This window comes from Tachypleus tridentatus, chromosome 10 (genome assembly GCF_004210375.1).
Source record: "Tachypleus tridentatus isolate NWPU-2018 chromosome 10, ASM421037v1, whole genome shotgun sequence".
NCBI classification, from domain to species: Eukaryota; Metazoa; Arthropoda; class Merostomata; order Xiphosura; family Limulidae; genus Tachypleus; species Tachypleus tridentatus.
Window position 1 is genome coordinate 3,439,056 of NC_134834.1, and position 139,669 is coordinate 3,578,724.

The window sequence follows — 139,669 nt, forward strand, 5'->3', positions numbered from 1 at the left end:
CAGTTGATAATGTTTACTGTACACAAGGTTATTTCTACTGTTGCTCATGTTTACTGTACCCAAGGTTATTTCTACAGTTGATAATGTTTACTGTACACAAGGTTATTTCTACAGTTGATAATGTTTACTGTACACCAGGTTATTTCTACAGTTGATAATGTTTACTGTACACAAGGTTATTTCTACAGTTGATAATGTTTACTGTACACAAGGTTATTTCTACAGTTGATAATGTTTACTCTACACAAGGTTATTTCTACAGTTGATAATGTTTAGTTTACATAAGGTAATTTCTTCAGTTGATAATGTTTACTGTACACAAGGTTATTTCTACTGTTGCTCATGTTTACTGTACCCAAGGTTATTTCTACAGTTGATAATGTTTACTGTACACCAGGTTATTTCTACAGTTGATAATGTTTACTGTACACCAGGTTATTTCTACAGTTGATAATGTTTACTGTACACAAGGTTATTTCTACAGTTGATAATGTTTACTGTACACAAGGTTATTTCTACAGTTGATAATGTTTACTGTACACAAGGTTATTTCTACAGTTGCTCATGTTTACTGTACACAAGGTTATTTCTACAGTTGCTCATGTTTACTGTACACAAGGTTATTTCTACTGTTGCTCATGTTTACTGTACACAAGGTTATTTCTACTGTTGCTCATGTTTACTGTACACAAGGTTATTTCTACTGTTGCTCATGTTTACTGTACACAAGGTTATTTCTACTGTTGCTCATGTTTACTGTACACAAGGTTATTTCTACTGTTGCTCATGTTTACTGTACACAAGGTTATTTCTACTGTTGCTCATGTTTACTGTACACAAGGTTATTTCTACTGTTGCTCATGTTTACTGTACACAAGGTTATTTCTACTGTTGATAATGTTTACTGTACACAAGGTTATTTCTACAGTTGATAATGTTTACTGTACACAAGGTTATTTCTACAGTTGATAATGTTTACTGTACACAAGGTTATTTCTACAGTTGATAATGTTTACTGTACACAAGGTTATTTCTACAGTTGATAATGTTTACTGTACACAAGGTTATTTCTACAGTTGATAATGTTTACTGTACACAAGGTTATTTCTACAGTTGATAATGTTTACTGTACACAAGGTTATTTCTACAGTTGATAATGTTTACTCTACACAAGGTTATTTCTACAGTTGATAATGTTTACTCTACACAAGGTTATTTCTACACTTTATAATGTTTAGTTTGCACAAGGTTATTTCTACAGTTGATAATGTTTAGTTTGCACAAGGTTATTTCTACAGTTGATAATGTTTAATTTAAAATGTTGTAGGTTTATATTTTTGTGTAGAATAACATAAGTAAAATTATTATGAATTACTTGAGGAACACTAAATGTTATTGGAATGTTTTATAAATACAATATTATGTGTTTGATATGTACTGGGATTGAATATTATTTGTTTTCAAGACTGTATTGTGGACAAATATTCTGTGTAGTTTGCTGAATATGACACTAGATTTTTGGAAACATTTAGGCTTAATAATTATTTAATTGAAGTTACAATTTGGAAATGCTAATGTATCCATAAGTTAACATGACTCAGTGCTGGTTACCTTATAAACTGGTAAGTAACTGAATCAATCAGGCTACATCAAATCTCACACGTGACCATTACTCATGTTTATGTTTAAAAGTACGGTAAACTTTGACATATGTTAGTATGGTTAATATGATGGTTGGATAATTATGTTTAGAATGTTAACGGACAACAAACGTCAGCTAAGCTCTGTGGTCTTAACCTGGCTTGTAATAATAGATCAACTACTGTTATTTACACAAACTTTATTTATTCATTAAAATGCATCTGGCTAGACTTCTGTGCTTTCATAAGTTATATATCAATAACAACTAAACACTACAGTTGAATTTTGATTCTAAATTAATGGACCTTTTAACTGAATATAGCTATGAAAGTATAACTGTGTGTTGAAGCCAGAGAAATCACAATACAAACATGAACACACACCTTTACAAACATTACAAACACTTCAGTACACATGAACACACACGTTTACAAACACTACAAACACTTCAGTACACACATGAATACACATATGTTTACAAACACTACAAACACTTCAGTACACACATGAACACACATGTTTACAAACACTACAAACACTTCAGTACACACATGAACACACATATGTTTACAAACACTTCAGTACACACATGAACACACATGTTTACAAACACTACAAACACTTCAGTACACACATGAACACACACACGTTTACAAACACTACAAACACTTCAGTACACATATGTTTACAAACACTCCTACATAAAACTTTATCATATTTCCTGTGTCTTTATTTAACAGAATGGTAAACTTTGAATTGTCATTTCCTTCTAAGGTTAATATGTCATTCAGGTTTTTGTTTTATTACTTTAATTAGTTGTGGTATTTAAATGTGACATTTGTTTCTGTGACTTTATATCCTTTCACTGTGTATTCAATGTAATATGTAATAAAAACAATGCACAGATACCAGTGGATTTAAACACAAGAGGAACAGAAACTTGTGTTCATTGTATTGATTAGATTCGTACCGTAGATCTCCTAAGTGGAAGTGTTGTTTAGATTCGTACCGTGGATCTCGTAAGTGGAAGTGTTGTTTAGATTCGTACCGTAGATCTTGTAAGTGGAAGTGTTGTTTAGATTCGTACCGTAGATCTTGTAAGTGGAAGTGTTGTTTAGATTCGTACCATAGATCTCGTAAGTGGAAGTGTTGTTTAGATTCGTACTGTGGATCTCCTAAGTGGAAGTGTTGTTTAGATTCGTACCGTAGATCTTGTAAGTGGAAGTGTTGTTTAGATTCGTACCGTAGATCTCGTAAGTGGAAGTGTTGTTTAGATTCGTACCGTAGATCTCGTAAGTGGAAGTGTTGTTTAGATTCGTACCGTGGATCTCCTAAGTGGAAGTGTTGTTTAGATTCGTACCGTAGATCTCGTAAGTGGAAGTGTTGTTTAGATTCGTACCGTGGATCTCCTAAGTGGAAGTGTTGTTTAGATTCGTACCGTAGATCTCGTAAGTGGAAGGAAATTGAGAAAAGTGAATCTTTAGCATCAATTCTGGAGTCCAAACAAACAAAGTAAAATACAATCACCATAATAAGTTGCTAATCTTTTTATTAGCACAAACAACTTGTTGACAAACTAAATAAATTTGTAGCATAATTGCTAGTGAGAAAGATATGAAAAACAACTTGTAACAATTCATTTTCTTTGTAATGTAGAAATACTAGTTTCTACTCTATGTGTGTATATAATGTTGAACCAAAACATCATTTGGCACATTACAAAGTCATGGCACAGACTAGAGTTGAGCATTATCAAAGAACTCAAGAGTGAGGTGCTAAATAATCAAAACAGCAAGTACTCAGATATTTATACTCCTACAAGAACTTACAGTATTGTCTGTTATTAGCTGAATAACCATTCTGTAATGTTGTTAAAATCTCAACATGGTCCCTAAAGTTCTCTGGAAGTACCTGGTAAACAAATCTCATAGTTACATTAAACTGTATTAATATAAGTATATATTTTACACAGTTTTCTACCCGGAGGATGTAAACATTGATTAGTAGATATATATAACAGATTTATTCTTATGGGGTTTTCTTGTTTTGTTACTCACCAAAAGTTCTTTTCAAACAGTTTCAGAATTCTTTGAAAATATGAAATAATTTCTTTGAAACTTGTTTTTTTGAATATCTATTACTTTCAAAATATCAGATACTGAGTATCAGATACTATTGAGTTAGAGTGTATCCTAAACTCAGAATATGCAACAGGTTTTTGTCCATCATTTCAATGAGTTTAGGTGGAGAACTGCATGATTTCTTCTAAAAATGGAAAGGTTATTAGACCAGTTCACAATAAAAGAAGACATAAAGCTTGGAAGATAAGACATTTTTCTTATTCTTCACACCCAAGGAATAAGACTTCAACAGCTACTTGTTACACGTAGTTTTCAGAGTTGGATCTGGACCACACTGTAACAGTACTTTGACTGGGTATTCCTTCTGTATACATTTTCTTTCAAACTGATTTGCTGTTAGATTGACAACTGTTAAAGTAACCCTTTTCTTTTCTAAATGATCATTTCATCTGCTTCCTATGAGTTGATGTCACCATTCTTGTCCTTGAGGGACTTATCCGAGATGCTTTGATGTGCACTCTTTGAACTTCTGGTTCAGGTTTTTGAGTAAGTCCTGATTTTCCTTTTGCAGAAGATAGTGATGTAGCTTTCATAAAACTAAGCTGTTTTCCTTTCTGAGTGGATGTAGTGGTCGGATGTTTCCCTGAGACAACACCATTTCTGGTGATGAAAGGATTCTGCTTCATGACAGAATCATTTTGATGCACCACATTTTTCACATCAGCTGAATGACATACATTCATTTCTTTTGATGTACTGGATGTACTGTTGAGAAGTTGTTTATTGTAACTACTTTGATTGTTTTTTTGAGAAGCAGCTTTGAGTGTGACTCTTGTTAAGGTTAAGGATCTTCTTGACAGGGAACACTCACTGTACTGGGAATTTGATCTATTCACTGAAGAATTGGATTGAGTTTTCCCAGATGACCACAATTCTCTTGAAGAGATTCCTAGGAGTTGTTTGTTTTCTATGTTTGGTGTGGCAGGAGTTGACTGGGATATATTATAATTGTCTGAAACACCCCTTACTTTAGCCAGGTTTTTCATCATGTTGGTGGTGGTCAGTGTAATGGCAGTATTCTCTCTCATGAAATTTCTTTTGCTTCCTTCCTGGTTTCTGGTTCTAGTTTTCAGTAATGTTGATTCTACTACAAAATTATTTTTGGAACTTCTGAGACCAGTTCTTGAATTGTTTTTACAGTTTGACTCCTGGAATTGGACAGGAGGTTTTCTTTCTGAGACTGTTGGTGAATGATTTGCAGTTCTCTGAATTCTAGTTAAGTAACTACGGGTCGAACTTCTAGCAGAAAGTAAAATCTCTTTTTCATCCAGACTGCTCTCTGTTTTTGTTCGACTGTTTTTAGATTGCTGGAAAGTCTTTGAAGTTATTTTCACAGATTCCACGTGCTTCCCAATGTGGGACTTTCTTTCACCCATATTATTAGGAGTTCCAATTAATGATTGTTGTGTTGATTCATTTGGTAATGTTTTATATTCAAGCTGCGTGCATGTATTTCGTGGTTTCTCCAACAAACCATGAGGTACTATTTGTCTCAGATTCCTTGGTGAGTCAGTGTCTGGTGAGGAGGTATCTTGAGATAAGGTCTCACTCATAAGAGATTGTGTTTCTTCAAATCCTTCATCGTGGTCATGTTCTTCCAGGTTCTTTTTCTTAAACATTTGTGAAGAGTTAAGAGCTGAATGATCTCTTTTTGAATAGAAAGAAACTTGAACCAGTAGTGGTTTTTCACTTGAACACTTTTCATCAGACAACAAGTATTCAGTTTTTGATTGTAATGCATTGTCTGCTGATTTATTGACAGAGGTTTGAATCTCTATAACATTTGAATGAGGATGCACATCTACCTGACTCTTGTTTCCTTGAATGTTATCTAGATTTTCACTTGGGCTTACTAGAAATGAATTTGGGTTGATATTATTTGGTTTTCCTGTGGAGGTTTCCTCACTTAAGCTGTAAGTAAGTCCTGATAACATATCTCCAGGTAAAGAGTGCTGTTCTCCTGTTTCAGGATTCTTCTTAAAGTTTTCAGTAAGGGAACTCCAGCGTTTGGCTAGTCTGGCACGAAGTGAAATAGATTTCCTTTTACTATCTAAAGGTTCATCTTTTATTGGAGTTCTGTAATTGTTTTCTCTTGACTTGTTATCAAGTTCCTCGATGTTACAAGGTTTAGGTTTTAAATTACTGAAGTGATTCAACTGTTGGATTTCTAGCCTTGCCACACCTGTGTCTTTCATTTCTCGCTTAATAAAATCTTTCTCATTGCATTGTGATGTAACCAGTTGCAAACCTTTACCTGAATCATAACACCTTGTAGATTGCTTTACTTTGTCATTGCATTGTGATGTAACCAGTTGTAAACCTTTACCTGGATCATAACACCTTGTAGATTGCTTTACTTTGTCATTGCATTGTGATGTAACCAGTTGCAAACCTTTACCTGGATCATAACACCTTGTAGATTGCTTTATTTTATCATAGCATTGTGATGTAACCAGTTGCAAACCTTTACCTGGATCATAACACCTCGTAGATTTCTTTACTTTCTCATTGCATTGTGATGTAACCAGTTGTAAACCTTTACCTGGATCATAACACCTTGTAGATTTCTTTACTTTCTCATTGCATTGTGATGTAACCAGTTGTAAACCTTTACCTGGATCATAACACCTTGTAGATTGCTTTACTTTCTCATTGCATTGTGATGTAACCAGTTGTAAACCTTTACCTGGATCATAACACCTTGTAGATTGCTTTACTTTATCATTGCATTGTGATGTAACCAGTTGTAAACCTTTACCTGGATCATAACACCTTGTAGATTGCTTTACTTTCTCATTGCATTGTGATGTAACCAGTTGCAAACCTTTACCTGGATCATAACACCTTGTAGATTGCTTTATTTTATCATAGCATTGTGATGTAACCAGTTGCAAACCTTTACCTGGATCATAACACCTCGTAGATTTCTTTACTTTCTCATTGCATTGTGATGTAACCAGTTGTAAACCTTTACCTGGATCATAACACCTTGTAGATTTCTTTACTTTCTCATTGCATTGTGATGTAACCAGTTGTAAACCTTTACCTGGATCATAACACCTTGTAGATTGCTTTACTTTCTCATTGCATTGTGATGTAACCAGTTGTAAACCTTTACCTGGATCATAACACCTTGTAGATTGCTTTACTTTCTCATTGCATTGTGATGTAACCAGTTGTAAACCTTTACCTGGATCATAACATCTTGTAGATTGCTTTACTTTATCATTGCATTGTGATGTAACCAGTTGCAAACCTTTACCTGGATCATAACACCTTGTAGATTGCTTTACTTTGTCATTGCATTGTGATGTAACCAGTTGTAAACCTTTACCTGGATCATAACACCTTGTAGATTGCTTTACTTTATCATTGCATTGTGATGTAACCAGTTGTAAACCTTTACCTGGATCATAACACCTTGTAGATTGCTTTACTTTATCATTGCATTGTGATGTAACCAGTTGCAAACCTTTACCTGGATCATAACACCTCGTAGATTGCTTTACTTTGTCATTGCATTGTGATGTAACCAGTTGCAAACCTTTACCTGGATCATAACACCTTGTAGATTGCTTTATTTTATCATAGCATTGTGATGTAACCAGTTGCAAACCTTTACCTGGATCATAACACCTCGTAGATTTCTTTACTTTCTCATTGCATTGTGATGTAACCAGTTGTAAACCTTTACCTGGATCATAACACCTTGTAGATTTCTTTACTTTCTCATTGCATTGTGATGTAACCAGTTGTAAACCTTTACCTGGATCATAACACCTTGTAGATTGCTTTACTTTATCATTGCATTGTGATGTAACCAGTTGCAAACCTTTACCTGGATCATAACACCTTGTAGATTGCTTTACTTTCTCATTTCCATTTTTCTCCTGATTTGGGCGAGTTCTTCTTGTGGTTTTTCGTATCAAAGAGAATCTATCAAAACTTCCTTCACCTTTCAATCCATCAAGTTCATCTTGTGGCAGTGAGCCTCTATTTTCAACTGTTTGTTCGTGATTTGATTCTAAAAACTGTGATCTTTGGGCTGCCTTGGCTTGTTTACCTACAGTTGACTTTACATCAGCACTGGCTTGTTTCTTAAATAGACTTCCCTCTTGAACTGTAAGGTAATGTTTAGAATTATAAATTATTTCAAAATCTTCTACAGATTTCACACCTTCAAATGGTGTGGATCTGATGAAAGATTCCATCATGCTTTTATAAAGCCTGGTTTTCTGGGGGGGAACTGGAATTTTCGAGACAGGTGGAATTACATTAGGTGATGTAAGGCTTTTCTCATTACCAAACTCCAGATTGGTAAAGGATGATGGTTTGATAAACTGTTTGCTTGAGGTAATGTTGTATTGTATGTATGGTTTGGGCAAGCTAACAGCTTCTCCATTAGCAACCTTCTGTTGAGTTTGACCATTTGGTGCAAGGTTTTGTATTTCACTGCTCCACTCTGTGGCACTCCCACATTTCACAGCTTCAGAGTCTTTCTTAGTAATGTTAGATGAATTAATTTCCTTGTTTCTGTCAAATACAGTTGAGGTGTTTGGTTGTGTTGAGATTTCTAACTTGGAATCCATAGTGGCACCTAAATTGGAGTGAAAAGATGTTATGATGCTTTTACTCAGTTTGGAATCAGCTGATGATTTTCTAACATACAACGTAAGAGTATCATTGTCCCAACTGTTGTCTTTCCTTAGACTGCTCTTGAAACCATTCAGGGAGTTCATAGACTTTTGATTGTGGCACCCATGATGGTCATCGTCTACTGACTCACAGCTGTAAGCCACTTTCATATTATTTTTTCTCCATCGAGATTTATTTTTTGCTTGAACACCTTCTACAGTTTCCATAACTCTTTCTGTGTCTGTATTTGGCATTGCATTTTTAAGCTTTCTGGTATATATTTCAGAATCAGTCTTCGCTTCAAGAAGAGTACCTAGACTTGAAGATCTGCTACCTTCATCAGTCTTTCTTAGATCATAAAACAAAGTGTCCAACTCTCTTTCTTCTTGCTTTTGTTGTTTGTCACTTTCAAACAACATTTGGTCATCCAGCTTCATCACACTTTTCTCTTCTTTTTCATTTACTTGTAACCAGTCTTCAGTTTTCCTTGTCCACTGCTTTGGTTTCACTTCTGTGATGTCCTCTGAAACATCCATTGTTCTTTCCATGGTTTGAGAAATTAGGGATGTCGAACGTTCTCTTTCGTTAAAATCAACAGCTAATAACTTCCGACGTCGTCGTCTTCCAGGTATCCGGAGTAAAGATCTATCTAAAGATCCACCATCTACATTTCTCACAAATTTGCAGTTTTTGTCCTGTAGGTCAGATGTATGTTTCAAGTAGTCTATTAGTTCATCGTTCTGATCTTCAGAGGAGAGGTAGTTTCTCCTCCTCCGTAGACTTCCGGTAGGAGTGACATCAAATAATTCTCCATTGTTTACATTACTCTGCCCATTAATTATTGATGTAATAGAACCAATACGGTGCTGAGTCACTCTTGGAGAACTCTTGTACTTTTCTTCTGCTGATAAGCTATTGCTTTGACTTTTGACTTCTGAGGAATGATCCAACTTTGTTTTTTCTACTTTGAATTGCTGACCAAACTCATTCTGTGAAACATTATTTTGGATATCCTGGAACATTATATGGTTATCACTTTCACTTCCAAACGTGGAACCACAACACTGATCAGTTGCTGCAAAGCAAAAAGAAATATCCCAATAATAGTGTTTATTCAAAGTATAAACACTTTCGAAAGACTAGGTTTATTTTTGAACAACAAAGGACCTGAACTTAAGTAGATTCGATTTACCTAAACTATTTATTAAACAGAAACACATAAAAATGATAATCAGTAAAGGAATTATAGTCTGAAAAATTCATGTTATCAAGGAAGATATCATCACTTTACGGTACAGTGTCATTAAAAGGAATACTCACTTTACCGTACAGTTTCATTAAAAGGAATACTCACTCTACTGTACAGTGTCATTAAAAGGAATACTCACTCTACTGTACAGTGTCATTAAAAGGAATACTCACTTTACAGTACAGTGTCATTAAAAGGAATATTCACTTTACGGTACAGTGTCATTAAAAGGAATACTCACTTTACCGTACCGTGTCATTAAAAGGAATACTCACTTTATGGTACAGTGTCATTAAAAGGAATACTCACTCTACTGTACAGTGTCATTAAAAGGAATACTCACTTTACAGTACAGTGTCATTAAAAGGAATACTCACTCTACTGTACAGTGTCATTAAAAGGAATACTCACTTTACAGTACAGTGTCATTAAAAGGAATACTCACTTTACAGTACAGTGTCATTAAAAGGAATACTCACTCTACTGTACAGTGTCATTAAAAGGAATATTCACTTTACGGTACAGTGTCATTAAAAGGAATACTCACTTTACGCTACAGTGTCATTAAAAGGAATACTCACTTTACGCTACAGTGTCATTAAAAGGAATACTCACTTTACCGTACAGTGTCATTAAAAGGAATACTCACTTTACGCTACAGTGTCATTAAAAGGAATACTCACTTTACGGTACAGTGTCATTAAAAGGAATACTCACTTTACGGTACAGTGTCATTAAAAGGAATACTCACTTTACGGTACAGTGTCATTAAAAGGAATACTCACTCTATGCTACAGTGTCATTAAAAGGAATACTCACTTTACGGTACAGTGTCATTAAAAAGAATACTCACTCTACTGTACAGTGTATGAAATTTGTCTCCATACAAGAAATAGTTTTTCAAATGCTACATTTATAAATTAATCTGTATTTTACCTCCAGAACTTTGCCTCTTTGCAGCTATTTGCTCCTTCTGTTGTCTGCATCTCGCTTCTGCTTTCTTCTCCTGCAGGCAACGATGCTCATTCTCCTGTGTATGACAATGTAAAACTAAGGAGACAGTTTCTTTTAGTAAACTGTCCTATAGTTAGGGTTAATCAAGACAGTGTTCTTAATCCTCGAATTTTATCAAAATTTGTTAGTATTTCCAGCCATGTTTTAAGAAATCCTACTCTGATATTAAATAAAATTCATGGTGACTACTGAGGAACCAAGATAACAAAGAACATGTTTATTGTAAAGTTTGATGTCACTCCATTTAAACAAGTCAATCTAAATGACATAAATAAAGTGGAAATTGAAAAACATGACATGGAATAAATACAGATTATAATTATTTTATTTTTGTGCAAGTTACATGTTTTAACGTAAGAAACAATATATACATAGTTTTAAACAGGGATAATGTAATGTCTTCCTCAATGGTGCAATCACTGTCAAGTACACAAAAGCAGCAAACCTCATAAAGATATACCACAGTCAAATGTTAGTGTTATCTTCAAATCTTACTTTGAAATAAAAAAACAACTCATTTACTATACAGGTTCCCCACCCATGGTTTAAAATTTGGTTTTGATATTTGTGATGGGCAGATAACTCATTGTATAGTATGTGCTCAACAATAAGGACTGTATCCCTACTCCAATCATAGGTGGTACATCTGGTGCCAGCAATGCTACCTATTCTAATTCAATCATAGGTTGCACATCTAATACTAGCAATGCTACCTATTCTAATTCAATCATAGGTTGCACATCTAATACCAGCAATGCTACCTACTCCAATTTAATCATAGGTTGCACATCTAATACTAGCAATGCTACCTATTCTAATTCAATCATAGGTTGCACATCTAATACCAGCAATGCTACCTACTCCAATTTAATCATAGGTTGCACATCTAATACTAGCAATGCTACCTATTCCAATTCAATCATGGGTTGCATATCTGGTGCCAGCAATGATACTGAAAGATGAAGAACTAGATGTTTCCTTGTGTATCTATACTATAAGATGTCATTGGGTATGAAAGTATGAATACAAATACTACCATTATCAAAGTTTACATGACTCTGATTATGCTATTATGTGATGTTAATTATAGTGCTTGCTTTCCATGTTTTTGTTGTTACTATAAAACACAAACAGAGAGAGTGAGCTACTTTCAGAAAAGTGTGTTTGAAATGGTATAAAAATATACCATTTGGCAAGGTTGAGGCTTATACCATAGTACAGTTGTTTGTATCCAGAAAACATTGATTTGGACTACAGCCTCTGTAACAACTTTCAGTAATTGTTGTTTGTAACGTGTTTCAGTTTATGTAAATTAAACTGTTAGACCTTCATGTGGGAGAAATACTGATAAACTTATTGCTACTTTCAGTAAGTGTGGAAGAAGTAGTGATATACATATTTGTAGTTTTAAAGAAACTGTCACGTATACAAGACTATACGAGTTTAATGTGTACATTGTAATTTAAACAGTAATATATATATTCTGTTTTACATAAAATCTAAACATTTCAAAGTATGCTAAATACTTTTATGTCACAGTTCTCACACTATAGAAGAGTGAGGTATTTTTTCGTCATAGTTCTCACACTCGAGAAGAGTGAAGGGTTTTATGTCACAGTTCTCACACTGTAGAAGAGTGAGGGGTTTTTATGTCACAGTTCTCACACTGTAGAAGAGTGAGGGGTTTTTATGTCACAGTTCTCACACTCGAGAAGAGTGAGGGGTTTTTATGTCACAGTTCTCACACCATAGAAGAGTGAGGGGTTTTCATGTCACAGTTCTCGCACTATAGAAGAGTGAGGGGTTTTTATGTCACAGTTCTCGCACTATAGAAGAGTGAGGGGTTTTTATGTCACAGTTCTCGCACTATAGAAGAGTGAGGGGTTTTTATGTCACAGTTCTCGCACTATAGAAGAGTGAGGGGTTTTCATGTCACAGTTCTCGCACTATAGAAGAGTGAGGGGTTTTCATGTCACAGTTCTCACACTGTAGAAGAGAGAAGGGATTTTATGTCACAGTTCTCACACTATAGAAGAGTGAGGGGTTTTCATGTCACAGTTCTCACACTATAGAAGAGTGAAGGGTTTTTATGTCACAGTTCTCACACTCGAGAAGAGTGAGGGGTTTTCATGTCACAGTTCTCACACTCGAGAAGAGTGAGGGGTTTTCATGTCACAGTTCTCACACTCGAGAAGAGTGAGGGGTTTTCATGTCACAGTTCTCACACTCGAGAAGAGTGAGGGGTTTTCATGTCACAGTTCTCACACTCGAGAAGAGTGAGGGGTTTTCATGTCACAGTTCTCATACTCGAGAAGAGTGAGGGGTTTTCATGTCACAGTTCTCACACTCGAGAAGAGTGAGGGGTTTTCATGTCACAGTTCTCACACTCGAGAAGAGTGAGGGGTTTTCATGTCACAGTTCTCACACTCGAGAAGAGTGAGGGGTTTTCATGTCACAGTTCTCACACTCGAGAAGAGTGAAGGGGTTTTTATGTCACAGTTCTCACACTATAGAAGAGTGAAGGGTTTTTATGTCAGTTCTCACACTCGAGAAGAGTGAGGGGTTTTCATGTCACAGTTCTCACACTCGAAAAGAGTGAGGGGTTTTTATGTCACAGTTCTCACACTCGAGAAGAGTGAGGGGTTTTTATGTCACAGTTCTCACACTCGAGAAGAGTGAGGGGTTTTCATGTCACAGTTCTCACACTCGAGAAGAGTGAAGGGGTTTTTATGTCACAGTTCTCACACTATAGAAGAGTGAAGGGTTTTTATGTCAGTTCTCACACTCGAGAAGAGTGAGGGGTTTTCATGTCACAGTTCTCACACTCGAAAGAGTGAGGGGTTTTATGTCACAGTTCTCACACTCGAGAAGAGTGAGGGGTTTTATGTCACAGTTCTCACACTCGAGAAGAGTGAGGGGTTTTCATGTCACAGTTCTCACACTCGAGAAGAGTGAGGGGTTTTCATGTCACAGTTCTCACACTCGAGAAGAGTGAATGGTTTTCATGTCACAGTTCTCACACTCGAGAAGAGTGAATGGTTTTTATGTCACAGTTCTCACACTATAGAAGAGTGAGGGGTTTTTATGTCACAGTTCTCACACTGTAGAAGAGTGAGGGGTTTTATGTCACAGTTCTCACACTCCAGAAGAGTGAGGGGTTTTATGTCACAGTTCTCACACTCCAGAAGAGTGAAGGGTTTTATGTCACAGTTCTCACACTACAGAAGAGTGAAGGGTTTTATGTCACAATTCTCACACAATAGAAGAGTGAAGGGTTTGTATGTCACAGTTCTCACACTACAGAAGAGTGAAGGGTTTGTATGTCACAGTTCTCACACTACAGAAGAGTGAAGGGTTTGTATGTCACAGTTCTCACACTACAGAAGAGTGAAGGGTTTTTATGTCACAGTTCTCACACTCGAGAAGAGTAAAGGGGTTTTTATGTCACAGTTCTCACACTATAGAAGAGTGAGGGGTTTTTATGTCACAGTTCTCACACTGTAGAAGAGTGAGGGGTTTTTGTCACAGTTCTCACACTTGAGAAGAGTGAAGGGGTTTTTATGTCACAGTTCTCACACAATAGAAGAGTGAAGGGTTTGTATGTCACAGTTCTCACACTACAGAAGAGTGAAGGGTTTGTATGTCACAGTTCTCACACTACAGAAGAGTGAAGGGTTTGTATGTCACAGTTCTCACACTACAGAAGAGTGAAGGGTTTTTAAGTCACAGTTCTCACACTCGAGAAGAGTGAAGGGGTTTTACGTCACAGTTCTCACACTCGAGAAGAGTGAGGGTTTTTTTTCACGTCGTAGTTCTCACACTCGAGAAGAGTGAGGGTTTTTTCATCGTCGTAGTTCTCACACTCGAGAAGAGTGAGGGGTTTTTTCACGTCGTAGTTCTCACACTCGAGAAGAGTGAGGGGGTTTTTTCACGTCGTAGTTCTCACACTCGAGAAGAGTGAGGGGTTTTCATGTCACAGTTCTCACACTCGAGAAGAGTGAAGGGGTTTTTATGTCACAGTTCTCACACTATAGAAGAGTGAATGGTTTTTATGTCACAGTTCTCACACTATAGAAGAGTGAATGGTTTTTATGTCACAGTTCTCACACTACAGAAGAGTGAAGGGTTTTATGTCACAGTTCTCATACTATAGAAGAGTGAAGGGTTTTTATGTCACAGTTCTCACACTCGAGAAGAGTGAGGGATTTTCATGTCACAGTTCTCACACTGTAGAAGAGTGAGGGGTTTTCATGTCACAGTTCTCACACTGTAGAAGAGTGAAGGGTTTTATGTCACAGTTCTCACACTGTAGAAGAGTGAGGGGTTTTCATGTCACAGTTCTCACACTGTAGAAGAGTGAGGGGTTTTCATGTCACAGTTCTCACACTGTAGAAGAGTGAGGGGTTTTCATGTCACAGTTCTCACACTGTAGAAGAGTGAGGGGTTTCATGTCACAGTTCTCACACTGTAGAAGAGTGAGGGGTTTTCATGTCACAGTTCTCACACTGTAGAAGAGTGAAGGGTTTTATGTCACAGTTCTCACACTCCAGAAGAGTGAAGGGTTTTATGTCACAGTTCTCACACCACAGAAGAGTGAAGGGTTTTATGTCACAGTTCTCACACTACAGAAGAGTGAAGGGTTTTATGTCACAGTTCTCACACTACAGAAGAGTGAAGGGTTTTATGTCACAGTTCTCACACAATAGAAGAGTGAGGGGTTTTATGTCACAGTTCTCACACTATAGAAGAGTGAGGGGTTTTATGTCACAGTTCTCACACTGTAGAAGAGTGAGGGGTTTTCATGTCACAGTTCTCACACTGTAGAAGAGTGAGGGGTTTTCATGTCACAGTTCTCACACTGTAGAAGAGTGAGGGGTTTTCATGTCACAGTTCTCACACTGTAGAAGAGTGAGGGGTTTTCATGTCACAGTTCTCACACTGTAGAAGAGTGAGGGGTTTTCATGTCACAGTTCTCACACTGTAGAAGAGTGAAGGGTTTTATGTCACAGTTCTCACACCCAGAAGAGTGAAGGGTTTTATGTCACAGTTCTCACACTACAGAAGAGTGAAGGGTTTTATGTCACAGTTCTCACACTACAGAAGAGTGAAGGGTTTTATGTCACAGTTCTCACACTACAGAAGAGTGAAGGGTTTTATGTCACAATTCTCACACAATAGAAGAGTGAGGGGTTTTATGTCACAGTTCTCACACTATAGAAGAGTGAGGGGTTTTTATGTCACAGTTCTCACACTGTAGAAGAGTGAGGGGTTTTTATGTCACAGTTCTCACACTATAGAAGAGTGAGGGGTTTTCATGTCACAGTTCTCGCACTATAGAAGAGTGAGGGGTTTTTATGTCGTAGTTCTCACACTCGAGAAGAGTGAGGGGTTTTTTCACGTCGTAGTTCTCACACTCGAGAAGAGTGAGGGGTTTTTTCACGTCGTAGTTCTCACACTCGAGAAGAGTGAGGGGTTTTTTTCACGTCGTAGTTCTCACACTCGAGAAGAGTGAGGGGTTTTCATGTCACAGTTCTCACACTCGAGAAGAGTGAGGGGTTTTCATGTCACAGTTCTCACACTCGAGAAGAGTGAGGGGTTTTCATGTCACAGTTCTCACACTACAGAAGAGTGAAGGGTTTTATGTCACAGTTCTCACACTACAGAAGAGTGAAGGGTTTTATGTCACAGTTCTCACACTGTAGAAGAGTGAAGGGGTTTTTATGTCACAGTTCTCACACTGTAGAAGAGTGAAGGGGTTTTTATGTCACAGTTCTCACACTATAGAAGAGTGAGGGGTTTTTATGTCACAGTTCTCACACTGTAGAAGAGTGAGGGGTTTTTATGTCACAGTTCTCACACTATAGAAGAGTGAGGGGTTTTCATGTCACAGTTCTCACACTGTAGAAGAGTGAAGAGGATTTTATGTCACAGTTCTCACACTGTAGAAGAGTAAAGAGGATTTTATGTCACAGTTCTCACACTGTAGAAGAGTGAGGGGTTTTTATGTCACAGTTCTCACACTATAGAAGAGTGAAGGGTTTTTATGTCAGTTCTCACACTCGAGAAGAGTGAGGGGTTTTCATGTCACAGTTCTCACACTCGAAAAGAGTGAGGGGTTTTATGTCACAGTTCTCACACTCGAGAAGAGTGAGGGGTTTTATGTCACAGTTCTCACACTCGAGAAGAGTGAGGGGTTTTCATGTCACAGTTCTCACACTCGAGAAGAGTGAGGGGTTTTCATGTCACAGTTCTCACACTCGAGAAGAGTGAATGGTTTTCATGTCACAGTTCTCACACTCGAGAAGAGTGAATGGTTTTTATGTCACAGTTCTCACACTATAGAAGAGTGAGGGGTTTTCATGTCACAGTTCTCACACTGTAGAAGAGTGAGGGGTTTTATGTCACAGTTCTCACACCCAGAAGAGTGAGGGGTTTTATGTCACAGTTCTCACACCCAGAAGAGTGAAGGGTTTTATGTCACAGTTCTCACACTACAGAAGAGTGAAGGGTTTTATGTCACAATTCTCACACAATAGAAGAGTGAAGGGTTTGTATGTCACAGTTCTCACACTACAGAAGAGTGAAGGGTTTGTATGTCACAGTTCTCACACTACAGAAGAGTGAAGGGTTTGTATGTCACAGTTCTCACACTACAGAAGAGTGAAGGGTTTTTATGTCACAGTTCTCACACTCGAGAAGAGTAAAGGGGTTTTTATGTCACAGTTCTCACACTATAGAAGAGTGAGGGGTTTTTATGTCACAGTTCTCACACTGTAGAAGAGTGAGGGGTTTTTGTCACAGTTCTCACACTTGAGAAGAGTGAAGGGTTTTATGTCACAGTTCTCACACAATAGAAGAGTGAAGGGTTTGTATGTCACAGTTCTCACACTACAGAAGAGTGAAGGGTTTGTATGTCACAGTTCTCACACTACAGAAGAGTGAAGGGTTTGTATGTCACAGTTCTCACACTACAGAAGAGTGAAGGGTTTTTAAGTCACAGTTCTCACACTCGAGAAGAGTGAAGGGGTTTTTACGTCACAGTTCTCACACTCGAGAAGAGTGAGGGTTTTTTTCACGTCGTAGTTCTCACACTCGAGAAGAGTGAGGGTTTTTTTCACGTCGTAGTTCTCACACTCGAGAAGAGTGAGGGGTTTTTTCACGTCGTAGTTCTCACACTCGAGAAGAGTGAGGGGGTTTTTTCACGTCGTAGTTCTCACACTCGAGAAGAGTGAGGGGTTTTCATGTCACAGTTCTCACACTCGAGAAGAGTGAAGGGGTTTTTATGTCACAGTTCTCACACTATAGAAGAGTGAATGGTTTTTATGTCACAGTTCTCACACTATAGAAGAGTGAATGGTTTTTATGTCACAGTTCTCACACTACAGAAGAGTGAAGGGTTTTATGTCACAGTTCTCATACTATAGAAGAGTGAAGGGTTTTTATGTCACAGTTCTCACACTCGAGAAGAGTGAGGGATTTTCATGTCACAGTTCTCACACTGTAGAAGAGTGAGGGGTTTTCATGTCACAGTTCTCACACTGTAGAAGAGTGAAGGGTTTTATGTCACAGTTCTCACACTGTAGAAGAGTGAGGGGTTTTCATGTCACAGTTCTCACACTGTAGAAGAGTGAGGGGTTTTCATGTCACAGTTCTCACACTGTAGAAGAGTGAGGGGTTTTCATGTCACAGTTCTCACACTGTAGAAGAGTGAGGGGTTTTCATGTCACAGTTCTCACACTGTAGAAGAGTGAGGGGTTTTCATGTCACAGTTCTCACACTGTAGAAGAGTGAGGGGTTTTCATGTCACAGTTCTCACACTGTAGAAGAGTGAGGGGTTTTCATGTCACAGTTCTCACACTGTAGAAGAGTGAAGGGTTTTATGTCACAGTTCTCACACTACAGAAGAGTGAAGGGTTTTATGTCACAGTTCTCACACTACAGAAGAGTGAAGGGTTTTATGTCACAGTTCTCACACTACAGAAGAGTGAAGGGTTTTTATGTCACAGTTCTCACACTACAGAAGAGTGAAGGGTTTTATGTCACAATTCTCACACAATAGAAGAGTGAGGGGTTTGTATGTCACAGTTCTCACACTGTAGAAGAGTGAGGGGTTTTTATGTCACAGTTCTCACACTCGAGAAGAGTGAAGGGGTTTTTATGTCACAGTTCTCACCCTATAGAAGAGTGAAAGGTTTTATGTCACAGTTCTCACCCTATAGAAGAGTGAAAGGTTTTATGTCACAGTTCTCACACTATAGAAGAGTGAAGGGTTTTTATGTCACAGTTCTCACACTCGAGACGAGTGAGGGGTTTTTTCACGTCGTAGTTCTCACACTCGAGAAGAGTGAGGGGTTTTTTCACGTCGTAGTTCTCACACTCGAGAAGAGTGAGGGGTTTTTTCACGTCGTAGTTCTCACACTCGAGAAGAGTGAGGGGGTTTTCACGTCGTAGTTCTCACACTCGAGAAGAGTGAGGGGTTTTCATGTCACAGTTCTCACACTCGAGAAGAGTGAGGGGTTTTCATGTCACAGTTCTCACACTCGAGAAGAGTGAGGGGTTTTCATGTCACAGTTCTCACACTACAGAAGAGTGAAGGGTTTTATGTCACAGTTCTCACACTACAGAAGAGTGAAGGGTTTTATGTCACAGTTCTCACACTGTAGAAGAGTGAAGGGGTTTTTATGTCACAGTTCTCACACTGTAGAAGAGTGAAGGGGTTTTTATGTCACAGTTCTCACACTATAGAAGAGTGAGGGGTTTTTATGTCACAGTTCTCACACTGTAGAAGAGTGAGGGGTTTTTATGTCACAGTTCTCACACTATAGAAGAGTGAGGGGTTTTCATGTCACAGTTCTCACACTGTAGAAGAGTGAAGAGGATTTTATGTCACAGTTCTCACACTGTAGAAGAGTAAAGAGGATTTTATGTCACAGTTCTCACACTGTAGAAGAGTGAGGGGTTTTTATGTCACAGTTCTCACACTGTATAAGAGTGAGGGGTTTTTATGTCACAGTTCTCACACTACAGAAGAGTGAGGGGTTTTATGACATTAAAATTTGATTTATTAATTTATTAGCTTTGTTTTCATATCATGTTTATTCATATTCAATAATAATAAAGTACTTTTAATTACGTTTTTGGTCTGGTAAGAAGGTTTACTGACAGAAATGTGTCAGAAGTCACCCAAGTTTATCAACACATACTGTATTTCTGTATTTTATATGAAGACTGTTCTGTGTTACTTGAGTTCTATTGCATTTCGATACATTATATGAAGACTGTTCCATGTTACTTGAGTTCTACTGTATTTCTGAGCTACACTGTTATACATATATTTACTTAAGTTCATACCAAAAGAGAAGTATGCGGCACTGCTGCCATGCTAATACCAACAAGTATTTTACTAGTTTCAACACTTCAGTTATGTAAACCACTGAAGGTAAATAGTGTTGGATATTTCTGATCCTGTACTCATTCAGTAATATATAAAACAAAATTATGGACAATTTATCACATCTTTCTTAATTCTTTATCAATTGTTTTTATGTTTTGTTTTTTTAATACACATCTTACTTGTTAAAATGTACAGTGGAGTACAATAATGTAAACAACTTGATGACACTAACACTTAAGTACAGTACACTGACACTTCAGTACAATAACGTAAACAACTTGATGACAGTACACTGACACTTAATGACAACTGTTATTTTCTGTTCATCTCGACTGTTATATCACTCTTCCAATTTTGAGTGGACAGGAATTATATATCTGTAAAACCAAAGAAGGAATAATACAAAAGGCTGGTATTTTGTTCTTCAAACAAATTGTTGCAACAGTAATTTGAATCTTGGGTAACAAGCAAAGAAGGACTGAGTGAATCTGGATGACGAACCCTAGAAAGAAGGGGTTGAGGTAGGGTTAATCCCACTTTTACTGAGTTTACCGTTTCAATAATGTTAGAACAGGAACACTTATCAAAATATGTCTTGATATTCCTGCAGTAGTAACAGTAGGACATTGAAACTGGTGGATACTCAGTAAAAGGTAAATAAATTCTGAGGATGAGCTTTTTTCGATAGATAAGTTTCCTTATCAAAAGTGAATGTATTATCTTTCAGGGAAGTATTATGGTACAAAGAAATATATAATATTGCTACCTTACCTCAATTGCTGTTTTGAATTTGTGGCAAAATTTTTGAAAAACCTTGAAACATTCCTCAAGTTTAAAAGTTGTTCTGTCTTCACATAAAAAAATCTGCTAAATCTTCAGGACAATTTCAAGAAAGTCAATATCATTCAGGACATCCGTAAGATGTTCTTCTGCAATCTACAATAAAACTGAAGGTTACAATGTCACATTCACTTCAAAATAAAATGGAAAAATTCTAATCATGAAGATGATAGCTCATAAGTTACTTTAATAAACCACAGGAACAGATCAAAGTGTTACATAGGTCCATGACATAACACACTAAAGACAGCTATTATTAATTCAGTTTCTGATATCCACAGGAACATGATTATAAAAGGCTAAAGTTAGATATGTTGGTTTAGTTTATGACAGCCACAGGAACAGGTCAAACCGCTTGAATGGTTGAGAAGATATGAAAAGCTAAGATTAGCTATTTTGATTTAATCTAACAGCAGATCAAATTGCTTGGCAGGTTCATGATATATGAAATGCTAAGTTTATCCACATTTATATAGTTTCTGTTGACTGCACATCACACTGTTAGACAAGTCCAGGATAAGAAAAGCTAATGCTATCCATTTTTATTTTTTTCTGGAACCCACATATCAAATATTTAAAGATTTCTTGGATACATCAAGCTCTGCTCATTTCTTTCTTCAAACAAAACACAAACATTATGTTGGTTCAAAATCTGTATGAAATAGATTCAAACCTTTAAAAATGGCTCCATTTGTTCTTGTATCTGAGAGTCAGCATTCATAACCTGTGTAGAAACTATGGTGACCTTGTCTCTGAGGTTGGTGACCTCCACCTTCATATTATCAATGGATACCCTAAAAATAAACAGACTGTATGGAATGAACAATACTGATGTGTTAAATATCCTGTATATCTCAATCTGAAAAATACTTAATGGACATACGTAATAGTTTCTGTTTGTTTTTCTAACCATAACAGTACTAAAGGAGTGTATTTAATAACCTCACCTTACCATGATAACCATAACAGTACCAAACGAGCGTATTTAATAACCTCACCTTATCATAACAGTACTAAAGGAGTGTATTTAATAACCTCACCTCACCATAACAGTACTAAAGGAGTGTATTTAATAACCTCACCTCACCATAACAGTACTAAAGGAGTGTATTTAATAACCTCACCTCACCATAACAGTACTAAAGGAGTGTATTTAATAACTTCACCTCACCATACCAGTACTGAAGGAGTGTATTTAATAACCTCACCTCACCATAACAGTACTGAAGGAGTGCATTTAATAACCTCACCTCACCATAACAGTACTGAAGGAGTGCATTTAATAACCTCACCTCACCATAACAGTACTGAAGGAGTGCATTTAATAACCTCACCTCACCATAACAGTACTGAAGGAGTGCATTTAATAACCTCACCTCACCATAACAGTACTGAAGGAGTGCATTTAATAACCTCACCTCACCATAACAGTACTGAAGGAGTGCATTTAATAACCTCACCTCACCATAACAGTACTGAAGGAGTGCATTTAATAACCTCACCTCACCATAACAGTACTGAATGAGTGTATTTAATAACCTCACCTCACCATAACAGTACTGAAGTTACATATTTACTTCAACCTCTTCAATACCTGTACCTCATGTTGTGATATTACATTCTTTATCAGACAATTCTTTAGGGCACATGTCTCCCTTTTTATTCAAAAAGTTACATTCTAAAGACATCTTGGAGGAAACATCCACTCCAAAACAGACTATTCAAAGGCCACTGAAGATATATCCATTCAGGTTAGTGGGTTGTGATTTCCTTTCGCAGTGGGCCATGCATTTTCAGAAGAGATGGTCTGCCATTTTTTATTTTGGCTGAGGAAGTTAGATACTTGCAATTGGAAGTACCATCTACTATTTGAACCAGCTTTCCATTTCCATTAATATGAATGATTCAAAATCAGGTGATTTTTTGGGCTCTGCGATGATTTGTTGTGATTCGGTGGTTGCACACAGGATCCCCTCTACAGTTTCTGTGTTCACTAGCAAACTGTACACCCTTTCTCTTGCCCTGGATCATGTACAAGGTAATACAATACATGATACTATTTATACTGATTCATTTACCTCTCTACTGGCCCTGGAATCACTTAATATTAGTTCTCACCACATTCAAAACCAACTGACCCATTTCACTTTATCATCTACTCCTATCCAGTTTTTACTGATACCAGGCCACGTCAATATTCGCTTGAACGAACTCGCTGATACCACATCTGAATCTGTCCGTTCTGTCGCTGTCATTGCCGTGCCTGTTCCACACATGGACTTCAGTCCTGTGTTCAACGCTCGGCTCTGTGCCAGTTGACAGTCAACTTGGAATGAGCAAAGTGATAACAAAGTTTTCCAGATAAAACCCTCTACTGGACTTTGGCCATCTTGTTTTCATAAGGATCGGAGAGAGAAAGTTGTCCTAACTAAACTACGCATTGGTCACAGTTCTTAACTGATTGTTTTGTTTTATCTGGGACTGATGCACCAATGTGTGGTCTGTGTGACACTCAGGTCATGATAAGCCACATTTTACTGTCATGCCGTTGTTACGACCGTAAGCGATGGTACCATGTTAAAAATGTTTTTTACTATGGATACCCTGACGTTGGACAGTGTCATTGCCGATGGTGGCACTGTCCATTTTACAAATGTTTTTAATTTTAAATTCTGTTTTAAGTTTGATCTGACATTGAGCCACTATTATTAAAACATAATTTCCTTTACACTTTATAATAGTTTTACTGTTAATTTTAACAGTTTTTTTAATGGTTGTTCAGTGCAACTAGCTAAGTTGCTTTGCACCATAAAACTCCAAACAACAACAACTTACTTAGTAGCTTCTTCCAGACTTGGTAGTTCCTCAGAAAACTTTACCAAAGTGGGGTCTTTCTTCTCTACTTGCTGAAAAAAACGTATGAGCAGAAGGATAAATCCCAGGTTCTAACTGATCAAATACCAGAGTAAATTGAGCGTAAGAGAAAAATCACCTATTGTCTTTATAAGACAGTAACATAACTGATACTTATTACTCTGTAATGAAATGTTATGCTAGAAAGGTACATATATTTCATTATTTCCTGTTGTTTGAAAATAATCAGTAAATATGTTATTGTAACCAAATCTATTTTATTTATATGCAAAAACGGCTCGTTTGGGCTGAAAACACTTTACAGAGAAGAGCGAACAACGTTTCGACCTTCTTCGGTCATCGTCAGACCGAAGAAGGTCGAAACGTTGTTCGCTCTTCTATGTAAAGTGTTTTCTCAGCCCAAACGAGCCGTTTTTGCATATAAATTTCTCAACAAGTGGGTTTCTCGTCATCACAAATCTATTTTATGATAACACTGACTAGAGATGGCGCTAAAATCATAAATTGATAATTTCAGACTACGCAGATAAGAATTACAGTTTAGGATAATATATGTAAAAGATAACGAAATAAAATAAAACATGATATAAATGAGGTAATTGTAAAGTATAATATTTCACTAAATCGTGAGTCAATCGTGCATAAACTAACATATTTGTTGGCAACTTGAAGTAAGAGAAAATATCAGGTCATCCCATAAATAGTGTCCGAAAATTTAATACAGAAAGTGCCTCATTATTTCTGTCTTTATAGAAGTATTTAATTACTAAAATATGTAGCGGACGTGTGTAAAAATGTTCAGACAAATAAAAGAAACTAACCCAACTCCACTTTTTCAGATCATTAATCAAATAAACCCTTATGAAGATGGATGTGTCTGTGGAGCACATTAGACATATAATGTTTTATGAGTTTAAAAAAGGTAATAGTGCAATAGATACTACACGAAACCTTCAAGATGTTTATGGTTCAGAGTCTCTCTATGAAAGAAAATGTCGAAGGTGGTTTCAGTAATTCAGATCAGGTGACTACAGCTTAAGTGATGGGCCACGTTCAGGTTGTCCTGTTGAGTTTAATGATGACTTGCTGTTTGCTACACTTGATGAAGATTGTACTGTAACAGTTGAAGAACTAGTACAGAAGCTTAATTAAACTTATTAAACAGTTCACTGTCATCTGCAACAGCTTAGGAAGGTGTCAAAACTTGGAAAATGGGTCCCACATGATTTGACAGAAGCCAACCTTAGAGAAAGAGTGGACATTTGCACTTTTCTTCACTCTCGTGAACATAACTCACCTTTTTTGGACATGTTAGTGACTGGAGATGAAAAATGTATATTACAGAAATGTTAAGTGACGCAGACAATACTTCAGTGTAGGTAAATTGGCTAAGTCACAGCCCAAAATGGACCTCCACCCTAGGAAAGTTTTGTTAAGCGTTTGGTGTGATATTGTTGGTGTGATCCACTTTGAGTTGCTGCCACTCAGTGTAAGGATTACATCAGACTTTTATTGTCAGCAGTTACAGTGCTTGAATGTTGCACTGAAAGAAAAGAGGCCTGCTTTGATCAATCATAAAGGCGTTACGTTACACCAGGATTATGCACGGTCCCATACAGCAAGGATCACATCTGTAAAGATTGAAGAGCTAGACTGGGAAAAACTCCCACATCTTCATTATTTTCCAAACCTTGTCCCATCTGATTATCATCTATTCTGAAGTTTGCAGAACTATCTTGATGGTAAACAGCTTGTAACACATGAAGATGTCAAAACTACCATCTCTACATTTTTTTCATCCAAACCATAATTTTATAGAAGTGACATTCAGAAGCTTGTGAATCATTGACAGGAAGTATAGCAATGGAACATACATTATTGATTAAATAACATTAAAAGTGTTTGAAATCCTTTCTCTTTTTCTAAACCTAAAATCGGACGTTATTAAAGGGATGACCTGATACGTTATACTGGTTTATCATAAATACTAAACAAATTGCGGGTTGGATACAATATTAAACAAGTTGCGGGTTGGATCTCTGGCACTGTCTCGTGGTTAGGGTACTGTGGTTCGCGAAGTTGAATTCCATTGCTAAAAATGCCCTTTCAGCCTAGCGGCGTTATAATGTAGAAGTAAATCCCACTTTTTGCTGATACATAGTATCCCAAGAGTTTTCGATGGATTATGTTGGCTGCCATCACTCCAGTGTAGCCCCCAAAAGCGGCACAGCGACATGTCTGAGGACTTACAACGCTTGAAACCGAGTTTCGATACCTGTAGTTGGCAAAGCGCAGAGAGCCCATTGAGTGGATTAGCGCTTAATTACAAACGAAATCTCTAGTGTGCCACTTCTAAACTAGAAACGGTTATGGCAGATATCTCTCGAGTGCCCTCACTGGTTCAGCGGGAAATCTGAAGGCACATAGGGCACAACATAGATAGTCCATTGTTTAGCTTTGTAATCGACAGTGAAACAAATAAAACCTTTATAGTAGCGAAGTTAAAACTTTCTTTTAGAAATTCATTGTGATTGTATCTATGATGGTTATGCTAATATTATCTGTTGCAGTTGTAAGTGAGATTAGGGTAAACACGACATTCTCTCATTACATCCTCAGTAGATTAGTGTTTAATTAAAATAGGTCTTCTAAATGTAAATAACTTTGAAAACGGAAACAAAGGACTTTATCCCAAATTTTCACAACAACAGGAGAAAGAAGTTTCAAAATTCGAAACAAATGATTTTCTCTTTAAGAAATAAACTGGTGACCCCAAACGTTGTACTCATCAAAAATTTTTATATCATTAAAAGAAAATCTTTGTGGTTTCCATTGTGTGGTAGTTATCGTGACGATAAAACAATTACTGTACAATCTACTCCTGATATTATGGTTAAGTATTCATTTAAAGGGGGAAGGGGTAAATCCTCCTGAAGAACTGGAATCCACACACTTTGAAGCATTATTTAAAAATCAAGGGGTTTTCATGAACAATATTATAACAAAAATCACACGTTAATATTATAATATAAATTTCTGTATCTTGAATTAGGTACCTTTAATTTTTGATAGGTCCACATTAGATCATAGGCCTAATTCTTCAAACAGATACCGCTATACTTACATTACATACCCAAAAGTATGTAGACACCCGACCATCACCTCCATATGTTCTTGTTGAACATCTCATTCCAGAATCATGGACATTAATATGGAGTTGGCCCCCCTTTGCTGCTACAACAGCCACCACTCTTCTGGGAAGGCTTTTCACTAGATTTTGGAACATGGCTGTGGGGATTCGCTCTTATTCAGCCATAAGAGCGTCAGTGAGGTCGGGCACTGATGTCGGGCGAGAAGGCCTGACTCGCAGTCAGCATTCCAATTCATCCCAAAGGTGTTTGATAAGGTTGAGGTCAGGGCTCTGTACAGGCCAGTCAAGTTCTTCCACACCAACCTCGGAAAACCATGTCTTTGTGGACCTCGCTTTGTGCAAGGGGTCATTGTCATGCTGAAACAAAAAAGGGCCTTTTCCAAACTGTTGCCACAAAGTTGGAAGCACACAATTCTCTAGAATGTCATTGTATGTTGTAGTATTAAGATTTCCCTTCACTGTAACTAAAGAGCCCAAACCATTAAAACAGCCCCATACCATTATTCCTCCTCCATGAAACTGTACAGTTGGCACTATGTATTCAGATAGGTAGTGTTCTCCTGGCATCCACCAAACCCTGATTCGTTCTTGAGACTGTCAGCTAGTGAAGTGTGATTCATCACTCCAGAGAACACGTTTCCACTGCTCCAGAGTCCAATGGTAGTGTGCTTTACACCACTCCAGCCGACGTTTGGCATTGTGTATGGTGATCTTAGGTTTGTGTGTGGCTGTTCAGCCATGGAAACCCATTTTATGAAGCTCCCAATGAACAGTTCTTGTGCTTACGTTGCTTCCAGAGGAACTTTGGAACATGGTCGCGAGTGTTGCAACTGTGGACAAAAGATTGTTCGCGCTATGCGCTTCAGCACTCGGCTGTCCCCTTCTGTGAACTCGTGTGGCCTACCGCTTCGTGGCTGAGCTATTGTTGCTATTAGACATTTCCACTTCACAATAACAGCACTTACAGTTGACCGGAGCAGCTCTAGCAGCGCAGAAATTTGACAAACTGACTTTTTAGAAAGGTGGGATCCTATGACAGTGGTACGTTGAAAAACGTCACTGAGCTCCACAGTGTGACCCATTCTACTACTATTGTTTGTCTATGGAGACTGCATGGCTGTAAGCTTGATTTTATGCACCTGTTAGCAATGTGTGTGGCTGAAATAGCCGAACCCACTAATTAGAAGTAGTGTCCACATACTTTTGGCCATGTAGTGTATTTTGAGAAATAGAAAATAAAAAGTATCCTTTGGATTTGGAAATTAAAAAAAAAAAAAATTGATGAAATCTGATATATTCCTTGACTATATCACACTGGATTAAGATGTTTAATTATATTAGTTGGATGAAAAATTCTCAAAATACTTATAGACTACGTTACACAGAAATGAACAGTTACAGTTAACGCAGTCTCCAACCCTCATTACTCAAGACTTTATTTTAGTGAAACCCTTCGTATTCAGAAGGCTTAATGTAGTGCGTACTTAGCTGGTAAAAGCTGCGTTTGTAAGGCTTAGGATAGAGGCTATTTTGTTATGGAATATCGTGTTCCGAGAGCTTAGCGTAAATAGTATTACGTAATTTATATTGTGTTTGGAAGGCCGACCGTGATGGGTATCTTGTTGGTGAATATCGTTTTCTTAAGGCTTAGCGCAGAGAGTATTACGTTAGTAAATATTGTTTTCGGTAGGCTTAGTGTGGTGGATATTACGTTAGTGAATATTGTGTTCGGTAGGCCTAGTGTGGTGGATATTACGTTAGTGAATATTGTGTTCGGTAGGCCTAGTGTGGTGGATATTACGTTAGTGAATATTGTGTTCGGTAGGCCTAGTGTAAAGCAGTGGTTCCCAACCAGGGGTGCGAGATCGCGTTTGTTCTGGCCACCTTCACCTTTATTCTTAAATAAATAATTACTGTGAGGGGTGCGAGAACATATTAAATTTCTTTTAGGGTTGGGAACCACTGGTGTAGAGAGTATTTCATGAATGAAAATCGACTTTGGAAGGTTTCCTTACCATTGCCACATAGTGAATTAGGTTCATTCCAGGTTTATTAGCTCTTATATCAGTCAGTTTCAATAAAGATCTCATCTTGAAACCAGCAGCTCTACCAGCGTACCCACCCTGAAGAATCGAAAAATATTATAGTCACCTATAGTTAATAACAGTCCTTATTTGTAGATTACATTCTGGCGAATTTCAGTAACATGTTAAAAACAACACAATTCTGATAATAATAATAAATTACAAAAACGTTTGAACTTTGTTATTGTGTGTTTTTATAGACGAAATAAATATACACAATCCATATGTATATTTTAGCATACTTGTGGCAGTAGTTTAATTATAGCATTTAAAAAACACTGGTTCGTTTATAGCTGTAAGTTATTTCAACAGGTGTATCTTAACTTCTCAGAAGTGTGACAACAGTTAAAACAAATTATTATTGAATTATAATAAATTTTCCCTACGTCACCTAGCAACAATTCCACTGTTTACTGTAAACACTTGTCGGTAGAGTGAACAGAAGCAAAAAATATTAATTTTAAAAACATTGGACATAATTATAGTAGTGTTATAAGTTTGAAATGTAACTTACTGCGTTAAGAAAGTTCCCGGCAACTAGAATCATGTAGAGAATTTCGTGAAGCGAGTGAGAGACCTTTATTTCTGTAATAAACAATGTTACATATGTCAGTATAAATCATTATTAGAATTAACGGGTCGTTTTGAAAAACGTTCAGTTCGTGATTGGAACCGTAACTTCCCGTTTCAGCTTGAAATAATTAATTTAACACATACCTTTGTAGAGATGTCCTGTTAACTCCTGTAGGATCAAACATGTGGACTGAAAGGGTCAAAGAGCAGGTTTTCAGGGCCACCGAAACTGCATTCCTCATCACACCCGTACTACAGATGGCGTGACCAAACATGGCGCACGTAACGACTTTCACTGGGAGTAACAACAGAATTTGGGATAACGGAAGAACTCGAAGGTAGATTGGGACCTTTGTAAATCTATAATATAGTTAAGCCAGTGACGGTCAATCTACCTGGCGGTTGTCCACTATGTCAAGCGATGTTTCAGTACTTACCACAGCAGCGTTTTTATTTAGTACTATCTTGAGTGCAGAAACACATTACTTGTGTGCTACATTTTTTATCAAAAAACCGTCAATAAATAGTATAGACTCGTACAGAACAAAGGAAACACTAAAACGAAGACATAATAAGTGAAGTTACAAGGTGTTTTTCAAAGAATGCTCAAAAGTACATTATTTAAACCGTTGTGAGTGGACTACACTGACGTTTCAATAACTAACGGAGCAAATGAAAACTCTAATACAATCAAGGTTGAAAAAAAACAGTTTATTAAACCGTAGCAACAGAATCCCGAAATAAAACTTTTAAACAACTATTATATAAACTTGATAAGAAAAAAAGGATTTGACAGAAATGATGTACAGTGATGTCGAGAAAACCCACTTGTAGAGAAAAATATATATATATGTAAAAAACGGCTCGTTTGGGTTGGGAAAAGTTTTGTGATAATATAAAATTATATATTCAAACACGCCCTCTACATTGTGACACTCAGTTACACAACCCCTTTTAAACATGTGGTCAGCTTCCGGTCAGTTACCTCTTTCTTTCTTTGTGAACTTCCTCAACCCAAACGAGCCGTTTTTACATAAATAAATGTTGATAAACATTATTATATGTGCGTCACCACTAGGGGGAGCTTGTGTCAGTTTCATAATATAAACACACTCAGAGGTAGGGTGTTCTATGTAAGAAAGGTGAGATAGCTGAACACAAAACAATAAATGAACAATGTTAGTTCGTACTCTACCTTGTGCTGCTAACTTCACACTTTCGATGGAACGCTTCACAAGGTTCATGTTTGTCCGAAATTCCTCTTTAAGAACCATACTTTCCACCCTTAATCTATAACTACAATAAAGCACACACAGTAACAAGTAGGTAAAATGATTCAGGATAACTAGTGGTTTTATGTTAACAATACTGATGTAATCGTTAGAGTAACTCTACTGGACGTTTTCTGTAATCTTGTCCAATAACAGTTATTTGTTTTGACGACAAATGTTTACTTTTTCTATGCTTTAAATATTTTTATTATTCAAGATTTGGCAGAAAAGATTTATCATTCTCAGAATGTACAAGTTTAGCTTTTTATTTCAAACCGTGATGCAGAATGTGTAGCTGTGAACGCGTTATAAAACTGACAGTCAATTTCACTATTCGGTGTAAACAGTCAGAGAAGCCAATAATGTGGCGCTGGTCGGATGCTCTCCCTCAAGTTGGTTCTTCAAAATTAGGGGCAGCTACACTTCAGACGAGAGATATCTTAAGTTCTTTAAAATTAGGGGCAGCTACACTTCAGACGAGAGATCTCTTAAGTTCTTTAAAATTAGGGGCAGCTACACTTCAGACGAGGGATCTCTTAAGTTCTTTAAAATTAGGGGCAGCTACACTTCAGACAAGGATGATGATGTATTAGTACATTAATAATTGTATTGATATAAGTATTTATATCTCATTATGAAATTTTGTTTTCAGAAAGATACCATTTCATATGTTTTGATATATTTAAATAATTACTGTTTAATTTAACTAAAATGTGTTTAGTTAATGTAGTTTAAATATAGTTTGATAATTCAGGATACAGTAAAATTAGTTTATTGTTTGTTTGTTTGTTTTGAATTTTGCACAAAGATACTCGAGGGCTATCTGCGCTAGTCGTCCCTAATTTAGCAGTGTAAGACTAGAGGGAATGCAGCTAGTCATCACCATCCACCGCCAACTCTTGGGCTACTCTTTTTACCAACGAATAGTGGGACTGACCGTCACATTATAACGCCCCCACAGCTGAATGGGCGAGAATGTTTGGCGCGACTGGGATGCGAACCCGCGACCCTCAGATTACGAGTCCCACGCCTTAACACGCTTGGCCATGCCGGGCCATTAGTTTATTAAGTATTAATTAAACTGTAGAACTAAATGAACTAACCACAAGAAAAAAAAGGTTATATGTTTGGGAAAGGTCAAACATATGTAATACTTTCACTTTATAACTAATACTTCCAATTATAAAAAACATCCTGAGTTATTGTATTAAGATGACTGTATAACAAACACAAAGTTACTAATTATTACCTTGGCAACTGAATTAACTCCATCAGAAAATCCTCAGCATTTCCTAGACGTTGTCTATCTCCGAGAAACTCTCGCAACATTTTAACCTGTAAAGAAAAATAAGATATTTGATAGTTTGTAGAGGCTACTATCTTTTAAATCGCGGCCATCATCAATTGACATATTCATGCTTTGCACTCGGTAAAGCTATCATCAGTTGATGATACAGGCTAAACACATGAGTTAGTAACCCCCTCACACATTAATGACTGCACCCACTCAAAGTCTTACGTCTGAGTCATTTTCTCAGCGTTAATGTCATGGAGCAGAAAAGGAAGGGTAAGTCAGCTGACGAAATGAAAACTTTTCATCAGAAGACGAAACTGAAGTGATGCTCGTGATAATTATTCCAATGAAGAATAAACTTTCCACATTTCTCATCATCAAATTCAGTTACTTCACGCTCTGAATGTGATTTAGAGAGTTATTCAGAATCCACCGATTTCCAACGATTTTGATCCATTTATTCATTGTTTTGATAGTAAAAACTCTGGACTCAGGTAAATTTAGGCTCATGGATGAATCTAAAGAATATAGGTGTTTTGTTGCTATATTTTATGAAAGTATAATGAATCATATTGTGAGTGAAACAGACAGATACGTGGTTTTGTAAATCCTTGAATTCTGAAGAAAGTAAATCCCTCTATTTCAATAAGTTTGTTTGTTTTGAATTTCGCGCAAAACTACACAAGGGCTATCTGGGCTAGTCGTCCCTAATTTAGCACTGTAAGACTAGAGGGGAGGCAACTAGTCATTACCACCCACCGCCAACTTTTGGGCTACTCTTTTGTCAACAAATAATGTGACTGAAAGAGCGAGCGTGTTTGGTGTGACGGGGATTCGAATCCCTCATATTACGAGTCGAGCGCCCTAATCATGCCAGCCCACAATGTGGGAATGAAAATTATATAAGTAAGAAATGTGAAGATACAACTCGTGAGAAAGTGCAAAATGTTTTACTCTGGTGATGCTGACGTCACATGTAAAATAGGATGTGTTGGCTGATATCTGGAAGAATGATCCCCTTATAGGAACTCCAGGTTTTCCAAAATGCATCACTGGAGATCGATCCAGAGAGATTCTTAGACATCTGGACTTTGTAAATAACTACCGATAATAGAAAGTGTTTACGGTGTTTACAATGTTGAGTGCTTTTACAATGTTTACAGTGTTGAAGTGTTTGCAGTATTGAAGTGCTTACAGTGTTTACAATGTTGAATAATAATCTAAGGAATATTTTTATCCACTTCAAAAATTGGTTATTCATGAATATTTGATTCTGTTCAAGTGTCGCACTGTCTTCAAGCAATACATTACAAGCAAGTGCCATAGATTTAGAATAAAGATCTTTGTATTATGTGATTGTCAGACATGAACTGTAATAGATGTGAGTATATATTCTGCAAGTGATGTCCCCAATTAGGATTTTCAAGTATGAAGTAACTCAACAGATTACTTTGGAAAAGTCCACATATTATATCCTCATGGTTATTATTCAAGTCTGAAACTATAGAAAACCCTACACTTTAGTGTGTAAGTACAACCGGATAACTCTGTACGTGAAGATGTAAGTACAGGTAGATAACTCTGTACGTACAGATGTAAGTACAACCAGATAACTCTGTACGTTAAGATGTAAGTACAGGTAGATAACTCTGTACAATTAAGATGCAACTACAACTGAATAACTCTACACGTTAAGATGTAAATATAACTACAAATACTAGTATACTGTATTACCTCATCTGGCTGTGGTAAAACCTTCAACAAACAACGGAGTTTTTCCACACCCATTTCTTCGTGTGCACCCTGGCGGATAATTTCAACGATATCTTTATTGGAACTGTCGAAGATAAGCACTTTATTAAAATAAATATTGTTACGTTCAAGATTTTGAAGTTTATAACACAGTAATAAAACTGTCGTCACTGACATATCATTGTACCTACACTCTGGCCTTCAAATAATGGTACTAAACTGAGACGTGATCACATACCTAAACACTATAAAAATAAATCACACAGTTCAATCAATTCAATTTACGAATCACAAAGTTCATTAAATAATATTTGTATGATAATCGTATTAGAGATAGTCATATTTCATGAGCTCTGAACTAGTCCTCTGTGAGTTTACAATTATTCGAACACATAAATCTGTTATCATAATTTGTCTAAAACTGTTCATATCGACAGGACTCCAGACACATTAGTCTTTCAAAAAAATCTCTTTTACTATAACTGTTCATATCGACAGGACTCCAGACACATTAGTCTTTCAAAAAAAATCTGTTTAACTGAAACTGTTCATATCGACAGGATTTCAGACACATTAGTCTTTCAAAACAATCTGTTTAACTAAAACTGTTCATATCGACAGGACTCCAGACACATTAGTCTTTCAAAAAATCTGTTTAACTAAAACTGTTCATATCGACAGGACTCCAGACACATTAGTCTTTCAAAAAAATCTTTAACTGAAACTGTTCATATTGACAGGACTCCAGACACATAGGTATTTAAACAAATCTGTTACAATAATTTAACTAAAACTGTTCATATCGACAGGACTCCAGACACATTAGTCTTTCAAAAAAATCTGTTTTACTAAAACTGTTCATATCGACAGGACTCCAGACACATTAGTCTTTCAAAAAAATCTGTTTAACTAAAACTGTTCATATCGACAGGACTCCAAACACATTAGTCTTTCAAAAAATCTGTTTAACTAAAACTGTTCATATCGACAGGACTCCAGACACATTAGTCTTTCAAAACAATCTGTTTAACTAAAACTGTTCATATCGACAGGACTCCAGACACATTAGTCTTTCAAAAAAATCTGTTTTACTATAACTGTTCATATCGACAGGACTCCAGACACAATAGTCTTTCAAAAAAATCTGTTTTACTAAAACTGTTCATATCGACAGGACTCCAGACACATTAGTCTTTCAAAAAAATCTGTTTAACTAAAACTGTTCATATCGACAGGACTCCAGACACATTAGTCTTTCAAAAAAATCTGTTTTACTATAACTGTTCATATCGACAGGACTCCAGACACATTAGTCTTTCAAAAAAAATCTGTTTAACTAAAACTGTTCATATCGACAGGACTCCAGACACATTAGTCTTTCAAAAAAATCTGTTTAACTGAAACTGTTCATATCGACAGGACTCCAGACACATTAGTCTTTCAAAAAATCTGTTTAACTAAAACTGTTCATATCGACAGGACTCCAGACACATTAGTCTTTCAAAAAAATCTGTTTAACTGAAACTGTTCATATCGACAGGACTACAGACACATTAGTCTTTCAAAAAATCTGTTTAACTAAAACTGTTCATATCGACAGGACTCCAGACACATTAGTCTTTCAAAAAAATCTGTTTAACTGAAACTGTTCATATCGACAGGACTCCAGACACATAGGTATTTAAACAAATCTGTTACAATAATTTAACTAAAACTGTTCATATCGACAGGACTCCAGACACATTAGTCTTTCAAAAAAATCTGTTTTACTAAAACTGTTCATATCGACAGGACTCCAGACACATTAGTCTTTCAAAAAAATCTGTTTAACTAAAACTGTTCATATCGACAGAACTCCAGACACATAGGTATTTAAACAAATCTTTTACAATAATTTAACTAAAACTGTTCATATCGACAGGACTCCAGACACATTAGTCTTTCAAAAAAATCTGTTTTACTAAAACTGTTCATATCGACAGGACTCCAGACACATTAGTCTTTCAAAAAAATCTGTTTAACTAAAACTGTTCATATCGACAGAACTCCAGACACATAGGTATTTAAACAAATCTTTTACAATAATTTAACTAAAACTGTTCATATCGACAGGACTCCAGACACATTAGTCTTTCAAAAAAATCTGTTTTACTAAAACTGTTCATATCGACAGGACTCCAGACACATTAGTCTTTCAAAAAAATCTGTTTAACTAAAACTGTTCATAATGCCAGGACTCTAGACATATTGGTATTTCAAAACATCTCTTATAATAATTTAACTTAAAGTGTTCATATCGATAGACATGGAGGCAGTCAGGGATTCGAACCCGTGACCCTCAGATTACGAGTCGAACGCCTTAACACATCTAGTCATGCCGGGCCTAACAAAGGAAAGAACTGTGGTTAAGTCACGTGTTTAGCACGTTCTCTAATACAGGCGCTAAATGATGTTGTGATATTTTAGTCTTGTCACTAAATACAAACTCATTCACTGGTACCTTAGTAACACAATACCTACATTCAAATTATAATTAAGAAATTTGTCGGACCATTTTGTCGACTTAAAATCCAGTGAATGGATTACTCTTCACATTGATTGGTTGTTTGGTTGTCGTTTACTGGCGCAAAGCAATTAGCCTATCTGGTGCATAAGTCCCAGATAAAACAAAAAATACCGAAACCGATGTATAGCCTAGCCAGAATAACTTTCTCCTTTTGGAAACAAGATGGCCAAAGTCCAGTAGAGAGTTTTATCTGGAAATGTTTACTATCACTTTACTAATTCCAAGTCGACTGTCAACTGGAGAGGAGCTGAGCTTTGAATACAGGACGATAGTTCATGTACGGGATGGGCCGTGATAGCACCAGTGCAGATGGACTTACCCTCGGTATCAATGAGTTCGTCCCAGTGAATAATGACGTCATCCGTTATCCAGAAGAACAAGACAGAAATAGATGATAAAGAGAAATGGGCCAGTCGATTTGGAATATCGACAAGAATCGGGTGAGAACTAATATTAAGTGATTCCAGGGCCAGTAGAGAGCTAAGTGAATCAGTATAAATAGTATATCGTGTATTGCATAGCTTGTACATGATCCAGGGCAAGAGAAATGGTGTACAGTTCTCCAGTGACACAGAAACTGTAGAGAGGATCCTGTGTGTCGAATCATAAGAAACCATGGCAGAGCCCAAAGAGTCACGTGATTTTGAATCATCAGTGTAAATGGAAATGGAAGGCTGGTTCGAAAGATGTTCTCCAAATAGAAGATGGTACTTCCAATCGGAAGTATCCTCCTTCCTCAGACAACTCAAGAAAAGGTCACACGTGGTTGTTAACAAGTCATGGTGGAATTGGCTGACCTGTACAGACAGCAACGTTATTTAAGGGGAGACTCAATTCAGTCAACTGCACCTGGATACAAAGGCCAAAAGGAAAAATGACAGACCATCTATACTGAAAAATCATGGCCCACTGAGAAAGGAAAACAACCCTAGGTGGGATGCTGTGGTAAAGATCGAAGTTCTGAAGCATACAGTAAAGACAGTTGTAAACAATGGTGGTTTAGAGAGGGTTCATGAGACTGTGTACAAACTCTGGACTGGGAAAGTGTGGAAAGCCCCTCATGATGAACGGAATTCAGCACGTTCAAGGACGAGGTCCTGACAAAGCCACACACAAGAGACCCTTGGCCCAGTTTCGATCGAATGAGAGCACAATATATCTTTAGCATAGAACATCGATCTGCTCCCCAAGAAGTGGAAGAGAGGACACAGAGGATGTTCAGTGCCCTTGTACAATTTACACATAGCTGTTTGATGTGTGGTATAAAGGTCAGCTTATGGTCAAAGATAAACTTCAATAACTCTGCCTCAGGAACAACGGGATTTAAATAATTACCCTATCGGTGGTAGAAGTGCATGCAAATGTTTTAACGCGAGAAAAGGTAAAGCTGTTTGCTGTGGGCCACTTCAATAAACGATTGAGTGCAGCCTGAAGCTGCTGTTAAATAAACCTCATGCTAGACGACTGACACAAGATGTAGATGCAAATGTAGGGGGAATTATCCAGTAATGGCATTAATCTTTATAATGAAAGACACCCAAGACACAGCCCTAAGGGACTCCAAGTTCCTGTGGAAAAGAACAGGAAAGTGTCGAACCCACACGAACTTGGGATCGTCAGTCCATTAAAAAATTGTTTAATAAAAACAAGCAAATGGCTGTGCAACCCGTATGAGTAGAGGTCTTGCAGAATGCTATACCTCCACATAATATCATAAGCCTTCTCAAGGTAAAAAAAATACAGAAACAAGATGTTGTCACTTGAGAAAGGCTTCTGTGATTGATGTTTCAAGTTGAATCAGGTAGTTCTCGGTAAAGCACTGTCGTCAGAACTCACACTGGTTTGGCGAGAGGAAGTTCTTTGATTCGAGGAACCAAACAAGATGCATTAACCATCCTCTATAAGACTTTACAGAGACAGCTCGTCAGAACAACTGGACAAACTACAGAACTGTCCTGTTTTAACTCAACACTACCTGACTGATCAATGAAGAAACAGTGTTTCTACTAGTAACAAACTACAGAACTGTCCTGTTTTAACTCAACACTACCTGACTGATCAATGAAGAAACAGTGTTTCTACTAGTAACAAACTACAGAACTGTCCTGTTTTATCTCAACACTACCTGACTGATCAATGAAGAAACAGTGTTTCTACTAGTAACAAACTACAGAACTGTCCTGTTTTATCTCAACACTACCTGACCGATCAATGAAGAAACAGTGTTTCTACTAGTAACAAACTACAGAACTGTACTGTTTTATCTCAACACTACCTGACTGATCAATGAAGAAACAGTGTTTCTACTAGTAACAAACTACAGAACTGTCCTGTTTTATCTTAACACTACCTGACTGACCAATGAAGAAACAATGTTTCTACTGATAACACACTACAGCATTGTCCTGTTTTATGTCAGTGTATCCTGACTGATCAATGGTGTATTTACATTTGTTCAGAAGTTATGTATAATTATACATGGCGTTTGGAAATATCGAATTTTATGTTCGTATATCTAAAATATAGTCTTATAAATTTAAATGCAAGTCCATGTTATATGGTGTCTCCACTATAGGAAGAAAACCTCAAAGTAATTATAAGAAAGGCCTACCTTCATAGACGAACTAATAAGAAAGGCCTACCTTCATAGACGAACTAATAAGAAAGGCCTACCTTCTTAGACGAACTAATAAGAAAGTCCTATCTTCTTAGAAGTAGAAATAAGAAATGCCTACCTTGATGAACATACTAATTTAACAAAGTATAATGAAGATGCTATATTGTTAGGGTAACCAACTGACGAGACAACATAAGAATGCAAGTAAAATATATTTAATAAGCTATACTAACCACATTTGTTTTACGTGCAGACTTTGATGTTATGGGAAGTTAAGACCAACAGTTAAAAAGTCAAGGTCTGAAGGCAGAATTCCCGTGACTACTGAGTTCAACATTTTAATTCAACTTACCAACGAAACTGTTTGACAAAGATGTTGATGTTTAGACTCCTTTTACTATCCAGCAGGTTGACCTAAAGCAGAAAATAATATCCTTTATGGAGTGATATAACATCTTGTACACCAGAATGTAGTAACATATAATAATTATGTATGTTGTGTACACTGTATACCAACATCTAAGTTATGGAATGATATAACATCTTGTACACCAGAATGTAGTAACATATAATAATTATGTATGTTGTGTACACTGTATACCAACATCTAAGTTATGGAATGATATAACATCTTGTACACCAGGACTACCAGAATGTAGTTAACATATAATAATTATGCATGTTGTGTACACTGTATACCAACATCTAAGTTATGGAATGATATAACATCTTGTACACCAGGACTACCAGAATGTAGTAACATATAATAATTACGTATGTTGTGTACACTGTGTACCAACATCTAAGTTATGGAATGATATAACATCTTGTACATCAGGACTACCAGAATGTAGTAACATATAATAATTATGTATGTTGTGTACACTGTATACCAACATCTAAGTTATGAAGTGATATAATATGTACTGGTGTCAGCACTGATTTTCACAATGTCGTCGTAGTTTTACGTATCTTCTTATGGCTGACATAAAAATGGTATTCTAATTCCATTATGTATATATGTAAGGAGGTTAAAACAGAAGTTGGTGTAATATCTATCCTTCCCTAAAGATACTGGTGTTTTGGTTTCACTGTTTTAATGTTGATACTTCTAGATCAGTGGTTATTTCACTGTTAAGTCAGTTTCAATCATTTTCTGATAATGTCGTGTGGTTTGACGATTCTGACAACGTCGTGTGATTTCACGACACATTTTTAATATCTCCGTTTCTTTGTTTTCATTGATTCAAAATCTGTCACGTCGTCAAAGCCAATTACGAACCTCCCAGTTTCCGATTTGATGGTCAATCACGTTAGGCACAAGATAACACGCTACAAGCACGAGCTTCTTATGAGGTGTAATTACATTCAAAGTTTTGTTTTTTAGACTGACTTTATATTTAAAATATCATGTCATCAAAACTATAAATAAACTTTTATGGGGAACAGGACTGGAGTTTTAATTAAACATGGGGAATCCACGAGTTCCTAGTGTGATACTCATACAGGTTGTCTTTTGAACTTGTACAGATGAGGTGACCTTTGTTTATCAGTTTAGTGTTTAAACAGCTCATTAGGTAGTGTTCGTGATTGAAATAAACACGTCCTTAGTTATCAATCGTGGATACTGCATGTCTAGGTCATGTGAAGAAAACAAGACCTACCAGTTATGTTAAAAACTTTATTTTGTCAAATAAAAGAACAACATCTAGTGTATCAGATGGATATCTTTAAGGATAAATAGTACGTCATTGTCTTGTGCAAAGGTACCTCTAATGGGAATGTTAAAACAATGTTTATAATAACAGATGTAATATTTGGTTCAATTAGAACAAAACCTCACCTCTTGGGTTTCTTTTCTCTTCCTCTCCCAACTCACAATGACATTTCTCACACCCATTCCTGGTGAAGCTTCACTGGTCATGTTAATTGTAGCACTGCTTTGCTGACAGAACAGCGCTTCCATTATCTCAAAGTCCATATTATTTAAACTACTGTTGTGTGTCCTAGCCACTAAGGTCCACAGGTTTTTCTTACCGACAACTTTGTTACTAGGGATCTTGTTCCAGTTCAGTGTTCTCATTTTATTCTTAGGCTTAGGGGTTTCTTGTTGAGGTAGAACAATCTGATCGGGAAGAGGCATCAGTGGTGGTGGAGGAGGAGGTACAGATGTATTAGATAAAGGTGGGGGAGGCAATGGAGCTTCCCAAGATAGAGAGGTAACTGTTTGCTGTTTCTCTCGAGTTAAAGGGAGAGAGAAAACAGGGTTGGTGGTACAAGTGGAGGACAAGATATCAGGAGTTCTGCACCCATCCAAAGAAAGGGACATAAGTGCCCACTTTCTGGTCCTCCAGTCTGCCTCTTCACGTTTGTGACAGGAGCACTTACAACAGGTCTCCGTTAAACGTAGTTTGTTCAGGTTCATATAAGAATTACATGAGAGAAGCAACCTCTCCAAGTCTTTCTTTGATTCCAGTAAGGTGGCTCTGTGCACAAGTCTCTCTGTTGTAGCCCAGATAATGTCTGAAATGAGCTGGGACGAATCCACACACAACAGGTGTTGTAGAATATTAAGGAATGGAACTTCTTGAGGTGTTTCTGCTACCTGTCCAATATATGATTAATTAACATTGTATAGAAACAGTTGTATCAATACTACCTCATCGTAATTTGTTCCCTCTAGATCAAATGATACTTAGTTAACCCTCTTTACACCATGTAACACCTACCTGATCTCATTTACACCATGTAACACCCACCTAGTCTCTAGAGTAGAATATGATCCACTATCCACCACATAACACCGACTTTGCCTATAGAGCACAACAAATATTATGTTTGTAATGTTACTTTACCAAAAATAGAAAAAGTTCAATAGATGTCACTACTGTCGAGTTAGCCCATAATTCAGGAAATTAGTTACTTCACATTAACTCTGTAACAAAGACACCACTGTTACGTACAAAAGTCAGTGAAACTAAATACGAAGAGGATGTAAGCCTCATTCAATTTTACCAAAACTAATTTGGTTTTCAATAACTGAAAACCAATTGAGAGTCAATAATATCTATCGATAGCAAGGGAAAAGGTATATCACTTGTTAATCTCCACATTTGGTTATGTACGATGTGCTCACTGTAGTAATTAAACGTTGAAATTTAACAGTACAAGCTGTCTAGGCCTGGCATGGGTAGATGGTTAAGGCACTCGACTCGTAATCTGAGGGTCGCGGGTTCGAATCTCCATCACACCAAACATGCTCGCCCTTTCAGCCGTGGGGGCGTTATAATGTAACGGTAAAAGAATAGCCCAAGAGTTGGCGGTGGGTGGTGAAGACTAGTTGCCTTCCCTCTAGTCTTACACTGCTACATCAGGGACAGCTAGCGCAGAAGATAGCCTTCGTGTAGCTTTGCGCGAAATGCAAAAAACAAAGAAACAAATAAGCTGTCAAACTTACTGAGCCGGCCAAGTGAAATGGTTTATGGATATACAAGTCTACGATTCGTGTCCTGTTACCGACAAAGAAGAAATTAATCACGCTCCGCAGTTAGGAACCGTGGGCGAGTTATAAGAGTAGCAGTTAAATCCCATTATTGGATTACAATAGTTAGGCTATGTGTTCAACATCTGGGACGATTAATTCGACTTGCCAAGCTTGTAGACATTAAAATCAACATTACATTTCGAGGATAAAAACATGGAAAACTTTACAAGTAACGTGTTTGTTTGTTTCGCGAAGATTCATTCTCGCTGTAAGGGATCTTTAGTATTGTGGAAATAAATCTCTGTTTTATTGCATCTTATCCAAAACACTTTAAGTGCAAAAAAAAGGGTATATTATTAACCCACCATCATGCCCCAAATTGAACGATAACCTTTGTCCTGGCTAAGTAATAAATAAATAAATATTTTATGTAAAGCTGTTATCAAAACAGTCAACTTATAGTCTTAGCCGAAACTGTGGTAAACATTTCAGGCAGATAGCTCACGTGACTTTTTACGTGGTCATACCCAAAAATTATTCGCAAAAGAGAGCTGGTTTTGTTCAGTAAGTTTACCCACGTGATTTATATTTGCATCAAATCAGGTACCTAACTGTAGGTTAAACTCTAGAAGTGTTCAACAGTAATGAATTTCAATCGTTAGGTTGGACTGATGACGTCCTCTTACCTGTCTCAAAATGGCGTAGAATACATCGAGATGACAGTTCAGGTCAACTCCATCTAGTCCAATGAGCTGACCCTCGTCAGCGTGATGTTTATCAAACACGTCAAGCTGTTCACAGAGTTTCGTCTTCCGTCCGTTTTCTAGATACTCACTCCTAAGTTCATTTAACAGGTTAAAAACAACAGATGAACAAGTTGTAATGAACTGAACCCAGGGGTCTGTACTTAAACATCTATAGTTAATGAGTGCAGACATGTTTAAACACATAACGACAGTTACGTAAATCAGAGATTTACAGCAATAACAAGTGACACACTCGGTAAACCACGCTGTCTTCATGCTATACTAACATGTGTCCAAGTGACACACTCGGTAAACCACACTGTCTTCATGCTATACTGACATGTGTCCAAGTGACACACTCGGTAAACCACGCTGTCTTCATGCTATACTGACATGTGTCCAAGCGACACACTCGGTAAACCACGCTGTCTTCATGCTATACTGACATGTGTCCAAGCGACACACTCGGTAAACCACGCTGTCTTCATGCTATACTGACATGTGTCCAAGTGACACACTCGGTAAACCACGCTGTCTTCATGCTATACTGACATGTGTCCAAGCGACACACTCGGTAAACCACGCTGTCTTCATGCTATACTGACATGTGTCCAAGTGACACACTCGGTAAACCACGCTGTCTTCATGCTATACTGACATGTGTCCAAGTGACACACTCGGTAGAGCACCCTGTCTTCATGTTATACTGACATGTGTCCAAGTCACACACTCGGTAAACCACGCTGTCTTCATGCTATACTGACATGTGTCCAAGTGACACACTCGGTAAACCACACTGTCTTCATGCTATACTAACATGTGTCCAAGTGACACACTCAGTAAACCACACTGTCTTCATGCTATACTAACATGTGTCCAAGTGACACACTCGGTAAACCACGCTGTCTTCATGCTATACTGACATGTGTCCAAGTGACACACTCGGTAAACCACACTGTCTTCATGCTATACTGACATGTGTCCAAGTGACACACCCGGTAAACCACGCTGTCTTCATGCTATACTGACATGTGTCCAAGTGACACACCCGGTAAACCACGCTGTCTTCATGCTATACTAACATGTGTCCAAGTGACACACTCGGTAAACCACGCTGTCTTCATGCTATACTAACATGTGTCCAAGTGACACACTCGGTAAACCACGCTGTCTTCATGCTATACTAACATGTGTCCAGGTGACACACTCGGTAAACCACACTGTCTTCATGCTATACTAACATGTGTCCAAGTGACACACTCAGTAAAACCACACTGTCTTCATGCTATACTAACATGTGTCCAAGTGACACACTCGGTAAACCACGCTGTCTTCATGCTATACTGACATGTGTCCAAGTGACACACTCGGTAAACCACGCTGTCTTCATGCTATACTGACATGTGTCCAAGTGACACACTCGGTAAACCACGCTGTCTTCATGCTATACTGACATGTGTCCAAGTGACACACTCGGTAAACCACGCTGTCTTCATGCTATACTAACATGTGTCCAAGTGACACACTCGGTAAACCACACTGTCTTCATGCTATACTAACATGTGTCCAAGTGACACACTCGGTAAACCACGCTGTCTTCATGCTATACTAACATGTGTCCAAGTGACACACTCGGTAAACCACGCTGTCTTCATGCTATACTAACATGTGTCCAAGTGACACACTCGGTAAACCACGCTGTCTTCATGCTATACTAACATGTGTCCAAGTGACACACTCGGTAAACCTCGCTGTCTTCATGCTATACTAACATGTGTCCAAGTGACACACTCGGTAAACCACACTGTCTTCATGCTATACTAACATGTGTCCAAGTGACACACTCAGTAAACCACACTGTCTTCATGCTATACTAACATGTGTCCGTATGCTTGTCCTATCAACGGACACAAACAAAGTTTTGAATAATAATATTCTATATATTTCAACCAGGTTTAACCAGAATTCAATCATTTCTGACTGAAGAAAACAATAAAATGTAAGATAACATCAGTTCCTGCAGTATACAATAAAATGTAAGATAACATCAGTTCCTGTAGTATATAATAAAACGCAAGATAACATCAGTTCCTGTGGTATACAATAAAACGCAAGATAACATCAGTTCCTGTGGTATACAATAAAACGCAAGATAACATCAGTTTCTGTGGTATACAATAAAACGCAAGATAACATCAGTTCCTATGGTATACAATAAAAAGTAAGATAACATCAGTGCCTGTAGTATACAATAAAACGCAAGATAACATCAGTTCACGTAGTATACAATAAAACGCAAGATAACATCAGTTCACGTAGTATACAATAAAACGCAAGATAACATCAGTTCACGTAGTATACAATAAAACGCAAGATAACATCAGTTCACGTAGTATACAATAAAACGCAAGATAACATCAGTTTCTGTGGTATACAATAAAACGCAAGATAACATCAGTTCTTGCAGTATACAATAAAATGTAAGATAACATCAGTTCCTGTAGTATACAATAAAACGTAAGATAACATCAGTTCCTGTGCTAACAGATAAAGATTTGATTTTAATTTTTTTGTATTTTAGTAACCTTGACCTTGATTCTTCAAAAATGAATCACTTTTAAGTAGGGTCATCGTCTAATACATTCAACCATTATCAAGACATATTGCTGCAAGACACACAAACGAACACCCACAGAGATGAAAATATAGCCTTGTGTGACTGAGATAATGACGGTTACGTAATGAACCAATGTTCGTCTTCTGGATCAGCCATTAAGTGTCTATTCTCGTCATCAGTATTGTTATGAACCAACGGTTTCCTTTGGATCAACCAGTAAGTGTCTATTCTCGTCATCAGTATTGTTATGAACCAACGGTTTCCTTTGGATCAACCAGTAAGTGTCTATTCTCGTCATCAGTATTGTTATGAACCAACGGTTTCCTTTGGATCAACCAGTAAGTGTCTATTCTCGTCATCAGTATTGTTATGAACCAACGGTTTCCTTTGGATCAACCAGTATGTGTCTATTCTCGTCATCAGTATTGTTATGAACCAACGGTTTCCTTTGGATCAACCAGTAAGTGTCTATTCTCGTCATCAGTATTATTATGAACCAACGTTTTCCTTTAAATCAACCAGTAAGTGTCTATTCTCGTAATCGGTATTATTATGAACCAACGGTTTCCTTTGAATCAACCAGTAAGTGTCTATTCTCGTAATCAGTATTGTTATGAACCAACTGTTTCCTTTGGATCAACCAGTTAGTGTCTATTCTCGTAATCAGTATTGTTATGAACCAACTGTTTCCTTTGAATCAACCAGTAAGTGTCTATTCTCGTAATCAGTATTATTATGAACCAACGGTTTCCTTTGAATCAACCAGTAAGTGTCTATTCTCGTAATCAGTATTGTTATGAACCAACTGTTTCCTTTGGATCAACCAGTAAGTGTCTGTTCTCGTAATCGGTATTATTATGAACCAACGGTTTCCTTTGAATCAACCAGTAAGTGTCTATTCTCGTAATCAGTATTGTTATGATCCAACTGTTTCCTTTGGATCAACCAGTAAGTGTCTGTTCTCGTAATCGGTATTATTATGAACCAACGGTTTCCTTTGAATCAACCAGTAAGTGTCTATTCTCGTAATCAGTATTGTTATGAACCAACTGTTTCCTTTAAATCAACCAGTAAGTGTCTATTCTCGTAATCGGTATTATTATGAACCAACGGTTTCCTTTGAATCAACCAGTAAGTGTCTATTCTCGTAATCAGTATTGTTATGAACCAACTGTTTCCTTTGGATCAACCAGTAAGTGTCTATTCTCGTAATCAGTATTGTTATGAACCAACTGTTTCCTTTGAATCAACCAGTAGGTGTCTGTTCTCGTCATCAGTATTGTTATGAACCAACTGTTTCCTTTGGATCAACCAGTAAGTGTCTGTTCTCGTCATCAGTATTGGTATAAACCAACGTTCGTTCTCTGGATCAACCAGTAAGTGTCTGTTCTCGTCATCAGTATTGTTATAAACCAACGTTCGTTCTCTGGATCAACCAGTAAGTGTCTGTTCTCGTCATCAGTATTGTTATAAACCAACGTTCGTTCTCTGGATCAACCAGTAAGTGTCTGTTCTCGTCATCAGTATTGGTATAAACCAACGTTCGTTCTCTGGATCAACCAGTAAGTGTCTGTTCTCGTCATCAGTATTGGTATAAACCAACGTTCGTTCTCTGGATCAACCAGTAAGTGTCTGTTCTCGTCATCAGTATTGGTATAAACCAACGTTTGTTCTCTGGATCAACCAGTAAGTGTCTATTCTCGTCATCAGTATTATTATAAACCAACGTTCGTCCTCTGGATCAACCAGTAAGTGTCTATTCTCGTCATCAGTATTGTTATAAACCAACGTTCGTCCTCTGGATCAACCAGTAAGTGTCTATTCTCGTCATCAGTGACTACGCACCTAAGTTCAACATCAGCGTCTGGGACTCGTTTTGATATCTGATTATCTACACACACACACATCACAGGAACTTATTTAATTACGTGTTTCGTTATACTCATCAGCTTTGAAACAGAGTGATGTGTAATTTTTGAAATCCATTCAGTCTCACTATTTGTCCTAAAACGACAAATTGTGCTACAAAGTTCGCTACAAACTTTTAACGAATTACATTCACGTTAAATTACCATACAGCTTTATTTTTACTTACCTGAGATCGCTGAAGACTTCCAACAGTTTCAAACCTGAAAGTAAACAACATTAATAAAGGGACTAGCATTTTGTTTAAACCTGGTGTGCAAAATCAATACTAAAGATTAAAAAACTGTACTGTTTACTTCTGTTTACGGTTTTAGCTATACAGTTTTCATGTTTTGATTTACAATTTTTAAACACTGATGTCAGAGTTATAAGTAAGTTTAAACAAAATACATATGGATTCACATACTATATGACTTTCATACCTTATAGTTAACTAAATTATGATAAGACTGTACCATACACACAGTAGGTATACACTTTTGTACTGTTACTATAATGTTATTTATATTATAAAATATTAGTTATTATATGTACCACATACACAGTAGGTACACACTTTTGTACTGTTACTATAATGTTATTTATATTATAAAATATTAGTTATTATATGTACCATACACACAGTATGTACACACTTTTGTACTGTTACTATAATGTTATTTATATTATAAAATATTAGTTATTATATGTACCATACACACAGTATGTACACACTTTTGTACTGTTACTATAATGTTATTTATATTATAAAATATTAGTTATTATATGTACCATACACACAGTAGGTACACACTTTTGTACTGTTACTATAATGTTATTTATATATTTTAAAATATTAGTTATTATATGTACCACATACACAGTAGGTGCACACTTTTGTACTGTTACTATAATGTTATTTATATTATAAAATATTAGTTATTATCTGTACCATACACACAGTAGGTGCACACTTTTGTACTGTTACTATAATGTTATTTATATTATAAAATATTAGTTATTATCTGTACCATACACACAGTAGGTGCACACTTTTGTACTGTTACTATAATGTTATTTATATATTTTAAAATATTAGTTATTATATGTACCACATACACAGTAGGTACACACTTTTGTACTGTTTCTATAATGTTATTTATGTTATAAAATATTAGTTATTATCTGTACCATACACACAGTAGGTACACTTTTGTACTGTTACTATAATGTTATTTATATTATAAAATATTAGTTATTATATGTACCACACACAGTATGTACACACTTTTGTACTGTTACTATAATGTTATTTATATTATAAAATATCAGTTATTATATGTACCATACACACAGTATGTACACACTTTTGTACTGTTACTATAATGTTATTTATATTATAAAATATTAGTTATTATATGTACCATACATACAGTAGGTACACACTTTTGTACTGTTACTATAATGTTATTTATATTATAAAATATTAGTTATTATATGTACCACACACAGTATGTACACACTTTTGTACTGTTACTATAATGTTATTTATATTATAAAATATCAGTTATTATATGTACCATACACACAGTAGGTACACACTTTTGTACTGTTACTATAATGTTATTTATATTATAAAATATCAGTTATTATATGTACCATACACACAGTATGTACACACTTTTGTACTGTTACTATAATGTTATTTATATTATAAAATATTAGTTATTATACGTACCACATACACAGTAGGTACACACTTTTGTACTGTTACTATAATGTTATTTATATTATAAAATATTAGTTATTATACGTACCACATACACAGTAGGTACACACTTTTGTACTGTTACTATAATGTTATTTATATTATAAAATATTAGTTATTATATGTACCACATACACAGTATGTACACACTTTTGTACTGTTACTATAATGTTATTTATATTATAAAATATTAGATATTATATGTACCATACACACAGTATGTACACACTTTTGTACTGTTACTATAATGTTATTTATATTATAAAATATTAGTTATTATATGTACCATACACACAGTAGGTACACACTTTTGTACTGTTTCTATAATGTTATTTATATTATAAAATATTAGTTATTATATGTACCACATACACAGTAGGTACACACTTTTGTACTGTTACTATAATGTTATTTATATTATAAAATATTAGTTATTATATGTACCACATACACAGTAGGTACACACTTTTGTACTGTTACTATAATGTTATTTATATTATAAAATATTAGTTATTATATGTACCACATACACAGTAGGTACACATTTTTGTACTGTTACTATAATGTTATTTATATTATAAAATATTAGTTATTATATGTACCATACACAGTAGGTACACACTTTTGTACTGTTACTATAATGTTATTTATATTATAAAATATTAGTTATTATATGTACCATACACACAGTCGGTACACACTTTTGTACTGTTACTATAATGTTATTTATATTATAAAATATTAGTTATTATATGTACCATACACACAGTAGGTACACACTTTTGTACTGTTACTATAATGTTATTTATATTATAAAATATTAGTTATTATCTGTACCATACACACAGTAGGTACACACTTTTGTACTGTTACTATAATGTTATTTATATTATAAAATATTAGTTATTATATGTACCATACACACAGTAAGTACACACTTTTGTACTGTTACTATAATGTTATTTATATTATAAAATATTAGTTATTATATGTACTATACACACAGTATGTACACACTTTTGTACTGTTACTATAATGTTATTTATATTATAAAATATTAGTTATTATATGTACCACATACACAGTAGGTACACACTTTTGTACTGTTACTATAATGTTATTTATATTATAAAATAGTAGTTATTATATGTACCATACACACAGTATGTACACACTTTTGATCTGTTATTTCTTTACTCCAGAATGCTTTGTTTCCTACCCATGAAATATGAATACCACACTAGTCTTAGCTGTCTATTTGTCTTTCTATACAACAAAAGTTACACGAATATTAAAACTTTGTTCTAATTAGATTTAGTACCGAATATTTACCAATAAATTCATTTCGAATTCTGATTTGTTCCTTTATCGATAGAGCAGAGGTAATGAGACAGTTAACAAAAGTAACTAGTACTGTCTGGTATTCCACAGTTTTTATATTCTTTAGTTCATCCACGATCACCTTTAACCTGTACCTTTCACACTTCTTTTCCTGGAGATAAAGAGAAAAAAACAAATACAAATTATATATCTTCTCTATTAAGACAAGTTGTGTAAAGAAATCATGTGTACACAGATATAACACATTTATATGTTTAGAAGATACACTTAATCTACAAGAAATCCTTCAGTTTTGAATTATAACTGAGATACCCAGAAACAGTGAATGGAGATTGGGTAAGTTTGAACACACTTTATCTAACATGTTTTCTAAACTTTACAACAAATATGTGTGTGTGTGTGTGTGTGTGTACACTACTGTGCAGAACTATTAAGTCCAACATTAGATTTGAGACTACTTTCAGAGAACCATGGAAGGTATATCACAGGTAAAACATAATTGTATTAATATTCATGTTTAGTACAACAGAAACTCAGTGGAAGTGTCTGAGTTCAATAAAGAGTTAATATTTTGTGTATTTCATTTTACTTTAATAACTACAGACAGTCTTTCAGGCATTATTGTAACATATTTAATCAAAGTGTTCTTTGGGATTTTACTCCAAATGTCTCTAATACACTCCCATAAAGTTTCTTTAAATGTAACTTTTGATTTGCCAAGTTTTTGATCCATCAGATCCCAGGTCTGTTCAGATGGGTTAAGATCAGTGATCTGTGAAGGATAATGTATCATTTGAATGAGTCCAGTAGCTTCTTTCTTAACTAAACAGTTTCTACATAGGTTGGATGTGTGTTTGGGGTTATTATCTTCTTGATAGTAGAATCATTTACCAATAATACATAAACTGCTTGGTATACCATGATGGATCAATATCTGATGGTACTTGACCTGGTCCATTATTCCATTTATTTTGTAAATATCTCTTGTTACCTCAATAAAAAAACACTCCCTAACCATTACACTGCCTCCCCTCATGTTTCATGGTAGGTGTTATACACTGAGGTAAGCATCTTTCACCTTTCTTCTACCAGATTTACAACTTATGTTTATAACTAAATATTTCAAACTTGGACTTATCTGTCCATAAAACCAGTTTCCAATCATCAACAGTCCAGTTTTGGTACTTTTTACCAACTTTCAGTTTCTTGACAATGTTTGTATGTCAAAGTAAAGGTTTTAAACTGGTACATAACCAAATATTTCATTCTGGTTCAGTGTTCTTGGTACTGTACATCTGGACTTATAACTTTAAAAATCAGGCTGTGATGCACGTAATAGGCATATTACAAATACCAATTGTACATGTTAACAACAAACAAACCAATTTCAGTAAATCAACAGTATAACATACCTTATAGTATTCTAAAGTTTCCAAAGAACGGTCATATCCTTCCTGGCTGTACACACACAGAGCAGAGAGAAGTTCGAAAACATGTTTCTTGACCGTCACACTGTTGGTGTCTAGAGCTGAAATAACACAACTTTGACTTAGTTGTGGTAACAGCACGTGTATGATGACAATATTAGTTTATCTTCTGTATTAACACTATTCAGTACACTGGTGACTACATTCAGTTGATGGTATCAACTACATAGCCTTGTATTATTAGTGTGAAGTCATGTGTCATCCATTACTAGCAAGTCTGTTTTTACTAGCCAATATAAATTAGTTGGTCTTACAAAACTCGAACACAGACAGAACTATGTTCTATACCTATTATTATTATTTCAATAAGCTTAGAGTATATTAATATATTCATGACTCCATTAATAGCAAAACTCTCAAAAACAGTGATATTTAAATAAAACTGTACATAAACATATATTTAAAATAAAAATATCAAACATTAGAAGCCCTAATCACAGAGGTTCTCTTCCAGGTAGAAGGACAGAACATAGCTACAAACTAACTCATGGCCTTAGATCATAACGTGATATAGGTCACAAAGAAACTTCCAGGTAGAAAAACAGAACATAGCTACAAACTAACTCATGGCCTTAGATCATAACGTGATATAGGTCACAAAGAAACTTCCAGGTAGAAAAACAGAACATAGCTACAAACTAACTCATGGCCTTAGATCATTACGTGACATAGATCACGGAGAAACTTGCAGGTAGAAAAACAGAATATAGCTACAAACTATCTCATGGTCTTAGATCATTACGTGATATAGATCACAGAGAAACTTCCAGGTAGAAAAACAAAACATAGCTATAAACTAACTCATGGCCTTAGATCATTACGTGTACGTGATATAGATCACAGAGAAATGTCCAGGTAGAAAAACAGAACATAGCTACAAACTAACTCATGGCTTTAGATCATTACGTGTATGTGATATAGATCACAGAGAAACTTCCAGGTAGAAAAACAGAACATAGCTGCAAACTAACTCATGATCTTAGATCATTACATGATATAGATCACAGAGAAACTTCCAGGTAGAAAAACAGAACATAGCTGCAAACTAACTCATGATCTTAGATCATTACGTGATATAGATCACAGAGAAACTTCCAGGTAGAAAAACAGAATACAGCTACAAACTATCTCATGGTCTTAGATCATTACGTGATATAGATCACAGAGAAACTTCCAGGTAGAAAAACAGAATATAGCTACAAACTAACTCATGGCCTTAGATCATTACGTGATATAAATCACAGAGAAATTTCCAAATAGAAAAACAGAACATAGCTACAAACTAACTCATGGTCTTAGATCATTACGTGATATAGATCACAGAGAAACTTCCAGGTAGAAAAACAGAACATAGCTACAAACTAACTCATGGTCTTAGATCATTACGTGATATAGATCACAGAGAAACTTCCAGGTAGAAAAACAGAACATAGCTACAAACTAACTCATGGTCTTAGATCATCACGTGATATAGGTCACAGAGAGACTTCCAGGTAGAAAAACAGAACATAGCTACAAACTAACTCATGGTCTTAGATCATCACATGATATAGTTCACAGAGAAACTTCCAGGAGAGAAGATAGTTTATATAATAACAGATTCAAGATGCATAGTGTGGACATGTTTTTCAGGTCCCGAAATTTTGAAACCTCTCTACAATTTTTTAAGTAAAAAAATGATTGTGACTTGGCAGTAAACATATAATAACGAAGATATGCAGACATGGACGAAAATGACACACTGTTCTAAATAGTTACTAAGTAATAAATATCTGAGAAACTAATTTCAAAAGTGGAAATCTAGCATCTATGACGTTGTGGCAAAGTTAGTTAAGACACGTGTCATATGTTCGAATCAATGCATGGTTTTTAGTTACAATTTTCAAAATAGCACGAGATATAATTAATGTTTTTTTTACTTACAGAGTCAGTTAAACAGGTTTGTGTGTGTATTTTTTCTTTTACCATCTACAGTGTCCACCGCGCGGAATCGAACCCCTAATTTTAACGTTGTAAATCCAATTTTTTTTCTCTTTATTCATCCCTCCTCAAAGAGGGGGTATAAACAAAAATACATGAAATAAAACACTAGTTAAATATGGAGAGAAAACACTGCAAGATACCACCTTGTTAAAAAATTACAACAAAAGGTATAAAATGTATTAGAAAATATAAAAGAAGTAATGGTTAGCGGTAAGTATCTAAATCAAATTACACGAAAAACATTAATAAAACAACGGAACACTTATGATAAAACAGAAAACTTGTAGAAAAGAATACACTTCATCTTAACAAAGCACATAACAGGTATCTTTGTTACTATTATAGTGATACAGTAAATGAAACATTAGTTAAGTAATTAGCATATGGAAAAAAACAAACAAAAAACATTGCAAGATACCTTGCTAAAAATTACAACAGGTGTAAAATGTGTTAAAAAATATAAAAGAAGTGATAATTAGCTGTAATTTTTAAATCAGAATACACCAAAAACCTTAATAGAACAATAAAAAGAATGGAACACTGTGATAAAAAAACAAAATTCAATTGTAGAAAAGAACACATTTTATCTTAACAAAGCACATAACAGGTATCCGTGTACTCCCTTTGTAACCAACCTACTGTTATAATGATACACTGAATAAAAGACACTTAATGAGTCATGTAACACACATCTGTGATAATGTAAGTGTATATGTTTGCGTAAACACATTTTATAGAACGTAATTAAATGAAGCTTGCGATTTCGTGCTAACTGAACAGACCTCGCAGATTGGATAACAAGCCGTGCAAAACTAGTTAATAAGCGAAAAATATTTAAACACCGACCAGGTAAGAGAGGATGAGATCCCACTAACTGGCATCTCCTCCAGACCCAGTTGGAGATACGGCATCCATAATAAAATTCCAGTAAAGCATACACATAGGACCACAAGGGCTGGACAGAAGGACACATGAAAAACAGATGGTCAATGGTTTCCCGCGTTACTGCACAAAAAGTGCACAACCCTGTGGGATGCCTGTCCATATGCACCAACTTAACATTAGTAGTCACTGCTCGCAAATATAACAAATAATCCACGGTACAGACATCAAAACCCACAAATGATAAAAAGGTAGATTTGCGAATGAGTGTCAAATCGTCTGGAGGAACAATATTCCCCCAAAAGGATGGAGCAGAGACATGATAAGCAAGTGAACAATTCAAATAACAAAACAACTGCTTCAGAGTTAATCCCCTAAAATGGACCCGTTGATTAGAAGAGTCCACAAAGTACAAGTCTATCTCATACTGTGTTGAAGACAGCGGAGCTGGCTGAGTAGACGTGAGCGCCAGCCAATCTTCAGGCAATGCATCCGTCAAAGAAGTGAGATGTGAAACAATGATATTGACATTCAACGACATATCGACATCAGTACACATTTCTACAACCGCCTCCACAGGGAGAAATCCTGGGAGCACCTCATACAATAAGTGTCGCACAAGGACCAATCCTGCTTTAATAAATTCAGGAAAATTAAACGTGTGTGACCGAGCATCAACAAGAACAGGATTAAGAAACAATGGTTCGTCGGAAACATGCGATGAAAGAGGAACAGGGTCAAGCCCTTTATCCCCAAGTAGTACCTTCCATGCACGAAACATATCCTGAATAAACATTGGTAAGACCTTCACATACCTCGGCAAAATCCGGCATTGAAGAGCCCGAAATCCCAATGCGAGTTCACCATAACAAGAGAAAAACCCAAAAAGAAGTTGCTTCAAAGGCGACGGACAAGAACCGTCCAAACATCTCTGCAGCAATTTCAAGCGAAAAGCAAGGTTACGAACGTGTATATCTACCAAATCGATACCCCCACAATTCTTGGCCAAGATCCAATAAGCAATCTTGTGAATACCACCCAGCCACACGAAATCTAATACACTTTGACGAAACCGAGCTTCAAATTGTTGTAGCAATGAGAGGATTTACAATGGATACCACAAAACCGACGCCACCAAGACATTCACCACGATAGATTTGCCCTTCAGCGACAGGGAACGATATCTCCAGGACACCAGGATACTAGAGACTTTGCGCAAAACTCCCCGCCACGTATCCTGCAGCATAACATCAAATTGAGAATGAAAAATAATACCCAAAATCCGAATAGGATTCTGGGAGATTTTCAACTCTCCCAGGACATAGTCATTAGAAGAGGCCAAGCTCCCAACCCAGAGACCCTGACTCTTTGTCCAATTAATCCTACCACCCGAAGCCCGACCAAAGATACTACAAACATCCAAAACGTATGGCAAGGAATCAGAATCTTGTAAAGTCAATGTAGTGTCGTCAGCATGTTGATAAATAAGGGACGGTGTGTTGAGGAACCCATCACCCCCAATACCTATAATCTGATCATGATGGAACAACATATTTCTTAATGGTTCAACACTGAGAACATAAAGCAAAGCAGACATTGGGCAGCCTTGACGAATACCTCGAGATAAGGAGAACCTATCAGTGAGAAAGCCATTAAACTTAACACAGCTAGAAATATCAGTATAACATAGTTTAATCCAATTAACAAAAGTCGAGTTAAAACCCACTCGCACGAGAAGTTGAAATACATAGTCATGGTTCACCCGATCAAAGGCTTTCATTTGATCGAGCTTCAAAAAAATTCCCCCATGTCCTGTACGTTCTAAAGATTGGAGAAGCAAAACTAAAGTCAGCGGGTTGTCAATGACAGGCATACAACCAGACTGATTAACTGACACTAAACTAGATATTACGGTGGAAAGGCGTCGAGCCAGCACTTTAGCCAATAACTTGTAGTCAGTACACAGCAACGTCAGTGGCCGACTATTAGCCACCAACCGTCGATCCCCGCCCTTCGGAATAGGAACAATCACACCAATGGAGCAACTGTTTGGAGTGTTAGAGGTCGGATAAGACGGTTACAAAATCATCTACAAATAACGGTAAAAAGTACTTGTAAAATTCTGATGTAAATCCATCAAGACTCGGAGATTTTCCAGTCGGTAAACCAGCAAGTGCAGATAACAATTCCGAGGCCGTGAAAGGTGCATCACACATCTTGCTCAGGGGAAAGCGTTTTGTCGATAAAGTTGAGCACCATATCTACATCATCCTGCTGGACTTCTTTAGTATACAAAGTAGAATAACAGTGATGTAAAACAGCAGCTATATCATCCACTTCGAACACCTCATTCAGTAAGCATGGATCGAAACTCTGTCCGAACTTTCTCCATACGCAAAAAGTAAGAGGTTGACCTTTCGCCCTCCTCGAACCAACGAATATGTGAACGAATCCGAGCCCCTTCAATGGCGTCATGATCACATTTCTCCAAGTCTTCTTCATATGCATATAACTTTTCCCTAGACCGAGTAGGACAACTCGCCAATTTACACAACTCACGAGCAACGGAATGTTCTAACTTACGTTCCTTAAATCGAAAGTCACACGCCCGACGAAGCGAATATCGCTTGGTAATATCACGGATTGCATTTTTTAAGGTCGCATACCAGGAGATCTTGTCACGACCATATACTTGCCAAATACGGCTTCTTTCGATTAAGAGTGTGATGGTATTTATGTATTCAACATCTCTCAGTAGCTGATTATTAAAGTGAAAGTAATTTGGACCCGTAACAACTTGAGATAAGTTAAGAGTGAAGCTTAACAGAGCATGATCGGCACCAGGGAACCACATCGTATGGAAACTATTGACAACACCCTGCAGGTTAGCCGTAATCAAGTCTAGACGGGAAGTGATCAACTCTCCAAGAACAAAACGCCTCCACGTTAAACCAGGAGTATTTGATGTTAATACTGAATGTACATCCAATAAACCGAACCTTGTAATGAACTGTTCAAAGGCCAGACGACTCGCATCGCGGGATAAATGTACAGGAAATTTTTCACGCGTTTCATCCAAAACACAATTAAAATCCCCAACTACTATTAATCCCAGCAATCATCTAAAGAAAAATCTAATGAACGAAAAAAATCCCGTCGTTCGTAAATGTCACGTGGTGCATAAACAGATGACAATTTAAATGATAAATCCGTAAATATGAACTTTAACGTTATCACTCGACCACCCCTATCCAAGAAATCAAGCATAACTTTGTCATTCAAATGCCGTTGTAACAAAATAGCCACCCCATGACGTCCATTATGTGAATTATTGACAAAAACAGCACCCTTCCAATATTCCGTGACAACTTCAATAAAATCATTAGTAAAAAAAGTTTCCTGTAAACACACCACATCAAAATTAGCAGAAAAGTAATCCAAACAATACGACAATTTGCTGATATTATGCAAACCGTTACAATTCAATACACCCACCCTAAGTGATTGGATCATGCTAAGATAAAAGACATGGTATGAATAAACAAATTAATCTAGTACAAAAGATGAACAAAGATATCAACATGTAGTACAAAATGCACTATGTAAAAGTACATTATTCACTTGCACAATATCGTAATGACACAAAAAATAAGTAAATTAGCAAATAGGTAACTACTTTTGAGACACGGTCTTAGGATTCGCCTTAGAGAGACGCAGTACCGTCATGTCCGATAAACGTTTCCGTCCACCACCTTTCTTCGTGGTCCCAGGAGTGTCCGTCGCCACCACACTCGCATATTTCCATCGGCGAGATACAGGTTCCACAACAGCACTTGTGGCAGACTCACCTCGAACCTGTAAGGGTAGGAAGTGGCTATCTAAATGTCGGCGTCCAATAGAGGGCTGACTACCAGTTCGTTCTCTCGCACCTGCAGAGACAGTCGAACGAACGACGAGAACACTTGTCCTGTGAGACACTGTAGCCGCCTCTTTCATCGGGAGAGAAACCTCCATTGTTTGTCGTGGAACGTCAGTTGGTCGATCACCCTTATCTGATTCTACACTTTCAATAGGGGCCTGAGCCACTACAGCACTATCGCGAGGGAGAGGCGGGGAAACCCCAAGCTTAGGACAACGATGACGCACGTGACCTTGCTCATGACAGTTCCGGCAAATTAATTGGGGACAATCTCTATACAGATGATCCGCACTTAAACACGAATTACACACTTTCATTTGATGGTCATGTTTTACCTTAAGCATTACAACCTTTCCCAGGGGATCAATAACCTTCACGACATATGGCAAAGATGTACTTGTGGCACTTAACGAAACACGAACATGGCGAAAACCTAAATAAATACCTTGGTCCCGTTTCCATACAAGAGGACTTTTAACCTCATATTCAAAGTCCTTCAACTTCTGTAAAAGTACAGCATCTTCGATATATTCTGGTACATCCATGAAAGAAACAGTAACTGTACGTTTGGTAACCCCATTCGTGAAGTAATGCACTCCATTAACCAATAAACCAGAATCAATCACCATATCGACATCAGCAGAAAGCAACCTCATAGCCACCGGGTCGTGGAACAACTGAAGTTATTGAAGCCGCTCCAAAAGTTGAACAAACTGCATGGATAACTTCACCATGGCTGGCGTTAGAACATTCAACAAAAACAGTACGTCGCATTACATCAACGTCATTTGAAGACATCGCTACTACACAGCGAGAAAACAGCAAAAACAATTAGCAACACAAGAAACAATTAATATTCAGAAAACGAGGCCTAGCGAAATATAAAAAGTAGCAAATAACGGAGCTCAAAAACACACGTCTGCACTAGATTGTAAATTCGAAAACTTGCCGCTACCCCAGCGGTGGACTAACAGTACAGCGTGATCTGCTGTCTTATTGAGTATCCTGTACATGAAATGTGTTGAAACGCCAAGAGAATTTCCAAGTTATAAAAATTCTTGAAATCTATTAGTCGTTTAAACCAACCCGTTACTAACTCTTCGAACAGAACTTTCAAGTATTTGTTACAATAATTATTGACAGTCTTGTCGTGACGTCATGCTTTACCAGTTAGCGCGTTCTACGCCTTAAACCCATGCCGTTCGTTTCATAGAAACCTATCAGATGTCCAGTTTTAAACGCGTATTTCTCCATTTCAAATGAAAATAAAAAAGTAGACATGCTGTGAGACAGGAACCAATACTAAACTGTAGTTAAAGGCCAATGACTATGTGGTCAATGTTGGTGAACTCGTGTGGATTATATAAGTTGCTTACACAAGTTCAGAAACTCGATATTAAATCAGCCCGTATAATGATAACCACGCCGTGAATTTGCTTGCTGAGATGATTCATGATAGAAATGTGTTGGATAAGTCTAACTTATGCACAGATTATATCACGTCCAGATATTATGCCTACATATTTTAAATCCGTGGTTTTGTAACCTGAGTCTGCGCAAAACATCATGTTACCATGAAAATATATCCAGAGAAAGAAGATTCATTATCTGGTTTGAAAACTTTCTGAATCCACTGGCTTCTTACTTCATCATCCAGTTATTATTAGTTTGGTAGTAATAGAGTTTTGCAATATAATAACAATATATTTATTTTACCTTCCTTTATTCACAGAGTTTCAGAACGGCATGATTTTAAGCTTTAATTTTGTTAATACTATATTTTTACTTCACTCAAGAACTTAAAGAAGAATATATCACACATGAATCACGAATTCCGAATAAAACAAGCACACTCCACAAAAGTGTTTATTATAGATGCGATAGAAAACTACCAGTTTCAGTCTTGTCATTAAAAGTGTACACTGACATGTCCCACAATTATTAACCGGCCGGTATAATGAAATATGTTCCTTCATTTTGAACCGCCCTACTTCCATTACTTACAGTGATCTGAAATTATCGACATTGAGTCAACGATGATTACGGTGTTTGTAGTTAGGTGTCTTTTGAAAACTTACGTATATCTCTAGAACATAACCCACACCCAACATTAGCCTATTTAAACTTTGCCTGGTTAAGTGGTGTTTCTAGTATCTGTTAACTTCTGTGTATGTGTGGAAAATTAACACTTTCATGTTACTGGAAGCCACCATTTAGACAAAATAACACTACTGTATCTCAGATAGGAGGCTGGGGGTTGGAAGACCTCTCAAGTAAGGGTCTGCCCTTCACACGTCAGTGCTTAGGCCTAACAAAACTACGCTAGTTTGAGTTATTTATCACCTAGGCTTAACATAAATTGATTATTACAAACTCCTATCATAAACAAGTGTATTCGTCTGGGGGTTGGAAGAACTCTCAGGCTCAGGCCTAACAAAACTACGCTAGTTTCAATCATCTATCAACGAGGCCTAACACTGAAATAGAAACGCTTATAACTCGAAAAGGGCGCTTTCGAAAGGTGGACCTTTCTTTTTCAGGGGCAATCTGGGAACTAAAATCAACTAGGCCTAACATAAATTTATTATTACAAATTTCTATCATACACAAGTGTATATTTCTGGTTACCTTTAGTGATGACGAGAAAACCCACTTGTAGAGAAAAAAATATATATAAAAACGGCTGGTTTGGGTTGAGACATTTTTTTATGCAGAGGAGAGAACAACGTTTCGACCTTCTTCGGTCATCGTCAGGTTCACAAAGAAAGAAAGAGGTAACTGACCAGAAGCTGACCACATGCTTGAAAGGGGTTATGTAACTGAGTGTCGGGATGCAGAGAACGTGCTAAGATGTTTGAATTAATAATTTTATATTATTTATTTTATTATTTTTAAAATAGTATAAAGGTGTTCCTTTGTATTGGTTTATTTTGGGCTTGAGTTTTTGTATAAGCAAGGCTTCTTTAATTTTGCGTTTGTTTCTTTATTTAGTATGGTTATGTTGTGTTTATTTGACTTGCAATGCTCGAAAACGTGTGAAGGTGACTTTTTATGTTCTTTGAATCTGGTTTCCATTTTTCTACTTCTTTCTCCAATATAGAAGTCGTGGTAGTTATCACATTGTATTTTATAAATAATGTTGGTGTGGTGTTTGTCAGTGTAGTTTTTACATGGTATAGACCTCAGTTTTGTGCCTGGTTTTTGAATAAATTTGGTATTAACTGGAATGTCATATTTTGTGACTAGTATTTCCCAAATGTTGGTTATTTTTCTGCTAATGTACGGAATATATGTTATGCAGCAGTATATCTTTTCGTGATTTTTTAATTCGTGGGGTATATTAACTTTTATATGCAAAAACGGCTCGTTTGGGTTGAGAAAATATTTTACATAGAAGAGCGAACAACGTTTCGACCTTCTTCGATCATCGTCAGGTTCACAAAGAAAGAGGTAACCCACCGGAAGCTGACCACATGTTTGAAAGGGGTTGTGCAACTGAGTGTCGGAATGTAGAGGGCGGTGTTAGATGTTTGAATATATAATTTTATTTATTATTTTAATATAAATAATATAATATAATATAAATAAATAATATAAATTTTAAATATAAAACATCCCTAACTTAGCAGTGTAAACCTGGAGGGAAGGCAGCTAGTCATCACCGCCACCTCTTGGGCCACTCTTTTACCAACGAGTAGTGGGATTGATCGCACATTAAAACGCCCTCACGGCTGAAAGGACGAGCACGTTTGGTGCAACTGGGATTCGAACCTGTGACCCTAAGATTACGAGTCGAACGCCTTAACCCACTTAGCCATGACGGGCCTCTTACTTGTTGTTGATGTAGTAGTCGAGAAATAATTGTTTGGACCAAAATATCTAGATATATCCTGTAACCTGTATCCAAGTCCTACGATAATCATCACAACCTCATTCTTTACCTGACTTTTGATTTAATGTATAAGATAATTATCCAAGTTCTGAGATAATCATAACAACCTCATTCTTTACCTGACTTTTGATTTAATGTATAAGATAATTATCCAAGTCCTGATGTAATCATAACAATCTCATTCTTTACCTGACTTCTAATTTAGTGTATAAGAGAATTATCCAAGTTCTGAGATAATCATAACAACCTCATTCTTTAACTGACTTCTAATTTAATGTATAAGATAATTATCCAAGTCCTGAGATAAACATAACAACCTCATTCTTTACCTGACTTTTGATTTAATGTATAAGATAATTATCCAAGTTCTGAGATAATCATAACAACCTCATTCTTTAGCTGACTTCTAATTTAATGTATAAGATAATTATCCAAGTTCTGAGATAATCATAACAACCTCATTCTTTAGCTGACTTCTAATTTAATGTATAAGATAATTATCCAAGTTCTGAGATAATCATAACAACCTCATTCTTTACCTGACTTTTGATTTAATGTATAAGATAATTATCCAAGTTCTGAGATAATCATAACAACCTCATTCTTTACCTGACTTCTAATTTAATGTATAAGATAATTATCCAAGTTCTGAGATAATCATAACAACCTCATTCTTTACCTGACTTTTGATTTAATGTACAAGATAATTATCCAAGTTCTGAGATAATCATAACAACCTCATTCTTTACCTGACTTTTGATTTAATGTATAAGGTAATTATCCAAGTTCTGAGATAATCATAACAACCTCATTCTTTACCTGACTTTTGATTTAATGTATAAGATAATTATCCAAGTTATGAGATAATCATAACAACCTCATTCTTTACCTGACTTTTGATTTAATGTATAAGATAATTATCCAAGTCTTGAGATAATCATAACAACCTCATTCTTTACCTGACTTTTGATTTAATGTATAAGATAATTATCCAAGTCCTGAGATAATCATAGCAACCTCATTCTTTACCTGACTTTTGATTTAATCTATAATATAATATCCAAGTTCTGAGATAATCATAACAACCTCATTCTTTACCTGACTTTTGATTTAATGTATAAGATAATTATCCAAGTTCTGAGATAATCATAACAACCTCATTCTTTACCTGACTTTTGATTTAATGTATAAGATAATTATCCAAGTTCTGCAATAATCATAACAACCTCATTCTTTAGCTGACTTTTGATTTAATGTATAAGATAATTATCCAAGTTCTGAGATAATCATAACAACCTCATTCTTTACCTGACTTTTGATTTAATGTATAAGATAATTATCCAAGTTCTGAGATAATCATAACAACCTCATTCTTTAGCTGACTTCTAATTTAATGTATAAGATAATTATCCAAGTCCTGAGATAATCATCACAATCTCATTCTTTACCTGACTTCTAATTTAATGTATAAGATAATTATCCAAGTCCTGAGATAATCATCACAATCTCATTCTTTACCTGACTTTTGATTTAATGTATAAGATAATTATCCAAGTCCTGAGATAATCATAACAACCTCATTCTTTACCTGACTTTTGATTTAATGTACAAGATAATTATCCAAGTCCTGAGATAATCATCACAATCTCATTCTTTACCTGACTTTTGATTTAATGTATAAGATAATTATCCAAGTCCTGAGATAATCATAACAACCTCATTCTTTACCTGACTTCTAATTTAATGTATAAGATAATTATCCAAGTTCTGAGATAATCATAACAACCTCATTCTTTACCTGACTTCTAATTTAATGTATAATATAATATCCAAGTTGTGAGATAATCATAACAACCTCATTCTTTAGCTGACTTCTAATTTAATGTATAAGATAATTATCCAAGTTCTGAGATAATCATAACAACCTCATTCTTTACCTGACTTTTGATTTAATGTATAAGATAATTATCCAAGTCCTGAGATAATCATAACAACCTCATTCTTTACCTGACTTTTGATTTAATGTATAAGGTAATTATCCAAGTCCTGAGATAATCATAACAACCTCATTCTTTACCTGACTTCTAATTTAATGTATAAGATAATTATCCAAGTTCTGAGATAATCATAACAACCTCATTCTTTACCTGACTTCTAATTTAATGTATAAGATAATTATCCAAGTTCTGAGATAATCATAACAACCTCATTCTTTACCTGACTTCTAATTTAATGTATAATATAATATCCAAGTTCTGAGATAATCATAACAACCTCATTCTTTACCTGACTTCTAATTTAATGTATAATATAATATCCAAGTCCTGAGATAATCATAACAACCTTATTCTTTACCTGACTTTTGATTTAATGTATAAGATAATTATCCAAGTCTTGAGATAATCATAACAACCTCATTCTTTACCTGACTTCTAATTTAATGTATAAGATAACTATCCAAGTTCTGAGATAATCATAACAACCTCATTCTTTACCTGACTTCTAATTTAATGTATAAGATAATTATCCAAGTTCTGAGATAATCATAACAACCTTATTCTTTACCTGACTTTTGATTTAACGTATAAGATAATTATCCAAGTCTTGAGATAATCATAACAACCTCATTCTTTAGCAAGTTTTTTCTCTCATCATTTTTCCAGTTCCTTGATGTGTTTGTTTTTTATACAGGCTGCTGAAAAAATTGTTATTCTGAAAAATGTTTGAAACAAATTAACCAAAATTAATTAAGTATTGATTCAAAATAAGAGATAGACAGACAGTAATAATGACATGATATAGATAAACCGAAACATTGGACAGGATACAGATAAGTCATAACATTAGATGTGACATAAAAATTAAACAGTGGTCGGATAGTGCAACAATAAACAAAATACAGACAGACCAAAGCTAATGTGATACAGATAAATGTTATCCAACAAAGATATGATACAAACAGGCAATAACTTGTATTGGAGCTGGTGCAAATAGACCATGAGAATGTATGTAATATAATAAAACAGAACATGTGATACAGGTAGATTCTAACAATACAATATAATAAAGATAAATTAATTCATTTAGGAACATACACCCTTGTTCAAATTAATTGAAACAAGTGGTCATTTTACAATATTTTTAGCATGGCGGCTGGTGTAGGCTCGCTGGACCCGCTGATTTCCTTTAATAGTCATTTTTTTCACACAGACGGCGTCAATAGCTGTGTTTTATAGTACGGTCGACCTATTTTTGGGATATATGACGAAATTTTGAGGAATATTACGTCATTCAAAATTGCGTTCGAACGGCAAGGAGACCAATCAAAAAACAACTTCTTACCAACTTAATGAAGAAGAAACGGTATCAATGGGGTCTGAAATACAAGAACTGGACCAAAGAACAATGGAGGAAGGTGTTATTCAGTGGCAAGACTCATTTCTTCATACAGGGTCAAAAAAGTCTGCATGTTCGCAGATCTCCAGGTGAGAAACTTCGAGAATCTCACATCAATCAGTTCGTATAACATCCCTTGAAGAGATGTTTTGGGGCTTTTTCAGCTACTATGGCGTCGGAGGCTTACATATCGTAGAAGGTATGATGCGAGGACCATAATACATCGAAGTTTTGCAGAGAAGAGTTGTTCCAGAATTGAAAAAGAGATTTCAAGATGAATCTGGCATTTCTCAGCAAGATCTGGCTCCGTGTCACACATCGAAACTTGTGAAGAATTTTAAAACTACAACGGGAATAAAGGTGCTGGACTGGCTTGGAAACTCTCCGGATTTAAATCCTATTGAAAATCTTTGGGCGATTTGTAAAGAAAGACTTCGGGGAAAAGACTGTACTACGAAAGATAAGCTAATTGAGGCCATAATTGAGGTGTGGTACCGCAATCCAAAAATTAGTAAAGATTGCAGTGAACTAGTGGACTCGATGCCAAAGCGGAGTAATGATCTTCTGAAAAATAAAAGCGGTCATATCATGTATTAATTTCTGAGTAATTTTTGGATTCTCAGAAATAAAATGCAAAAAATTAAAAAAATCGTAATTTTCCGTCTTCTTTCAATTAATTTGCATAATGGTGTATATAACTACTATGGACCATCGGAATTTATACAGATCTCAGAGTTGATATATAGGTCATAAAAGACCATGAGGGTAGACTATATGAGGATTAATGTGAATTAAAGTGTTGATATCTAACACATGATGGACCATGAACATTAATTTATACAGATGTCAGAGTTGATATATAGGTAATAAATGAGGGTAGACTATATGAGGATTAATGTGAATTAAAGTGTTGATATCTAACACATGATGGACCATGAACATTAATTTATACAGATGTCTGAGTTTATATATAGGTGATAAATGAGGGTAGACTATATGAGGATTAATGTGAATTAAAGTGTTGATATATAACACATGATGGACCATGAACATTAATTTATACAGATGTCAGAGTTGATATATAGGTAATAAATGAGGGTAGACTATATGAGGATTAATGTGAAGTGTTGATATCTAACACATGAACATTAACTCTAGGGATACTCTCGTCTGATCTAATAGTAGGAATTGATCTTCATTCTTATGATACACACACAACCTTCAAATTGCGGAGTGCGTTTTTGAGGCAACGGACCACAAGTAGTAAACCAAAGGATCCAGAGTCCAAGCATGCTAAATACTAGGCGACGATTGGCCTAAATATTAAAGAAAATTTAGTGTTAAAGGTTTAACTGCCTTCACCAAAAGGTAACAAAAGAGAAATATCAGAACGGAAAGACATCAGAAGATTCATTGAAACCTTAACAAACACAATGTAAAGTAGATAAATTATCGTCAAATAAACAATAGATATCCCCTGGATAAGAGTGGCTACAACTTACTTCACGCTAAATGGTGAATAATTCCTAACTCAGGCTAAATGGTCAGTTATTCCTTACTTCACGCTAAATGGTCAGTTATTTTTTACTTTACGCTAAATGGTCAGTTATTCTTTACTCACGCTAGATAGTCAGTTATACCTTATGCGCGATAAATGGTGAATTATTCCTAACTCAGGATAAATTATCAGATTTTCCTTACTTCACCCTAAATAGTCAGTTATTCTTCACGTTAAATGATCAGTTATTCCTTAGTTCACGCCAGATGGTCAGTTACTCCTTACTTAACGCTAGATGGTCAGTTATTCTTTACTTCACGTTAAATGGTTAGTCACGCATAACCTCCGTTAAATAAAGATTTTCATGTATTAGTTATTAAACGTTTTGTTATTTTTTAATTAGCAAAATAGGTAATACTGACATTGATAAAGTGTAACCCAACATAAAGAGAGACTAAACACTAGCTGCGTTGTATTAAAATTAAATTACATAACGTTTGCCAACTTATAGGTTGAAATTCTAACCTATCTCGTTTTTAACCGGTTTACATTATAAATGTTAACACGTTGCTAAACGGTGGTCACTGCTGTTCCGCGCACGTGACTTTACCATTACGGTAGACATTCTTCTCGTTCTCGCATGAACACGAAACCAACTCCTGTAACACCTGTTAGTTTCTCGACGCTAGCGCCCCCACATGATACTGTGATTATGTAAAATAAGCTTCGTTCATTTTCAGCACTAGCCTTATAAGGTAAATCTAAAACAAGAAAACCATCAGTTTTTCCAGCCAATAACAACTCTGTGTCTTGGAGGTGATACTGTTCTGTCCCATCTGACGTAAACTATAAATAATGCGATGCATTGCTTTCGTTTCAAATCAGGCTCGACATGGCCAGTTGGGTTAAGGCGTTCGACTCGTAATCCGAGGGTTCGAATCTCCGTCGCACCAAACATGGTCGCCCTTTCAGCCGTGGGGGCGTTATAATGTGACGGTCAATCTCATTATTAATTGGTAAAAGAGTAGCTCAAGAGTTAGCGGTGGGTGATGATGACAAGCTATCTCTCCTCTAGTCTCACATTTCTGAATTAGGAACGGCTAGCGCAGATAGCCCTCGAGTAGCTTTGCGCGAAATTCAAAAATAAACAAACAAACATCGTTTAAATCTGAAAATAAGAGCATTTCTGGCAGTAATGTAATTAAGACACCGTCAAAACAAAGCGGGTACGCACGTGCCATGCTTGGGTAATCCGTATATAACTTAAACTTTACAAAAAAAACGATGACTTGCCTTTCTAGTGGTCACCTTTATATATGTCTACACTGAAGAGTTTAGACTGTGCACGAGACAGCGAGGATTTCCAGCCCCCCTGCGGTGATGTTCTGTAAAACTGGGTGTTTGTATCATTCTAGAAGTAAATTGAAAATAACCTTCACAATACTACAAGTCTTTCCTATAAAGAATGCACCTAAATACTCCCAAAGAATAGATTTATATTTACTAGCCTCTTAAGATTTACGTTTTCTTTGTTACGTGATTTTTTCTTACCATGACTAACGTGAACTAATATATTCTGTTTCTGTCTGTCATCTGTTGTTTTGTTGTTGTTGTTGTAGCAGTCAATTAAAAACATATAAAGAAACAACTTCCTTATCGTAGCTGTTAACAACAGAAGATGGGGTCCCGAGTTTCCCAAGAGTCCACGTGCAGAAGAGACTCCGGTACTGTATGTATAATTAATTAATGCTGTATTTTTATTTCTTTATTTCACGTGTAAATTGTAAGTTACAAAACAGGATTAATCGTTATTTCTATTTACATAAATAACAGATGTTACCTTGTAGAGAGTTCTAGACGAGACAGCCCTATAATAATAAATAATACAAATAATCTACACGATATGTCTGCCATTTACAACAGTACATACCGGTTTTCGATACCCGTGGAGGGCATAGCTCAGGTAGCTCAATGTGAAGCTTTGTGCTTAACAACAAACCGACAGATCTGAGCTCATCATGAAATATGAGTGGCGACCTCTAGCAGACTTTTACAGTAAATCTGAGATCCTCATTAGATACTGATGGCGATCTATACAAGACTTTTATATTGTTGATGACGAGGAATCCACTTGAAATAAAAGTGTATCTCAGAACGACTGGTAACAACACTTTTATTGTATATTGTTGATGACGAGGAATCCACTTGAAATAAAAATGTATCTCAGAACGACTGGTAACAACACTTTTATTATATATTGTTGATGACGAGGAATCCACTTGAAATAAAAGTGTATCTCAGAACGACTGGTAACAACACTTTTATTGTATATTGTTGATGACGAGGAATCCACTTGAAATAAAAATGTATCTCAGAACGACTGGTAACAACACTTTTATTGTATATTGTTGATGACGAGGAATCCACTTGAAATAAAAATGTATCTCAGAACGACTGGTAACAACACTTTTATTGTATATTGTTAATGACGAGGAATCCACTTGAAATAAAAATGTATCTCAGAACGACTGGTAAACACACTTTTATTATATATTGTTGATGACGAGGAATCCACTTGAAATAAAAGTGTATCTCAGAACGACTGGTAACAACACTTTTATTATATATTGTTGATGACGAGGAATCCACTTGAAATAAAAGTGTATCTCAGAACGACTGGTAACAACACTTTTATTATATATTGTTGATGACGAGGAATCCACTTGAAATAAAAGTGTATCTCAGAACGACTGGTAACAACACTTTTATTGTATATTGTTGATGACGAGGAATCCACTTGAAATAAAAGTGTATCTCAGAACGACTGGTAAACACACTTTTATTGTATATTGTTGATGACGAGGAATCCACTTGAAATAAAAGTGTATCTCAGAACGACTGGTAACAACACTTTTATTATATATTGTTGATGACGAGGAATCCACTTGAAATAAAAGTGTATCTCAGAACGACTGGTAACAACACTTTTATTATATATTGTTGATGACGAGGAATCCACTTGAAATAAAAGTGTATCTCAGAACGACTGGTAACAACACTTTTATTGTATATTGTTGATGACGAGGAATCCACTTGAAATAAAAGTGTATCTCAGAACGACTGGTAACAACACTTTTATTGTATATTGTTGATGACGAGGAATCCACTTGAAATAAAAATGTATCTCAGAACGAGTGGTAACAACACTTTTATTGATAAGCAGAGAACAACATTTCGACCTTCCTAGTTCATCTTGAGGTTAACAAATATTGGAACTGACAGTCGCCGGGCACATGTCTTTGCGACGAGAGAATAAACGGGTACCGGATTGTAGGGGCGTTGCAGGTTAGTGTTAGGTTCTTAATTAGTATACGTATAAAGGTGTTTCTTTATATTGGTTTAATTTTGGTTTTAGTTGCTGTATAAGTAAGGCTTCTTTGATTTTGCATTTGTTTATATTTGTTTCTCTACTTTGTATCTGGGTGTTTTCTATGGTTATGTTGTGTTTATTTGATTTGCAGTGTTCAAACATTTGTGAAGGTGTTTTTTATGTTCTTTTAATCTGGTTTCCATTTTTCTACTTGTTTCTCCAATATAGAAGTCGTAGCAGTTATTACATTGTATTTTATAAATTATGTTGGTGTTGTGTTTGTAAGTGTAGTTTTTACACTGTATGGATTTTAGTTTTGTACCTGGTTTTTGAATAAATTTGGTGTTTATTGGAATGTTGTGTTTTGTTATAAGGTTTTCCCAAATGTTGGTTATTTTTTCTCTGATATTGGGAACATATGTAGCAATGTAAGATTTTGTAGTTTGTTGTATCTTGGTATTTACTGTTGTTTGTTTGTTGTTGGTCTAGATGTGTGTATAATTTTTTCCACAGTTTTTTGAGGACATTTGTTAATGTTGATGAAGTATTGTTTTATTTTGTTGATTTCATCATTAGTTTTATCAAGTGAACATGGTTTTGTGGCTGTGTTTATTTGGTTTCTTAATATGTTGAGTTTTTGTTTTGTTTCATGTGCTGAGTGACAGGAAATGTATAATCCAGTATGGGTGATATTTCTGTAGATTTCTGTTTTGAATTGTGCGTCGGTTCTTGTAATTTTGAGGTTAAGAAATGATATTTGGTTAGTTTTTTCCTGTTCACAGGAGAACTTAATGTTGGGGTGTATCACGTTAACATGATTGAAAAACTGCGTGTTCTGTAGATGTAAATCCAACAATTGTATCATCAACATACCTGTACCAGTATAGTGGTGGGTGTAAGGCTGAATTGATTGCTTATGATTCAATCTGTGTCATAAAAATGTTGGCAAGAACTGGTGACACGGGATTCCACATACTTAGGCCATTTATTTGTAGGTGGTTTTGGTTATTGAACATAAAGTTAGTTTTGGTGGTAGTGAATTCTATAAGAGTTGCTAATGGATTGATAGAGATGTGTAACAATGGGTTGGGGTCTTGGATATAAAGTTCTAAAGCTATCTTTCAGGCTTCAGTTGTTGGGACTTCTGTGAACAGAGAGATTACATTAAAACTGGCCATTAAGGTTTTATGATTTAGTTGAATATATTTAAAGTTGAAAGAGTCTTTGAGAAAGGAGCCGGCTAATGTTACATATTTAGAAAATGCCCACACTATACATTTACTGAGATTGTAGGTCAATGATTCATTGGTCTACATTATGGGTCGAAGTGGACAATCAGGTTTCTGAGGTTTAGGGTATAGTTTTGATATGTGTGTGAATTAGCCTTTCGTAAGTAACAATAGACATTTTCTGTATGAACATCTCAAACCTACCTCATAAAGTGTTAGAACAGATCACTAAGTGCATGTACGTATGTGTAGTAACGTTCCAAACCTACCTCATAAAATGTTAGAACAGATAATTAACTGTAGCTACTATGTGTAGTAACGTCCCAAACCTACCTCATAAAGTGTTAGAAGTGTATGTACGTATGTGTAGTAACGTCCCAAACCTACCTCATAAAGTGTTAGAAGTGTATGTACTTATGTGTAGTAACGTCCCAAACCTACCTCATAAAGTGTTAGAAGTGTATATACGTATGTGTAGTAACGTCCCAATCCTACCTCATCAAGTGTTAAAACAGATCACTAAGTGTAGGTACGTATGTGTAGTAACGTCCCAAACCTACCTCATAAAGTGTTAGAACAGATCACTAAGTGTATGTACGTATGTGTAGTAACGTCCCAAACCTACCTCATAAAGTGTTAGAACAGATCACAAAGTGTATGTACGAAATGTGTAGTAACGTCCCAATCCTATCTCATAAAGTGTTAAAACAGATCACTAAGTGTATGTACGTATGTGTAGTAACGTCCAAAACCTACCTCATACAGTGTTACAAGTGTATGTACGTATGTGTAGTAACGTCCCAAACCTACCTCATAAAGTGTTAGAAGTGTATGTACTTATGTGTAGTAACGTCCCAAACCTACCTCATAAAGTGTTAGAAGTGTATATACGTATGTGTAGTAACGTCCCAATCCTACCTCATCAAGTGTTAAAACAGATCACTAAGTGTAGGTACGTATGTGTAGTAACGTCCCAAACCTACCTCATAAAGTGTTAGAACAGATCACTAAGTGTATGTACGTATGTGTAGTAACGTCCCAAACCTACCTCATAAAGTGTTAGAACAGATCACAAAGTGTATGTACGAAATGTGTAGTAACGTCCCAATCCTATCTCATAAAGTGTTAAAACAGATCACTAAGTGTATGTACGTATGTGTAGTAACGTCCAAAACCTACCTCATAAAGTGTTAGAATAGATCACTAAGTGTATGTACGTATGTGTAGTAACGTCCCAAACCTACTTCATAAAGTGTTAGAACAGATCACTAAGTGTATGTACGTATGTGTATGTACATCTCAAACCTACCTCATAAAGTGTTAGAACAGATAATTAACTGTAGGTACTATGTGTAGGAACGTCCCAAACCTACCTCATAAAATGTTAGAACAGATAATTAACTGTAGGTACTATGTGTAGTAACGTCCCAAACCTACCTCATAAAGTGTTAGAAGTGTATGTACGTATGTGTAGTAACGTCCCAAACCTACCTTATAAAGTGTTAGAAGTGTATATACGTATGTGTAGTAACGTCCCAAACCTACCTCATAAAATGTTAGAACAGATCACTAAGTGTATGTACGTATGTGTAGTAACGTCCCAAACCTACTTCATAAAGTGTTAGAACAGATCACTAAGTGTATGTACGTATGTGTATGTACATCTCAAACCTACCTCATAAAGTGTTAGAACAGATAATTAACTGTAGGTACTATGTGTAGGAACGTCCCAAACCTACCTCATAAAATGTTAGAACAGATAATTAACTGTAGGTACTATGTGTAGTAACGTCCCAAACCTACCTCATAAAGTGTTAGAAGTGTATGTACGTATGTGTAGTAACGTCCCAAACCTACCTTATAAAGTGTTAGAAGTGTATATACGTATGTGTAGTAACGTCCCAAACCTACCTCATAAAATGTTAGAACAGATCACTAAGTGTATGTACGTATGTGTAGTAACGTCCCAATCCTATCTCATAAAGTGTCAGAACAGATCACTAAGTGTATGTACGTATGTGTAGTAACGTCCCAAACCTACTTCATAAAGTGTTAGAACAGATCACTAAGTTTAGGTACGTATGTGTAGTAGCGTCTCAATCCTACCTCATAGTGTTAGAACAGATCACTAAGTCTAGGTACGTATGTGTAGTAACGTCCCAAACCTACTTCATAGTGTTAGAACAGATCACTAAGTCTAGGTACGTATGTGTAGTAACGTCCGAAACCTACCTCATAATGTTAGAACAGATCACTAAGTCTATGTACGTATGTGTAGTAACGTCCCAATCCTATCTCATAAAGTGTCAGAACAGATCACTAAGTGTATGTACGTATGTGTAGTAACGTTCCAATCCTACCTCATAGTGTTAGAACAGATCATTAAGTCTAGGTACGTATGTGTAGTAACGTCCCAAACCTATCTCATAGTGTTAGAACAGATCACTAAGTCTAGGTACGTATGTGTAGTAACGTCCCAAACCTACCTCATAAAGTGTTAAAACAGATCACTAAGTCTAGGTACGTATGTGTAGTAACGTTCCAATCCTACCCCATAGTGTTAGAACAGATCATTAAGTCTAGGTACGTATGTGTAGTAACGTCCCAAACCTATCTCATAGTGTTAAAACAGATCACTAAGTCTAGGTACGTATGTGTAGTAACGTTCCAATCCTACCTCATAGTGTTAGAACAGATCACTAAGTCTAGGTACGTATGTGTAGTAACGTCCCAAACCTACCTCATAGTGTTAGAACAGATCACTAAGTCTAGGTACGTATGTGTAGTAACGTCCCAATCCTACCTCATAAAGTGTTAGAACAGATCACTAAGTATATGTACGTATGTGTAGTAACGTTCCAATCCTACCTCATAGTGTTAGAACAGATCACTAAGTCTAGGTACGTATGTGTAGTAACGTCCCAAACCTACCTCATAGTGTTAGAACAGATCACTAAGTCTAGGTACGTATGTGTAGTAACGTTCCAATCCTACCTCATAGTGTTAGAACAGATCACTAAGTCTAGGTACGTATGTGTAGTAACGTCCCAATCCTACCTCGTAAAGTGTTAGAACAGATCACTAAGTCTAGGTACGTATGCGTAGTAACGTCCCAAACCTATCTCATAGTGTTAGAACAGATCACTAAGTCTAGGTACGTATGTGTAGTAACGTCCCAATCCTACCTCATAAAGTGTTAGAACAGATCACTAAGTCTAGGTACGTATGTGTAGTAACGTCCCAAACCTATCTCATAGTGTTAGAACAGATCACTAAGTCTAGGTACGTATGTGTAGTAACGTTCCAATCCTACCTCATAGTGTTAGAACAGATCACTAAGTCTAGGTACGTATGTGTAGTAACGTCCCAAACCTACCTCATAAAGTGTTAAAACAGATCACTAAGTGCATGTACGTATGTGTAGTAACGTTCCAAACCTACCTCATAAAATGTTAGAACAGATAATTAACTGTAGCTACTATGTGTAGTAACGTCCCAAACCTACCTCATAAAGTGTTAGAAGTGTATGTACGTATGTGTAGTAACGTCCCAAACCTACCTCATAAAGTGTTAGAAGTGTATGTACTTATGTGTAGTAACGTCCCAAACCTACCTCATAAAGTGTTAGAAGTGTATATACGTATGTGTAGTAACGTCCCAATCCTACCTCATCAAGTGTTAAAACAGATCACTAAGTGTAGGTACGTATGTGTAGTAACGTCCCAAACCTACCTCATAAAGTGTTAGAACAGATCACTAAGTGTATGTACGTATGTGTAGTAACGTCCCAAACCTACCTCATAAAGTGTTAGAACAGATCACAAAGTGTATGTACGAAATGTGTAGTAACGTCCCAATCCTATCTCATAAAGTGTTAAAACAGATCACTAAGTGTATGTACGTATGTGTAGTAACGTCCAAAACCTACCTCATACAGTGTTACAAGTGTATGTACGTATGTGTAGTAACGTCCCAAACCTACCTCATAAAGTGTTAGAAGTGTATGTACTTATGTGTAGTAACGTCCCAAACCTACCTCATAAAGTGTTAGAAGTGTATATACGTATGTGTAGTAACGTCCCAATCCTACCTCATCAAGTGTTAAAACAGATCACTAAGTGTAGGTACGTATGTGTAGTAACGTCCCAAACCTACCTCATAAAGTGTTAGAACAGATCACTAAGTGTATGTACGTATGTGTAGTAACGTCCCAAACCTACCTCATAAAGTGTTAGAACAGATCACAAAGTGTATGTACGAAATGTGTAGTAACGTCCCAATCCTATCTCATAAAGTGTTAAAACAGATCACTAAGTGTATGTACGTATGTGTAGTAACGTCCAAAACCTACCTCATAAAGTGTTAGAATAGATCACTAAGTGTATGTACGTATGTGTAGTAACGTCCCAAACCTACTTCATAAAGTGTTAGAACAGATCACTAAGTGTATGTACGTATGTTTATGTACATCTCAAACCTACCTCATAAAGTGTTAGAACAGATAATTAACTGTAGGTACTATGTGTAGGAACGTCCCAAACCTACCTCATAAAATGTTAGAACAGATAATTAACTGTAGGTACTATGTGTAGTAACGTCCCAAACCTACCTCATAAAGTGTTAGAAGTGTATGTACGTATGTGTAGTAACGTCCCAAACCTACCTTGTAAAGTGTTAGAAGTGTATATACGTATGTGTAGTAACGTCCCAAACCTACCTCATAAAATGTTAGAACAGATCACTAAGTGTATGTACGTATGTGTAGTAACGTCCCAAACCTACTTCATAAAGTGTTAGAACAGATCACTAAGTGTATGTACGTATGTGTATGTACATCTCAAACCTACCTCATAAAGTGTTAGAACAGATAATTAACTGTAGGTACTATGTGTAGGAACGTCCCAAACCTACCTCATAAAATGTTAGAACAGATAATTAACTGTAGGTACTATGTGTAGTAACGTCCCAAACCTACCTCATAAAGTGTAAGAAGTGTATGTACGTACGTGTAGTAACGTCCCAAACCTACCTCATAAAGTGTTAGAAGTGTATATACGTATGTGTAGTAACGTCCCAAACCTACCTCATAAAGTGTTAGAACAGATCACTAAGTGTATGTACGTATGTGTAGTAGCGTCCCAATCCTATCTCATAAAGTGTTAGAACAGATCACTAAGTCTAGGTACGTATGTGTAGTAACGTCCCAAACCTACTTCATAAAGTGTTAGAACAGATCACTAAGTTTAGGTACGTATGTGTAGTAGCGTCTCAATCCTACCTCATAGTGTTAGAACAGATCACTAAGTCTAGGTACGTATGTGTAGTAACGTCCCAAACCTATCTCATAAAGTGTTAGAACAGATCACTAAGTCTAGGTACGTATGTGTAGTAACGTCCGAAACCTACCTCATAATGTTAGAACAGATCACTAAGTCTATGTACGTATGTGTAGTAACGTCCCAATCCTATCTCATAAAATGTCAGAACAGATCACTAAGTGTATGTACGTATGTGTAGTAACGTCCCAAACCTACTTCATAAAGTGTTAGAACAGATCACTAAGTGTATGTACGTATATGTAGTAACGTCCCAATCCTACCTCATAAAGTGTTAGAACAGATCATTAAGTATATGTACGTATGTGTAGTAACGTCCCAATCCTACCTCATAAAGTGTTAGAACAGATCACTAAGTATATGTACGTATGTGTAGTAACGTTCCAATCCTACCTCATAGTGTTAGAACAGATCACTAAGTCTAGGTACGTATGTGTAGTAACGTCCCAAACCTACCTCATAGTGTTAGAACAGATCACTAAGTATATGTACGTATGTGTAGTAACGTCCCAATCCTACCTCATAGTGTTAGAACAGATCACTAAGTCTAGGTACGTATGTGTAGTAACGTTCCAATCCTACCTCATAGTGTTAGAACAGATCACTAAGTCTAGGTACGTATGTGTAGTAACGTCCCAAACCTACCTCATAGTGTTAGAACAGATCACTAAGTCTAGGTACGTATGTGTAGTAACGTCCCAATCCTACCTCATAAAGTGTTAGAACAGATCACTAAGTATATGTACGTATGTGTAGTAACGTCCCAAACCTACCTCATAGTGTTAGAACAGATCACTAACTCTAGGTACGTATGTGTAGTAACGTTCCAATCCTACCTCATAGTGTTAGAACAGATCACTAAGTCTAGGTACGTATGTGTAGTAACGTCCCAATCCTACCTCGTAAAGTGTTAGAACAGATCACTAAGTCTAGGTACGTATGTGTAGTAACGTCCCAAACCTATCTCATAGTGTTAGAACAGATCACTAAGTCTAGGTACGTATGTGTAGTAACGTCCCAATCCTACCTCATAAAGTGTTAGAACAGATCACTAAGTCTAGGTACGTATGTGTAGTAACGTCCCAAACCTATCTCATAGTGTTAGAACAGATCACTAAGTATATGTACGTATGTGTAGTAACGTTCCAATCCTACCTCATAGTGTTAGAACAGATCACTAAGTCTAGGTACGTATGTGTAGTAACGTCCCAAACCTACCTCATAAAGTGTTAAAACAGATCACTAAGTCTAGGTACGTATGTGTAGTAACGTTCCAATCCTACCTCATAGTGTTAGAACAGATCATTAAGTCTAGGTACGTATGTGTAGTAACGTCCCAAACCTATCTCATAGTGTTAGAACAGATCACTAAGTCTAGGTACGTATGTGTAGTAACGTCCCAAACCTACCTCATAAAGTGTTAAAACAGATCACTAAGTCTAGGTACGTATGTGTAGTAACGTTCCAATCCTACCCCATAGTGTTAGAACAGATCACTAAGTCTAGGTACGTATGTGTAGTAACGTCCCAATCCTCCCAATCCTACCTCATAAAGTGTTAGAACAGATCACTAAGTATATGTACGTATGTGTAGTAACGTTCCAATCCTACCTCATAGTGTTAGAACAGATCACTAAGTCTAGGTACGTATGTGTAGTAACGTCCCAAACCTACCTCATAGTGTTAGAACAGATCACTAAGTCTAGGTACGTATGTGTAGTAACGTCCCAATCCTACCTCGTAAAGTGTTAGAACAGATCACTAAGTCTAGGTACGTATGCGTAGTAACGTCCCAAACCTATCTCATAGTGTTAGAACAGATCACTAAGTCTAGGTACGTATGTGTAGTAACGTCCCAATCCTACCTCATAAAGTGTTAGAACAGATCACTAAGTCTAGGTACGTATGTGTAGTAACGTCCCAAACCTATCTCATAGTGTTAGAACAGATCACTAAGTCTAGGTACGTATGTGTAGTAACGTTCCAATCCTACCTCATAGTGTTAGAACAGATCACTAAGTCTAGGTACGTATGTGTAGTAACGTCCCAAACCTACCTCATAAAGTGTTAAAACAGATCACTAAGTCTAGGTACGTATGTGTAGTAACGTTCCAATCCTACCTCATAGTGTTAGAACAGATCATTAAGTCTAGGTACGTATGTGTAGTAACGTCCCAAACCTATCTCATAGTGTTAGAACAGATCACTAAGTCTAGGTACGTATGTGTAGTAACGTCCCAAACCTACCTCATAAAGTGTTAAAACAGATCACTAAGTCTAGGTACGTATGTGTAGTAACGTTCCAATCCTACCCCATAGTGTTAGAACAGATCATTAAGTCTAGGTACGTATGTGTAGTAACGTCCCAAACCTATCTCATAGTGTTAAAACATATCACTAAGTCTAGGTACGTATGTGTAGTAACGTTCCAATCCTACCTCATAGTGTTAGAACAGATCATTAAGTCTAGGTACGTATGTGTAGTAACGTCCCAAACCTATCTCATAGTGTTAGAATAGATCACTAAGTCTAGGTACGTATGTGTAGTAACGTCCCAAACCTACCTCATAAAGTGTTAAAACAGATCACTAAGTCTAGGTACGTATGTGTAGTAACGTTCCAATCCTACCTCATAGTGTTAGCACAGATCATTAAGTCTAGGTACGTATGTGTAGTAACGTCCCAAACCTATCTCATAGTGTTAAAACAGATCACTAAGTCTAGGTACGTATGTGTAGTAACGTTCCAATCCTACCTCATAGTGTTAGAACAGATCAGTCTAGGTTAGAACGTCCCAAACCTATCTCAGTGTTAGAACAGATCACTAAGTGTAGGTACGTATGTGTAGTAACGTCCCAAACCTATCTCATAGTGTTAGAACAGATCACTAAGTGTAGGTACGTATGTGTAGTAACGTCCCAAACCTATCTCATAGTGTTAGAACAGATCATTAAGTGTAGGTACGTATGTGTAGTAACGTCCCAAACCTATCTCATAGTGTTAGAACAGATCATTAAGTCTAGGTACGTATGTGTAGTAACGTCCCAAACCTATCTCATAGTGTTAGAACAGATCACTAAGTGTAGGTACGTATGTGTAGTAACGTCCCAATCCTACCTCATAGTGTTAGAACAGATCACTAAGTGTAGGTACGTATGTGTAGTAACGTCCCAAACCTATCTCATAGTGTTCATACTCTAGTAAGATGTCGCAGTAATTTCATTTGTTTGTTTCACAGGCTACATAATGAGTTACGTCTGTATCAAGAGTATAAATATCCGATTTTTTTGTAAACCCATGGATTATCCACTGTGCCACGCGGCTGAAGACCTTCGCAACACCTACTGTCACGTGCAGGCCTTTCTGATCACACAAACAACATGGCATTGAACTGTCAATCTGCACGTGCTAGAATATTTGATACATTTGGAATTACTGGGCGTCAGTAAAACGAAACGGTGTAGAATATAGAAATTCAAGATTTTCAGAAAGCTTAAAACCAAGTGTGTCGTGCAGTCAAAACAGCATGCTACAAGACATGCTGTGTATTATTAACAATAAAGGGTTTTACCTCTTGTATCTCAGTCTGTGGTCATCCAAACCATCATATATTTTCTGTAGACGTGCTCTACTAAACTCGTACATCAAACACCAAATTTCAAGGGAATCCTTCAATAAATGCCTGAGATATAGCAGTTCCAAACTTGGTTTTGTATTTTCTTCACTCCAAAAGTACGGAATGTATATTTGATATTTAACTTTTATAGGTGTTTTTTTTATCATATTTTGTACATCGATAGACCATTTGAACATACAGTTCTACTTTCACTTGGTGTAAATATAAATCACATCTGCAAAGTTATCCAACAAAAATCATTCAAATGTAACCAAAAGTTTTGCCAACTTCTCAGCGAAAGATCACTTGAGCTAATGGTTTAACAGCTTTACCGAAACGGTCGGTTTTAGTTTTTGTCATTAGAATTAGAGAAAGCTAATTTAAAGAGCAAAACTATGAAGTGAAAGCACGTGCAGATACATAAGTACTGGTTACGCCAAGGAAACTAAGTTTATCAGTTTCTGGCTCAAGTTTTCAAAAGAATATTATGAGTGGACGGTTATTATTGCATATTATTCACTGTCAACGTTTGGACGGTTATTATTACATATTATTCACTGTCAACGTTTGGACGGTTATTATTACATATTATTCACTGCCAACGTTTGGACGGTTATTATTACATATTATTCACTGTCAACGTTTGGACGGTTATTATTACATATTATTCACTGTCAACGTTTGGACGGTTATTATTACATATTATTCACTGTCAACGGGTGGACGGTTATTATTACATATTATTCACTGTCAACGGGTGGACGGTTATAATTACATATTATTCACTGCCAACGTTTTAGCACAAATATTCTAAAAGTTATGAAATTCTCATGATTAAACAGTGTTTAGTGTCACGTAATATTACCTTAAGCTGTTAATATAAACAATGATCGGTACAGCTGATTTCATGAGGGTGATGAGAAGAAACTGTTAATTCAAATTCCATTGCGTTACCAAAAAGAGACCTATTAAAACAGTTTTAGACTGAAATACTACAACAATATGTTATCAAGGATCTGATTAGTTCTGTAAATTGTAGCTCTATTCCGAAAATAGGGCTACAGTACTAAAGCTAATGTTGTTTAGTGTCACTTTCTTATTTGATGTGATTTATTGATACGTATTGACAAAAAAAACCTAAAATGATTGAGTGAGTGACTTCATCTAAAAACATATCTTATTCACCCACTATCATATGTATAGTAAAAATATAAACTATGTGGTTTCATGCACTACACTTGTGTTCTTTATGTTTAATGTAGAATCAAAGTATAAACTATGTGGTTTCATGCACTACACATGTGTTCTTTATGTTTAATATAGAATCAAAGTGCAAACTATGTGGTTTCATGCACTACACTTGTGTTCTTTATGTTTAATGTAGAATCAAAGTATAAACTATGTGGTTTCATGCACTACACATGTGTTCTTAATGTTTAATATAGAATCAAAGTATAAACTATGTGGTTTCATACACTACACATGTGTTCTTTATGTTTAATGTAGAATCAAAGTGTAAACTATGTGGTTTCATACACTACACATGTGTTCTTAATGTTTAATATAGAATCAAAGTATAAACTATGTGGTTTCATACACTACACATGTGTTCTTTATGTTTAGTGTAGAATCAAAGTGTAAACTATGTGGTTTCATGCAATACACATGTGATCTTAATGTTTAATATAGAATCAAAGTGTAAACTATGTGGTTTCATACACTACACTTGTGTTCTTAATGTTTAGTATAGAATCAAAATATAAACTATGTGGTTTCATACACTACACATGTGTTCTTTATGTTTAATATAGAATCAAAGTATAAACTATGTGGTTTCATGCACTACACTTGTGTTCTTAATGTTTAATATAGAATCAAAATATAAACTATGTGGTTTCATACACTACACTTGTGTTCTTAATGTTTAATATAGAATCAAAATATAAACTATGTGGTTTCATGCACTACACTTGTGTTCTTAATGTTTAATATAGAATCAAAATATAAACTATGTGGTTTCATACACTACACTTGTGTTCTTAATGTTTAATATAGAATCAAAATATAAACTATGTGGTTTCATACACTACACTTGTGTTCTTCATGTTTAATATAGAATCAAAGTATAAACTATGTGGTTTCATACACTACACTTGTGTTCTTAATGTTTAATATAGAATCAAAATATAAACTATGTGGTTTCATACACTACACTTGTGTTCTTAATGTTTAATATAGAATCAAAATATAAACTATGTGGTTTCATGCACTACACATGTGTTCTTAATGTTTAATATAGAATCAAAGTATAAACTATGTGGTTTCATGCACTACACTTGTGTTCTTAATGTTTAATATAGAATCAAAGTATAAACTATGTGGTTTCATGCACTACACATGTTTTCTTAATGTTTAATATAGAATCAAAGTATAAACTATGTGGTTTCATGCACTACACTTGTGTTCTTAATGTTTAATATAGAATCAAAGTATAAACTATGTGGTTTCATGCACTACACTTGTGTTCTTAATGTTTAATATAGAATCAAAGTATAAACTATGTGGTTTCATGCACTACCCTTGTGTTCTTAATGTTTAATATAGAATCAAAGTATAAACTATGTGGTTTCATGCACTACACTTGTGTTCTTTATGTTTAATGTAGAATCAAAGTGTAAACTATGTGGTTTCATGCACTACACTTGTGTTCTTAATGTTTAATGTAGAATCAAAGTGTAAACTATGTGGTTTCATGCACTACACTTGTGTTCTTAATGTTTAATATAGAATCAAAGTATAAACTATGTGGTTTCATACACTACACATGTGTTCTTTATGTTTAATGTAGAATCAAAGTGTAAACTATGTGGTTTCATACACTACACATGTGTTCTTAATGTTTAATATAGAATCAAAGTATAAACTATGTGGTTTCATACACTACACATGTGTTCTTTATGTTTAATGTAGAATCAAAGTATAAACTATGTGGTTTCATGCACTACACATGTGTTCTTAATGTTTAATATAGAATCAAAGTATAAACTATGTGGTTTCATACACTACACATGTGTTCTTTATGTTTAATGTAGAATCAAAGTGTAAACTATGTGGTTTCATACACTACACATGTGTTCTTAATGTTTAATATAGAATCAAAGTACAAACTATGTGGTTTCATACACTACACATGTGTTCTTTATGTTTAGTGTAGAATCAAAGTGTAAACTATGTGGTTTCATGCACTACACATGTGATCTTAATGTTTAATATAGAATCAAAGTGTAATTTATGTGGTTTCATACACTACACTTGTGTTCTTAATGTTTAGTATAGAATCAAAATATAAACTATGTGGTTTCATACACTACACATGTGTTCTTTATGTTTAGTGTAGAATCAAAGTGTAAACTATGTGGTTTCATGCACTACACATGTGATCTTAATGTTTAATATAGAATCAAAGTGTAATTTATGTGGTTTCATACACTACACTTGTGTTCTTAATGTTTAGTATAGAATCAAAATATAAACTATGTGGTTTCATACACTACACATGTGTTCTTTATGTTTAATGTAGAATCAAAGTATAAACTATGTGGTTTCATACACTACCCTTGTGTTCTTAATGTTTAATATAGAATCAAAGTATAAACTATGTGGTTTCATGCACTACACTTGTGTTCTTTATGTTTAATGTAGAATCAAAGTGTAAACTATGTGGTTTCATGCACTACACTTGTGTTCTTAATGTTTAATATAGAATCAAAGTATAAACTATGTGGTTTCATGCACTACACTTGTGTTCTTAATGTTTAATATAGAATCAAAATATAAACTATGTGGTTTCATACACTACACTTGTGTTCTTAATGTTTAGTATAGAATCAAAGTATAAACTATGTGGTTTCATACACTACACTTGTGTTCTTAATGTTTAATATAGAATCAAAGTATAAACTATGTGGTTTCATACACTACACTTGTGTTCTTAATGTTTAATATAGAATCAAAGTATAAACTATGTGGTTTCATGCACTACACTTGTGTTCTTAATGTTTAATATAGAATCAAAGTATAAACTATGTGGTTTCATACACTACACTTGTGTTCTTTATGTTCAATTTGCAATAAAAGTATATACTCTGTGGTTTCATGGACTACACTTGTGTTCTTTATGTTCAATTTGCAATAAAAGTATATACTCTGTGGTTTCATGGACTACACCGACGTTTTTTGATCATCACATGGCTCATATGATAGGGTACAATAATTAATGTGAAGTCTGAGTTTTCTTTGTATATATTTAATCGAACTGACACGAATTACGACCTCTCTCTCTTTGTAAAAGCGGCAACTGATAGTAAATAGAAAATGTGTTCTTCCTTGTGTTCTCCTGACCTGTTTTCTTCCCTCCTGGATAGGGAAATCTGAGTCGGGGTGCAACTGGCGATGGTTATTAGGTTCAATATTACCCGTTTCTTTAACAGAGAAAGTGGTTTCTCGTCACAACGTACGACAGAACCTGAGTAATAACTGACATCAGTTTCCAAAGAAAAAAACTAAAAGGTATAAAATAACTGTGCACGTGAACAACAAACGAAGTATTTCAGGCGTTCTTTTAATTAATTGTCACCTGTGAGAGAGTAAATAACCTTTCCTTGGTGCAGCTAAAAATAAGAGTGGATATCGAGTTCATTAAACCACAGATTAAAGTTTAACCCGTATGAAGTATTCATCGATTTAGTTAGAATTTAGACTAACAAACGATAAAAAGTTAGAACATACACTGAAAAGTGTGTGTGTACTTCGTCATGACAAAACAGATCTAAAGAGTTAATGTACCTTAAAAATCAAATAGAGGAAACCTATAAACAATCTATAAACAAAAACAATCTTAAATGTTAGTGTGCATGAAACGTCAGTTTTTTCTAATAAACTAAAGAACTCTCTCTGGAACGTATCGAAAGAAACATCTAATGTAACTTTGTCGCTTTCCTCTTGTAACAGAATTTTACGTTTTCTGGTTATTAGAGTGTTTTTAGACAGAAACAGTCAGGACCACACTTAAAATAAAACCAACAGTTCTAGAAGTGTTTCACCACAACTAATAAAGAACTCCAAGCTCATCTCGACATCTATGAAGAAGTGAAACACGTGTTTAGTCTCCGAAGAGTTCCCCCAAACTCACAAGAAGGCTTAACAGTACGCACGTAATCAACGCATATTATCACCCACTCTGAGCCTTTCCATCTATTCCTTTGCTCGGTCTGCCTATTGTGTGCACTGGACTTCAATAATAGCGTGATGATAAAAGAGGGTTATGAGGTGGCCAGTCAGTGGAGATGAAGCACACCCTTTCATAAAGAATCTCTTATTATAAAGTTACTTTAGTAGGAGGTAAATCTGCCGGGGAAAAGTATTCTTACTGAGTCACGCACTCTTCAGCTGAGGACCTCTAGCGGAGGTTTCTTGTAGCCTATATCTGACCCTTAATTTCTCGCAGTTGGGTTTAACGTGAAACCTTAACTTGCGATCTATTCCTTCTCACGCTTGAATAACAAATAAATAAAAGGAAGGAAGAGGAGAGATGAGGGCCTTTCTTACAAAATACAATAGATGACGTATTAGCCAAGGTCACGGAAAACATATAAACACACATAAAAAGTTCTATTATGGGTGACATGATAAGGTATTCTCGTTCAGGAAAAGCACAAATACACAAGAAACAAAAATAATTGGTCCATCTTACACCTACTGGAGTTACAGAACATCCACTAAACCACCAACTAAACAAACACCAAAATATACATTAAACCACCCAAAAACAAGCACTAGAATACACACTAAACCACCACCTAAACAAACACCAGAATACACACTACATCAGCACCTAAACAATCGTCAGAATATCCACTAAACTGCCACTTAAACAAACACCATAATACACAACACAACAACACCTAAACAAACACCAGAATATACATTAAAGCACCACCAAAATAAACACCAGGATACACACTACATCACTACGTAAACAGGTGACAGAATATCCACTAAACCAAACAAACATCAGAATATTCACTAAACCACTATGTAAACAAACAGCAGAAAATACATTAAACCACCACAAAAACACTAGAATATACACTAAACCACCACCTAAACAAACACCAGAATACACACTAGATCACTACCTAAACAAGCGACAGAATATTCACTAAGCAGTCACATAAATCAAAACCAGAATATCCACTAAACCACACCTAAACAATCGTCAGAATATTCATTAAACCAAAATCTAAACAAACACCAGAATGTTCACTAAACCACACCTACACAAGCGTCAGAATATCCACTAAACCAAACAAACACCAGAATATTCACTAAACAACCACCTAAACAATCACCAGAATACACACTAGATCACTACCTAAAGAAGCGAAAGAATATTCACTGAACCACCATCTAAACAAACACCAGAATATCCACTAAACCACCATCTAAACAAACACCAGGATATACACTACATCACACTTACACAAGAGTCAGAATATCCATTAAACCACCATCTAAACAAACACCAAAATATCCATTAAACCACCATCTAAACAAACACCAGAATATCCATTAAACCACCATCTAAACAAACACCAAAATATCCATTAAAACACCATCTAAACAAACACCAGGATATACACTACATCACACTTACACAAGAGTCAGAATATCCATTAAACCACCATCTAAACAAACACCAGAATATCCACTAAACCACCATCTAAACAAACACCAGGATATACACTACATCACACTTACACAAGTGTCAGAATATCCATTAAACCACCATCTAAACAAACACCAGAATATCCATTAAACCACCATCTAAACAAACACCAGAATATCCATTAAACCACCATCTAAACAAACACCAGAATATCCACTAAACCACCATCTAAACAAACACCAGGATATACACTACATCACACTTACACAAGCGTCAGAATATCCATTAAACCACCATCTAAACAAACACCAGAATATCCACTAAACCACCATCTAAACAAACACCAGGATATCCATTAAAACACCATCTAAACAAACACCAGGATATACACTACATCACACTTACACAAGAGTCAGAATATCCATTAAACCACCATCTAAACAAACACCAGAATATCCATTAAAACACCATCTAAACAAACACCAAAATATCCATTAAACCACCATCTAAACAAACACCAGGATATACACTACATCACACTTACACAAGAGTCAGAATATCCATTAAACCACCATCTAAACAAACACCAGAATATCCATTAAAACACCATCTAAACAAACACCAAAATATCCATTAAAACACCATCTAAACAAACACCAGGATATACACTACATCACACTTACACAAGTGTCAGAATATCCATTAAAACACCATCTAAACAAACACCAAAATATCCATTAAACCACCATCTAAACAAACACCAGGATATACACTACATCACACTTACACAAGCGTCAGAATATCCATTAAACCACCATCTAAACAAACACCAAAATATCCATTAAAACACCATCTAAACAAACACCAGGATATACACTACATCACACTTACACAAGCGTCAGAATATCCATTAAACCACCATCTAAACAAACACCAAAATATCCATTAAAACACCATCTAAACAAACACCAGGATATACACTACATCACACTTACACAAGAGTCAGAATATCCATTAAACCACCATCTAAACAAACACCAGAATATCCATTAAAACACCATCTAAACAAACACCAGAATATCCATTAAAACACCATCTAAACAAACACCAGAATATCCATTAAAACACCATCTAAACAAACACCAGAATATACACTACATCACACTTACACAAGAGTCAGAATATCCATTAAACCACCATCTAAACAAACACCAGAATATCCACTAAACCACCATCTAAACAAACACCAGGATATACACTACATCACACTTACACAAGTGTCAGAATATCCATTAAACCACCATCTAAACAAACACCAAAATATCCATTAAACCACCATCTAAACAAACACCAGAATATCCATTAAAACACCATCTAAACAAACACCAGGATATACACTACATCACACTTACACAAGAGTCAGAATATCCATTAAACCACCATCTAAACAAACACCAGGATATACACTACATCACACTTACACAAGCGTCAGAATATCCATTAAACCACCATCTAAACAAACACCAAAATATCCATTAAAACACCATCTAAACAAACACCAGGATATACACTACATCACACTTACACAAGCGTCAGAATATCCATTAAACCACCATCTAAACAAACACCAAAATATCCATTAAAACACCATCTAAACAAACACCAGGATATACACTACATCACACTTACACAAGAGTCAGAATATCCATTAAACCACCATCTAAACAAACACCAGAATATCCATTAAAACACCATCTAAACAAACACCAGAATATCCATTAAAACACCATCTAAACAAACACCAGAATATCCATTAAAACACCATCTAAACAAACACCAGGATATACACTACATCACACTTACAAAAGTGTCAGAATATCCATTAAACCACCATCTAAACAAACACCAGAATATCCATTAAACCACCATCTAAACAAACACCAGAATATCCACTAAACCACCATCTAAACAAACACCAGGATATACACTACATCACACTTACACAAGCGTCAGAATATCCATTAAACCACCATCTAAACAAACACCAAAATATCCATTAAAACACCATCTAAACAAACACCAGGATATACACTACATCACACTTACACAAGAGTCAGAATATCCATTAAACCACCATCTAAACAAACACCAGAATATCCACAAAACAGTCACTTAAACAAACACCACAATATACAATAAACCGCCACCTAAACAATTGTCAAAATACCGATTAAACCAACACCTACACAAACGTCAGAATATCCATTAAACCACCATCTAAACAAACACCAGAATATTCAGTAAACCACCATGTAAACAAACACCAGGATATACACTAAACCACCATGTAAACAAACACCAGGATATACACTACAATACTACCTAAACAAACAACAGAATATCCACTAAACCGTCACTTAAACAAACACTAGAATATACATTAAACCGCCACATAAACAAACACCAGAATACACAATACAACAGCACCTAAACAAACACAAGAATATCCACTAAACCACCATCTAAACAAACAACAGAACGTCCAATAAACAACACCTACACAAGCGTCAGAATATCCACTAAACCACCATCTAAACAAACACCAGAATATCCACTAAACCACCATCTAAACAAACACCAGAATATCCACTAAACCACCATCAAAACAAACAACAGAACGTCCAATAAACCACACCTACACAAGCGTCAGAATATTCACTAAACCACACCTACACAAGCACCAGAATATACACTACATCACTACCTAAACAAGCGTCAGAATATTCACTAAACCACACCTACACAAGCACCAGAATATACACTACATCACTACCTAAACAAGCGTCAGAATATTCACTAAACCACATCTACACAAGCACCAGAATATACACTACATCACTACCTAAACAAGCGTCAGAATATTCACTAAACTGTCACTTAAACTAACACCAGAATATCCACTAAATCTGTGGCTAACTTCTTCATTAGATGTTTAACTCATAACAGTGTAATCCATGTCCTACCTGTGGCTAGCTTCTTCATTAGATGTTTAACTCATAACAGTGTAATCCATGTCCTACCTATGGCTAGCTTCTTCATTATACGTTTAACTCATAACAGTGTAATCCATGTCCTACCTGTGGCCAGCTTCTTTATTATACGTTTAACTCATAACAGTGTAATCCATGTCCTACCTGTGGCTAGCTTCTTCATTAGATGTTTAACTCATAACAGTGTAATCCATGTCCTACCTGTGGCTAGCTTCTTTATTAGACGTTTAACTCATAACAGTGTAATCCATGTCCTACCTATGGCTAGCTTCTTCATTATACGTTTAACTCATAACAGTGTAATTCATGTCCTACCTGTGGCTAGCTTCTTCATTAGGTGTTTAACTCATAACAATGTAATCCATGTTCTACCTGTGGCTAGCTTCTTCATTATACGTTTAATTCACGACAGTGTAATCCATGTTCTACCTGTGGCCAGCTTCTTTATTATACGTTTAACTCATAACAGTGTAATCCATGTCCTACCTGTGGCTAGCTTCTTTATTAGACGTTTAACTCATAACAGTGTAATCCATGTCCTACCTGTGACTAGCTTCTTTATTATACGTTTAACTCATAACAATGTAATCCATGTCCTACCTGTGGCTAGCTTCTTCATTAGGTGTTTAGCTCATAACAGTGTAATCCATGTCCTACCTGTGGCTAGCTTCGTTATTATACGTTTAACTCATAACAGTGTAATCCATGTCCTACCTGTGGCTAGCTTCTTCATTAGGTGTTTAGCTCATAACAATGTAATCCATGTCCTACCTGTGGCTAGCTTCTTCATTAGGTGTTTAACTCATAACAATGTAATCCATGTTCTACCTGTGGCTAGCTTCTTCATTATACGTTTAATTCACGACAGTGCAATCCATGTTCTACCTGTGGCCAGCTTCTTTATTATACGTTTAACTCATAACAGTGTAATCCATATCCTACCTGTGGCTAGCTTCTTTATTAGACGTTTAACTCATAACAATGTAATCCATGTCCTACCTGTGGCTAGCTTCTTTATTATACGTTTAACTTATAACAGTGTAATCCATGTCCTACCTGTGGCTAGCTTCTTCATTATACGTTTAACTTATAACAGTGTAATCCATGTCCTACCTGTGGCTAGCTTCTTCATTATACGTTTAACTCATAACACTGTAATCCATGTCCTACCTGTGGTTAGCTTATTAATTAGACGTTTAACTCATAACAGTGTAATCCATGTCCTACCTGTGGCTAGCTTCAGAATGTACTCCTTGTTTTCTGCGATGTAGCTCAGGCCAATTCGAGAGTTCATCTCGGACCCACAGTCCAGGTGACCACAGCTTATGAGGATGAAAACGACCGAGAAACCTGTGGGTCCACTATGAATCTACCCGTTTCTGTGGTCCAACTATACTTGCTCGATCTTTCGGCTACACACTGGTTGGGACAGGCTCGCCTTATAAGGTCGTTGCAACGCCGAGCCGCATTACTAGCCCTGTTGTAGGGAGAATAATCGACCGCGTCTGTCCTAGTGACGAATCGATGTGCGAATCCCACGTTTCCTGGTTCGGGACTGGTCACTAATCAAATAGAAAAGAAAAAAACAAGAGTTATAATCGTACGAGTAACGTGTGCAAGATGTAGTCATAGAATAGAGAGATTTTGTAAATTCAACAAACCGTTATTATAACTACGTGTAAGAATACACAAACAGCCAGCTTTTATTAACAACATCAGTTACAGTAGTCTACATCAATGACTTGTGTTTAATTCCTAACAAATTGAAGTAAGTCATTAAGAGAGACGAGATTGTGGAGTGTTTAAACAAATTCTCAGCAACTTGGACATCATTAGCGCAGAGCCCGTGGTGACATCTTGCGGTGTAAGTTATTAAGAGAGACGAGATTGTGGAGTGTTTAAACAAATTCTCAGCAACTTGGACATCATTAGCGCAGAGCCCGTGGTGACATCTTGCGGTGTAAGTTATTAAGAGAGACGAGATTGTGGAGTGTTTAAACAAATTCTCAGCAACTTGGACATCATTAGCGCAGAGCCCGTGGTGACATCTTGCGGTGTACGTTATTAAGAGAGACGAGGTTGTGGAGTGTTTAAACAAAATCTCAGCAACATGGAGATCATTAGCGCAGAGCCCGTGGTAACATCTTGCGGTGTAAGTCATTAAGAGAGACGAGGTTGTGGAGTGTTTAAACAAATTCTCAGCAACTTGGACATCATTAGCGCAGAGCCCGTGGTGACATCTTGCGGTGTAAGTTATTAGGAGAGACGAGGTTGTGGAGTGTTTAAACAAATTCTCAGCAACTTGGACATCATTAGCGCAAAGCCCGTGGTGACATCTTGCGGTGTAAGTCATTAAGAGAGACGAGGTTGTGGAGTGTTTAAACAAATTCTCAGCAACTTGGACATCATTAGCGCAAAGCCCGTGGTGACATCTTGTGGTGTACGTTATTAAGAGAGACGAGATTGTGGAGTGTTTAAACAAATTCTCAGCAACTTGGACATCATTAGCGCAAAGCCCGTGGTGACATCTTGCGGTGTAAGTCATTAAGAGAGACGAGATTGTGGAGTGTTTAAACAAATTCTCAGCAACTTGGACATCATTAGCGCAGAGCCCGTGGTGACATCTTGCGGTGTAAGTTATTAAGAGAGACGAGATTGTGGAGTGTTTAAACAAATTCTCAGCAACTTGGACATCATTAGCGCAGAGCCCGTGGTGACATCTTGCGGTGTAAGTTATTAAGAGAGACGAGATTGTGGAGTGTTTAAACAAATTCTCAGCAACTTGGACATCATTAGCGCAGAGCCCGTGGTGACATCTTGTGGTGTAAGTTATTAGGAGAGACGAGGTTGTGGAGTGTTTAAACAAATTCTCAGCAACTTGGACATCATTAGCGCAAAGCCCGTGGTGACATCTTGCGGTGTAAGTTATTAGGAGAGACGAGGTTGTGGAGTGTTTAAACAAATTCTCAGCAACTTGGACATCATTAGCGCAAAGCCCGTGGTGACATCTTGCGGTGTAAGTCATTAAGAGAGACGAGATTGTGGAGTGTTTAAACAAATTCTCAGCAACTTGGACATCATTAGCGCAGAGCCCGTGGTGACATCTTGTGGTGTAAGTTATTAGGAGAGACGAGGTTGTGGAGTGTTTAAACAAATTCTCAGCAACTTGGACATCATTAGCGCAGAGCCCGTGGTAACATCTTGCGGTGTAAGTTATTAGGAGAGACGAGGTTGTGGAGTGTTTAAACAAATTCTCAGCAACTTGGACATCATTAGCGCAAAGCCCGTGGTGACATCTTGTGGTGTAAGTTATTAAGAGAGACGAGGTTGTGGAGTGTTTAAACAAAATCTCAGCAACTTGGACATCATTAGCGCAGAGCCCGTGGTGACATCTTGCGGTGTAAGTCATTAAGAGAGACGAGGTTGTGGAGTGTTTAAACAAAATCTCAGCAACTTGGACATCATTAGCGCAGAGCCCGTGGTGACATCTTGTGGTGTAAGTTATTAGGAGAGACGAGGTTGTGGAGTGTTTAAACAAATTCTCAGCAACTTGGACATCATTAGCGCAGAGCCCGTGGTAACATCTTGCGGTGTAAGTTATTAGGAGAGACGAGGTTGTGGAGTGTTTAAACAAATTCTCAGCAACTTGGACATCATTAGCGCAAAGCCCGTGGTGACATCTTGTGGTGTAAGTTATTAAGAGAGACGAGGTTGTGGAGTGTTTAAACAAAATCTCAGCAACTTGGACATCATTAGCGCAGAGCCCGTGGTGACATCTTGCGGTGTAAGTCATTAAGAGAGACGAGGTTGTGGAGTGTTTAAACAAAATCTCAGCAACTTGGACATCATTAGCGCAGAGCCCGTGGTGACATCTTGCGGTGTAAGTCATTAAGAGAGACGAGGTTGTGGAGTGTTTAAACAAAATCTCAGCAACTTGGACATCATTAGCGCAGAGCCCGTGGTGACATCTTGCGGTTTAAGTCATTAAGAGAGACGAGGTTGAAGGCGAGCCTAACCCTGTCAGGTATAAAAAGTCAGACCTAATAATCCAATCCAGCAAACGTACATATGTATACACCACTCAGACCGTAACAAACACCTACTCATAACGTCATGAACTGTTCTAATATGTAACAAAGACCTGTTCATAGCGTTACGTGCTGTTCTGGTCTGTAACAAACACCACACACACCTACTCATGACGTCACGGGCTGTTCTAATATGTAACAATGACCTACTCATCACGTCATATGCTGTTCTAGTATGCAACAATGGCCAACTTATAGCGTCACGTGGAGTTCTAGTCTGTATCAAACACCTACCAATAATTTCACGTGCTGTTCTAGTCTGTAACAAACATCTATTCATAGTGTCACGTGTTGTTCTGGTCTGTAACAAACACCTACTCATAACTTCACGTGCTGGCCTGGCATGGCCAAGCGCGTAAGGCGTGCGACTCGTAATCCGAGGGTCGCGGTTCGCGCCCGCGTTGCGCTAAACATGCTCGCCCTCCCAGCCGTGGGGGTGTATAAAGTTACGGTCAATACCACAATTCGTTGGTAAAAGAGTAGCCCAAGAGTTGGCGGTGGATGGTGATGACTAGCTGCCTTCCCTCTAGTTTTACACTGCTAAATTAGGGACGGCTAGCACAGATAGCCCTCGAGTAGCTTTGTGCGAAATTCCAAAACAAACAAACAAACTTCACGTGCTGTTCTAGTCTGTAACAAACATCTATTCATAGCGTCACGTGCTGTTCTAGTCTGTAACAAACGTCTAATCATAACGCCACGTGCTGCTCTAGTGTCTAACAAACGTCTAATCATAACGCCACGTGCTGCTCTAGTGTGTAAAAAAACATCTACTCATAATATCTCATCTTTTCATGCAATGTGAGAAATGTAATTTCAAACAGTGCATAACACATGAATTATCTTGTATTATATTACGTTATACAATAGTATATTGTATTAGATTATACTGTATTATATTTTATCATATTATATTATACTGTAATATATTTTATCATATTATATTATACTGTAATATATTTTATTGTATTATATTATATTACACTCTATTATATTTTATTATATTGTATTATATTATTCTATATTATATGCTATTACATTATATTGTATTTTATTATGCTGTATTGTATTTTATTACATTGTATTATATTATATTGTATTATATTATTCTATATTATATTCTACTACATTGTATTATATTATATTATTGATATAATAACAAAATATTTATTTTCCTTCTCAATGGAAGGTTTCTAAATGAATTTTTAACGACTAAATCGATGGTCCAGCGTTTTCAATATTAGTGCTGTTTTTGTTGAACGGCTACATTAGCCTGTCAATGTCCTTTAAAGATGTATCTTAAGCAGTTCATCTTGTAGAAGCGATCAAGCAGGATTCCAGGATGGTCTATTTAAAGTGTGTTATGATCAAGCAGGATTCCAGGATGATCTATTTAAAGTGTGTTATGATCAAGCATGATTCCAGGATGGTCTATTTAAAGTGTGTTATGATCAAGCAGGATTCCAGGATGGTCTATTTAAAGTGTGTTATGATCAAGCATGATTCCAGGATAGTCTATTTAAAGTGTACTATGATCAAGCAGGATTCCAGGATAGTCTATTTAAAGTGTGATATGATCAAGCAGGATTCCAGGATGGTCTATTTAAAGTGTGCTATGATCAAGCAGGATTCCAGGATGGTCTATTTAAAGTGTGTTATGATCAAGCAGGATTCCAAGATAGTCTATTTAAAGTGTGTTATGATCAAGCAGGATTCCAGGATGGTCTATTTAAAGTGTGCTATGATCAAGCAGGATTCCAGGATGGTCTATTTAAAGTGTGTTATGATCAAGCAGGATTCCAGGATCAATGCAGGATTCCAGGATAGTCTATTTAAATATTCAAGCATGATTCCAGGATAGTGTGTTATGATCAAGCATGATTCCAGGATAGTCTATTTAAAGTGTGTTATGATCAAACATGATTCCAGGATAGTCTATTTAAAGTGTGTTATGATCAAGCAGGATTCCAGGATGGTCTATTTAAAGTGTGTTATGATCAAACATGATTCCAGGATAGTCTATTTAAAGTGTGTTATGATCAAACATGATTCCAGGATAGTCTATTTAAAGTGTGTTATGATCAAGCATGATTCCAGGATAGTCTATTTAAAGTGTGTTATGATCAAGCATGATTCCAGGATAGTCTATTTAAAGTGTGTTATGATCAAACATGATTCCAGGATAGTCTATTTAAAGTGTGTTATGATCAAGCAGGATTCCAGGATAGTCTATTTAAAGTGTGTTATGATCAAAGCATGGATTCCAGGATGGTCTGTTTAAAGTGTGTTATGATCAAGCATGATTCCAGGATAGTCTATTTAAAGTGTGTTATGATCAAACATGATTCCAGGATAGTCTATTTAAAGTGTGTTATGATCAAACATGATTCCAGGATAGTCTATTTAAAGTGTACTATGATCAAGCAGTATTCCAGGATAGTCTATTTAAAGTGTGTTATGATCAAGCAGGATTCCAGGATGGTCTATTTAAAGTGTGTTATGATCAAGCATGATTCCAGGATAGTCTATTTAAAGTGTGTTATGATCAAGCATGATTCCAGGATAGTCTATTTAAAGAGTGTTATGATCAAGCAGGATTCCAGGATAGTCTATTTAAAGTGTGTTATGATCAAGTAGGATTCCAGGATGGTCTATTTAAAGTGTGTTATGATCAAACAGGATTCCAGGATAGTCTATTTAAAGTGTACTATGATCAAACATGATTCCAGGATACTCTATTTAAAGTGTACTATGATCAAGCAGGATTCCAGGATAGTCTATTTAAAGTGTGTTATGATCAAGCATGATTCCAGGATAGTCTATTTAAAGTGTGTTATGATCAAGCAGGATTCCAGGATAGTCTATTTAAAGTGTGTTATGATCAAACAGGATTCCAGGATGGTCTATTTAAAGTGTGTTATGATCAAGTAGGATTCCAGGATGGTCTATTTAAAGTGTGTTATGATCAAGCATGATTCCAGGATGGTCTATTTAAAGTGTGTTATGATCAAGCATGATTCCAGGATGGTCTATTTAAAGTGTGTTATGATCAAGTAGGATTCCAGGATGGTCTATTTAAAGTGTGTTATGATCAAGCAGGATTCCAGGATGGTCTATTTAAAGTGTGTTATGATCAAGTAGGATTCCAGTATGGTCTATTTAAAGTGTGTTATGATCAAGCAGGATTCCAGGATAGTCTATTTAAAGTGTGCTATGATCAAGCAGGATTCCAGGATGGTCTATTTAAAGTGTATTATGATCAAGCAGGATTCCAGGATAGTCTATTTAAAGTGTGCTATGATCAAGCAGGATTCCAGGATAGTCTATTTAAAATGTGTTATGATCAAGCAGGATTCCAGGATAGTCTATTTAAAATGTGTTATGATCAAGCAGGATTCCAGGATGGTCTATTTAAAGTGTGTTATGATCAAGCAGGATTCCAGGATAGTCTATTTAAAGTGTGCTATGATCAAGCAGGATTCCAGGATGGTCTATTTAAAATGTGTTATGATCAAGCAGGATTCCAGGATGGTCTATTTAAAGTGTGTTATGATCAAGCAGGATTCCAGGATGGTCTATTTAAAGTGTGTTATGATCAAGCAGGATTCCAGGATGGTCTATTCAAAGTGTGTTATGATCAAGCAGGATTCCAGGATGGTCTATTTAAAGTGTGTTATGATCAAGCAGGATTCCAGGATAGTCTATTTAAAGTGTGTTATGATCAAGCAGGATTCCAGGATGGTCCATTTAAAGTGTGTTATGATCAAGCATGATTCCAGGATGGTCTATTTAAAGTGTGTTATGATCAAGCAGGATTCCAGGATGGTCTGTTTAAAGTGTGTTATCAGCACATTATACTTCACGAGGCCACGGTCTCTGTACTTTACAGTCACGTGGTCAACGCTTGTGTCAGTATAAAAATTGCGCAAACCATAGCGTCTTCCGGACATAAACAAGCAGAAGACGCGGGCAGTTTTCAACCACAAGCCAAGATAAATTCAGGAAACTAGTAGATATTTAGACAAAAATCTGAGAATTGTGTGTGTGTGTTTTCTTGGCAGTCCCACATCGGGCTAGCCCACCGAGGGGAATCAAACCCCTGACTGTAGTGTTGTAAATCCGAAGACTAAGAATTTTGTAAGGATATCTTAACGTGTAAAGTAGTCACAAACAAACAGACGAACTTTTCCAAACAAGAAAATAAATGCAGTGATGGCTAATACTAAAAGGAATTCATATAAGTAAAACTTTCTACCCAGCAGTCCTATATAGGCAGTGAAATATCCTACCTTTCAGTCCTATATAGAGTGTGAAACTTCTTATGTGGCTGTCATGCAAAGCGAGTGAAATTTCCTAGGTAACAGTCCTACATACGGAGTTAAACTTCCTACGTGGCAGTAATACATAAGGAGTGAAACTTCTTACGTACCTGTCCCAAAAACGGAGTGAAACTTCCCACGTGGCAGTCCTACACAGAGAGTAAAACTTCCCACGTGGCAATCCTACATAACGAGTGAAACTTCCCACGTGGCAATTCTACACAAAGAGTGAAACTTCCCACGTGGCAGTCCTACATAAACAGTGAAACTTCCCACGAGGCAGTCCTACACAGAGAGTGAAACTTCCCACGTGGCAGTCCTACATAAGGAGTGAAACTTCCCACGTGGCAGTCCTACACAGAGAGTGAAACTTCCCACGTGGCAGTCCTACACAGAGAGTGAAACTTCCCACGTGGCAGTCCTACATAGACAGTGAAACTTCCCACGTGGCAGTCCTACACAGAGAGTGAAACTTCCCACGTGGCAGTCCTACATAAGGAGTGAAACTTCCCACGTGGCAGTCCTACACAGAGAGTGAAACTTTCCACGTGGCAGTCCTACATAGACAGTGAAACTTCCCACGAGGCAGTCCTACACAGGGAGTGAAACTTCCCACGTGGCAGTCCGACATAGCGAGTGAAACTTCCCACGTGGCAGTTCTACATAGGGAGTGAAACTACCTATGTGGCAGTCCTACACAGAGAGTGAAACTTCCCACGTGGCAGTCCTACATAGGGAGTGAAACTTCCCACGTGGCAGTCCTACACAGATACTGAAACTTTCCACGTGGCAGTCCTACACAGAGAGGAAACTTCCCACGTGGCAGTCCTACATAAGGAGTGAAACTTCCAACGTGGCAGTCCTACATAGCGAGTGAAACTTCCCACGTGGCAGTCCTACATAGAGAGTGAAACTTCCCACGTGACAGTCCTACACTGAGAGTGAAACTTCCCACGTGACAGTCCTACACTGAGAGTGAAACTTCCCACGTGGCAGTCCTACACAGGGAGTGAAACTTCCCACGTGGCAGTCCTACACAGAGAGTGAAACTTCCCACGTGGCAGTCCTACATAGGGAGTGAAACATTCTACGTTCGGATCCTACGTAGAAACTGAAACTTCCCACGTGGCAGTCCTACATAGGGAGTGAAACATTCTACGTTCGGATCCTACATAGAGAGTGAAACATTCTACGTTCGGATCCTACGTAGAAACTGAAACTTCCCATCTGATATTCATTAACTTCCATTTTTATACATATCACTTAATATTTTACGCAGACATGAAATTATAAATTAATTTCGTTTTAAACAAAGAGTAATTTACCTACATTAAACTATTACCAGTAATTTGAAACTAATTTATAATATTTCTTGTGTCTAATTTTAACATTCAGTTTAAAAGTTTTAAAAATAATTCACTATTTAAGGTAATCCGACTTAACATACCTAGTATCTTCCAAATTATCAATGTATTATCTAGTGTATAAGAAATGGAAAAGTGTATATTCTAGATATGTGTTGTATTATGTACCGTAAAAGATGGTGTAAAGTGTATATTCTAGATATGTGTTGTATTACGTACTGTAAAAGATGGTGTAAAGTGTATATTCTAGATATGTGTTGTATTATGTACTGTAAAAGATGGTGTAAAGTGTATATTCTAGATATGTGTTGTATTACGTACTGTAAAAGATGGTGTAAAGTGTATATTCTAGATATGTGTTGTATTATGTACTGTAAAAGATGGTGTAAAGGGTATATTCTAGATATGTGTTGTATTACGTACTGTAAAAGATGGTGTAAAGTGTATATTCTAGATATGTGTTGTATTATGTACTGTAAAAGATGGTGTAAGGTATATATTCTAGATATGTGTTGTATTATGTACCGTAAAAGATGGTGTAAAGTATATATTCTAGATATGTGTTGCATCACGCACCGTAAAAGATGGTGTAAGGTATATATTCTAGATATGTGTTGTATTATGTACCGTAAAAGATGGTGTAAAGTATATATTCTAGATATGTGTTGTATTATGTACCGTAAAAGATGGTGCAAAGTATATATTCTAGATATGTGTTGTAATACGCACTGTAAAAGATGGTGTAAGGTATATATTCTAGATATGTGTTGTATTATAAAACCGTAAAAGATGGTGTAAAGTGTATATTCTAGATATGTGTTGTATTACGTACTGTAAAAGATGGTGTAAGGTATATATTCTAGATATGTGTTGTATTATGTACCGTAAAAGATGGTGTAAGGTATATATTCTAGATATGTGTTGTATTATGTACCGTAAAAGATGGTGTAAAGTATATATTCTAGATATGTGTTGTATTACGTACTGTAAAAGATGGTGTAAGGTATATATTCTAGATATGTGTTTTATTATGTACCGTAAAAGATGGTGTAAAGTATATATTCTAGATATGTGTTGTATTATGTACTGTAAAAGATGGTGTAAGGTATATATTCTAGATATGTGTTGTATTATGTACTGTAAAAGATGGTGTAAGGTATATATTCTAGATATGTGTTGTATTATGTACCGTAAAAGATGGTGTAAAGTATATATTCTAGATATGTGTTGTATTACGTACTGTAAAAGATGGTGTAAGGTATATATTCTAGATATGTGTTGTATTATGTACTGTAAAAGATGGTGTAAGGTATATATTCTAGATATGTGTTGTATTATAACCGTAAAAGATGGTGTAAAGTATATATTCTAGATATGTGTTGTATTACGTACTGTAAAAGATGGTGTAAGGTATATATTCTAGATATGTGTTGTATTATGTACTGTAAAAGATGGTGTAAAGTGTATATTCTAGATATGTGTTGTATTATGTACTGTAAAAGATGGTGTAAAGTGTATATTCTAGATATGTGTTGTATTATGTACCGTAAAAGATGGTGTAAAGTATATATTATAGATATGTGTTGTATTACGTACTGTAAAAGATGGTGTAAGGTATATATTCTAGATATGTGTTGTATTATGTACTGTAAAAGATGGTGTAAGGTATATATTCTAGATATGTGTTGTATTATGTACCGTAAAAGATGGTGTAAAGTATATATTCTAGATATGTGTTGTATTACGTACTGTAAAAGATGGTGTAAGGTATATATTCTAGATATGTGTTGTATTATGTACCGTAAAAGATGGTGTAAAGTATATATTCTAGATATGTGTTGTATTACGTACTGTAAAAGATGGTGTAAGGTATATATTCTAGATATGTGTTGTATTACGTACTGTAAAAGATGGTGTAAGGTATATATTCTAGATATGTGTTGTATTATGTACTGTAAAAGATGGTGTAAAGTGTATATTCTAGATATGTGTCGTATTACGTACTGTAAAAGATGGTGTAAAGTATATATTCTAGATATGTGTTGTATTATGTACTGTAAAAGATGGTGTAAGGTATATATTCTAGATATGTGTTGTATTACGTACTGTAAAAGATGGTGTAAGGTATATATTCTAGATATGTGTTGTATTACGTACTGTAAAAGATGGTGTAAGGTATATATTCTAGATATGTGTTGTATTATGTACTGTAAAAGATGGTGTAAAGTGTATATTCTAGATATGTGTCGTATTACGTACTGTAAAAGATGGTGTAAAGTATATATTCTAGATATGTGTTGTATTATGTACTGTAAAAGATGGTGTAAAGTGTATATTCTAGATATGTGTTGTATTATGTATTGTAAAAGATGGTGTAAAGTGTATATTCTAGATATGTGTTGTATTATGTACTGTAAAAGATGGTGTAAGGTATATATTCTAGATATGTGTTGTATTATGTACCGTAAAAGATGGTGTAAAGTATATATTCTAGATAGGTGTAGAGTTATCTGTTGTGAAAGTAAGATGATGTAAGTATATATTATAGACAGGTGTATTATCTAGTATCAAAGTAAGATGGTGTAAAGTATATAAACTCTCTGTCAAGCCACTCACTCTTGCTGCGTGTAACGTAATGAAGATTACATCTGTTTAAGAGAAGATACAAATTATTTTATTGTCGTATCAACATAATGTATCATAAGTAGCTAAGCAACTAATTAAGAGTCTGTAAAACTGAGAGACTGCTTGGTCCACTCTTTCCACTTAACTTATCACAACTTACACCAGTGACAAAATTTACAGTTGTACAAAGAAAATAAACTGATTCAACTTATGACGTCTTACCTGGTTTCACAGACAGCGGTTTCATGTATCGAAAACTAAATATCCAATAAACTCTCCCTACTCTATCAAGTTATAACTTATAGATATAACTAAAAACATTGGGAGATTTCTTTTGTCAAACATTCGTATTTAATTACCGTTCTCGATCGCAGCGAAACAGGAGAACAAACTGAGGTAGGGTGAGAACCACCCAGTCTACGGAGGTCACGTGATTAACTAGCCTACTGACGAACCGAACTTCGCCAGTAATGGTAACTTGATGGACACCCTGTAGTTTCAAACGGAGTAAATTATTAGTCCAGAACAAACATGAATTCAAAACTCAACACCCAATACGGATTAGACAGACGACTTGTAGTTCGGGATAAAGGGGCGTGATATAGCATGGAAGGTGGGGGTTCATATCTTAGTTATGTAGACGTTTTATTTAAATATTCCAATATCTAGAATGCAATTCAAATTGTGAACATGTGTAACACTGTCTCTAGTTAGATTCTAGTTCAAACTGCGAACGTGTATAACAGAGGCCTGAAACGAAAATGTTCTCGACAAGTGAAATAACCACAGTAAGTATTGTTTGTTGATATATATAATTACAGTAAATATTGTTTGTTGATAGATATAATTACAGTAAATATTGTTTGTTAATAGATATAATTACAGTAAGTATTGTTTGTTGATAGATATGATTACAGTAAATATTGTTTGTTGACAGATATAGTTACAGTAAATATTGTTTGTTGATAGATATAATTACAGTAAATATTGTTTGTTGACAGATATAGTTACAGTAAATATTGTTTGTTGATAGATATAATTACAGTAAATATTGTTTGTTGACAGATATAGTTACAGTAACTATTGGTTGTTGATAGATATAATTACAGTAAATATTGTTTGTTGATAGATATAATTACAGTAACTATTGGTTGTTGATAGATATAATTACAGTAAATATTGTTTGTTGATACATATAATTACAGTAAGTACTGTTTGTTGATAGATATAATACAGTAAATATTGTTTGTTGATAGATATAACCACAGTAAGTATTGTTTGTTGATATATATAATTACAGTAAATATTGTTTGTTGATAGATATAATTACAGTAAATATTGTTTGTTAATAGATATAATTACAGTAAGTATTGTTTGTTAATAGATATAATTACAGTAAGTATTGTTTGTTGATAGATATAATTACAGTAAGTATTGTTTGTTGATAGATATAATTACAGTAAATATTGTTTGTTGACAGATATAGTTACAGTAAATATTGTTTGTTGATAGATATAATTACAGTAAATATTGTTTGTTGACAGATATAGTTACAGTAAATATTGTTTGTTGATAGATATAATTACAGTAAGTATTGTTTGTTGATAGATATAATTACAGTAATTATTGTTTGTTGATAGATATAATTACAGTAAGTATTGTTTGTTGACAGATATAATTACAGTAAGTATTGTTTGTTGACAGATATAGTTACAGTAAGTATTGTTTGTTGACAGATATAGGTACAGTAAATATTGTTTGTTGATAGATATAATTACAGTAAGTATTGTTTGTTGATAGATATAATTACAGTAAATATTGTTTGTTGATAGATATAATTACAGTAAGTATTGGTTGTTGATAGATATAATTACAGTAAGTATTGTTTGTTGATAGATATAATTACAGTAAATATTGTTTGTTGACAGATATAATTACAGTAAATATTGTTAGTTGACAGATATTGTTACAGTAAGTATTGTTTGTTGACAGATATAAATACAGTAAATATTGTTTGTTGATAGATATAATTACAGTAAGTATTGTTTGTTGATAGATATAATTACAGTAAATATTGTTTGTTGATAGATATAATTACAGTAAGTATGTTTGTTGATAGATATAATTACAGTAAATATTGTTTGTTGATAGATATAATTACAGTAAGTATTGTTTGTTGATAGATATAATTACAGTAAGTATTGTTTGTTGACAGATATAATTACAGTAAGTATTGTTTGTTGATAGATATAATTACAGTAAGTGTTGTTTGTTGATAGATATAATTACAGTAAATATTGTTTGTTGATAGATATAATTACAGTAAATATTGTTTGTTAATAGATATAATTACAGTAAGTATTGTTTGTTGATAGATATAATTACAGTAAATATTGTTTGTTGATAGATATAATTACAGTAAATATTGTTTGTTGACAGATATAGTTACAGTAATTATTGTTTGTTGACAGATATAATTACAGTAAGTATTGTTTGTTGACAGATATAGTTACAGTAAATATTGTTTGTTGATAGATATAATTACAGTAAGTATTGGTTGTTGATAGATATAATTACAGTAATTATTGTTTGTTGATAGATATAATTACAGTAAGTATTGTTTGTTGACAGATATAGTTACAGTAAGTATTGTTTGTTGATAGACATAATTACAGTAAATATTGTTTGTTGATAGATATAATTACAGTAAATATTGTTTGTTGATAGATATAATTACAGTAAGTATTGTTTGTTGATAGATATAATTACAGTAAATATTGTTTGTTGATAGATATAATTACAGTAAATATTGTTTGTTGACAGATATAGTTACAGTAACTATTGGTTGTTGATAGATATAATTACAGTAAATATTGTTTGTTGATAGATATAATTACAGTAACTATTGGTTGTTGATAGATATAATTACAGTAAATATTGTTTGTTGATACATATAATTACAGTAAGTACTGTTTGTTGATAGATATAATACAGTAAATATTGTTTGTTGATAGATATAACCACAGTAAGTATTGTTTGTTGATATATATAATTACAGTAAATATTGTTTGTTAATAGATATAATTACAGTAAGTATTGTTTGTTAATAGATATAATTACAGTAAGTATTGTTTGTTGACAGATATAGTTACAGTAATTATTGTTTGTTGACAGATATAGGTACAGTAAATATTGTTTGTTGATAGATATAATTACAGTAAATATTGTTTGTTGACAGATATAATTACAGTAAATATTGTTTGTTGACAGATATAGTTACAGTAATTATTGTTTGTTGACAGATATAATTACAGTAAGTATTGTTTGTTGACAGATATAGTTACAGTAAGTATTGTTTGTTGACAGATATAATTACAGTAAGTATTGGTTGTTGATAGATATAATTACAGTAATTATTGTTTGTTGATTGATATAATTACAGTAAGTATTGTTTGTTGACAGATATAGTTACAGTAAGTATTGTTTGTTGATAGATATAATTACAGTAAATATTGTTTGTTGATAGATATAATTACAGTAAATATTGTTTGTTGATAGATATAATTACAGTAAGTAGTTTTTGATAGGTATAAATACAGTAAGTATTGTTTGTTGATAGATATAATTACAGTAAATATTGTTTGTTGATAGATATAATTACAGTAAATATTGTTTGTTGACAGATATAATTACAGTAAATATTGTTTGTTGACAGATATAGTTACAGTAAATATTGTTTGTTGATAGATATAATTACAGTAAATATTGTTTGTTGACAGATATAATTACAGTAAGTATTGTTTGTTGACAGATATAGTTACAGTAAATATTGTTTGTTGATAGATATAATTACAGTAAGTATTGGTTGTTGATAGATATAATTACAGTAATTATTGTTTGTTGATAGATATAATTACAGTAAGTATTGTTTGTTGACAGATATAGTTACAGTAAGTATTGTTTGTTGATAGATATAATTACAGTAAATATTGTTTGTTGATAGATATAATTACAGTAAATATTGTTTGTTGATAGATATAATTACAGTAAATATTGTTTGTTGACAGATATAATTACAGTAAATATTGTTTGTTGACAGATATAGTTACAGTAATTATTGTTTGTTGACAGATATAATTACAGTAAGTATTGTTTGTTGACAGATATAGTTACAGTAAATATTGTTTGTTGATAGATATAATTACAGTAAGTATTGGTTGTTGATAGATATAATTACAGTAATTATTGTTTGTTGATAGATATAATTACAGTAAGTATTGTTTGTTGACAGATATAGTTACAGTAAGTATTGTTTGTTGATAGACATAATTACAGTAAATATTGTTTGTTGATAGATATAATTACAGTAAATATTGTTTGTTGATAGATATAATTACAGTAAGTATTGTTTGTTGATAGATATAATTACAGTAAATATTGTTTGTTGATAGATATAATTACAGTAAGTATTGTTTGTTGATAGATATAATTACAGTAAATATTGTTTGTTGATAGATAGAATTACAGTAAGTATTGTTTGTTGATAGATATAATTACAGTAAGTATTGTTTGTTGATAGATATAATTACAGTAAGTATTGGTTGTTGATAGATATAATTACAGTAATTATTGTTTGTTGATAGATATAATTACAGTAAATATTGTTTGTTGATAGATATAATTACAGTAAGTATTGTTTGTTGACAGATATAGTTACAGTAAGTATTGTTTGTTGATAGATATAATTACAGTAAGTATTGTTTGTTGACAGATATAGTTACAGTAAGTATTGTTTGTTGATAGATATAATTACAGTAAGTATTGTTTGTTGATAGATATAATTACAGTAAATATTGTTTGTTGATAGATATAATTACAGTAAGTATTGTTTGTTGATAGATATAATTACAGTAATTATTGTTTGTTGATAGATATAATTACAGTAATTATTGTTTGTTGACAGATATAATTACAGTAATTATTGTTTGTTGACAGATATAATTACAGTAATTATTGTTTGTTGACAGATATAATTACAGTAATTATTGTTTGTTGACAGATATAATTACAGTAAGTATTGTTTGTTTATGACTTACATTGATATGTTCTCTCAGTATTGTGATTGCTACCAAAATGAAAGTTTACAAAGTAAGTTATCCTTTGTCCTCCCTAACCAACAATACTTAATAGTACTTATATATGTTGCTAATATTCTAATTACTACTGTATATATATATATATATATCTTTTTGTTTCCGTTCGTCGTCTCTCCACACTCATAGTTTTTGTTTTTGAATTTCGCACAAAGCTACTCGAGGGCTATCTGCGCTAGCCGTCCCTAATTTAGCAGTGTAAGACTAGAGGGAAGGCAGCTAGTCATCACCACCCACCGCCAACTCTTGGGCTACTCTTTTACCAGCGAATAGTGGGATTGACCGTCACATTATAACGCCCCCACGGCTGAAAGGGCGAGCATGTTTGACGCGACGGGGATGCGAACCCGCGACCCTCAGATTACGAGTCGCACGCTTTAACACGTTTGGCCATGCCGGGCCTCACACATAGTGAAAACCTTCTTTCACAGCTTCACTATCGCCCTCTTGTTGATAGACGTAGTTTGTTTTTTAATAAAACAGCGTAATAAACATAGTTTCAGTGACATTTTGTTAATAGGTATTCCTGGAAGTCTAATCAGTTTGATATTCTTCTCAGTTCACAAAGAATTACAGCAAGGCTTCACTGAAGGCAGGAAATGGGTCCGGCTGTATTAAGACATCAACGTGGTCGTTATTTCTGTTCACTGCTCGATATCCTAAATAAGGAAATTTCGTTGAACTAATCAGGAGTCTTATTCCAGCGCCACCTACAAACACCGAGAGTGAGAAAAAGGGTGTGTGAATGGGTTTAAGCGATATTTTGCCCCTCATTTCTTTTATGATTGTTACTAAGGTCAAGGATCAACTCATTTCGCAGAAAGTGTTCAAAGCGACCTCTATACGATATGCAATGGAAGCGCTTCCTAAACACTCACTAAATAACATCACGGAGCTCTTTTTGTTTCTTTGTTTTTAAATTTCGCACATAGCTACTCGAGGGCTATCTGTGCTAGCCGTCCCTAATTTAGCAGTTTAAGACTAGAGGGAAGGCAGCTAGTCATCACCACCCACCGCCAACTCTTGGGCTACTCTTTTACCAGCGAATAGTGGGATTGACCGTCACATTATAATGCCCCCACGGCTGAAAGGGCGAGCATGTTTGACGCGATGGGGCATCACGTAACTCTTTTTGTTTTAGCTCAAAGCTACACAGTAGGTTACCTGCGATTTGTCCATTACGGGAAATTGAACCCCGGATGTTAGCAATTTTATATCCTTTAAACCAACCGCTGTGGGAATGTCAACTTGGGCTTCAGACAGACAGACATACGGATATTACCTTTTCGCCCACACAAACTTTTGCGCTCAGTTTTAGTTGTATGTGAATAGATTTTAATTCAGTTTGGGAATTTTATGTCAATCACAAATAGTAACTGTTGATACTTCTATGTCCCCAGGTATGTCAATGGAAAGCTTACATATTTACAACATTAAAATTCAAGGTTCGACTCTCTGTACTTGACAAAACATAGATAACACATAACGGAAACGAAACATAATTATATTATATATATATATATATCATAATTCAAGGTTCCCGTATAGTACGATAATTGAGATTTAGGGTTAGTATCATACATCACAAGTTACATAATATCGGTAGTTTAGTGTCGTATATCACAAGTTATATGGTACCGGCAGTTTAGTGTCGTATACAATAAGTTATGGAGTTCCGGCTTTTATAACAGCTTTAGATTCATATACTTTTCGTGATAACTTCTTGTGTACGTGTTTCTTATTAGAGCAAAGCCACATCGAACTATACGTTGTGTCCACCGAAGGGAATCGAACCTTTAATTTTATCGTTGTAAATCCGTAGACTTACCGCTGTCCCAGCGACCGACGATAAATTATTATTATAGTTAATAGTTTCGATTATATTTTAGCGCTAAATACTTAAACAATATAGATTTGTTTATTTTTGGATATTAGCGCAAATCGTCTGGAGGGTTGTCTGAATCGGTAGACAAATGAAGGGCAGCCAGTGAATAGCCAGCAATTAGGCTACACATATGGAATAGACTGACGATACCTCTTATTACGACAAAAAAGTCAAAGCGTTGTATATTCTTCTTGTTTGTTTTCGGCGGTAACGGGATGCCAACGTTGGACTAGCAGGTCCATAATCCATCGTTCCACTCACAGCGACCCTTGGACTTTTATCCCCTCTCAAGAAAAGTATTTGGAACAATTAATATCAATTCTAAAACACGTACAATAAAAACGAAAATTAATTTCAATTCGAAATAGATGCAGGTTTTACCGGTATACAATTACCAGTTTGTAATGTTTTTTAGTATAATATCTGATTATAAAGGTTTCTGGAATTGTTTGTTGGCTGCGAGAGAGAGAAATATAACAACTCCAACAGAAACCATTGAGCAAAGTTTATGATTCAACAAAGGTATGTTATGTTCAATGGTTATACAACCTTTTAACTAACAATGTGTATCTTTATACTGATGTAACTGGTATTGTTAGAAGATATGACAATGTGTATATTTATACTGATGTAACTGGTATTGTTAGAAGATATGACAATGTGTATATTTATACTGATGTATCTGGTATTGTTAGATGATATGACAATGTGTATCTTTATACTGATGTATCTGGTATTGTTAGAAGATATGACAATGTGTATATTTATACTGATGTATCTGGTATTATTAGATGATATGACAATGTGTATCTTTATACTGATGTATCTGGTATTGTTAGAAGATACGACAATGTGTATCTTTATACTAATGTACCTGGTATTGTTAGGAGATATGACAATGTGTATATTTATACTGATGTATCTGGTATTGTTAGAAGATATGACAATGTGTATCTTTATACTAATGTATCTGGTATTGTTAGAAGATACGACAATGTGTATATTTATACTGATGTATCTGGTATTGTTAGAAGATATGACAATGTGAATCTTTATACCAATGTATCTGGTATTGTTAGAAGATATGACAATGTGTATCTTTATACTAATGTATCTGGTATTGTTAGAAGATATGACAATGTGTATATTTACACTGATGTATCTGGTATTGTTAGAAGATATGACAATGTGTATATTTATACTGATGTATCTGGTATTGTTAGATGATATGACAATGTGTATCTTTATACTGATGTATCTGGTATTGTTAGAAGATAGGACAATGTGTATATTTATACTGATGTATCTGGTATTGTTAGAAGATACGACAATGTGTATCTTTATACTAATGTACCTGGTATTGTTAGAAGATATGACAATGTGTATCTTTATACTGATGTATCTGGTATTGTTAGAAGATATGACAATGTGTATCTTTATACTAATGTATCTGGTATTGTTAGAAGATATGACAATGTGTATCTTTATACTGATGTATCTGGTATTGTTAGAAGATATGACAATGTGTATCTTTATACTAATGTATCTGGTATTGTTAGAAGATATGACAATGTGAATCTTTATACTGATGTATCTGGTATTGTTAGAAGATATGACAATGTGTATATTTACACTGATGTATCTGGTATTGTTAGAAGATATGACAATGTGTATCTTTATACTGATGTATCTGGTATTGTTAGAAGATATGACAATGTGTATCTTTATAGTGATGTATCTGGTGTTGTTAGAAGATATGACAATGTGTATCTTCATACTGATGTATCTGGTATTGTTAGGAGATATGACAATGTGTATATTTATACTGATGTATCTGGTATTGTTAGAAGATATGACAATGTGTATCTTTATACTAATGTATCTGGTATTGTTAGAAGATATGACAATGTGTATATTTACACTGATGTATCTGGTATTGTTAGAAGATATGACAATGTGTATATTTATACTGATGTATCTGGTATTGTTAGATGATATGACAATGTGTATCTTTATACTGATGTATCTGGTATTGTTAGAAGATATGACAATGGGTATATTTATACTGATGTATCTGGTATTGTTAGATGATATGACAATGTGTATCTTTATACTGATGTATCTGGTATTGTTAGAAGATAGGACAATGCGTATATTTATACTGATGTATCTGGTATTGTTAGAAGATATGACAATGTGAATCTTTATACTAATGTATCTGGTATTGTTAGAAGATATGACAATGTGAATCTTTATACTAATGTATCTGGTATTGTTAGAAGATATGACAATGTGAATCTTTATACTGATGTATCTGGTATTGTTAGAAGATATGACAATGTGTATCTTTATACTGATGTATCTGGTGTTGTTAGAAGATATGACAATGTGTATCTTCATACTGATGTATCTGGTATTGTTAGGAGATATGACAATGTGTATATTTATACTGATGTATCTGGTATTGTTAGAAGATATGACAATGTGTATCTTTAGACTGATGTATCTGGTATTGTTAGAAGATATGACAATGTGTATCTTTAGACTGATGTATCTGGTATTGTTAGAAGATATGACAATGTGTATATTTATACTGATGTATCTGGTATTGTTAGAAGATATGACAATGTGTATCTTTATACTAATGTATCTGGTATTGTTAGAAGATATGACAATGTGTATCTGTATACTAATGTATCTGGTATTGTTAGAAGATATGACAATGTGTATCTTTATACTAATGTATCTGGTATTGTTAGAAGATATGACAATGTGTATCTTTATACTAATGTATCTGGTATTGTTAGAAGATATGACAATGTGTATCTTTATACTAATGTATCTGGTATTGTTAGAAGATATGACAATGTGTATCTTTATACTGATGTATCTGGTATTGTTAGAAGATATGACAATGTGTATCTTTATACTAATGTATCTGGTATTGTTAGAAGATATGACAATGTGTATCTTTATACTAATGTATCTGGTATTGTTAGAAGATATGACAATGTGTATCTTTATACTAATGTATCTGGTATTGTTAGAAGATATGACAATGTGTATCTTTATACTGATGTATCTGGTATTGTTAGAAGATATGACAATGTGTATCTTTATACTAATGTATCTGGTATTGTTAGAAGATATGACAATGTGAATCTTTATACTGATGTATCTGGTATTGTTAGAAGATATGACAATGTGTATCTTTATACTAATGTATCTGGTATTGTTAGAAGATATGACAATGTGAATCTTTATACTGATGTATCTGGTATTGTTAGAAGATATGACAATGTGTATCTTTATACTGATGTATCTGGTATTGTTAGAAGATATGACAATGTGTATCTTTATACTAATGTATCTGGTATTGTTAGAAGATATGACAATGTGAATCTTTATACTGATGTATCTGGTATTGTTAGAAGATATGACAATGTGTATATTTACACTGATGTATCTGGTATTGTTAGAAGATATGACAATGTGTATCTTTATACTGATGTATCTGGTATTGTTAGAAGATATGACAATGTGTATATTTACACTGATGTATCTGGTATTGTTAGAAGATATGACAATGTGTATCTTTATACTGATGTATCTGGTATTGTTAGAAGATATGACAATGTGTATCTTTACACTAATGTATCTGGTATTGTTAGAAGATATGACAATGTGAATCTTTATACTGATGTATCTGGTATTGTTAGAAGATATGACAATGTGTATATTTACACTGATGTATCTGGTATTGTTAGAAGATATGACAATGTGTATCTTTATACTGATGTATCTGGTATTGTTAGAAGATATGACAATGTGTATCTTTATACTAATGTATCTGGTATTGTTAGGAGATAGATGTTTGAACAAAAACATATCTTTGAGAGGGATCTTCAGGTTATGCTATTACAAACCATATAGAAATATAAATGGGTTAATGAGTGTTTATAAATATCGAACATAAATAAAATATACTATCGTCCTTTAATTCACCGCTGTTGAAGACATAAAACAACGTAAAATGTCTGTGACGTCACATGATGTAATTGTTTAGTATCATTTTGTTACGACGTATCTGATGAAACATTCAACAAATTCTGATTGGGTAATCCAGATCGTGAAAGATTGTATTGTTGTAAAAATAGGTCATTAAGACACTGAAAATGTTGTTAGATTGGTAAACTTCACGTGGAGCTACACGAGGGCTATCCGTCCTTGAGTTTGATGTGAGAGACTGAAGTGAAGTTAGCTTTTCAACACCACAACTTTTGTCAAACCGAATGGTGGATATTTTTTTTTATAACGCACCCACAAAGTGTAGTTTATTTGTTTTAGGGGAGGGTCCAGACTTCTCCATACTGCAACACGCTAACCCAGACAGCTGGGGTTCAGACATACGCCCCCTGATGTTTGTTTAAATGTGGCGAGTTATTGTCAGTGTAAAAAAAAAAAAGCCTTATGTCGAACGGATTTTGCTCTTTAAATAATAACAACAACAAAAAGATCTAGCCCGTCAGATCAATTCTGAGACAGAACGTTTAAGACCTTTTTGTTTGTTTTTCCTACTTAATAAAACGTTCAATGTTATTTCTCATCCAGTCCGTCATTAAAAGACGGCCAATATAACCACCATCTTTAGAAAAACATAGAACTAGAAATATTTGACTGTCGGACTCGATTATACATAATGTACATCAATCATCGGGCCTGGCATGGCCAAGTGTGTTAAGGCGTTCGACTCGTAATCCGAAGGTCGCAGGTTCGAATCCCGGTCGCACCAAAAAATGCTCACCCTTTCAGCTGTGGGGGCGTTATAATGTGACGTTTAATCCCACTATTCGTTGATAAAAAGAGTATCCCAAGAGTTGGCGGTGGGTGGTGATGACTAGTTGCCTTCCCTCTAGTCCAACACTGCTAAATGAGGGATGGCTAACGCAGGTAGCCCTCTAGTAGCTTTGGGCGAAATTAAAAAACAAACATCAATCATCGACACCATAAAAACAGAGTTGAGTGAGGTCAAGTGACTGTTTATTTCGTTAATATATTAACATAGTAAATGCAACTTTTCATAATTTTTTTTGTATGTACTAATAAGAATATGACTATGCCTAGACATCTAGGTAGCTAAATCGATGGAGCCCGGTAGATAACTACACGGCTAACTTAGAAAGGTTTCTGTAATTGGTCGTGGACCAAAAAATCTCTAAGTGAACAGAGTGAAAAGATTTAGACATAGGCAATCATTTATATTTGAAACAACCTGTCCGACCCTGAGACTGAACACACGTAGTGAACCATAATCACTGTCGAATCATTTTTGTTAGGGTCAAAGTGCGCGAGTCCTAGACGAGTATCGTAACTGACAACTGATGTACTTACTGAAAAAACAAAACAACCGATGAACCGACACATAAAGAGAATGTTTTAACACTGACTGTATATAACGTAATGTATATGAATCTTGTTTACCTGTTTTTGAAACAAATTCAGTTCTTCGTTTAGACATAATGATGTACAATAAAGTTATGGACAAAACCAAGTTCTTCAGTGTGCGAAGTCTCTTCAGCTATAAACGTCAGTGAGTTAGCACATAAAGAATAGCTATATTCAGTAGTCTCTGATAAATTATGATTACTTTGCATAATTTCCAAGTCTCAAACCGGGACAGTTTTCACTTTTTATTATAGGTAGCGACACTGGTATAATAACCGGGACAGTTTTCAGTTTTTATTATAGGTACCGACACTGGTATAATAACCGGGACAGTTTTCAGTTTTTATTATAGGTACCGACACTGGTATAATAACCGGGACAGTTTTCAGTTTTTATTATAGGTACCGACACTGGTATAATAACCGGGACAGTTTTCAGTTTTTATTATAGGTACCGACACTGGTATGATAACCGGGACAGTTTTCAGTTTTTATTATAGGTAGCGACACTGGTATGATAACCGGGACAGTTTTCAGTTTTTATTATAGGTAGCGACACTGGTATAATAACCGGGACAGTTTTCAGTTTCTATTATAGGTACCGACACTGGTATAATAACCGGGACACTTTTCAGTTTTTATTATAGGTACCGACACTGGTATGATAACCGGGACAGTTTTCAGTTTTTATTATAGGTACCGACACTGGTATAATAACCGGGACAGTTTTCAGTTTTTATTATAGGTACCGACACTGGTATAATAACCGGGACAGTTTTCAGTTTTTATTATAGGTAGCGATACTGGTATGATAACCGGGACAGTTTTCAGTTTTTATTATAGGTAGCGACACTGGTATAATAACCGGGACAGTTTTCAGTTTTTATTATAGGTAGCGACACTGGTATGATAACCGGGACAGTTTTCAGTTTCTATTATAGGTACCGACACTGGTATAATAACCGGGACAGTTTTCAGTTTTTATTATAGGTACCGACACTGGTATGATAACCGGGACAGTTTTCAGTTTTTATTATAGGTACCGACACTGGTATAATAACCGGGACAGTTTTCAGTTTTTATTATAGGTACCGACACTGGTATGATAACCGGGACAGTTTTCAGTTTTTATTTTAGGTACCGACACTGGTATGATAACCGGGACAGTTTTCAGTTTTTATTATAGGTACCGACACTGGTATGATAACCGGGACAGTTTTCAGTTTTTCTTTTAGGTACCGACACTGGTATGATAACCGGGACAGTTTTCAGTTTTTATTATAGGTACCGACACTGGTATGATAACCGGGACAGTTTTCAGTTTTTATTATAGGTAGCGACACTGGTATGATAACCGGGACAGTTTTCAGTTTTTATTATTGGTACCGACACTGGTATGATAACCGGGACAGTTTTCAGTTTTTATTATAGGTACCGACACTGGTATGATAACCGGGACAGTTTTCAGTTTTTATTATAGGTAGCGACACTGGTATGATAACCGGGACAGTTTTCAGTTTTTATTATTGGTACCGACACTGGTATAATAAAGAAGTTCTTTTATATTTTTACACCCTTTAAGCTTTAATGTTGCTACAAAAAAATGAATACTGATAGTTTATATCTCTAACATTTATTTATATTCAAGAAACATCAGAGTTTCATTAATTTTTTTATTGAACAGTTTTTGTCACTATTCGTATTTTTCACTTCAATGAACATTCTTCAAAAAATCTTTATTGGTTTTTATGTTTTCAAATAACTCACTGCAACTCAAGTCAACACTAAGTTTACAATGCAACGGTACTTTCACTGTTGATTCGTTCATTGGACCTCTTTCTTGAGATCAAATGTTATTTCAACAGAAGCAGAATTGCCTCAGTAAACAAAACATGTACTCCGTAACTTGCCTGAGATTAGGTAGAGAAATACTTTGATCTTTGAATCTTCTACCCATTCCTTTTGCTTTCCACTCGTCATATTTTGATGGCTAGAAGGATTTAGCTGGAACAACTTCATCAATCGGATCGTCAACATTGATTGCAACATTTCCAAGCGTTTCATTATTTTATTCATTAACTGCTTCTATGTCAGGCCACACGAAAACACTGTTTTTATCCAAATAAAGTATTCCCCACCACCAAAACTGTTTTCCCACAACTCAATATAAGACAGGCAGCAATCATAAAAACAGGTGAATTCCTTCCTAATCAGGTCTACCCAGCAGCCTACTTCTTCCTTTACGGCCCGGCATGGCCAAGCGTGTTAAGGCGTTTGACTCGTAATCCGAGGGTTGCGGGTTCGAATCCCGGTCGCATCAAACATGTTCGCCCTCCCAGCCGTGGGAGCGTTATAATGTGACGATCAATCCAACTATTCGTTGGTAAAAGAGTAGCCCAAGAGTTGGCGGTGGGTGGTAATGACTAGTTGCCTTCCCTCTAGTCTTACACTGCTAAATTAGGGACGGCTAGCGCAGATAGCCCTCTAGTAGCTTTGTGCGAAATTAAAAAAACAAATTTCTTCCTTTAGCACACCGAGTAGTTTGTTTTGTGTTGTTTTGCACCAATGAGAGTAAAGTTATTATCTCGTCTTTATCTCAGGTTGGTTTTCAACTTATTAACTTCTATAATAATATCACTTGCAGTTGCATTTGTTTTCTCCACGGCTAAAATCAATTTGTTGAACAAGCCTGGTTGTCCATGAACAAACCATGGACACATTTCTCCACATTTATTCTGAAAAAATCTTTTTATCAACAATGGGCACTGTTCTTGTGAACAAAAATATGACTTCAGTCCTTCATAAATTTATAGAGTTCTCTCAGAGCTGGTAACAAAGACAGAAATCGTGTATTTTTGTATTGGAGGACCTCTTTGTATTCAATTTCTACAAATTCATAGAATTATTTTAGGTGTGTAACATGCACAGTGTAAATATAGAAATACTTGTAAATTTTGACCACCAAGCTTTCCACTTCAATAGGAAGGACATCAACTGCAGTTTGGAGACAGTTATGTACAATATGAGCACCACAACCAACACCCACAATATTTCTGTCAAGTTCCTTCTTCAATCGACTACATACATTGTTTTTTTCCATTTTCTCTATACATCTCAAAAATTTGTATTGCAGTTGTCACTACAATAAGCAACTTTTTTGGATAAATCATGTTTTTTTTTAAGTGGACACCAAGCAATTCGTCAAAATTTCTGATGTCACTCCAGAAACAGACTGAAAGTCTAAGTTCTACTTTCATTCCTTCCTCTGGCAAAACATATCACACCATGACAGATATAATTTTGGCATCTTTTCGGTTTGAACCATCTGCTGTAAGTGAAACTAACTGGACCTCCATTAAGCCTCTCTTCAATTCCTCTGCTGCTAAACGAACAATTATATTCAAAATAATAGCCTCATTCTTTGTTCTGACAGAACTGAGCTTTGGTTCAAATAACTTTACTATCAGTTTGGAAGAGCAATCAGTTGTTTTAAAGCTTATGTTATGGACAGCACTGTGATAAGCGAAGGTTGCTTCTTTGGCAACTATTAGCAAGCCACTCTCTTCACGCTCAAGTTTTTTGAAGAACACATCAACTCTTGAACTTTGAGCAGTTACTGAAAGACTAGCTTTATGTTTAGCACTTTTTAAATGGTCTTTTATGTCTGAGTGGCCACCATGTGAAACAGAGAACCCAGATGAACACTAGAAACATTTCACTCTGTCTTCCTTGTCACACATTTTGTCAACAATGGATATTCTTTATACAATTCATTGTTGAATGTACACTTTCTGTTACCAGCTTTGGACATTATGACTAGGATTAACTTCTAAAATAAAAGAACGAAAATAGTTCATCATGTACCGTGTGACTAATACCGTGTTTCTCCGAAAATAAGACAGGGCTTATATTAATTTTCACTCCAAAATATGACACTAGGGCTTATTTTCGGGGGGATGTCTTATTTTGATATATTAAAAAATGAAGTTACAAAGTAAAACTATTAAACTAACCATTTAAAATAAACTATTATTAAACTATTAAACTAACTGATTAATACTTAAACAAACTAATTAACTAACTATTAAACTAATTAATAAATTAATTTTTTTTATTTCTTTCCTCTTCCTGCCACTCTTAACTAGGGCTTATTTTAAGGGTGGGGCTTATATTAAAACTATCCCCAAAAATCGCACTAGGTCTTATTTTATGGGTAGGTCTTATTATCGGAGAAACACGGTATAATAAATACTGTAATAAATAAAGAAATCACAAAGTACAAGCACTATGGCTCCCTCTACCCATCAACTAATAAAATGAACACTTAAAAATTATTTTTTGTCAACACCAAGTCAGGTTTCTATGCAGATTTCAACATTTTCCGTTTATCCTTTTTTGGAGTTTGTGGCTTTTCATCACAAACCGGGACATTCCGAGACAATTCAGTGTCAATCAGGACAAATTAGTAAACCGGACGTGACACCGGGACGTATTGTAAGCCTAACTATACCATTTGTCTCGATTCTTCATTTCTAGAAGTTACTTGTGTCTCATGCTAGTTACAATTAATCATAATATTATCATTAGAAATGTACTTATCTTATCCGTCATATGAAAATATTGCTAATATTATATCAGTAAAAGTAACGTACACCAATTTTGTAAAAGTTTTTGTAATATATCACTATATTTTAAGGTCTAGTTGTTTTTTGTAATAGAAAGGGAGTTCAACTGTGATAAAAACTTTGTAAGGCTGTTTATTACCTGCTTGAATTGCTCTGTTTGTAGTGTTTGAAAAACATAAAAACCACACTTGTGGTTGTATTGATTACATTAGAGCAGGGGTGTGCAACAGGCGGCCCGCGGGCCACAACTCGGCCCGCCAAGCCATTTAGTGTGGCCCTAGTTGTTGTAATCTAACCATGTGGCCTGATCTGTAATCCAACGCAAATGGAATATTTTTAAAAGCATCGATCCTACGGGATTCCCAGGCTTCGACTCGACAAACTTCTAAAATTATCTTTGCTAGAGAGGAGCAGGCCGAATTCGATTGGTCGGCCTCCTTAGGGCATGAATAGGTGACGTGCACTAGCACTATTGTCTACGACTCAACGTCATGTCCTGAACCTCGCCTTCGCCCGCTGGCGACAATTTTCCCTAACCTCTGCTGTCCGTCATTCATTATTGGTGAAAATTTTATTACCTTTTACAGTTACTACAAGAGATTGAAGGTAAATTGATTATTATTTAGCATATTGTTGTGACTTTACTGAATTTATTAAAATTTTTGCTTTCAGATGCATCTGATTCTATGTACAGTGTGACCTCGTTATTCGCGGGGTTACGTTCTTTACCCTCCCGCGAATAGCGAAAACCGCGAATATTGGACGCAGTTTTAAAACGTATATGTATGCGATTATATACTATATGAAATGCTTCCCAAACACTAATGATACTTATACTCATTGATGCAGTAATAATGTAGCAATATTGCATACTGTTATGTATTTCACTAAATTGTACCGTGCGTTACCGGGCTGTGCTTTGCCGTTTGCGTTGTTGGGGAAGCTGAGGCAGTCAGCCAATAGCAGTCCAATCTTGTTTGATGAAGACGACAATTGATAAAACGGCTTGATTGAGTAAATACAACAGAAATCTCCTCGAAAAGCCCTTTCAGTCTCTGTGACCTACAAAACGCAGTTCGCGCATAACCCGCGAATATGCGGGGACGCGAATGGCGAACCGCGAATAGGCGAGGTCACACTGTATTTTGCTATTCTCAATTAATTTAAGTACCGGAAGGCTATGATCGGGATGCCAATTTAGAAACATGTGTTTCTGTCCATAAGAGGTTCCATGTGTAAATAAATTCTATGTTTTTTCTACTTTGCTATTTTCGTGAGAATAATTTTTGTTTTGATTTCAGGGCTAGTAAAATGTCAGCAGTTAAGATACGAAAAATTGATGATGAGGGAAGGTTATTCAACAGTGAATGGTGCACAAAATATCTTGTTGTCCCACATAATCAAGGTGTTGTCTGCCTCGTCTGTCAAACTACAATTGCAGTCATGAAAGAGTACAATATTAAGCGACATTACGCAACTAAGCACTCCTCCCAGTTTGATGAAATTGTTGGTCAGGCACGAAAGGACAAAATTGAACATTTAAAACATCCATTGAAAAGCAACAAGGTGTTTTACCACTTTCAAGAAAAATTCAGAACTGGTGACAAAACTGAGTTTAAGCTTTGTGAATGTATGGCAGAAAAGGGAAAGCCTTTCAGTGATGGAGAATTTATTAAAAATTGTTTAACAATATTCACAGAATATGCATGTCCAGAGAAAAAATATTTGGTGGGGCAAACTAGCCTTTCCCGCTTTACTGTCTCACGCAGGACAAAAGATCTTTCAGAGGACATCAAAGAAACTTTGAAAGAGAGATTGAATTCGTGTGAAGCTTTCAGTCTGGCTTTGGATGAAAGCACTGATATCAATGACACATCCCAACTTGTCATTTTCATCAGAGCTGTTACTGCAGGCTTTGATGTTTTCGAAGAGTTTTAGATATGGCAAGCCTTTCCTCCACAACCACAGGACAGGATATTTGTGAACAAGTGCTTAAGGTTGTAGAAAAGTTTGAACTGAATCCTTATAAATTATGTGGTGTTACAACAGATGGTGCTTCTTCCATGACAGGTAGGACAAATGGATTCACCAAGAAATTTCTAACTGCAATTGGAGCACAAGACGTAGTTGTAAGCCATTGCATTATTCACCAAGAGAGCTTGTGCACCAAAGTTCTGGATTTTGCAGAAGTCATGAAAAATGTCGTCCAATGCGTAAATTATATTCGAACACGAGGATTAAATCATCGACAATTTAAAACTTTTTTTAGATGAGCTGGACAGTGAGTATTCAGATGTTTTGTACTTCTCTGCTGTACGTTGGCTTAGTAGAGCTGCTACTTTGAAGAGATTCTGGAATCTGCGAGAGGAGATTAAGTTCTTCATGGAGAGCAAACGTCAGAATGTGGACTTCTTGAGCAATGAGAACTGGCTGAATGACTTAGCATTCCTCACAGACATTACACAGCGTCTGTCTGATTTAAACATAAAACTACAAGGGAAAAGTCAACTTGTGAATAAGTTGTTTGAGCATATTTGTGCTTTTGAGAAGAAATTGGAACTTTTCCAGGTTCAGTTGAGAAGAGCCATATTGACCCATTTTACATGTCTTGCAACAAGGAAACTGGAATTTCCTAATCTGGATTGCACCAAATATGGAACCAGTGTACAAAAGCTGCGTGATGAGTTTGCAAACAGATTTCCAGATTTCAGACAAACTGAAATTAGATTGAAATTGTTCGCTCAACCTTTTGATTTGGCAGTGGAAGACAGTCCTGATGATTGCCAAATGGAACTAATTGAACTGCAGGCTGACATGGACACTAAAAGGAAATTCTCTGAAAACAGTTTGCTAGACTTTTTACAAACTCTGTGTACGTGAAAAGTTTCCCAATTTGTCCCGTCATGCACAAAGAATTGCCTCCCTTTTTGGTAGCACCTACTGCTGTGAGCAATTTTTCTCCAAAATGAAGCTCATCAAAGCCAAATGTAGAAGTCAGCTGACTGATGAACATTTGACCAGTCAGTTAAGAGTGGCAACCACTTCTGTCAAAGCTGATATTGACAAGCTCTGCAAGGACTCTAAATTTCAAGTGTCGCACTAAAATGATCACTCATGCAAAAATATAAAATATTATTGCTTGCATTTTGAGAATTTTTTTTAATTTATTGTGCATGTACACGAATAAGCTTGCTTTTTAAGTGGCCCCGCTTGATTGATGAAGTTGGTTATATGGCCCACCGACGAAAAATGTTGCACACCCCTGCATTAGAGCGTAGGTTAGAGCAGTTTAAAAATAACTTCTAAGAATTTCTTTATATCCTAAACTTGCTTGATAATAGAGGCCGCCCCATACAATAAACCTCAAAGAAATACTCTTGATTTGCTCAAAAACCTATGATTGTCTCAAACACCAGAAAATACGATAGCTGACTCATGAGTCAATAGGTACTTGTACAAAGACAAACAAAAATACTCTTTATAAAGTCAAACTTTTATATGAACCCTAAGTATCAACGACTTCATTGACCCACAAATCTCTTCCTGTTTTTTTATTGTTCAGACACTCTGAACGCATCACAAATATTCCAATTATTACAACCAAAATTTGCAGTTTCTCCTCAAATTTCCTTTGAAAACAATAGAGAAAAAGCATTTAAAGTTGTTTTAATACATGTTTTCAATAATATTAATGTGGCAACAAGCAATTATATTTTAAATACTGAAAATATACTCAATATAATATTGCCTGATTTTGATATGTTTATCACAACTGTCGTTCAAAACCGTCACTTTTACAAACTGAAAACAAAGCAACCTTGAAACGTCTTATGCAAATTATTCATTTTCCTTTCATCAGTGCTGCCTTCAAAAATACTGTCATTTTATGAAAAGTTATAAACGCCCTCTCCCCCGGTACAGCGGTAAGTCTACGGATTTACAAATCTAAAATCAGGGGTTCGATTTCTCTTCGTTGGACACAGCAGATAGCCTGATGTGGCTTTGCTATAAGAAAACACACATACTTTTCTACAAATACAACTTTCTATGCATATATTTACGCCCTGCAACAATTGAATGAATTAGGCCTATAGCACTTCTCTTTTTCAGCTAAGTAAAATATTTTTTTTTAAATAACTTATAAAAACAAATATAGAATATTAGAAAAGATAAGTAGCTTCAATAAATTTACCTAAGGACTGCAACTCCAAAAGGAACATCTGCTGTAAGGACCTACAAAAAATATGACCATTATCCAAACTCATATAGAGGGCGTTCTCATGAAACTGCTTAACCACTTTATACGTGATAGTCCAGACGAAAGGATTCTTATTAAAATACTAAGATATAATTTTAGTTTGTTAAGTTATAGGCTATCTATGCTGTGCTTACTGCATGGTTCGAACATTACATTTTAGCGTGATAACGTCCTCTAGCTTACAGCTGACGCACCACGGGGAATAATGTTGTGTTGTTTTTCGTGTACAACATGTAAAACAACAAACGTGGTGCGTCCACGTCTGCCAGAAATTACAATGACGGTTTAACCCTATCTAGGGTCCACAAGACAACAGGTATTTTTCTACACAAACAAGTAAACATTGTGCATCATCAACTCCTACCATTAATAATTAAAGTAGCCATCTTCTATCTGTACATTACACAAAGAGTTTTAAAACACTTATTTTATTCAGCGACTGAAAACCAAACATACAACCTACAAATAAAAATGATACCGTCTCACTCGACTACTAAACTACATTAAAAATTACTTTAGTTTCTACTCGTACTTACCCCACGCCATCTGTCAACAAATTTGTAGCCGTACTAAATTCATATTTAATTTAAATAAGGCTGTTAAAATCAAATCAAAGGTATTATAACAAACTTGTAAATATATAGCTATTGGTAGAAAATATGGAAACATAGAAACAACAGCCAATTTTGAAAAAAATGAACATATACTTAACGTTTATTTTGAAGAGTACTGGACGTGACCTACTGATTAGTGTTCTCCGACTGTGAATTTAAGTAACGTCCTCACCAGTTTGAGGTCGTTGGTCAAACCTCACTCTGATAAGAGTAACTCAAGAGTTGACGGTGGATGCAGTTGACTAGCTGTCTTCTTTGTTGTCTATTGGTTGAAAGTTAGAACGACTGTACGTACAATTTTGCGAAAAAATTATGAAACAAAAAGCCCAGTTATTTTTGAATTGACTCTTATCTGAACTGCTTCGAATATCAGTAGTCTAATAGCCGTGTACGTAGTGTAAGGTATTAAAAGTTGTTTATTTTATAAATTACATTAAGTAATAAAAAAACTTGAAATGTTAATTAATTTTTATGAACATTTTGCTAAAAGAGGGGAAGGTAATTAATTATGTATGTGAAATAACTCTCATTTTCCAGATATGCACGCAAAACAAAACGTTGAATTAAGCCTAAATTAAGAGTTAGGGATGTAGAATGTCAAATTAAAGTTCAACGTAATTTTATTATTTCAGAGATTTAACTTAACTGAATAACATTAGAAACATAGAAATGGTTAATCATATGTATCTTTGTTTCTTTTGTTGTTGTTTTTTTTCATAAAAAAATAAGAAAAATAATACGAATGTCAGTTTCGTAGCTTCACTGATAAAATATATTAAGTTTTTCATCTTAATATACAACACAAACTGCGAAACGGAACAAAAGTCTTCCGGTATAACTTTCACAACAGTTCGTTCTTCCTCGAGTCTGTTCTTACAATGGTCAAGGGCCTTATTCGTGTTGTCAAATTTTGGCCTTTTTCAAGAAAGTTATGCCTGTTTAGGAGGAGATCAAACGTGTACATACTTAGTGTATCAGCCGATAATTTTTAACTAGCATATTTACTAATACCTTTTCCATATTTTAAAAGTCGTGGGTTTATAAATAAAATACGTTTGTTTGTTTTTTTATAAAATGAGAACTAATAATTAATTATTTATTTGCCTGAACACCGAAACAAAGCTTTTAGCTTTACTGTGTTTTCTGCTCTTGAAAGATTAGTGGAAGAAACTTGTCTGGGATGATATTCCTTTGTTGTCTCGTGTTATCATAATTTGAAAGCTGTATTACTTTTAAGAGGGTTTACTACTCATTACTGTTCTTTTTCAAGCTCGTTTCTTTGTTTTAAAATTTTTGTTCAAAGCTTCACAAAGGTCCACCATCTACACACAGTCGTCCCACATTTTGAACTGATAGACCAGATGGAAATCAGTTAGTCAATAGCACTCGCCGCCAACTCTTGGGCTATTTTTATTTGACAGGGCCGGAAATAGCCTAGTGGTTAGCGTGTTGGGCTGAGTATCTAATGTTCGTGTCCATTCACACACACACACACACAAAATCGTGTTCCGCACTTTGGAGCCATGTGTGCATTATAAGAGTGACGGTCAAATCCCATTTTTGAACGGGAAGAGTTGGTAGAGTTGTTTATTACTGGCGTCTTTACTTATAGTTTATAAGTTCAAAATATTGGACGGGTAGCGACGATCAGATAAAAATAAACAAACTACAACATATTTATATTACAGACTGGCATATCATAATTACGTGATCATTTATCTACTGTTAAACACACGCTCTTATGGGACTATTAGCACTTCCTTTTAACGGTTTATATGTGCTAGTACAGTGGTAACCACAGGAGTTAGCCAACCGTGGCGCCATGGACAGGCATATTTAGCACCGATTTTTGTGACCAAAAATATTGTTCACAGCGAACTCCTGGCAGCTCGATAAATAAATTAAATATTTTGGTTACAAATGTTAATCCAATAAACTATTGTTATAGTGCATACTTTTGGGTACTACTAATAAAATGCTATTCAAGAAGTTAAAGTTAACAAGACCCATAAACCAAAGAATTACAAGTTTTCCTCTATTCCTCGAAATCAACAAATGTCATATTTCTTTGAGAAGCACAAATACGTTCATCTGCAGGATACAACAGAAGATGGGAAAAAAGAAGAAAACAACAACTTTATTTTCGAGTAAAGCCACACTGTGTCCACTGGGGGAATTGAATCTCGGATTCTAGCTTTGTAAGTCCATAAATTTATCGCTGTCCCACCGGCGGAAGAAAAGAAAAACACATATACATAATTCGTGAATATTTGCAGAAAATGAGGGGTAGGGCGACTCCAGTCAATTCCAAAATAACGAAAAACTTTAAATTTGCGTGATCTTTATGACCTGATAATTATGTCTCGGCTGCGGGGTCGAGTTATTCAGTAACTGTCCAAGGAACAAACCTGGACAGTCTACATCTTTATTGTGCTTTAAGCTGTCCAAGGTTCGGTGGGAAGCGATGGATGACTCATTTTATAGGACCTAAATTAAGGGTAAAGCAAGTCCTCAGAAATCATTGATATAGCCATCGATCATGTAAAGCGTTTATTGAAAACATTTACGATGTCGCTAAAAACATTAAGTGAAAAATTTTATTTAATTCAGTCTATACTGAGAACGGCTCGGCATGGCCAGGTGGGTTTAGGCGTTCGACTGTAATCCGAGGGTCGCGGGTTCGAATCCCGATCGCACCTAACATTTTCGCCCTCCCAGCCGTGGGGGCGTTATAATGTGACGGTCAATCCCACTATTCGTTGGAAAAAGAGTAGCCCAAGAGTTAGCGGTGGGTTGTGATAACTAGCTGCCTTCCCTCTAGTCTTACACTGCTAAATTAGGGACGGCTAGCACAGATAGCCCTCGAGTAGCTTTGCGCAGAATTAAAAAACAAATCTATACTGAGAAATAAAAAATTCCAAACCTAATACTGAACATAAATACAAAATCGACAATCACAGCATTATAACAGCACACTGAATGTAGATACGTAAGAAACAGTATTTTACAAAGAGTTTGATATAAATACTTTTTCCTATCAATTATAACTTAGAATAACTTAGATATTTGACTCCAGTATGACTATACCGTCATAATCGCTCCCCCCTTTCGGACTGCATGGCTGTAAGTCTATGCACTTGCATCGCTAAAATCTGGGATTCGATCCTCAGCGATGGACACAGCACGTAGTCCAATGTGGCTTTGTTCTAACCTAAAACAAACAAAACCGTCACAATTAATTGTTCAACAAACTAACAATTGTTTTTCTTTTCCCCAATAAAAGAGAGATTCACAGTTAGTTTACTAGATAACCGTTGAACAATTATGAATAATTAATTTTAACGGTCATAGGTTATTCGTTATAAATAAAGGTTATATTACATCAAGCCCTGAAATTGCTACTATCTGATCAAATATTGATCAATTACTACTGATGAGCCGTGAATTCGACGAAACTGATCCACTACAGAGGGAATAGAACAAATAATATGTTAGGCCTATAAGACATTCGTGTTTGGTTTGTCTTTTAATCACTGGAGTTACATATTTCAGTGTGGAAAAGTAATATTTTACACACTTTCCACATGTGTGTGTGTGTGTGTGTAACCACAAATTTGTAAGACATAAACAAAACACATTAAAGTTAAACGAAATACGCTGCATATTTTAATAAAAGATCCTATGGTACAAGCTACAATGGGAGTATAAAATGTATCCTAGGTTTTGAAGGTGATGCGGAAGTAGGTCCCACATTGCGGTGGGGATACACCGTCTATCAGTCTTAACCTCCAATTCTCTTGTCTCACATAAGAAGATTAGAAATTTATAAATTGGAAGAGCGAGATGTGGGTGCTCAAGCCCACAATGGGTATTAACACTTTTATTGATAAACAGAGAACAACGTTTGGATCTTCCTGTAGATGACCTAGGAAGGTCAAAACGTTGTTCTCTGCCGATCAATAAGTGTTAATACCCATACCAGTCATTCTGAGATGCATTTTTATTTCAAGTGCGTTTCTCGTCATCAAGAAAAACGTACCTCTTGAAGTCAGCATTCCTACCCCCACTATGGTAGAGGCACTAATTAACACGACACCAGTAAAGTGGTAGTGTGCTGTGACTGTTGTGCTTTTATATGCGGCTCAAGGTGTACATCCGCATAAAGTAGTGCCAAGTTTTTAAATGTCCTTATTTCTAACTAAAAATCCTATAAACCAATCGTTTTCGAAACGTGGACCTTTGTTCTTCTTCAGGGGAAAACTGGCAAACTGCGTAAGATCTGAGAAACTACAGCAGGTGCACAATACAGTTTATAAGAAAACATAACTAAAGTCATGAAAAGTCCAAAATTAGGATCTGAGATCATAGCTGAACAAATCTTGACAAGTGCGTTCGAAAAACATAGGTTTACATATTTTTCTGTTGTTTAATAAAATATATAACAAAGTTATCCAGGGGGCACATTTTGTCAACTCCCTGTGTATATAGATATATATATCATATACATGAGAGAGAGAGAGATACGTATATTTCCAAATTTAAATTTCATTTAGTGTTTGAGTATTTCCACAAAACGGAACTCACAATATATTTATGTTTTTCATAACGTTTGTGTGTTTGTACTTGTTTACATATGAGTTTACATATGTTTGCCATATGTGTTTGTACTTGTTTACATATGAGTTTACATATGTTTGCCATATGATTCAGATTGCCGAACTTTACTACAATTCAAGTTTCTTACTCAAAGTGCACGTGTCATGCTTCATGACTTTAAAACAAGTGTAAACGTATTATTGTAAGCCATTCCAATAAAAATCGAGGGCTAGCTCTAACTGAAGAGTGAAACAGCGGTAAGTGTATGGATTTACAGTGCTGACATCCTTGGTTCGATTCTTCATATTCGACACACTAGATAGTCCATTGTGGCTTTGCTCTAAAACAAAGAAATAAATTTAACGTTCCTAGAGTGTTATAGTAACTCAGCTTATAAAATACGAGGACGCTCACTCAAAGTTATCATAAATCAGTTTATAAAAGTCAATGACTAGCCCTAAACGAGTCAGTTTCTTTTTGTTCTTAGATTATATTGACTTTCCAAACCAATTTTTAAGATCAGTAAAATCGACTAAATAACCACTTATAGTCTTCAAGTTCACTTGATAATTAGTTAAAGTTGTGTGGAATATAAATTATCGAACCTCCACATCGTAACATGGCTTACACCAGTTTATAAACTACGTTATCGAAGCTTCACAGAAACTGGATGAACCACTCTTTGAGTACCCAAGTGAACACCCTGAACAAATGCCACAGAGCATACTCGGAACCACATTAAGTGGCGAACATTGGTTTACAGCCAAATAGTGGCTTTATTTTAGTTATTATACTACGTGAAGAAGACGAACCAAGGTTCTGTGAACCACGTAATATGTTCCACTAAATAAATAAATAATAAGTGTTAGTTTGTCAAGTTCATATTACGAAGGAACACCTTCAGAAAACACTTTTTGTAAAGCCTAACATAATAACGTGAAGGTTACATTCTACGTTCGTTACACAGCTTTTACGTGTAGCCTAGTGCGTTTTTAATCGACTTCCGTTCAAAGTGTTTTTATTTCTTTACATACCTAATTACTGGCATATTCCTAACATTTACGCCGGTTCTCTCTCATGTTTATTATATTTCACAAAATGATTTACTTTATCAGTTCTGTCTTTATGAAGAAATTATTTATAATCTATCTAATGGATTATTTTGTGTATTACACCTAATATTTACAAGTTGGTAAACAACCCTACTTGTGGGCCTAACTTAAACAGTCTGAACCACGTACGTAACATTTATATTAGAAAGATTCGTTATCATAACGACATTAATGTCTTTTTAACTGCACGTGTTTAAACTGATTTAACGTATAAATCTGTAGTATCTCAAAATCAGATTAACAACAACAACAAAAGATGTGAAACTTAAAATCACCCACACTGGCCTAGTGAAGAAATCACTTTGTAAAGTATAGTAACATAAGTAAATTATTTATCTTACAAGAAATTCCAAGTGAAGTAATAAGTCTGCAAATTTAAAAATTCTACAGGCATTTGTCAAAATGTACTGTAGTTATTTTATCCAAATTACCCACATACTATAGTAATGTTGTTTAACGTTAATACGTAATGGTGTGTACAGTAACCACATACTGTAGTAATGTTGTTTAACGTTAATACGTAATGGTGTGTACAGTAACCACATACTGTAGTAATGTTGTTTAACGTTAATACGTGATGGTGTTCAAAGTAACCACATACTATAGTAATGTTGTTTAACGTTAATACGTGATGGTGTGTAAAGTAACCATATACTGTAGTAATGTTGTTTAACGTTAATACGTGATGGTGTTCAAAGTAACCACATACTGTAGTAATGTTGTTTAACGTTAATACGTGATGGTGTTCAAAGTAACCACATACTGTAGTAATGTTGTTTAACGTTAATACGTGATAGTGTGTAAAGTAACCACATACTATAGTAATATTGTTTAACGTTAATACGTGATGGTGTGTAAAGTAACCACATACTGTAGTAATGTTGTTTAACGTTAATACGTGATGGTGTGTAAAGTAACCACATACTATAGTAATCTTGTTTAACGTTAATAGGTGATGGTGTGTAAAGTAACCACGTACTATAGTAATATTGTTTAACGTTAATACGTGATGGTGTGTAAAGTAACCACGTACTATAGTAATATTGTTTAACGTTAATACGTGATGGTGTGTAAAGTAACCACATACTATAGTAATGTTGTTTAACGTTAATACGTGATGGTGTTCAAAGTAACCACATACTATAGTAATGTTGTTTAACGTTAATACGTGATGGTGTGTAAAGTAACCACATAGTATAGTAATGTTGTTTAACGTTAATACGTGATGGTGTTCAAAGTAACCACATACTATAGTAATGTTGTTTAACGTTAATACGTGATGGTGTGTAAAGTAACCACATACTATAGTAATGTTGTTTAACGTTAATACGTGATGGTGTTCAAAGTAACCACATACTATAGTAATGTTGTTTAACGTTAATACGTGATGGTGTGTAAAGTAACCACATAGTATAGTAATGTTGTTTAACGTTAATACGTGATGGTGTGTAAAGTAACCACATACTATAGTAATGTTGTTTAACGTTAATACGTGATGGTGTGTAAAGTAACCACATACTATAGTAATGTTGTTTAACGTTAATACGTGATGGTGTTCAAAGTACCCACATACTGTAGTAATGTTGTTTAACGTTAATACGTGATGGTGTGTAAAGTAACCACATACTATAGTAATGTTGTTTAACGTTAATACGTGATGGTGTTCAAAGTAACCACATACTGCAGTAATGTTGTTTAACGTTAATACGTGATGGTGTTCAAAGTAACCACATACTATAGTAATATTGTTTAACGTTATACGTGATGGCGTGTAAAGTAACCACATACTGTAGTAATGTTGTTTAACGTTAATACGTGATGGTGTTCAAAGTAACCACATACTATAGTAATGTTGTTTAACGTTAATACGTGATGGTGTGTAAAGTAACCACATACTATAGTAATGTTGTTTAACGTTAATACGTGATGGTGTTCAAATTAACCACATACTATAGTAATGTTGTTTAACGTTAATACGTGATGGTGTGTAAAGTAACCACATACTATAGTAATATTGTTTAACGTTAATACGTAATGGTGTTCAAAGCAACCACATACTATAGTAATATTGTTTAACGTTAATACGTGATGGTGTTCAAAGTAACCACATACTATAGTAATGTTGTTTAACGTTAATACGTGATGGTGTTCAAAGTAACCACATACTATAGTAATGTTGTTTAACGTTAATACGTGATGGTGTTCAAAGCAACCACATACTATAGTAATGTTGTTTAACGTTAATACGTGATGGTGTGTAAAGTAACCACATACTATAGTAATGTTGTTTAACGTTAATACGTGATGGTGTTCAAAGCAACCACATACTATAGTAATATTGTTTAACGTTAATACGTGATGGTGTTCAAAGTAACCACATACTATAGTAATGTTTAACGTTAATAGGTGATGGTGTTCAAAGTAACCACATACTATAGTAATGTTGTTTAACGTTAATACGTGATGGTGTTCAAAGTAACCACATACTATAGTAATGTTGTTTAACGTTAATACGTGATGGTGTGTAAAGTAACCACATACTATAGTTATGTTGTTTAACGTTAATACGTGATGGTGTTCAAAGCAACCACATACTATAGTAATATTGTTTAACGTTAATACGTGATGGTGTTCAAAGTAACCACATACTATAGTAATGTTGTTTAACGTTAATACGTGATGGTGTTCAAAGTAACCACATACTATAGTAATGTTGTTTAACGTTAATACGTGATGGTGTTCAAAGTAACCATATACTATAGTAATGTTGTTTAACGTTAATACGTGATGGTGTGTAAAGTAACCACATACTATAGTAATGTTGTTTAACGTTAATACGTGATGGTGTTCAAAGCAACCACATACTATAGTAATATTGTTTAACGTTAATACGTGATGGTGTTCAAAGTAACCACATACTATAGTAATGTTGTTTAACGTTAATACGTGATGGTGTTCAAAGTAACCACATACTATAGTAATGTTGTTTAACGTTAATACGTGATGGTGTTCAAAGCAACCACATACTATAGTAATGTTGTTTAACGTTAATACGTGATGGTGTGTAAAGTAACCACATACTATAGTAATGTTGTTTAACGTTAACACATAAGTGAGTGTATATATAACTAACAGTAATATGAATACTGTTAAAATACACACGTGTGTATATATATATATATGTAATGTTTATAACTAACAGTAATATGAATACTGTTAAAATACACATGTGTATATATGTAATGTTTATAACTAACAGTAATATGAATACTGTTAAAATACACGTGTATATATGTAATGTTTATAACTAACAGTAATATGAATACTGTTAAAATACACATGTGTATATATGTAATGTTTATAACTAACAGTAATATGAATACTGTTAAAATACACATGTGTATATATGTAATGTTTATAACTAACAGTAATATGAATACTGTTAAAATACACATGTGTATATATGTAATGTTTATAACTAACAGTAATATGAATACTGTTAAAATACACATGTGTATATATGTAATGTTTATAACTAACAGTAATATGAATACTGTTAAAATACACACATAAGTGTGTGTGTGTTTATAACTAACAGTAATATGAATACTGTTAAAATACACACATAAGTGTGTGTGTTTATAACTAACAGTAATATGAATACTGTTAAAATACACACATAAGTGTGTGTGTGTTTATAACTAACAGTAATATGAATACTGTTAAAATACACACATAAGTGTGTGTGTGTTTATAACTAACAGTAATATGAATACTGTTAAAATACACACATAAGTGTGTGTGTGTTTATAACTAACAGTAATATGAATACTGTTAAAATACACACATAAGTGTGTGTGTTTATAACTAACAGTAATATGAATACTGTTAAAATACATACATAAGTGTGTGTGTTTATAACTAACAGTAATATGAATACTGTTAAAATACACACATAAGTGTGTGTGTTTATAACTAACAGTAATATGAATACTGTTAAAATACACACATAAGTGTGTGTGTGTTTATAACTAACAGTAATATGAATACTGTTAAAATACACACATAAGTGTGTGTGTGTTTATAACTAACAGTAATATGAATACTGTTAAAATACACACACATAATCTTTACAAGTTTTTATTATCACAACCTGCCATCAGCTTCCTTTTAGTATTAATTGTGATCACTAACTATTGCTAGATGTACTTTTAGTATTAATTGTGATCACTAACTATTGCTAGATGTACTTTTTGTATTAATTGTGATCACTAACTATTGCTAGATGTACTTTTAGTATTAATTGTGATCACTAACTATTGCTAGATGTACTTTTAGTATTAATTGTGATCACTAACTATTGCTAGATGTACTTTTAAAGGGTCCTTAAAAGTGTTCTCTTTCAATAGTAAATTGATGAAGGACAATCACAAGGTAATTCATCTTGTGTAACACCCTATCTGAAAGATAACCATGTACAATTCATCACAGTACATGATGTACAGTCAGACACCACTCACAACAGAGTTCGAACACAGCAACGAAGGTAGGAAGACTGGGCCCATGACGGAAACACGAAGTAATTAATAAAGACTTACCCAGTATCCGTGTCACTCTTAAGATCAGAGTATTGATAAAGGTGGAAAGCAAAAACTTGAGAAAGCTGAAAGCCTGATATCATGCAACATAGTAGAGTTGGTCAATATTCATAGTTGTGGGATTTCCTCCACCGATCGACAGGAAGCAAGAGAAAAGTAGAGATGTCACATTTGATGAGAGATAACAAAGTATACTGGGAAGAGCACAAGGAGGAATAATTCAATTAGATCACATCCATTTGGTAAAGGTAAAGAAAGAGATCTCTGGAGGAAGAGGGTTACCAAGGGGTAAAAAGATGTGAAAGGGAACCATGAAAGGAAGCCATGACGACAATATCACAACAAAGAACATGCATAGGACATGGAAGTCTACTGAAGCCACGACGACAATATCACAACAAAGGACATGCATAGGACATGGAACTGTACTGAAGCCACGACGACAATATCACAACAAAGGACATGGAAGTGTACTGAAGCCACGACGACAATATCACAACAAAGGACATGGAAGTGTACTGAAGCCATGACGACAATATCCCAACAAAGGGTATGCATCGGACATGAAAGTGTACTGAAGCCATGACAACAATATCCCAACAAAGGGTATACATAGGACATGGAAGTGTACTGAAGCCACGACGACAATATCACAACAATGGACATGGAAGTGTAATGAAGCCATGACGACAATATCACAACAAAGGGTATGCATAGGACATGGGAGTGTACTGAAGCCACGACGACAATATCACAACAAAGGACATGGAAGTGTACTGAAGCCATGACGACAATATCACAACATAGGACAAGGAAGTTTACTGAAGCCACGACGACAATATCACAACAAAGGACATGGAAGTGTACTGAAGCCATGACGACAATATCACAACAAAGGACATGGAAGTGTACTGAAGCCATGAGGACAATATCCCAACAAAGGGTATGCATAGGACATGGAAGTGTACTGAAGCCACGACGACAATATCACAACAAAGGACATGGAAGTTTACTAGAATGGAGATAAAGATGAAAACTAAGAGGAAATCAATGAAGAGGACTTAACCTCACCAAGATTGTGGGGAGGAGGGAATGATCGAGATAAAAAAGGTATGGTGGTGGATGAAAGAAAAATAGTCCTGAACTTCTGACAGCGCTGATATATTAATCGAAAGTAGTAGTTAGAAAGTTAGTGTGGTATACAGGAATACCACGTATTTTCTATCTCCTTGTACTTATACAGAAAATTTTTTAAAATTTGTAATTTGTGCAGATATATGTAGATTCCTTAAAATACGTTGGTGAAGAAAGTCTTTATATTACTGTCACTACAACTACTTATTGTTCTGTGTCATCCACCTACAGTAGCACATTTTGTCTTCCTATGTGACAGACAGTAAGGTTATCTGCAGTATATGAAGTTAGTTTCCTTTTCTTCTGATAGTCAGTTGATCTCAAGGTAATGGTCATCCTTCTACCTCACTTGGAACAACCAGTCTTGTGGTAGCACACTGGGTAAGCCTGATATTAGCAGGTAACCAAATATCATGAGATTTATTCAGCCTAAAACTTGATCTTGACAGATACAATTTTGTTTATTCTTCAAATGAGTTAAAACAGCTTCAACCTTACCTCTCCAGCAAACAAGGCTGTCTGTTGTATCAATTGAAGTACATTTACTCTGTGGTTAGATAAAGATCGTTTCTACAATTATATTCAGGCTCTTACAAACTCAATCTGTAATATTTTAGAGTAGGTATCTTCACAAACCTCCAGTGATTCAATGGATCTACCGTGTCATGTATTACCTGAAAATACCATAACAGCAAAAGAAACTGCTAAACTCACAAATTATATTATAAAAATCAAATATAATTCCTTAAAACACAGACTTTTTGGAAACATAAAATAAGTATTAAAGAATTGAGGTTATCGAAACGTCTGTATCTTAGTCTATTTCTGTATTCTGGGCTCTTACAAAATTGTTTATTTTCAGTATATCCCAAAAAAAAAATTAGATTAAAAAGAAAACAGCAGTTTTTCTCTAAAAAAACTGTAGGATTCAGAACAACAAATATACTGGCAAGCTTGTTTCTATTGGTGAAATGAACTTAGCTTCAAATCCATATCAGGTCAGAAAGCATCATCAACCGTTCAGATTTAATAATGAATCTGCAAACAGGCAGCTGTTTGGATCTTCCAAAGTATTTAAATATTAACGCATCATTTCTACAAGTTCATAGACATGAGCACTTATTGTACTTATTAGTTTAACACTTGTAGGTTCAGTTGTATATCTTAATACTAGTTTAAATACTTGTAAGTTCAGTCGTGTATCTTAATATTAGTTCAAATATTTGTATGTTCAACTGTGTATCTTAATATTAGTTTAAATACTTGTAGGTTCAACTGTGTATATTAATGTTAGTTTGAATACTTGTAGGTTCAGCTGTGTATCTTAATGTTAGTTTAAATACTTGTAGGTTCAGCTGTGTATCTTAATATTAGTTTAAATACTTGTAGGTTCAGCTGTGTATCTTAATATTAGTTTAAATACTTGTAGGTTCAACTGTGTATCTTAATATTAGTTTAAATACTTGTAGGTTCAGCTGTACATCTTAATATTAGTTTAAATACTTGTAGATTCAGCTGTGTATCTTAATATTAGTTTAAATACTTGTAGATTCAGCTGTGTATCTTAATATTAGTTGAAATACTTGTAGGTTCAGCTGTGTATATTAATGTTAGTTTGAATACTTGAAGGTTCAGCTGTGTATCTTAATATTAGTTTAAATACTTGTAGGTTCAGCTGTGTATCTTAATATTAGTTTAAATACTTGTAGGTTCAACTGTGTATCTTAATATTAGTTTAAATACTTGTAGGTTCAGCTGTACATCTTAATATTAGTTTAAATACTTGTAGGTTCAGCTGTGTATCTTAATATTAGTTTAAATACTTGTAGATTCAGCTGTGTATCTTAATATTAGTTTAAATACTTGTAGATTCAGCTGTGTATCTTAATATTAGTTGAAATACTTGTAGGTTCAGCTGTGCATATTAATAGTAGTTGAAATACTTGTAGGTTCAGCTGTGTATCTTAATATTAGTTTAAATACTTGTAGATTCAGTTGTGTATATTAATATTAGTTTAAATACTTGTAGGTTCAGCTGTGTATCTTAATATTAGTTGAAATACTTGTAGGTTCAGCTGTGTATATTAATGTTAGTTTGAATACTTGTAGGTTCAGCTGTGTATCTTAATATTAGTTTAAATACTTGTAGGTTCAGCTGTGTATCTTAATATTAGTTTAAATACTTGTAGGTTCAACTGTGTATCTTAATATTAGTTTAAATACTTGTAGGTTCAGCTGTACATCTTAATATTAGTTTAAATACTTGTAGGTTCAGCTGTGTATCTTAATATTAGTTTAAATACTTGTAGATTCAGCTGTGTATCTTAATATTAGTTGAAATACTTGTAAGTTCAGCTGTGTATATTAATATTAGTTGAAATACTTGTAGGTTCAGCTGTGTATCTTAATATTAGTTTAAATACTTGTAGGTTCAGCTGTGTATCTTAATATTAGTTTAAATACTTGTAGGTTCAACTGTGTATCTTAATATTAGTTTAAATACTTGTAGGTT

General features: G+C 35.3%; 2 protein-coding genes across 4 annotated transcripts; both read right to left on the bottom strand.

Annotated features, from left to right (window-relative positions):
* Positions 1-3,154: 3,154 nt before the first annotated feature.
* Positions 3,155-92,999, bottom strand: LOC143228645 (inverted formin-2-like). Of its 3 annotated transcripts, none has more exons than XM_076459883.1 (16): positions 92,570-92,999; positions 52,370-52,485; positions 50,949-51,108; positions 48,039-48,072; positions 43,267-43,417; positions 40,940-41,701; positions 39,449-39,510; positions 33,896-33,998; positions 32,117-32,202; positions 30,792-30,892; positions 29,538-29,608; positions 28,955-29,062; positions 23,750-23,820; positions 21,588-21,723; positions 20,846-21,010; positions 10,603-10,696 (listed from the first exon to the last, which is right to left on the bottom strand). In XM_076459883.1, the coding sequence occupies exons 1-15, from the start codon at positions 92,634-92,636 to the stop codon at positions 20,942-20,944; spliced, it is 2,097 nt and encodes a 698-aa protein (XP_076315998.1). In that variant the 5' UTR covers positions 92,637-92,999; the 3' UTR covers positions 10,603-10,696; positions 20,846-20,941. The 3 variants fall into 3 exon arrangements, with proteins under 3 accessions (XP_076315997.1, XP_076315998.1, XP_076315999.1); XM_076459884.1 differs by having other exon boundaries at positions 21,588-21,708; positions 92,570-92,995; XM_076459882.1 differs by lacking the exons at positions 21,588-21,723; positions 23,750-23,820; positions 28,955-29,062; ... (9 more) ...; positions 52,370-52,485; positions 92,570-92,999 and adding an exon at positions 3,155-9,492 and having other exon boundaries at positions 20,846-20,951.
* On the bottom strand, positions 54,131-60,349 carry LOC143228647 (uncharacterized). The gene is made up of 2 exons (XM_076459885.1): positions 58,986-60,349; positions 54,131-54,442 (listed from the first exon to the last, which is right to left on the bottom strand). The coding sequence occupies exons 1-2, from the start codon at positions 59,882-59,884 to the stop codon at positions 54,406-54,408; spliced, it is 936 nt and encodes a 311-aa protein (XP_076316000.1). The 5' UTR covers positions 59,885-60,349; the 3' UTR covers positions 54,131-54,405.
* Positions 93,000-139,669: the final 46,670 nt, after the last annotated feature.

Coding starts and splice junctions, on each gene's coding strand:
- LOC143228645 (XM_076459882.1), bottom strand. CDS start 9,439: ATGTTCCAGGATATCCAAAATAATGTTTCACAGAATGAGTTTGGTCAG.
- LOC143228647 (XM_076459885.1), bottom strand. CDS start 59,884: ATGAGGTTGCTTTCTGCTGATGTCGATATGGTGATTGATTCTGGTTTA. Junction 54,443..58,985: donor CCTAAGACCGTGTCTCAAAA/GTAGTTACCTAT, acceptor CGTTAAAATTAG/GGGTTCGATTCCGCGCGGTG.